The sequence below is a fragment of the Heteronotia binoei genome, chromosome 21 (assembly GCF_032191835.1).
Source record: "Heteronotia binoei isolate CCM8104 ecotype False Entrance Well chromosome 21, APGP_CSIRO_Hbin_v1, whole genome shotgun sequence".
NCBI classification, from domain to species: Eukaryota; Metazoa; Chordata; class Lepidosauria; order Squamata; family Gekkonidae; genus Heteronotia; species Heteronotia binoei.
In genome coordinates this window covers 185,133,163-185,277,341 of record NC_083243.1, presented here as the reverse complement: position 1 = coordinate 185,277,341, position 144,179 = coordinate 185,133,163, and positions in this window count along the sequence as shown.

Below are 144,179 nucleotides of genomic sequence, written 5' to 3'. Positions count from 1 at the left end.
GTAGGTCCTTCCTTCAGCTGCTTCTACTGGAACCCTTCCTCAAGCTATAACCAAGCTTGCTTGGTTTCAAGAAAAACTTTTGACAGCTATTTTTCATACTTTTCTTTGGCTGAAACACTGGGAAATTGCTGCGAAAGGTAGCAGAGAATAATACTGCAATTAATGAATTAATTTCCAGTTATATGAAGTTCATACAAGCTTTTCTGTAGTTATCCCAAAAAGGATATTTATGAGGGGCTTTCAGCTTTTTACTGCTGTGTTTCCCATGCCTTTAAAAGCAACCTGTTGTGCAGATATTTAGCCAGTGAACGTCTTTCATCCTTTTTAATTATCTACAGGAGGAGTTTAATTTTGGTGTCAGACAGCTGTTAAAAGTAGGACCAGTAAAATGGTGCCAAGTTCATAGTACCATCACTTCCAGTGCTGTTGAAATATACTGCAGTAATCTCCAATAATCTCTTTCTGCCCCACACCTCTCACTCTCTCACACAGAAATCTCATAGAAAGGCCAGCTGGCTACAACTGGGGGTGCCAACTTTTCATTGGCAGAGCTCCTATGTCTGCAACAACAGTATGATGAACAGAAAAGTTTCATCCAGTAAAAATGGAAGGAAGGAAAGAAAGGGAAAGAATGAAATGGAAAAAGTGGAAAAGAAGACATGGAAAGAAAGAACATAAGAGAAGCTATGTTGGATCAGGCCAGTGGAACTATCCGGTCCAAAATTTTCTCATACAATGCCCAAAAAGCACCAGAATGTCCCACAGTGGGGCCAGGGCCTCCCCCTCTTACTAGAAGCCCTCCCACTAGAAGCCTTTCCACTGTTGCTTCCCCCCCTCCCAGCACCAAGAATACAGACAGAGCATCACTTGCAGGGAAGGAAGGAAGGAAGGAAGGAAGGAAAGAAAGAAAGAAAGAAAGAAAGAAAGAAAGAAAGAAAGAAAGAAAGAAAGAAAGAAAGAGGGGTAGGAAAAAAAAAAAGCCTTTCTCACCATCAGATGACCCCAGCCAGCAAAAATTCTGCCAGGGGTCGTTTGTTAAAAAAACATAGCTACTGGAATGCCCACTCCCTGCCTCTGCCGGCTGAAAAAAACACACACACCCTTCTTTGCCACCCAGGCGTCCCGGGGAAATCTCCCCAAAAGAGCATACTGCAAGGCACATGAAAGCTCATACTTTGAAGAATACTTCATGGGTCTATAGTGCCAGTGGACTCCAGCTTTTCTCTTAAACACTGGGGGGGGGGGGGGGAGAAGGAAGGAGAGGCACCCAGCTCCTCTCTGCACAACACAGAGATGGGGGAATGAAGGAAGCCAAACAGAGCTTAGGCTTTGCAGCCTGTGTCAGTCTTCAAGGCTAGCTTTTTTTTCTGCACAACAGAGAGATGGGGGGCAGAGGCGTCACTAGGGTGGGTTGCACCCTGGGGTGTAACTGATTCAAGTCACCCCCCCATTGGGCATTACCCCTTTTGGAGGGCTGCGTCACCCCCTCCACACACAACCCCGCCCACTTCACATGGCCCCTCCCTCATCCACCCTCTGGTCACATGACCAGCCCCCGTAATCCAACCCCGTTGGAGTTTTGGAAGCGCCCCCCCCCATGCACAGAAAGCAAGCAACTCAGCAACACGGCAGCGGTTTGGGAAGCCCCTCCGCCCCCCCCACCCCCCAGGCACACAGAAAACAGGCAGGACTCACTCAGCAGAGGCACCGTTGGAGTTTTGGAAGCCCAGCCCCCCCCATGCACAGAAAGCAAGCAACTCGGCGGCAGCGTGAGCTGGGAAGCTCAGCCAGCCCGCCCACTCACCCCCGCTGAACAGAATGCTGATCCCCTTGTGGTAGAGGCGGCAGCGTGGCCCCGGTTTCAGAATCCCAGCCAGCCCACACAGCAGCAGCATTCTAGTCCCAGGGCCAGCCCCTTCCTGTTGGGGGGGGGTCATGGGTCAGTGCCTGGGGCCAATGAGAATGCTCTGGGGGAGGGCCGATGGCCCCCTTGGCCCCGCCCTAGTGACGCCGCTGATGGGGGGGTGGAAGCCGAATGGAGCGCAAGCTTTGCAGCATGTGTCAGTCTTCAAGGCTAGATTTTCTCTGCACAACAGAGAGATGGGGGAAAGAAGGAAGCAGAGCAGAAGTCATGCTTTGCTGGGGGTGGAGCTAGCTTTGCTGGGGGCGAGGCTAGCTTTGGCTTTTCTTGTGACCCTGTAGTGAGGCTTCCATGGCCTGGTACCGGGTCATGACTCTGCAAATGGGAAACACTGTCCTATGGAATATAGTAAATTAACCAATTTTAGTATTTGCTGGCCATCTGGCTTGGAATCACCCAACCTGCCTACTTGGTTATTCCTGGCCTCTTGTTTGCCGGAAATGAGCTTCTCCAAACTTCTAATCCAAATGAGACTGCACCATTGATTTATACAAGGGCATTATGATACTGGCTGATTTGTTTTCAGTTCCCTTAATTCCCAGCTTGGCGTTGGCCTTTTTTATTGCAATCGCACACTGTCTTGACATTTTCAGTGAGTTATCTACCACAACCCCAAGATCTCTCTCTTGCTCAGTCTCTGCCAGTTCGCAACCCATCAACTTGTATTTGTAGCTGGGATTCTTGGCCCCAATGTGCATTACTTTGCACTTGGCCACATTGAACCTCATCTGCCATGTTGACGCTCACTCACCCAGCCTCAACAGATCCCTTTGGAGTGCCTCACAATCCTCTCTGGTTCTCACCACCCTAAACAATTTAGTGTCATCTGCAAACTTGGCCACTTCACTGCTTACTCCCAACACCAAATCATTAATGAACAAGTTAAAGGGCATGGGACCCAGTACTGAGCCCTGCGGCACCCACTGTTTACCATCCTCCACTGCGAAGACTGCCCATTTATACTCACTCTCTGCTTCCTAACAGTTGGACACCCTTGCCCGGACATTCTAAACAAAAGCTGAGATGTGTTTTCATTTGATCCTTGAACTGGAACAGCCTGAGTTTTTCTTACCATATTTTGTGTACTTTTTATTTTTTAATAGCTACACTGCAATATTCATTAATCCTCAATGAGTCTCCCTAGCATGCTTCTGGATTAAGGCACTCCTGCTGCAAATGAATAGTGCATTCTCAGTTCCCCCCACCCTAGCACTCACAGGCCGTTAAATATATTTAAAACCCCAACATCTTCAGAGGGTTGAAGATTATGGGAACAAACACTGCTGGAAGAAGTCAGAGTCTTATTAATTTTGCTGGCTGTGGATATATTTTTATTTTGTGATATTTATAGTTGTTGAATGGATGCCTAAGGTTTTGCAAGAATAAACAAAACAAAGATTTAGCTAGTTTATGATGATGCAGGAACTTCCTTTGTAGTATTTTAGATTAATGAAAAAGACCATTATAAGAACTGGTTTTTATTTATTTGCCTTGATTTATTTAAAATATTTCTATGTTTAACTTTCTCAGTGTCTCAGGACTCAAGGTAGGTTATGATAATATAAAAATAACTGGATAAAGCAAACATGAAAAGCAGCAGATAAACATTAAAACATTAAAAACAACAGATAAAACATTAAACAGCAATATAAATAACTTAATACCCCACCAGCAGTATATTTGCCCTTTAGCCCAGGCTCCAGTTCACCCAAACACTCACTGGAATATCTCTGCTTCATAGCCTCACCAGAAAGCCAGATATACGGGACAGCCACAGAAAAGGGTCATAGTTCTGCTACATGCTCTGGATATGGAGGGTTCCTCTTGCCTTGATGAATGGGGAGGGATGGTGGCTCAGTGGTAGAGCATCTGCTTGGGAAGCAGAAGGTCCCAGGTTCAATCCCCAGCATCTCCAAAAAAGGGTCCAGGCAAATAGGTGTGAAAAACCTCAGCTTGAGACCCTGGAGAGCCGCTGCCGGTCTGAGAAGACAATACTGACTTTGATGGACCAAAGGTCTGATTCGGTATAAGGCAGCTTCATATGTTCATGTGTTCAATGAAGCTGTGGGCACCAGAACATGAAGGGAATGGTGGTCCTTCAAACTCGTTAACGATGAGTACCAAAACCTTGAACTGGATGCAGAAACTGATTGGCAACCAAGTAAGGGGCTCTAGAATAGGCTTAACATTAGGGTTGCCATTTCTAGGTTGGGAAATACTTGTAGATTTGCGGGGGGTGGGAGGAGGAACCTGAGGAGGGCAGGATATGGGGAGGGGAGGGACTTCAGTGGAGTATAATGCCACAGAGTTCACCTTCCAACTAGGTAGCCATTTTCCCCAGGTGATCTCTGTTGCCTGGAGATCAGCTGTAATATCAGGAGATCTCCAGCTACCACCTGGAGGTTAGCATACAAGATAAAGAATTACTGTGAAAAACTGATTTGTATAAAATTATTTTACTGTTATTTATGCAAACGTTAAACCCAATATTCTCTTGTTTTAAGCACTTCACCAATAGTGAAAAACTTTTTCTTTCCTCTATGCAACTATTAAATTAAATAGTTCCATTAGTCAATGCACACTCAATGATATTTCACTCCATTTGCTAACAACTTTCAAGAGCGAATGGTGCATTAAATCAACAATTCAAAGGTCATAAACAGGGATGTGCAAAAAAAAAAAAAATTGGAATTACACGGATTCGGAAGTATACGGGGAAAAAAAATTCGGATTCCCCGTATACTACTGAATACCATATTCAGAATAGCCACATATATGGTAATGCATGGCTATTTCCGAATATACGGCCCTATTATACCCTATGGGCCATTGAAATCAATGGCAAATAGGGTATATTTGAAGCCGCCTGGAGGGGGGGGGGTTGAGGGAGAGCCCCCAAATTTGCAGAGGACCTGCAAGGGACTCTCCCCTCCAACCCCCCCAAGTCCCAAAAAAACATTGGGCCAGGGGATCCCATTACAGGGGCACCCAAAGAGGGTGCCCCTATTCCATCATTATACCCTATGGGCCATTGAAATCAATGGCAAATAGGGTATAATTGAAGCCGCCTGGAGGGGAGGGGGTTTGAGGGAGAGCCCCCAAATTTGCAGGGGACTCTCCCCTCCAACCCCTTCCAAGTCCCAAAAAGATTGGGCCAGGGGATCCCATTCCAGGGGCACCCAAAGAGGGTGCCCCTATTCCATCATTATACCCTATGGGCCATTGAAATCAATGGCAAATAGGGTATATTTGAAGCCGCCTGGAGGGGAGGAGGTTTGAGGGAGAGCCCCCAAATGTGCAGGGGACCTGCAGGGGACTCCCCAGCATGCAACCCCCCGGCCCCAAAAGACGGCACCCATCTGTGGGCACCCCAAAAGGAACACTGCTCCCAATGGTGAGAAAAAACCAATTAGAGCCACTTCCTCACTGCAATTGTTGTGGGAAAAGTGGCTCTGGGGAGCAGGAGGTTTTGAGGAGAGCCCCCCAAACTGCTGTGCAGCTTCAGGGCACTGTCCCACACAAAACCCACAAGGCCAAAAAAAAAAATTGGACCAGGGGGTCCAATTCCTGGGGCACCCAAAGCCAAACCTAACTTCACACCAGAGAATCTCTATAGGACCCAAATGCACTACATCCCTCTATCTACTCTATGAACCCCGCAGGCCTGGAACCAATGTAAACCCAGTTGCCAACGTCACTGCCACACAAAACACAATCTGCTCAAGGTCTGCTCTGCAGACCTGGCTGCAGCAAACCCAGATGCCAGCTCTCCAGCCCTGCCCCAAATAGCACGGGGAGAGCTGGCCAACCACAAAAAGCCTGCTGGTTCTGGGTCTCTCACCCAGGTGCCAGCTTCCGTGCCACAGAACACACAATATACAGATGCCAGCTCTCCAGCCCTGCCCCAAACAACACGGGGAGAGCTGGCCAACAACAAAAAGCCTGCTGTTTCTGGGTCTCTCACCCAGGTGCCAGCTTCCCTGCCACAGAACACACAATCTACCGATGCCAGCTCTCCAGCCCTGCCCCAAACAACACGGGGAGAGCTGGCCAACAACAAAAAGCCTGCTGTTTCTGGGTCTCTCACCCAGGTGCCAGCTTCCCTGCCACAGAACACACAATCTACAGATGCCAGCTCTCCAGCCCTGCCCCAAACAACACGGGGAGAGCTGGCCAACCACAACAAGCATGCTGCCTCTGGGTCTCTCACCCAGGTGCCAGCTTCCCTGCCCCAAACAACACAACTCTAGTCTCAAATAAGAGAAGTGGTGGACCACCACACCTAGCTCTACATCATTCTGTAACACAAAGCAAGAAGCATTTTGACTTACCTTGAGTGATGGATGGTTGGCTGGTCCCGGCTCTTTCGCGTTACCCAGGGTGCACCACGAGGAGGCGAGCCAGAATTGCACCCCAAATGAGGAAGATCACTGGGAGGGCCTCAGATTATGTGAGAGGAAGGCAACCATTCCTTCTCTCTCAGCTCAGCAGTAACACACCAGCATCACTGTCCCATTAGAGGGACCTCAGCATTGGTATGGCTGCTGGCTGCCTGTCATCATCACTGGCACCTCCCTCTTTCTTCCTCCTGCTCCTGAAAAAAAACTGGGTGGGTTATCCTGGCTGGGCCTGTGTGTGCTGTCGGTTACAGTTGGGGGCTGCAATGGCCCTTTCAGTATTATTAGGCATGTGTGGATGGAGGACTGGAGAAATTTGGATCGCTTTGCAGTTTTTAAACCAGCATTCACTTTTGGTTTGGGGAGGGATGAGGGGGGTGGGGGATGCACTGCCAATCAATTTGTGAGTGAGTTTTTGGGTTGTCTTTGGACTCTAGTCAGTTTTTATTGGAGGAGCGTTTTACAACCATCTTCCAAGCGCGGGCCAAGAGAGGATGCAGGCACAAGTAGGTGCTCACTTCATTCAATCTCAAAGTCCATGCTCGGGGAGCCGAACATTGGCAAGTTGACCTTCAGGAAGATCAACTGCTGAACTGTCCAGGGTTGCAGGCGATTGCGATGTGGGCAGACAATGTCGCCCATATGTGAAAAGACGCGCTCGCTCTGCACGCTCGTCGGGCAGGAGAGGAACGCCTTGGCCACGGAGGAGAGGGCTGGCCAGACCCCTCCTTCGTGACCCAGTAGTCCAAAGGGGATGCTTCCTGCGGCTCGAGGGGCTCAAAAAGATAGTCCCTCACCATCGCAGCACCCGTCTCCGCTCTCGGTGCCCTACCGCTCCTAGAGGGGCCAACGACACGCCCGATGAATGTCACCTCAGCACTCCTCGTGGCGTGAGTCTGGTGGGAAACACTGCCTAGCTGGGGAGGCTGGGGATGAACAACAGCAGCGGAAGTCGCAGATGAGCTGCTTCCACCCCCCTCCTCCTCAACTATCGGCACTGGGCCCCCCTGACTCTGGAACGCTCGACCTTCTGGGAGAGCTCGTCTCGCCAGCGATCGAGTTCGTTGGCTGCTCGGCGACTGTGCCCTTAAGGCGCGGGTCTAACATGGTTGCCATCATGTAGACCTTATCCTGGGTGAAAGTCTGAAAGTGGGCCTCTAGCCCAACCTGCAGCCTAACAACCAGGGCGCGCACCACTGGAAGAATGTCTGCACGGCCTTGAACTGGCACTAGAAACAAGGCCAGGTCCTCACAGGCCATCTGGACCATGGGGACGACCAGTGCGATGCTCACCGTGTCAGACGAGAGCATTTCTGTGTAGGTCTTGAAGGGCCCAAGAACCTCCACAGTCTGAGAAATGACCACCCAATCCTCTTGGGTGAGACGGTTCTCATCCCGAAAGACCCTCGTCTCAGAGACAAAGGCATCCAGGGCTGCTCTCTGCTCCACCATGCGCTCCAGCATGGCGCAGGTGGAGTTCCAGCATGTGCTGACGTCACCGAGCAGGCGGTGCCATGGCACGCCTGTTAGTGTCTGTTTCTCACGCAGCCGATACAAGTCCGTATTGCTGCGTGAGAAGTGACCCGTGATGTACCGACATTTCTGGAGCAGAAGTCAGTACTCATGGGTCGCGGCTTGATACAGACGATCCTGGTTTTTCGTCTGTCCCAACGCGTCCTTGACCACGAGATGGAGAAGGTGGGCCACGCAAGGAAGGCGTTTTAGGCCCTCACGCTGGACAGCCGCCTTGATGTTTGAGCCACCATCAGTCACCATGAAGCCCTTGGCGACGTCCCCGCTGCCTACCCAGCCCTCTAACTGCTGTGAGAGGATGGCTCTGAGAGTGTCCGCCGTGTGCGGCGCGTCGACTGCTTCGGCATGCAGCAAGGCACAGCGATAGCCGGCCTGGCGGCCCTGACCCTGCCTGTCACTACTGCCACTCCCACCCCGCACCTCACTGGGTTGCCACCAATGCGCAGTCAGGGAGAGATACCCCTCGAATGCATGTTTGGAGGTCCAGATATCTGAGGTGAAATGAACAGTCCCCCCGGCAGCACGGGACAAATGCTCCTTCACCACAGATCTGGTCGCCCTGAAAAGAGCTGGCACAATGGTCCTGCTAAGGGTGGTTCTAGCAGGAATTTTGTACCAGGGCGCCAGGTACTCCAGCATCCCCCGCACCCCAGGATTCTCGACAACTGAAAACGGAAGCCCATGGGTGACCGACCTGGCAAGGTGCCAGGCGATCACCCTCCTGCCGTGCCTGATTCCCCCTCTTGGCACAGAGGTGCCCCTACCAAACATCTCAGGCAGAGATGCCTGGCGTCCCTGTTCTCCCACGGAACGCTCCTGGAGAGCGGGGGTAGTCGCGATGGGACGGACCCCCTGGCTGGGTGGTGTTGTTGTCCGCTTGGACAACACAGCACCAGCCTGCTTCTCCCCCTTAAGAAGCACCCCCGGGTGGTGCTTCCACAGGTGATTCTGCATCCCCCCCCCCCCGGAGTCAGGTGGGCAGGGTCCCGCCACAACTGATCCGGGCCCTGCACAGCTTGCACTGCGCATAACGTGGATCCTCCGTAAGTTGGAAATGCTTCCATACTTCAGAGGTGAACGGATGCCCAAACTGACTGGCAGGTTGGGTGTCTGGAGCCACCTCCTTTGAGGTGCTCGGGGGAGACACATCATGCCTCGGGATGGCAGGAGGGGCTGGCCGCCGGGGGGAAGTGGGCGGAGATGGAGGCACCTCGTGTGTCTCCATCTCTTCCCCCTCCACCCCATGTGGCCTCCCCTCCTGGCCATCCCCTGAAAGTCTGCTGGTGCCCGAAGGAACCGAAGAAGGGGGCTGGTCCTCCTCAACCAGCTTTTCCTCCAGCTCCTGCACGACACTCTCCACCCTCCTTGGGGTGATCGTTTTGGACAGAAAACTGTCCCCAAAGCTCATCTCCAAGGAGGGCTGCTCTTGCTGCCCCTCCTCCGGCTGCTGAGGCCGAGCGACATCAGCTGGAGGAGTGACTGCTTGAGCAGCAGACCCCTGCGCAGTGCCAGCACCTAATGGCACCTTTGCTGGGGGCGCCCCAGCAGCAGCCTCGATGAAGGGCCCAAGGCGGGCCTTCTTCTTCATCACACTCCGGCCAGAGGTCGGAGTGCTGGAAAGCGGCTGTGGAGTGGCCCCATGCACAGGTGGGGGGGAGACCTGGGTCCTCCCCCCACCCCTCTAGTCTTCTCCTTGGCCTTGCCTCCAGGGCCCCTCTTCTGCTGCCTGTCACTCATGTCACCCTTGGCCAGTCTCACAGAACCTGAACTGAGAGTGGGGTTTTTTACAAACCTAACTCACTGCACTGTACCCTGAACCAACAGGTGCCCTGACTTCTTTTTAAAAAACCCTCCCACCAAAGCTTGTTTATTTGTTTTTTTGGTCCCTAACCTGTCCTTCTTTGGGTTGGGGTAGTAGTACTCTGGTAAAGTTTAGGAGACTAGGTGATCCTGCCTCTACCTGGCTGCAGTTTTTAAAAGGCTACCTTGAGATGAAGGCAATCCTTGTTATATCCTCCTAGTTAAACTTCTCCTAACTAGATCCTGGGACAAACCTGATTTCCTTGCAAACTAGAAATCTGGTGTCCCCTGTAATTAGAGAAAAGCTGTGGTTTACGCTATGGAAATCTAAGGATGCACTGGCTTTCAGTGGCTGAAAGCAAGATGCACTGCAACCCTAGTCTCTTTAAAAGGGAGCCTGATGTGGCCTATTAGTCACGCTGCCTTTTATGAGAAACCTAAAGACTTTTTAAAGCACTCCTATCTGGCCTACTTGAATTGTGAAAGGAAATAAAGCCCTAAACTGGATTAATTTTGTTTTAAATTTCAAAAAAACACGATCCCTAAAAACACCCTTATTAGTGGGGCAGCCTATTTAGGGGTCCTAGCCAAACCGAGAGCACACTCAGATTCCAAAAATCACTCTATAACAACAAGAAAGTGACCCAGCCCACACACACCCTCGCCAACCCCCACACCAACCAGAGGTAATTTAAAAAAACCAAAACAAAACCAGCAAAATCACAAAAGGCCAAGCAAACCAACTCAAGTGTTTAAAAAGTGGCCTTTCACCAATAAGAAAAATTAAGCCAAATCAGTCAACAACACCCCCCCCCCCCCCCAAACCAGGAAAAGTGACAACAGGAAAAAAAGGCCAAGCAAAGCAACTCAAGATTTTAAAAATTGGCCTTTCACCAATAAGAAAAATTAAGCCAAATCAGTCAACAACACCCCCCCCCCCAAACCAAGAAAAGTGACAACAGGAAAAAAAGGCCAAGCAAAGCAACTCAAGTTTTTAAAAAGTGGCCTTTCACCAATAAGAAAACTCAGGCCAAATCAGTCAACAACAACACCCCCACCCCTAAAACCAGAACCAGGAAAAGGGGGACAAAAGTGGCCTTTTAAACAATGAAAATTAGGCCAAACAGCACCCCCCCCCAATAACCTGAAGATAAAAGTAACACAGCAGCAACATAACACAGCAGCAACAAATCAAACAATGAAACAGTAAAAAACTCAACTTTTAATAATACAGGAACTCCCCCCCCCCAAAAAAAAAAACCCTTCACCCTAACCCCAAGAAATCCAAGCCACCCAAATCAGGAGAAGTAAAAGGACACTGCACTTTAAAAAGTCCTCTCACTAAATTAAGATATGGGCAAATTAGCAAACCCAGGCCCCCACCCCCAGCAGAACCTAACCCCAACCCCAAATAGGCTACCCTACCCACCCAGTACTCACCCACCCAAATCTGGACAAGTAAAGGGACTCTAGTCCTTTTACCAACAAAAACTAAAACAAGAACCCCAAAACTGTCTTACCTTGTCTTCTCTGAGTCCAGGGAAGTAAGGCTGAGTGAGAGAGCAGCAGGCAGCAGCAGCTGAAGCCAAGGGCCAGCCACCAGCAGCAGCACAATCACTCTCACACACACCAAGCCACACACCAACACAGCAATGGAGGAGTCCAGCAGGAAGACTCGTTAAAAAGGTTCTCTGGCCCTACAGAGAGCAATTTCAAAAAATAGCACTGCTCTCTGATTGGCCAGACAACAGTGCTTACTTGGATACCCAAGTAAGCAAAAGTTCAAAAATAACAACAATGTAGCTGATGGCTGGGCCATCAGCTACACAACAGCCCTGCAAAGCATGCATTTGCAATGCATTTTGCAAATGCATGCTTTGGATTGGCTGCTGGGGCTCCTCTTCCCCCTCCCCCCCTCCCTGATCCCAGGGAGGCTATAGGAGAGGCGGGAAGAGGCTACTAAAGGTGGGAAAGCAGCTCCTTTGAGGCTGCAGAAGCCATTCCCGCCTTCTGCTTTGACACAGCTTTGACAGCCGTATACTTCCAAATAGCTATTCGGAAGCATACGGCGAGCCGTATTCGGCTGCCGCATAATAGGCGACAATGGGAATCGGCTACAGCCGATTCCGAATACAGCCGAATCAGTGTTGATTCGGCCGTATATTCGGTTCGGCCAAACTGAATGCACATCCCTAGTCATAAATACCCTTGTAGTAAAGTCTCATAAGAACATAAGAACATAAGAGAAGCCATGTTGGATCAGGCCAACGGCCCATCAAGTCCAACACTCTGTGTCACACAGTGGCAAAAAATGTTATATACACACATACACTGTGGCTAATAGCCACTGGTGGACCTGTGCTCCATACACTGTGGCTAATAGCCACTGATGGACCTGTGCTCCATATTTTTATCTAAACCCCTCTTGAAGGTGGCTATACTTGTGGCCGCCACCACCTCCTGTGGCAGTGAATTCCACATGTTAATCACCCTTTGGGTGAAGAAGTACTTCCTTTTATCCGTCTTAACCTGTCTGCTCAGCAATTTCATCGAATGCCCACGAGTTCTTGTATTGTGAGAAAGGGAGAAAAGTACTTCTTTCTCTACTTTCTCCATTCCATGCATTATCTTGTAAACCTCTATCATGTCACCCCGCAGTCGACGTTTCTCCAAGCTAAAGAGTCCCAAGCGTTTCAACCTTTCTTCATAGGGAAAGTGCTCCAGCCCTTTAATCATTCTAGTTGCCCTTCTCTGCACCTTCTCTAAAGCTATAATATCCTTTTTGAGGTGCGGCGACCAGAACTGCACACAGTACTCCAAATGAGACCGCACCATCGATTTATACAGGGGCATTATGATACTGGCTGATTTGTTTTCAATTCCCTTCCTAATAATTCCCAGCATGGCATTGGCCTTTTTTATTGCAAACGCACACTGTCTTGACACTTTCAGTGAGTTATCTATCATGACCCCAAGATCTCTCTCTTGATCAGTCTCTGCCAGTTCACACCCCATCAACTTGTATTTGTAGCTGGGATTCTTAGCCCCAATGTGCATTACTTTGCACTTGGCCACATTGAACCGCATCTGCCACGTTGACGCCCACTCACCCAGCCTCAACAGATCCCTTTGGAGTTCCTCACAATCCTCTCTGGTTCTCACCACCCTGAACAATTTAGTGTCATCCGCAAACTTGGCCACTTCACTGCTCACTCCGAACTCTAAATCATTTATGAACAAGTTAAAAAGCATGGGACCGAGTACCGAGCCCTGCGGCACCCCACTGCTTACCGTCCTCCACTGCGAAGACTGCCCATTTATACTCACTCTCTGCTTCCTATTACTCAGCCAGTTTTTGATCCACAAGAGGACCTGTCCTTTTACTCCATGATTCTCAAGCTTTCTAAGGAGCCTTTGATGAGGAACTTTATCAAAAGCTTTCTGGAAGTCAAGGTAAACAACATCTATCGGGTCTCCTTTGTCCACATGTTTGTTCACCCCCTCAAAGAAATGCAACAGGTTAGTGAGGCAAGATCTTCCCTTGCAGAACCCATGCTGAGTCTTCCTCAATAACCCGTGTTCATCAATGTGCCTACTCATTCTGTCCTTGATAATGGTTTCTACCAACTTTCCCGGTATTTTCTGTTCTTCGCAGAATCCCACTGAGACCACTAGTGACCTGCTCAGAATGAGTGCTGGCTGCTTAAAGGCTTCCAGAAAGAAGAAATCACTGAGTTTCTGTGTGCTATATTCTAGCTTTAAACATATTTACTCAGAAATAAGTCTTTTCCCAATAAATGTTTTCTTCTGAACTTTTGATTTAGTTCTATTTGGTTAAAAAAAAAAATCATCGCTTTTGAGTAAAGACACCTAGCTTTGGACAACAGAACTTTATATAACTGAGCTATCCAGAGACTTGAAGGAAGGTGTTCTTAAGACTTCAGTATGCACATGCAGTTTTGGCATGATTCCACATTGGGGGTTTTTTATATTCTGGTCACACTTCACAAAACCAAATTTGTTTCCCAGGGTATGGCAAGCGGTATACATATATTTTGATATATAGACTGCATGAACTAGTAAAACGACTTCCCAAAAGCCACATATTTCCCCAAATATCAGAGCAATTTTGGAAGGTTATTTTTTCGTTTTTTTTTTAAATCATGGCTAAAGAGCCTTTTAAAAAGTCTTTTTTTTGGGGGGGGGGGGGCTGTCCAAATGGACATTTACGGACTATTTTAGTTCTGTAACCCTCTGCCAGTTGAGCAACCTTGTAAGAGTCTACTTCTTACAGACAGGAACTCCAACAAGAGAATCTGAGTAAGTATTCATGCTTGCTAACTACACAACTCTAAACAGAGCTGTACCTGCGATACCCATTGACTTCGATGTACTTAGGAGGGGTAATTGTATTTAGGATTACACTGTAATTTATTCTTCACCCTGATGGAATTCATTGTTTTTGCTAATGACTAAGCCTTTATTTTGTATGGTCAACTGAGCATTCTTTATAAGTTTCATTCTTCTTAAAAGTCATAGGAAAGAAGAAAAGACATTTTTTTAAAAAAAATTCAAAATGAAGTTGGCTTCTTCTTTCCTTTCAAAAATTGATCCTTAGTAATTACTTGTTGTGATGGGCAGGAGGTTCTCCTGTCCCTCAAGGGAAAATAGCCACTCAGGTGAGCCTATGGGGAGTGCAGCATCCAATCTCCTTTCAGAAGGGGGATGGAATGTTGGAGGGAAACACAGCAGGAGATAGAATCATAGAGTTGGAAGGGACCTCCAGGATCATCTAGTCCAACCCCCTGCACAATGCAGGAAACTCACAAATACCCCCCCCCCCCCGCCTAAATTCACAGGATCTTCATTGCTGTCAGATGGCCTGCTAGCCGCTGTTTAAAAACTCCAAGGAAGGAGAGCCCACCACCTCCCAAGGAAGCCTGTTCCATGGAGGAATCACTCTAACGGTCAGGAAGTTCTTCCTAATGTTGAGCCGGAAAGACTTCTGATTTAATTTCAACCCATTGGTTCTGGTCCTACCTTCTGGCCCACAGAAAACAATTCCACACCATCCTCTAGATGACAGCCCTTCAAGTACTTGAAGATGGTGATCATATCCCCTCTCAGCTACCTCCTCTCCAGGCTAAACATGCCCAGCTCCTTCAACCTTTCCTCATAGGACTTGGTCTCCTGACCCCTCACCATCTTTGTTGCCTTCCTCTGCACCCGTTCCAGCTTGTCTATATCTTTCTTCAAATGTGGTGCCCAAAACTGAACACAATACTCCCGGTGAGGTCTTACCAGAGCAGAGTAAAGCAATACCATCACTTCACGTGATCTGGACACTATATTTCTGTCGATACAGCCCCAAATTGCATTTGCCTTTTTAGCCACCGCATCACACTGTTGACTCATGTTCAGCGTATGATCCACTAAGACCCCTAGATCCTTTTCACATATACTACTGCTAAGACAAGTCTCCCCCAACCTATAATCATGCATTGCATTTTCCTACCTAAATGCAGAACTTTACATTTATCCCTGTTAAAATTCATTTTATTGGTTTTAGTCCAGTTTTCCAACCTGTCAAGGTCATCCTGTATCCTGTTTCTGTTTTCTACTGTATTTGCAACCCCTCCCAATTCATTATCATCGGCAAATTTAATAAGCATTCCCTCTATTTCTTCATCCAAATCATTTATAACAATGTTGAACAAAACAGGTCCCAGGACAGATCCTTGAGGCCCTCCACTTGTCACTTCTCTCCAAGAGGATGAGGAACCATTCACAAACACTCTTTTGGTGCGATCTGTCAGTCAGTTACAGATCCACCTAACAGTTCAGGACTGCCTCGGAGGGCAGGGTTTAGTTCAGGTCTGCTTCAGGAGAGTGTGGTGATAGCTCAGGTTTGGCTCAGCAAATTAGCGGTCAGAGGGAATGGTAGCTCTGCTGGGCAGAGTGGCAGAGAGGTTTAGCTCTGTCCTGGGAGAGAATAGAGTACCTGGTTGTTAGGCCTGTCTCTGGTAATGAGCAGACCCTGTACCATTTAGTCTGACTCTTGGGAAAGGGCAGGCCGATGTAATGGTGTTATGTGTGTGAGAGGGGATCCAACCCAGTGGCTAGTTAGTAAAAGCCTGTTTGTGCCTGAAAGCATTAAAGAGAATTGAAATCACACTCTGAAGCCATAACTATCTTAAATGCTTCAGCCAAGTTTCTCCTTAAACTACATGGAGACCTGTGCTGCTGATCTGTTCTTTGAAACCCATCTGTAAATAAATAAATCTTTTTTGATATTTACTGTATATACAACTCCTGCCTCAGTGATCTTCATGTTCTACTTGCTTACCGCAAAGCTTACCTCATGGCAGCAAACCCAAAGCCTTTACATTTGCTGCTTTAGTAACATCTGGTAACTGAGGGAAAGTTTACACTTGAAAACAAACTTGGTTCCTCAAGATCGTAAGAGGCTGTGTGGACCCCTTAATTCAGAGGTGCCGAATCAGGCCCCCTGAGGGCTCTTATCAGGCCCCTGAGCAACTGGCTGTCATCTGTTTTCTTCTCCTTCTCTCTTGCTTCCTTCTGCATAACAGCTGGCTTTGCAAGGCTTACTCAATTGCAGAGGAACTACAGAGCAAAACCTATTTTCTCCATTGGCTGAGGCTCCTCCTTTGGGGAGGAAGAGATGCAGAGATTGTTTTTCCAGGCTCTCTCTATCGCACAGCAGAGCTACTGAGGCAAGCCTCTCTTCCTTCTATTGGCTGAAGCTCCTCCCCCCCCCCCAGTCCTCTGGGGAAGGAAGAAAGAACCAGAGCTTCCTTTGCTGTTCCCTGGATCCCATGGGAGAATTTATTAACTTATTTATTTATTCGATTTATATTCCACCCTCCTCACCGAGGCGGGCTCAGGGCGGCTTACAACATAAAATCTAAAACAATAAAATTAAAAAATATTAAAAAAGCATCTACAATAATTTACAATAGTTAAAACAGTGAAACAAGAACCGACAGTCTGACAGTTCGGTGCTATTCTCACAGTCATTCTTCGCAGTTTTTAATACCAGTTCATTATATGCCAACCGGAAGAGGACCGTCTTACAGGCCTTGTAGAACTGCCCAAGGTTCCGCAAGGCCCTCACCTCCTCTGGTAGAAATACAAAGAAAGCACCTTAAATACCAGATGATGTATAGATGTTATATGACTCCGAAAGAACTGGCAAAGATGAGTAAAAAGATGTCGGATAGCTGTTGGAAATGTAAAAACCACGAGGGTTCTTTTTTTCATATGTGGTGGACTTGTGAAAAAGCGAAAAAGTTTTGGCAGATGATACAACAAGAAATCTCTAAAATTTTGGGATATGACTTTAAGAAAGTTCCAGAGACTTTTCTGCTAGGACTACAAATAGAAAAATTTCCAAAATAAGATAGGACTTTAATTTGGTATTTGCTCTCAGCTGCTAGGACATTGTATGCGCAGTTGTGGAAGCAAGAAAAAATACCGGAGAAATGGGACTGGATTGTGAAAGTTTTATCGTGGAGTGAGATGGACAAGCTAACAAGAACTTTAAGAGACTATGATTTGGATCTGTTTAAAAAGGAGTGGAAGAAATTTAGAGAATACATAGAGCAAGAGTGGAATGTAAAAAGACATTGGACAATTTTTTAATGTGAATGGGAGAAAAGAAAGACATTGATTTTTGATTGGTTAGGGATGCCTTTTTAATTGAACTTAAGTATATAACTTCGGCGGAAGTCTAGTAATGGAGGGAGGGGGGTTGAAAATATCATATGGGTTAGAGATAGTAAGGACATAAATTAAATATTGTAACCATATGTTACAAAGCACCTTAAATACCAACGAGTGCTAACGTTTGAAGTTTTTTTAAAAATATATATTTAATTGTGTTTGTCTATGTCCTTTATGAAGTTTATATCTCTGCTACCTAGTCTTAAATAGGTACACCCATGGCCTGGCCTGACGTGGCTTGGCCCAACCCAATATGACCTTGCCCGACAAGGTCTCATTTATGTCGGATCCAGCCCTCATAACATATGAGTTCAACACCCCTGCCTTAATTGGTAGAAAAGACATGTCACACTGATGAAGCCAGTTTTTGTGCGTTCCTCCCTTGACGGACATGTATCATCAAGAGTTTACGATGATTGCTTGTTAAAAAGATACAGGACTTGGTGATGAAACAGAAAGGATAATTTTCAGGGAGTGGACCATGCAAATCAGTTATCTCTGAAGACTAATGACTGTTGTGAATTTTTTTGAACAAGCACAGCTTGAGACAGCAAACACAATCTCTCGGAGGAGAAAATGGCAGAAATAATGCTCCCTGCCCCAGCAACATGGAAGAAAATCGTTCTCTAATATTAAATGAGAAAATTTGCAGACAACATAAGAACATAAGAGAAGCCATGTTGGATCAGGCCAGTGGCCCATCCAGTCCAAGACTCTGTGTCACACAGTGGCCAAAAAAACCAGGCGCCATCAAGAGGTCCATCAGTGGGGCCAGGACACTAAGAACATAAGAGAAGCCATGTTGTCAGGCCAATGGCCCATCCAGTCCAATTTTCCTATGTGTGACACAGAGTGAATGGGTACTCTGTTGTGGAATTCTCTAGCATGAGCACTCGTTTGGGTCAACTTCAGTCTGTTTGAACAAGAGAGGTTTCATTTTTAAGGTTATCTATTTTCTTCTCAGCAGTGGTGGGATCGAGCCAGTTATGATTATTGCTCAGGCCAGCATTACAGCAACAACTCTGTGGCTCTTTTCTGGCTGGGTCTGATCAGGTGGTTTCACACAGGAGATTTGCCCCGACCTAGCACCGCCTCCCATTTGGATAAAAAGTGCAGGATCACACAAGCACATCTGCCCTCTGAGCTGCACCTGCTCTCACCCCATCTCCAGATGCCTCCTATCCACATCAAAAAGCTACCTGGATTTTCCTGGCATCATCCCCCTGAATTGGATGTAGGTCACACAATCAGCTACTGTCTGAATGCCTTAGGGCGACTCATAAGTAGAAGAGCTGTGTGATCCTGCTGAGCTGTTTCTGGCAAGGTGTGTGTGGGGGGTTTCACCCTCACCCCTCTCCAAGGTGCACTTGTCCACTTCTCCAATGGTGTGCACACACAGGGGCCTTTTTAAAAAGAGATAACTCTTTCTGCATTGGGTCCGTGCTTGAGCCGGGATAGCAGCGTGAATGGGCAACCGCCCACAGCTGCCGGGATCCTGCCGGTTCAACAGGGGCTGGCTGATAGCTCAGAAATGGTTCAAACTGCAGCGGATTTTATCGCAACGGGATAAAATCGTGTCAGTTTCACAGTGTGAAACCAGCCCTCATGCGTGAACCAGGCTATATTAGACTTGGTTGTTATTTAAAAGTACGCAACCAGTTTTCTGAACTTCAGTGAAGGAGAGAAAATCATAGGGGGGAAATCAGCATAGTTCCTCTGGCCACATATCATTTCTCATTGTGCAGAAAACAGAAATTCAATTTGCACCTTATAAGCACATAGCATGGATTTCTCCGAAGAATCTTTTAAATGGTAGTCTGAGATTGTTGATAAGTCTCTGATAGAAACCACTAGTTCTTCCTACAAAACTGCAGTTTCCATGGTTGCTCGGGGAATGGGGATGATCATTAAATCAACTGAAGTACCTCAGGAAATAAATGCTTCCTGAGAGAGATTTTGTTAGTTTAGAGATTCAAGAAGATTAGTGTGAGTATCATCCCTGCTGCAGTTTGCAGGACCCAGTTATCAGCTTCTTTTGTTGATCTGATTATTGAATAAGCCAGGTTGTTCCTATCCTGGCTGACTACCAAGAAAACCTAGTAATTGCACTCTGTGGTATAGTCTAGTTTGCTTCTCAGAGCCAGTTTGGTGTAGTGGTTAAGTGTGCGGACTCTTATCTGGGAGAACCGGGTTTGATTCCCCACTCCTCCACTTGCACCTGCTGGAATGGCCTTGGGGCAGCCATAGCTCTGGCAGAGGTTATCCTTGAAAGGGCAGCTGCTGTGAGAGCCCTCTCCAGCCCCACCCACCTCACAGGGTGTCTGTTGTGGGGGAGGAAGGGAAAGGAGATTGTGAGCTGCTCTGAGACTCTTTGGAGTGGAGGGCGGGCTATAAATCCATTATCTTCTTCTTCTTCAATTAGCATTGGCAGTCAGCCAAAACAGACACAGGGTTTTCCTTTCCACTGTAGCCTAGAAGCTAAAAGGGTGAGGGACCTTGAGAAGAAGGAAGGGTGAACAGAAGGTATCAGTCTTGGTTTCTTTCCTTTCTGCTCCCCCACCCCCTGCCTCCAACCCAGCCTGAAAGTTGAAAGGGAAGGAGAGCAGCTGGGTCCCTCTGCTTGAGTATTCCTAGTGCTAGTGTGCAAATGGAAGTTCCTCTCTTGAAATTCTGTTATATGTTACAGGTGGATATTTGGATGTATGTGTGTTTTAAGGGGTGACATTGCTTTCATGTTTTCACGGCAGACTTTTTTACCGGGTGGTTTGCCATTGCCTTCCCCAGTCATCGACACTTTCCCCTCAGCAAGCTGGGGACTCATTTTACCGACCTCGGAAGGATGGAAGGCTGAGTCAACCTGAGCCGGCTACCTGAACCAGCTTCCGCTGGGGTTGAACTCAGGTCATGAGCAGAGGGCTCCGACTGCAGTACTGCAGCTTTACCACTCTGCGCCACGGGATCCAGTATCATTAGGGGTTTCATAATTTAAGAACAACAGTAATATGATGACTTGCATGTATAAATGAGCCATGAACTATCAAACAGAACTCTCAACCTTGCTTCACCTCAGAGTTTTTCATAATATTCACTCCACCCATGCAGTTGAAGATATAAATTATCAAGTGTTAACAAATACATGTATGCACAAGTTCTGAATTTCAGGCAAGCGAGAAACAGGGCCAGGGACAATTCTCTTATCTTGTTTGTCTTCTAGCAGCATGCATTGTTGGCTGCCATAAGTGGGTTGGAAATGGGGTGGAAATCATCCTTCTTATCTGCTTCTTATCTTCTGTTACAGCCGTCTAGAGCTGGGTGAAGGAAGTGATGCATCTCTGTTCAGAGATTCATTTCATGCATCATGACCAGCTTGGATACTGAAGACTCTTTACTATTCACAGGAAATTTGTGACTATAGAAATAACTAATTGGAATGTAAATAAAGGCTTCAGGTTTAAGGTGAAATGTGGATGTATAAAAAGAAATGAGAACTGTATTACAAGTTTTTTTTTTTATGAATAGCATATAGATTTGTCCCATGATGCATTTAAGGTTGGAAGATCAAGTAGTTTTACATTTTTCCCTGTAATGATTTGAATTTATATATGTGTGTTCCTTTAATTGTTGGTAAATTGCTGTAGAGAATTGGGGGTGAAAGTGGGGAAATGAGTGAGTGAGGTGATTGGTTGGTGACTGAGAGAGTGTAGGCAGAACTAAGAAGTATGTGTGGAGAGAGAGAGAGAGAGAGAGAAGTCAGTCAGCAGTTAACTCTCAGCAGAGTGGCAGCAGTTAACAGTCAGTCATTGTCAGTAATCTACAGAGTCTGATAAGCCGTCTTCTTATTAGAATCCCATGCCAGTGCTGTGAAAGGCATTAAGATTCTAGAGAAGAAAAGCAGAACACTGTAGAGGACATATTAGGTGCTAGATAGACAGCCAAACCTAATATTGTCAGAGTATTGTAAGAACGTGAGAGACAGAGGATGGTATCAGACTGGGAACCTGACATGACTTTATTCTGTCGCGAAAAAAATCCACTTCAGTTTGAACTGTTTCTGGGCTATCAGAGAGCTGCTGCAGCAGCGGCAGGATTCCGTGGTTGCCCATTCACACTGCTAGCCTGGCTCAGCCACAGACTCTCTGCCGAAAGGGTTGTCTCTTTAAAAAAGGCCCACATGTATGCACACAATCAGAGAAGCAGACGTGCACACCTGGGAGAGGGGTGAGGGGAACCCCCCAACACACACACACACACTGTGCTGGAAACAGCTCAGCACAATCACACACCTCTTCTGCTCATGAGTCACTCCAGGGCATTCAGACAGCAGGGAATATGTGACCTACAATCGATTCAGGGGGATGCTACCGGGAGAATCCAGGTAGCTTTTAAATGTGGATAGGAGGCGTCTGGGGATGGGCTGGGCTTGGAGGGCAGATGTGCTTGTGTAAACATGTGCCTTTGAATCGAACGGGTCAGATCTGTTGTGTGAAACCACCCAATAGCTGTCAGAAAGTTGAGTTAGGAAGAGAAAGGAGAATCTGAGAGTGAGGAGTGTGTGAAGTGAGAGTGACACCTCAGTCAGAAATTATTATTTACTGAATAATTAAGTTATAAACATCTTGAAACCAATATGCTTATTGTACAAATAAAATCTTATTTTGTTTCTATTAACCTGGAGTCCTGTGATATTAAATTATAAGAGTTTCATCCTCAGAGCCACATAATTTAACAAAGAAGCCTTAGAACTTGAGCACAGTTCAGTTGGGAATATTAAATAAGGTGTTTGGAATTAAATTCCAGCTGTCAGCAATAGAGACATAAAGAGGGAAGTTGTGACAATCCTCCTCAGTAGATAATCCATGCAAATAATCTCTTCTATGAAGCATAAATGTTTGTGGAGCTGGTGTATATGAATACCTAGTAAGTATACATCTTTCAAGCCAAATGTGGATAAGACTTCTCAGCATTCTTCCTTGATACTTTCAGATGAGCTTGTTTTCGGGGAGGGGAAATAGCTCTCCCAACTTTCGATGGCGCACCATTGGAACCAGCGCGCCAGGTAAAAAGTTTGGGTGTTTTACTGGAGCCTTCATTATCAATGGAGGCCCAGATAGCAGCCACTGCCAAGTCAGCATTCTTCCATCTGAAGCGGGCAAGGCAGTTGGCCCCCTTCCTGGAGCGCCGGGACCTCGCAACAGTGATCCATGCAACGGTCACCTCAAGATTGGACTACTGTAATGCCCTCTACTTGGGGCTACCTCTGTGCCGGACTCGGAAGCTACAGCTGGTGCAGAACGCGTCGGCCAGGCTACTGTTAGGGCTCTCGAAATGGGAGCACATACGGCCGGGGCTGCGCGGACTGCACTGGCTACCAATTATCTACCGAGTCCAGTACAAAGTGTTGGTTATCACCTTTAAAGCCCTATATGGCCGAGGACCAGCCTACCTAAGGGACCGTCTCTCCCCATATGAACCCCAGAGGGCACTGAGGTCAGTGGGTAAAAACAAAATGACCATCCCTGGGCCGAGAGAGGTCAAACTCCAACATACTAGAGTACGGGCCTTTTCAGCGGCTGCACCGGCATTGTGGAACCAGCTTCCGGAGGAGGTGCGGGCCCTGCGGGACCTCGGCCAGTTCCGCAGGGCCTGCAAGACCGCCCTTTTTAGGCAAGCTTATAACGACACTGACTGCTGAGTTGCCTGGTGTAAGAACCGCCATCTATAAGACTACCTAAACTGGCAGAACCAGCGCCATAACAGCTCAATCGCTGCCAGATACACTCATATGTATCTAGGCTAACGAAAATCATGTATTTTAACTTAACTGACTGGTTTTTATGCTTAATTTTAATTGTTAAATTTAAAGTTTTATCATTTATGTTAATGTCTAAGTTGTTGTTAGCCGCCCTGAGCCGCCTAGGCGGGGAGGGCGGGATAGAAATAAAAGTTATTATTATTATTATTATTATTATTATTCCCTCAGAATGTATGATATTAATTGCAAGGACTTGTAATGATTATCCTGCTAAAACAAGAGTTAGGAAACCCCTAAAATATGTGCTGATAATGGCTGGTGTGTCCATTTTGCTTGGTAATCAGGGCCAGATCTCTGGCCAGGCAGCTATGGACACTGGTAGCACTGTTGGACCATGGGTGATGAGAAGGCAGTGTTATTAGAATTGCTAGGGTCTCCTGTTTTATGGGGAAATTAGTGGAGATAGACCACAGGTAGAGCTATTTTTGGACCGGGTTCTTCACCTAGCGTATGTGAAATTCCAGTTTCAGGAAGAAGACACCAGATTTAAAATAATTTTAAATATTTACTTAGAAAAATATGTGTAGCAATACAATCACACTTGAAGCATTCAAAAATACACAGAGTCAAGAGGCTAGGAAAATTAGGGATGAGGGATGGTTACAGAGGTGATATTTACCTGTCCAGATGTGCAGACATACATGTAGAGAGATATGGAGTGACATGTCAAAGAGAGACAGTTTGGTGTAGTGGTTAAATGTGTGGACTCTTATCTGGGAGAAACGGGTTCGATTCCCCACTCCTCCACTTGCAGCTGCTGGAACGGTCTTGGGTCAGCTATAGTTCTCGTAGGAGTTGTCCTTGAAAGGGCAGCTGCTGTAAGAGCTCTCTCAGTCCCACCCACCTCACAGGGTGTTTGTTGTGTGTGGAGGGGAAGGTAAAGAAGATTGTGACCGCTCTGAGACTCTGAGATTCAGGGTATAGGTCAGGATAAAAATCCAATGATGACTTCTTCTTCTTCTTCTTCTTCTTCTTCTTCTTCTTCTTCTTCTTCTTCTTCTTCTTCTTCTTCTTCTTCTTCTTCTTCTTCTTCTCCTCCTCCTCCTCCTTTTCCTCCTCCTCCGAGTAACAGGGGTACAATATATATAACAGGGGCACCCACGGATTGCATGAAGGGTCATGTTTTCTCTCATGTTTTATAGTATTTGGAGGGGTAGTACCCACCTCCTGGAATGTGATTGAGTTAGCGATTGTTGATGGGCTTTCCTGGGTACCCTGAATGGATTTCCAGTTTGAGACAAAAGGTGAGAATGGGTTCCTGATGGGTATTAAGAAGGGCCATAATGGTTTAATGTTTGAGATTAATTTTACCTCAGTACTCTGGGGAGGAGGCAGGAAGGAAAGGGGGTTTGTACAATGGGTTTGCATGTTAGCATAGGGTAACACAATAGGTACCAGGGTGGGGTATTGGGGGAACAAGAGGATTAGGCAGATGCTACCAGACACCTTCAGAAATGCTCATCTGGTAGGACCCATTGTCTTGAACATTCCATTGTGGGGTGAGGAGGGGGAGAAGAAGCTGGAGCTAGTCTTGTGGATGTTGTTTTGCAACCTTAGCCAGAAATCTTGCTTGGAGAGCCTTGGCTGGCTTTTTGCACAAGCAGAGAGTGTTCTCACTTGGCCTTCCCCACGTTCTGACCTGATCTCTGGTTCAGGTCAGAACGTGGGGACCCCGTCATTTGTTGGGCGCTTCCATAAGTCAGACAGCACCTCTTGGCTAGAGCAGGAAGTCTCATCTTCATTCAGAGTGGAACGATCATCAGCTGGGTGCCGACGATTATCCCTGAGATACTGGCAGCAGTGTTGGGGCTTGGCTTGTGGCAATCAGACAATCACCTTCCTTGTCTCCCTCCCTGTTTGGTTTCCCAGCACACCTCCCTCTTCACAGTTAGATGTTGTTTTCATTGGCACTTGCATTTAAAAAGTTGCCTTCCCATGTGTTACATTATATGAAAAATTCCTCAAGGTTTAGAATACTTCCTACTGATGTGACTTCATATGTCTAGGGTTGACGTGAATTTCACAGCAAACCTGTTCAGTTGTCTGATACACCTTGGTGAAAACCTACGATCGGACTATGAGCAGATCAAGGATTTGTTCAGCTTGCCTCAAATGTCTTGAACAGCTATGTTTGCAGCTGCCTGCTGCTCAAAAGCTGACTCCCAGCTGATCAGGGAATTAGCTGAGTGACGGATACTGATCCAATCAATCCTCAGGAAAAAAATAGCTACACTGTGAAAAAATTAACTTCTGATCCCACCATTGCATAAAGGAAAGGGGAGATTGTTTCTTTTACCTCTCATCCAAGGTTGGCAGGAACAGAAAATATGTTTTTTTTGATCTCTCCATTGCAAATATGGAGACAAATATGAGATAGTTACTCTCCTTTTCTCTGCAGCTCAAGCCAACAATAAGTTTGCTTTTGTACGGGGGGGGGGGGACCCATCAGGAGATCTGAAGCTGACTCTCAGCTGATGATGACTGCAAGTGGCTTGTTCCTGTAGTTACACAGGAAAAGGCTGTGAACAGCCCATTAATTAATTGGCTGCCTGATTGCTAATGCCAAACAGAATGTGAATGGAACTGGCAAATGTTCAAATATCTTCAAATATGTCAAACGTATGTATTTCCATGGAGGTTACCAAAATCTGCCGCATGGGTGAAGGGGTGTAATGATTATAAACCATTTGTCATAAGTGCTTACCCATTGCCTAGAGGTGTTCATTGAGGATGAGTGCAAATTGTACCATGAAGCAAAATTGATGGCAAATTTTGCCGTATTTGTGCATAATGAATGGAAGTTCATGAAAGGTTTGTGGTAGTTCATGGATGGAGCAGAAAGCAGAGGTTTAAAGGGACTTTCTGTTCCCTGCAAAAACCATAAAAACAGCTGAGCAGTGCAGAGAAATTCCCTGCCACTTGGCTGTTCCAGGCTGTCTTCTGCAGTCCCATTAAATTTTGTATAAGTTCCCGAATAAATGGCAGAGTGATCAATGGAGAAAAAAAGAAAATGAGGAGGGATGGTGGCTCAGTGGTAGAGCATCTGCTTGGTAAGCAGAAGGTCCCAGGTTCAATCCCTGGCATCTCCAACTAAAAAGGGTCCAGGCAGTAGGTGATGGAGATGGAGGGACAGTGGCTCAGTGGCAGAGCATCTGCTAGGTAAGCAGAAGGTCCCAGGTTCAATCCCCGGCATCTCCAACAAAAAGGGTCCTGGCAAATAGGTGTGAAAAACCTTAGTTTGAGACCCTGGAGAGCCGCTGCCAGTCTGAGTAGACAATACTAACTTTGATGGACCGAGGGTCTGATTCAGTATAAGGCAGCGTCGTATGTTCATATGTAATGGTTTAAACACATTCTGCCACACTTTGCTGCTTTGTATATCTAGCCTTTGAATACTACAAATCCTTCAGAAAATAAAATAAAATTCCTTTCTCAATCAACTTTAAAAGCTTCTTGACGTGGAATTACAACAGGGAGGTGTAAATGACGTGTGCAATTAAAGAAACCCCATCTTGGTGGACACATGAAAATAAAATAAGAAAGTGCAATTCTAAGCTGAGTTATGTCATTCTAAATCCATTGCATCAATGGGCTTAAAAGGCTGCAACTCTGCTCAGGATTACATTGAAAGTAGTGCTTTCTAATTGCTATGAATGTTTTCCATGTGTAATAACCTGTTAGTGAGAGGCAATACTTTCCCACCCTCCCCAAATGATAATAAAAATAAATTAAAACTGTTTGCCAAGAACAATGGCAGCAATGGGGAAAGACTTTTATTTCAACGTTTTTAAAGCTTTCTGATTAGATGGTTTTAAAACAGTTTTCCAGCTTTACTACAACTCCTTTATCTATCTGGTAGCTACCTTTGGGGGTCGGGAAAGGAAGGAATTTTGTCCGCTGGCCCTGCTTCAGAGGAAGTTAATTACATTTACTTCCCCCAATTGAAATGAATGGAAACTGAACAAGTTTTGACTAACTGATCCTTTTGTTTTAAATAGGACGAACAGGCAAAAGATAAAAAAAAAAGGGAGGAAATAATTAACTTTTCAAATGCAAGGAGGTAGATGTTGGTTATATAAATGTACATATGTGCGGTACCTAAGCGGTTGCGTTAGCCTTACTTTGGATTCCTTTGAAACTCAGGATAATTCTCTCAAGCAGGAGTGTCAACGTTCATATTTGACTTTGCTTTTATCCTGTAGAAGCACTGTGTTCCTGACAGCTAGTCCCAGATAACAAATAGGGCGGTGAATCTAAATTAACTGTAGTTTCTTGACTTCAAGGGCAGCCTCATGTGAAATATGTTGCAGTAATCCAGCCCTGAAGTTACTGAAGCATGGATCGATGTGGTCATAGCAAGCATTTGAAAATAGGGAGCAAGCTTCCTAACAAGCTGTAGGCGGCGGGGGGGGAACTGTCATGGGCATCTGTTTCTCCACTTGGAGATCAGGATCCAGCAGGACTCCTAAGTTATTGACAGTTATTCAGTGAAAGGACAGGAAGAAGAGATTAGCTCTATACTCTGCGCTTCACTTGGGGGTGAGATCACACGAGAGATTTGGCCTGACCTAGCCATGCCTCCTCTCTAGATTTAATGTGTGTGATCACATGCACACATCTGCCCCTTGAGTTCTTCCCATCCCTACTTCATCTTAGGATGTGCTGGAAACTCCCCAATAGCAGGGTGTGTTTCCTGGGCATGTGATGCACCCACCTCACATATGCAGGAGCAATCTAAATGCTCCTCTTGTGCGTTTGTGGCCTGTGCCTATTCTGGCAGCAGGGCTGTGCGATTTCCACAGCATGCATCAAAGAGCACTGGCTTTTTCAAAGTTAGGATACTGCTGCACCAAATTCCCGCCAATGGAGTCTCAGAGCGGCTTACGATTTCTTTTCTTTTCCTGTCCCCACAACAGACACCCTGTGAGGCAGGTGGGGCTGAGAGAGCTCTGACAGAAACTGCTCTTGAACAGAACAGCTCTGAGAGAGTTATGAGTGACCCCAGGTCAATACAGCAGTTGCATGAGGAGGAGTAGGGAATCAAACTTGGTTCTTCCAGGTAAGAATCCATGCACTTTATCACTACACCAAGCTGGCACAACCACTACGCCAAACTGGAAGAGAAATCCCATATAAAGCAGTATAGCCAGTTTGGTGTGGTGGTTAAGTGCGTGGACTCTTATCTGGGAGAACCAGGTTTGATTCCCAAAGTCCAATTCAAGAAATATTTGGGGACTTTGGGGGTGGAGCCAGGAGACTTTGGGGTGGAGCCAGGAGACATTACGGGTGGAGCCAAAATCAAGGCTGTGACAAGCATCATTGAACTCCAAAGGGAGTTCTGGCCATCACGTTTAAAGGGACGGCACACCTTTTCGATGCCTTCCTTCCATAGGAAATAATGAAGGATAGGGGCACCTTCTTTTTGGGCTCATATAATTGGACCCCCTGGTCCAATCTTTTTGAAACTTGGGGGGTATTTTGGGGAGAGGCACTAGATGCTATACTGAAAATTTGGTGCCTCTACCCCTAAAAGCAGCCCCCCCACAGAGCCCCTGATACCCACAGATCAATTCTCCATGATTTTTTATGGGAACAAATCTCCATAGGGAATAACAGAGTTCCCAGCAGACATTTTCCTCCCCTCCCCCTGCTTTCTGATGACCCTGAAGCGGGGGGAGGGCCTCCAAACCGGGGGATCCCCTGCCCCCACCTGGGGATTGGCAACCCTAGTCTGGAATTGCACTGTAAATGACTTTGGGCCAATTAATCCCTTCCTCGGTCCAACCTACCTTACAGACAGGGTCAGCCCACCCACTAGGCAAATTAGGCATTTCCCTAGGGCACTGGGAGGGGGCGCCAAATTGGACTCTTCCCCCTTCCCCTGCATTCAAGAGAAATGCCTAATTGCTTTACTGCAGTCACTGGCTCACGGAGGCAGCAACAGGAATTAGGCAGGCAGTGGGCAGGGCACCCCTGCCTTCTGCTTACCCACTCAGCAGGCATCGTTTTCTCTTAATAGATGGCAGGAAAAGGCTTCACTCACCCCTTCCTTCCTGTTCCAGGAAGCCTGCAAGATGGGGTGGAGTGTGTCGCCACATTGAGCCGCCGCAAAGAAGAGGAGAGGCGGGGGTGACTTGGGGGTGCCCCTGTGGAGGGGGACGGCAGGCACTCAGTCCACCTGGGGTGCCAAGCATCCTAGGGCCATCCCTGCTCACAGTTGAGAGTTACACAGTAGTTCCATACATTTAACCCTGAGCTTCTTGGGGAGGGACGGTGGCTCAGTGGCAGAGCATCTGCTTGGGAAGCAGAAGGTTCCGGGTTCAATCCCCGGCATCTTCACTAAAAAAGGGTCCAGGCAAATAGGAGTGAAAAACCTCAGCTTGAGACCCTGGAGAGCCACTGCCAGTCTGAGTAGACAATACTGACTTGGATGGACCGAGGATCTGCTTCAGTAGAAGGCAGCTTCATATGTTCATATGTTCTGGGGAGGGACGGTGGCTCAGTGGTAGAGCATCTGCTTGGGAAGCAGAAGGTCCCAAGTTCAATCCCTGGCATCTCCAGAAAAGGGTCCAGGCAAATAGGTGTGAAAAACCTCCGCTTGAGACCCTGGAGAGCCGCTGCCAGTCTGACTAGACAATACTGACTTTGATGGACCCAGGGTCTGATTCAGTAGAAGGCAGCTTCATATGTTCAAAAGAGAGATGAAAATATAATAGATAGAAAGTTATTTAACTTGCATATGCTATTGCAAAAATATGTACATGCCACAGGAAAACTCTGGTGTGAGGCAGCAGAAAACAGTGTGCAAATAAAGACTCTCGGGTTATTTATTAATTCACAAAATTTAAACCAAACAAAAGCACATAATTGAAACAATGAAAAATGAAGCTAGAATACACATGCAAAAACATAAGGCCAATAATGAAAACATACGGCAAGAAGGAAGGATCACTGCGAGAACTCCAGGTATAAGAAAAAAAAGCCTTACTGATGGAAGATGGCAACAGAAGGGATCAGGTGAGACCCTTTAGAGAGAATGCTCCAGAGTTTTCGTGCCACGGCCAAAAAGACCATCCCCCAGGCTGCCACCTACATAATCTCAGAAGGTAGGGACACTCAAACCAGGGCCTTGGTAGATAACTACAGGTTGAGTAGATTTGCAAGGTATGCAGGCATTCAGGTTCAATTTGTGCAAAGGAGAAGAAAAACTCAAAAAAGAATTTTTGGAGGTCAAAAAAGCAAAATTCAAAATCATCTCTAGTCTTAACAATCTTTAAAAGATTTGAGGTCCAATGAAGATTCTTGTCTTCATTGCGACATAGAGCTGTTAGGAAATCTAACCCCTCTGCCTCAGTTTTAAAAGCATATCATGAAAACATTCTACAGCAGCATCGAAGAAAGCTGTCCACAAATATCAACATTTTAGCTTGCTTTCTCTGAAGGAATCAACTAATTATGCAAATATGCAATAATATTGTGACGAAATACTGCAGCGTTATTAAAATCCATATTACTCACTTTAGAGATTTCTTCATGGCCTGGGGATGCTTTTAAAGCTAATTTTTATGTACACAGAGCTGTTAGGAAATCTAACCACAAATTTCTCCATACATCATTAAAAAATGTTTCTCATACTGCGAGTCTATTCTCCAGTGAACACTGCCAGAGACAGAATTCTACCCAAGAATTTGTACATATGTTACTACAGCTGTTTTGCCTATGTGGTTTTTCTAATCCCTGAGGAGGAGCCACACGATTCTGAGGAAGCCCTTCCATCATATAGCCAATGCGAGTAAATCATCTGCATTAATTGCCTTTGAGCTGATTGAATGTGGCTAGACAGTTAGACATAGGCGTGCGCAGAACTCCCCCGGCAAAAACATTGTAGCTTTAGGGCAGAACTGAACTTTAAAAGAATCATGGAGCTGCCACCAAATATAGCACCCGCAGACTGAAGTCTGCCTTCTTTTCCATAACACAACTTACTACAAAACCGAATATCATGATGTCTGTTATCCTACTGCTCTCAAAATGGTTGGTTGCCATTGGTAGAAACACTCAGAGAAATGCACCATGATGTGGTGAAAATGATGCTGCGTATTATGATAAGGGAGGACAAGTTCAACCCCAGCAGCCTCACAGTTTTTCCCAAACCTTAGGGCAAGAGTATTCAAAATGTCTTTTAAATAGAGGCAGCATCCCCATGACTGACATGGGGATACCATCATGTTTAGTTTGGCCGTTAGTTCTTTTATTTGGCATTCCTTAGATATTTTGTCCAAGCACAAATTTCTAAATAACTGTGAAAGCTTGCTGTGACTGGGGCTGGGTTGGGTGTGATCAAAGGAGGGACGGTGGCTCAGTGGCAGAGCATCTGCTTGGGAAGCAGAAGGTCCCAGGTTCAATCCCCGGCATCTCCAAAAAAGGGTCCAGGCAAATAGATGTGAAAAACCTCAGCTTGAGACTCTGGAGAGCAGGGGAGGGACGGTGGCTCAGTGGTAGAGCATCTGCTTGGGAAGCAGAAGGTCCCAGGTTCAATCCCTGGCATCTCCAAAAAAGGGTCCAGGCAAATAGGTGTGAAAAACCTCAGCTTGAGACCCTGGAGAGCCGCTGCCAGTCTGAGAAGACAATACTGACTTTGATGGACCGAGGGTCTGAGTCAATATAAGGCAGCTTCATATGTTCATATGTTCAAATGGGGTGTTTATGGGGCTGATGCTTGGAGCAAGCTAGGTAGTTGACAAGGTTCCATGTTCCCTGAAGGATGACATAGCCAGTGGCTACAACTCAAGTTATTTATTGTCAGTCGGTGCCTTTCCTTCTTCATGCAGTTAACCCCACCCCCTAAGGTCTATTTGGTCTGTTCTGTCTCCAGCTGTTCTGCTTACAGCCACCTCCAGCTTCTCCACACCACTGACTTAACGGCACAGCCCAACAACTGGACCCAACCATGTTGACTAGGTTTCAGCCCTTCTGCTTCTTGGCCTCACCCTCTCTTCTGGTCCAAGAAGATGCTCTCACCTTGGACTGCAGCTGCAAAGGCCAGCACCCTCACTGTGCCATCCATGTGCCCAGTCACACTTGTCCCAAAGGTATGGTCTCCTTGGGTTTGACACTAACTCCCACTCCCCCCCCCCAATCGGGGTCTCTGCTGCCTGTTGGGATGATCCTTGTTCTCCCTGGGTGTCACACTTTCTTTAAACAAAAACCATTAGCAAATTAGGGGGACATAATTCACCTCCACCACCACCACCACCACCATCCTTAGAAATTACAAGAGCATTGTCAGTTTTTTCTTATTTATCTCCTCACGACTGTGTTGTTTCTCCCTGATCTGGAATATCAACATCCAGCACAAATTCCTCTTTAGACAAAGTTCAGTGCAAAGTTGACAATTAGAATTGGATGCACTGATTTTTCTCTGCAAGATAATTGCGTTATGCAGTTGAACAGTGAAAGGTGAAAGGTGGGTCAGAAACAGTTAAGATGGTTACATGATTGAGTATCTTAGCTAGCAACCCAAGATCAAAACTACACCATGTACCTGAATGCACATCATGTACCAGGTTTCACTGGAAAAGACAATAACGCAAGAGATGTTGAAGGCAGCAGGAAAAGAGCCAACATGAGATGAACTGACTCAATAAAGGAAGCCGTAGTCCTTCGTTTGTATGTCCTAAGCAAAGGCTGTTAAAGATAGGATGTTTGGGAAACATGAGTAATAAGGAAAAAAGCATCAGCACTTAATTGTAATATGCACAGTAGTGATGTGCACACAATTTATTTACAGGTTCAGCTAATTTTGTTCACTGACATTTTTAATAATGCAACACCACATGTTCAGAGTAATGGTTAGGTTTGCCAAGTCCTACTCAAGAAAAATCTGGGGACTTTTGGGGTGGAGCCAGGAGCAAGGGTGTGACAAGCATGACTGAACTCTGAAGGGAGTTCATCACATTTAAAGGGACCAGGCACCTTTTAATTCCCTTCCCTCCGTTTGGAATAATGAAGGATAGGGGCATCTTCTTTTGGGGCTCATAGAATTGGACCCCCTGGTCCAATCTTTTTGAAACTTGGGGAGGGGAGTGCTTTGAGGAGAGGCACTAAATGCCATGCTGAAAATGTGGTGCCTCTACCTCAAAAAACAGGCCCCCCCCAAGCCCCAGATACCTACAGATCAATTCTCCATAATACCCTATAGGAACTGGTCTCCATAGGGTATAATAGAGTGCCCAGCAAACATTTCCCTCCCCCCTCTACTTTCTGATAACCCTGAAGTGGGGGAGGGCCTCCAAACAGGGGGATTTCCTGCCCCCAACTGGAGATTGGCAACCTATTTTATTAATGTATACAGGTGACATTTAACTACCTAGTCTTGTTCTCCTTGTGCGTGAAAGAATATCTTTTGGTGGACTGAGAGGGGTGGGTGGAGAAACCTGTTGAATCTCCTGGCCTCTATACAAACTACCAAAGTAAAAGCATCATCCTTCTCTTTGCCTTGCATTCAGAGCTACATTTCTTTTCCCCCACTCCTTTTTCTTTGCTTGAGGAGTGGGAAACATGGATAGATTTTTTTTTTCTCTTAAAACACATTTTTTGATTTGTTTTGGGGGTGGACTATTCATTTTTGTGGGTTCTGAAAACTGCCCTTTCTCTGCATGCTGGCTGTGGGGTCCCCTTTCTGCTCCTCCAAAAAGCACCCCGTTTCTTCCTGTGTTGCTTGAGTCTCTGCCTGGGGGGGGGTATCCTCTCTCCTCTCCCACTCAGGCACCCAAACTACCTACAGATTTCTGGAGGGCTTGGCTAACTGCCCTCTTCCCTGGCTGTGGGGTCCCCTTTCTGCCCCTCCAAAAAGCACTTAGTTTCTTCCTGCGTTGCTTAAGTCTCTGCCCGGGGGGGGGGGGGGGGGGGTTCCTCTCTCCTCTCCAATTCAGGCACCCAAACTATCTACAGATTTCTGGGGGGCTTGGCTAACTGCCCTCTTCCCTGGTTGCAGGGTCCCCTTTCTGCTCCTCCACAAAAGCATCCTTTCTCCTCTGCCACATATTCCCACACATTCCCTTAGCTAGTCCACCAGTGCCCCTCCCACAGCTGTGCAGTGAGTCCCAGTTGCCAGTCTTGGTTGTCCCTGTCACCTTCCCAGGTAGGATGGAAGGCTTGGCCCCAATCAGTCATCATGTTGCCAGGGGTGGGTGGCTGCAGTCATGTGGGTGGTCCCTGGGGAGGTACTCTGGGAGTCTGGTGTCTGTAGCTTAACCCTAGCCACACTGTAGTGTTTCAAAATGGCGCTGGACAACTCCCCCAAAAACAGTTTCCTGGAGGCACCTTGCTTGGTGGTCTGCTACTTGGATCCCCCCAAATATGACATGCATATAACATGTGGGCCATGTGGAAGGTCACCCCAGGGAGGAACTATGTGAGTTGAAGGCCTCTAGCACACCCAGGTCAGTTTTTGTCACTCCTGAACCAGCAGAGGTGACATCCTGTTGAAAAGCATTGCACTGAATGACCCTTTTCAGGAGTCTGTAACTCAGCCCCCCAAAGTCCAATGTGGACCAAACTTGGTGGGTACATTAAGGAGAGTGATTTGGAGACAACCTGCCATTTTGGAGCCTCAAAGCCCTGGGGGGGGGCTTTTTAAAAACCGGGCCAGTTTGCCAACTGGTTTGCAAACCAGGCTATGGTTCAGTTTGCCAACTGGTTCAGGAACCGGTCCAGTTCTGTTTGTGAACCAAACCAGTATTTTCTGGTCTGTGCCCATCCCTATTCACAATCATAGAATAAATTTTGGTATTGAGAATACAGAGTCATTGTTCTTGTAAATAACATTGGGGATCTCACTCTATATTAGTTAAATATCTCCTACACTTCAATTCCAAACCTTGTTTGTTACATCCTGGCTCTTATCAGAGTATTTTGGAGAGAAGTTTTAAAGAAGCTAGTGAGTGAGACATTTTCATATTCTATTAGTCAGTATATGCAGCAAAAGCAACGACAAAGGTTCTAACTGATTTCTTATTCCTGAAGTTTTGGTATCTGATATTTAGCTATACCAACTCTTCAGTGAATATCATCAAGCTCTATGAACAGAGTAGCACCTATGGCACATATTTCTAATTTGGCAAACTATGAATGCAGGAGAACGTTTACGTTAATGAGTTGGGGTGCTTTGCCCTCTGCAGTCCTCAAGAGAAGACATTTAAAACATTCTATTAGAAGAATGATTATATCCCTGTGATGATGGGAAAATAGAAACATTAGAACATGTTATCTTCAATTGCAAGATATATAATCAGATATGTGAAGTTTAGATATTCCCATACTTACAGCACCATCTCCATCCCACGGCCTGGGCAGAAGCCGGACTGGAACGGGTCCAGTATGGAAGCGTCCTCCAGGAAACCCTGTAACTGTGACGCCACCGCCTTCTCTATAATCTTACCCAAAAAAGGGCAGGTTTGACACTGGCCGATAGTTGACGAAATTGGTACATGAGACCTAACAAACAAGCAAGCAAGATGTGGAACTTGAAAGCTAGTCAGGACTTTGGTATATTTAACTCTATGTAACCCTTTCCTAATTCTTAGTAAATTTTTCTTCAAGCTAATTACACATGTGTGTGGCATTACTTATTGCTCTGCTAAATATCCAACAAAGGTTAAAAGCCCAGTAATATACTCCTGCTGCAATGCAGCAGTATATATTAGCTTGATAGCATCAGAGAGCAGAAAGATTTTTTGAGAAGAATCGGCATTTTGTTTTTAATGGATATTATTTTCCCAAACCCAGCTGGATTACAAACAAGAGATCTTTTTCTAGGGCCTGTTCTGACCAGCAGGACAGAAGAATTATCTCTACTGCTTGCAGTCTGATGGAGAAGGAAAGAATCAGGTGCATCTGCTGAATGTTCCAGCTGAGAGGAGAGAAACCTGTGCTTCAGCAGAGGAGGATTTAAACTGCATGCCAGACAGAGACCATGGGTACTTTCACACAGTGACTGTTTGCCAGTGAATTTTGCTATTCTTAGTAAAAATCCAGTTGCAAGTTCCTCAGTCAGCATCACAATCTGTAAGTAAACTATCAAACCACTCCCTCTTGCAAGTTCCAAAATTAAATGGTCAGAATTACCTAATATGGAAGTTAAGAGTGGAATGTGCTTTGAGAATTCAGGAAGTAATGCATGCCCTTGAGAATGATCCTCCCCAAAGTGTGGGAGAGCAAGAAAAATTTTAAAAGGATGAGATGAAAGCACATTTCATAATTCTAAATACTATTTCTGTTGAAGAAATCCCTCTGGTGGTCAGCTGTAAAACTGCCAAAGAGATTTGGGCCAAACTGAAACAAAAAATATGTGCAACACAAACATGTGCAATTTTTAAAAAGGAAATTGTATAATGTGAGGCTACATGAAGGAGGTGATGTGTGTGTACATTTAGATGGCATAATGCATCTTATTGCAGTGTTTCAAGCTGCGGGAACTGAGATAATGCCATCAAAGATTAATGCCAATATTTGGAATAGTTTTCGCAGTTCATATACAAATCAAATTGCTGTTCTGGAGTCAAGACTGTGCACATTTAGTGGATGTTGCTTTATGCTGAATTTTCTCAGAGACAATGCTATAAAGAAATCTGTTTCAGAAATTGCAGGAGGAATTAAAACATGAAAGAGAAAGTGTTGTGTGTTTTAATTGCTGAAAGGAAGGGCATGTTGAGAAGTTTTGCAGAGCAAGGGAAAATGCTGAGAGACAAAGAGAGAGGGGTGAGTGTTCTCATGTGCTCAAGCCCTATATGGCCGGGGACCTGCCTACCTGAGGGACCGTCTCTCCCCATATGAGCCCCAAAGAGCACTGAGGTCAGCAGGGAAGAACATGCTGACTATCCCTGGGCCAAAGGAGGCAAAATTACAGAGTACATGGGCACGGGCCTTCTCTGTTACAGCCCCGTGCCTTTGGAATCAACTCCCGGAGGAAGTACGGGCCCTGCGGAATTTGGACCAATTCCGCAGGGCCTGTAAGACCATTCTTTTCAAGCAGGCCTTTGTAGACCGTTGATAAGATGGCTGTTTAATCCACCAACAATTTTATCTAGTGATCCCTGCCATTATATAAATGTACAGAATAACATCAGGAAGACCACCGCCGTTTAAATTATGGAACGACTCAGACAACTGGAACTGGTTTTAGATATTGTTGTTTTAAATTACTGTATAATTTAAATGTTGTTTTTAACTTATCATATATTGTATAATTTTATTGAATTGTTGTTAGCCGCCCTGAGCCTGCCTAGGCGGGGAGGGCGGGATATAAATAAAATTTATTATTATTATTATTATAAGACAGTTCCTAACAGTCAGAGATGAGAGTCAAAAGAACAGAAAGCCCTTCCAAGCATTATACAAATGTTGCTGAAAAGAATTTAAATGTAAAGGACTGTTAGTTGGTAGATTCTGGATCATATTTTCACTTCCATCATGATAAGAATTGTTTTGTACAATTGGATTAAGGCAAAAGGCAAACTTTAATGCAAACTGATTGCAGCCCTTTGCCAACTCAAGAAATTGGAGTTATGAAACTGAGAATTTCCTGAGAAGGAGAGATGGTTGAAGTTCTTCTAAAAGACTGTGCTTATGCACCTTGGGCTGATCAGAATTTTGTGTCTGTTGAGAGTATTGTCCTCATTGAAGACAATGTGTGTAGTATTTTTCATCCAGAAGGCAAAGTTGGAATACTAGCTGAAAAGATTGGTGGATTTTAGGGTGTTTTCACACAGCAACTATTTGCAAATTGGATTTTGCTATTCTTACACAGTAAAAATCCAGTTGAAAAGTATGTTATTTAGTGTGTGTGAATGCACCCTGTGTGTATCTGAAAATGTTGCTGAACAAGTGTATCAGACTAATAATCAGAAGTGTCTTCATTATGACTGCATGTTAGTGTGGCACAGGAGACCCACAGAAATATTAAGTCTGTAGAGAAGCTGTTGCAGGACTGCAAAGCTGAAGTGACTAAATGTGACCAGATGTGGGGTCATTGGTATACCTGTCATAAAGAAAAGGGGACAGCATTCAACTCCAGCAAACAGCAATGTGCACATAATAAGAGGCTGTTGGAATAAGTCTACTCAGACCTAGTTGGTCCCTTAAATCCTTCAGTTGGAGGAAATAAGTGCATTTTTACTTTTATGGATGCTGTAAGTCATTCTGCAAGCTAGTCGTCCTGACCCCTGCTGGGCAAACGAGTAAATACAACAGTTTATTTGCACAACAGAATTCCCTCAAAGGTTATAAAGGAAATGATTTTTGAACTGTGGTATGGACAGAAACCAGGCCTATGGCTTTTGAATGCATTGGAGTCTAAAGCTTATGCCCATGTATCAAAGGAAAGCTGAAGCAGGAATCCTAGTGGGCGATGCTCAAGGTAGAAAAGGATACAGAGTTACGAATCCTAAGACTGCAATGCAGTGCATTCTGATGAAAGCAATGTACTCCAAGCTTCTAAGCCAATAGAGTCCACAGTGCAAACCAGCCAGGAGGCTGATGATGGAGTCTCTTGCAGTGAAATGGCCTGATGTCTACCAGCCAACCAACAGGATGGCGTCAAGAGACCACACGATCAGAAGGGGAGGCAGGGCAAACTGGCCCAGAGAAGGAAGAGACCACTGTGAGACAATCACAGAGAAACAATAAAGGAGCACCGCCACAGAGATTTCAAATGTGCAACCCGAGAGTGAACCCTCAAGCTGGAAAGAAATTATTGAACTGCCTACATTTGAAAAGGACAAGTGGTTAGAAGCAGTGGGGGGAGAGTTTGAGTCCTTGCAAAGCAATCAAACAAGGACACTTACTGAATTACGCCCCCAGGAATCAGGGACATTATTAAGACTAGAACAACATTTAACATATGGGTATTCAAGGTGAAGCACAATGATGATGGGAGTGTGGAAAAATATAAAGTGTGTTTAGTAGCAAAAGGATTAACACAGATGTCTGGGACTGAATTTTTTGGAAACCTTTGCGCCTGTTGTCAAATATGCCTCCATCAAGACACTTCTAAGTATTGCGGCATCAAGAAAAATGCATGTTGAACACATGGGCATTAAAACAACATCCCTCAGTCGGCATCCACCATATTTCCATCTGGGATCAAATCTGATCATGTGAAGGTGAGGGATAGTCCAACTCACATGAACACCTTGAACAACTCAATGGAGGATGAAGTTCTCTCTATTAGGTGTGAACCTGCTTGGGGAAAGTCAGAAGACAATGTTTAATTGTAGCTAGTCTCTTTGCTCTTTGAATGGTTTCAAAGTTTAAAATTATTTCAAAGGGACCTGAGCGTTATCTTCAGTTCCTGAGCACATTGTTCCTGCTCTGGATTAGGATCATGGCTCACATGCAGAAGGATCTTGAGCCTCCTCCCAGAGCTGTTACCTTAAAGAAAAACTCTCTGGAGGCAACTATTGAGTCCATTACAGAAGGCCATGTGGTGCCACAAACTCTTCTGAAATGGCATGGAGAGGATGCTGAAGGTCCTTCTGCACATGCACCATGTTCTCTATCCAGAATGGGAGCTATGTGCACAGTAAGTGAGGACAGCATACAAGTCACATATGACTTTGAAAGGTTGGACATGGGATCCCACTCTGTGAATTCAGTCTCATGGAAATTGACCATAGGGGGAATCTCCATTGTGTGATTCTAATAATGGGGGTTATTTCCCTTTCTGGACTCTCACTCTCCCCATCATAAGCATACTCAGAGGGGGGCGGGGTTATTATTGCAGCTTTGATGTTCAAGTCAAGTCAGCCTTTATTAGCATAAAAAGCTTTGATGTTTGTAGTTCTTGGTGGGATGGGGGATGGTAACAGTTTATGAGAATATAGATTTTGTTCTCTCATTTCAGTACAGTTGAACAAGATTAGCAGGTTGTTGGTCATGTTGCAGTTTGTAGTCTGAATGAAGAGAGCATAAGACACCCAAGAGCTTTTCTGCTTGTTGTGTGTATGTCCTCCTAAACCTGAGTCACAATAACTCCAGATTTATCATAATAATACCTTGGAGTAACAGAGTGAGAAGTGTGACTTATGAAGACTTGTGGGGCATGAGGGGATTGGACTGATGGATATCATTAAAGGCTATCCTTCCTTCTTCAATGTGAGCACTAAGGAGCTCTCTGATATTAACAGCATATTAATTCACTGAACACACACAACTGCCCATTGTAACATGTTGGCCTGACTGCAAGCTGTAATACCAAAAGCAGAGGGGGGGGGTTGGTAGCAGGAACTCCTTTGCATATTAGGCCACACACCCCTGATGTAGTCAATCCTCTTGGAGCTTATGGTAGGTCCTGTAAGCTCTTAGAGGACTGGCTACATCAGGGGTGTGTGGCCTAATATGCAAAGGAGTTCCTGCTACAAAAAAAAAACCCCTGACTAAAAGGATGATCTATGTTGATGCAAATACTCTCCCTGCGGTGACTGATCTGTGACAGATATTTCACACATGCAAACCATCATTTGATGCAGAAGGTATGGAATTATGAGCATGCAGTTGTATTCACCCGAAAGGATGCAATGCATAAATTAAGTGTTCAGAGACAAGTTCTGCGGCCATTAATTCTGTTCTGCTTAACTGCATGGATTCAGTAAAATTAGCATACATCAACACAAGCTGAGAACGATAGCCATAACATTTGCCAGAGTTAATTAACATTGTTTCAATTTTAAAAAGAAAGAAAACCTTATGAATCAACTCACTACTTGTTTTTTTAACACACATTGCTCTTCCCTGTAGTAGCACCAGGATCAAACCTCTTCTTCTTTCCATTCTGCAGGCGATTTAGCCTTAATTTGGTGCATCATCACATTTGTAATAAGCACCAGCTAAAATGAAAACAATCTGATCTATAACATCCATTTGTCCATAGTCAGCCCTGCTAGCTTTTTTAGCTGTTGTGAAGAGGTTTTGTTAATACAAAGCAATGCTTCCTCTTATTTTTCTATTCTTTTGCTTTAGTAACACTGCCAGCTGCACTTTCCACTTCATATGAATTCTGGTCTATTCCAATTTTCCACTTCCCTGAATTTAATCCCAGCGTTACAAATGGAATCCCAGGCTACGCTAATGTCTCTTACTTTCTGGCACAGAAGAGATCAATATTTCAAAATGCCATATGTTTTATAGATCAGGCACCTTTTGCATAAGAATCTATTGGTATCTGAGCTATTTATGCAACAGCTCTGCATTATATTGTTCTCTGAGAAGGAAAGCATAGGAAAGACACACAAGGCACTACACAGCGCATCAACCTGAAACATCCTGTATACCCACCGTATGTGGGGGAAACCTATTTTTCCTACAAACTTTCATTGCAGATTTGTGACAATACATGCAGATACTGATTAGCATTTAGAAGGCCACAGAATCTTTGAGATATATGCAGGAAAGTGACTAAGTTTTCTAAATAGAAGAAGAAGATGAAGATATTGGATTTATATCCCGCCCTCCACTCCGAAGAGTCTCAGAGCAGCTCACAATCTCCTTTCCCTTCCTCCCCCACAACAGACACCCTGTGAGGTAGATGAAGATATTGGATTTATATCCCGCCCTCCACTTCGAAGAGCCTCAGAGCGGCTCACAATCTCCTTTACCTTCCTCCCCCACAACAGGCACCCTGTGAGGTAGATGAAGATATTGGATTTATATCCCGCCCTGCACTCCGAAGAGTCTCAGAGTGGCTCACAATCTCCTTTACCTTCCTCCCCCACAACAGACACCCTGTGAGGTGGGTGGGGCTGGAGAGGGCTCTCACGGCAGCTGCCCTTTCAAGGACAACCTCTGCCAGAGCTATGGCTGACCAAGGCCATTCCAGCAGGTGCAAGTGGAGGAGTGGGGAATCAAACCCGGTTCTCCCAGATAAGAGTCCGCACACTTAACCACTACACCAAACTGGCTCAGTGAATCTCTCCCTTCTCCCTCCCATGTCAGCTGCAGGATTCAGGCTTGATTGAAAGATGAGGATTGCAAGGCTAAGAGCCACACTGCTCAGGCTCAGCTGTGCTGCAAACAGTTAGGGCTACTCATATCCTTATAGGAGCCCCGTGGTGCAGAGTGCGAAGCTGCAGTACTGCAGTCCAAGCTCTGCTCACGACCTGAGTTCGGAAGCTGGGTTCAGGTAGCCGGCTCAAGATTGACTCAGCTTTCCATCCTTCAGAGGTCAGTAAAATGAATACCCAGCTTGCTGGGGGATAAAGTGTAGATGACTGGGGAAGGCAATGGCAAACCATCCCATTAAAAAGTCTGCCATGAAAACCTCATGATGTGGCGTCACCCCATGGATCAGGAATGACTCAGTGCTTGCACAGGGAACCTTTTAAAATATCTTTAATATCTGCAACACCTTCTGATGTTCGGCATGCAATCCAACCATGTGTAACCTCTTTGCACAGTTGTAGCCCTATCTAAGGCCCGTTTCGCACGACAAAGTTATCCTGGGATGTCATTTGAGTTTGATAATCTCGCATCTATCCCTGATGATATTTTGTCATTTGCATCATGATTGTCATGCACCCAATTGCTTGCCAGTTCCACTTTGTCAATTTCTATTACGACCCCCTATCCACGTCTGACCCAAAACCACTTGCCTTCTTGTTGAGTATTGCATGGCAGCACTGCGGCCCAATCTCTATTGCTTGTCCATTCTCTAGTCACTGATGGGCTGCAATGTCTCCCCTTTTTTGAGCCACAGGTAGAACAAAAGATCCATCCTGTTGTGTCCTTCTTCTTTCCGCCTTACACAGGAGACAGGGGGTGCCTGGTGCTTTCTCTCTGGGTGTGTGTGTGCACAGGAAGAAGGCAGCAAAAATGGCTCCCCCATGCATGTAGCTCTACCCTCCTTCCTAATTGTTCAAGGATTCCGCAGCAGCTCCTGAAGTGGGAGGGGGGAGAGAAATGCCTGCAATGTGTGTTGGGGAGGAGTTTCCCTTCCCTTCCCTGTATGTGTGAAAGTGAGTGCATGGAGTCTGGTCCGATTCCTGAACAAGTGTGGTGGGGGGAGGGAGAGAAAAGCCTGTGGTGTGCATTGGAGGAAGGCTCCTTTCCCTTCCCTGCTTACTCTTAGCAAACAATAATAAGTAGTATAATAAAGATAAATGATGGTCCACTTTTTTGTAGATACAAAACCACCAGAGGCAATGCCAGGGTTTTTTGCACCATAGGCAAGACTAACTATTTATGCTGCACCCCACTAACAAATTTTTGATTTTTTTTCCATTAGAACTGCTCTTGCTTTGTTTGCTCATTAGCTCTTTCTGCCTTTTGTTTGTGAAACTGAGCTCAAGATGCCTGGATTTTTCCCTAGAAAAATGACTATTTCTAAAGAAGTTTAAGATCAGTCCAGGGATAAGCCGGGACTGTAGTTAGCACAAACCCACTTAGTCCAAGTCAGGAAAGACCGGAAGACAGTTGGGTTTAGGGTAGAGCATGTTGCATGGGAGTGGAACTAGCCAATCATGGGGTGAGCAATAATGATGTAGTAGCAGTAGTAGTAGAAGAAGAAAAGATTGGATTTTATGCCTCGAAGGAGTATACTACCTGAAGGAGTCTCAGAGCAGCTTACAATCTCCTTTCGCTTCCCCTCCTCACAACAGACACCTTGTGAGGTTTGTGGAACTGGGGAAACTTGGAGGCTATTTAAAACTACAATCCTAGAAGCTCAGATAAAATATATACCACAAGTTAGAAAAGGCACAAACAGGTATAAGAGAAGGTCTGCATGGTTACCAAACAATGTAATGGAAGGTGTAAAAGGTAAGAAGGACTCCTTTAAGCGGTGGAAAACTAGTCCAAGTGAGGTTAATAAAAGGGAACACAGGCTGTGGCAAATCAAATACAAGACTGTGATCAGACAGGCAAAAAGGGACTTTGAGGAGCATATTGCAAAAAACATAAAGACCAAACAATGAAAATTTCTTCAAATATATTAGAAGCAGGAAACCTGCCAGGGAGGCAGTGGGGGCCTTGGATGATCAAGGGGTCAAAGGATTACTGAAGGAGGATAGGAAATGGCTGAGAAGCTGAATGCATTTTTTGCCTCTGCCTTTACTGTGGAAGACGAGAAGTGCTTGCCTGCTCCAGAACCACTAATTTTTGAAGGGATGTTGAAAGACCTGAATCAGATTGAGGTGACAAGAGAGGAGGTCCTAAACTGATTGACAAATTAAAAACTAACAAGTCACCAGGTCTGGATGGCATACATCCAAGAGTTCTGAAAGAACTCAAAGTTGAACTTGTGGATCTCCTGACAAAAATATGTAATATTTCCTTGAAATCTGCCTCTGTTCCTGAGGACTGGAAGGTAGCAAATGTCACCCCCATCTTTAAAAAAGGTTCCAGAGGAGTCCAGTCTCTCTACAAATAATACAAAATGAGTCCAAAATAAAGAAATAGTTCATATATTAATTTTAGACAAGTATGAGACTTTCTGTGCAATATAAGGAAGGTTACATCAGAACTCCAGTCCCTCTTTGTCTCACAACATGAAGTCGTAGCTCTCTTGGGAACGTTCCGGTGAAATTAATTAATGTTCAACCTGTTCGGTGTCTTCAAAGATGTGCAGCCCGAAATTCGTTAGGCTGTGCAGCCAGTCAGTCCGCAATGCAACAGGTTTGTACTAATTTTTCTTGTTTTGCTTTTAGCTTCTTCAAGCTCTACATAGAAAATTTCAGTCATAAATAAGAACGCCAAGAACTTTGCTCAATAGATAATCTATTCTTCTAGATTATCTATTGAGCAAAGTTGTTGGTGTTCTAACCCATGACTGAAATTTTGCATGTAGAGCTTGAAGAAGCTAAAAGCGAAACAGGAAAATTAGTACAAATCTGTTGCATTGCGGACTGACTGGCTGCACAGCCTAACGCAGTGGTGGGCAATGGTAGCTCTCCAGATGTTTTTGCCTACAACTCCCATCAGCCCCAGCCATTGGCCATGCTAGTTGGGGCTGATGGGAGATGTAGACAAAAAACAGCTGGAGAGCTACTGTTGGCCACCCCTGGCCTAACAAATTTTGGGCTGCATATCTTTGAAGACATTGAACGGGTTGAACATTAATTAATTTCACCAGAACGTTCCCAAGAGAGTTACAGCTTCATGTTGTGAGATAAAGAGGGACTGGAGTTCTGATGTAACCTTCCTTATATTGCACAAAAAGTCTTATACTTGTCTAAAATTAATATATGAACTATTTCTTTATTTTGGACTCATTTTGTATTATTTGTAGAGAGACTGGACTTCACGGTATCTTTTGCTTTTGACTGTTTCTTACCTGGAGATTGACAACAATGGTTCCCCAAGAGGGAATGGCTGATTTGGAGGTCAGAGTGTATGGCATTGTACCTGTCTGAGGTCCATCCATCCTCAAACCACACCCTCTCCAGTCTCCACACCTTGACTATCCAAGAATTTCCCAACCTGGAGTTGGCAACCCTATCGCCTTCCCTTTATATGCCTCTGACTTCAGCCTTCCATCTCCTCCCTCCTCCCTGCAGCCTCTACCTAAGATAAGGACAGTTTTTCTGTGGTGAGGGGAAACCAAAGCAGCTTACATTATTCTCCTCTCCCCTCTTTGATCTGAACAACAACCCTGTGAGGTAGGTTAGACTGAAAGTCTGTGACTGGTCCAAAACCCCCAGTTTGCTTTCACAGTAAGAACCTGGGTCTGACAGACCTCAACTCTGAAGCCCTAACTCCTATGTCACACTGGCTATCATGTGGGAAGGGGTGGGCTGCTGCTGAACATAGCAAGCAGTCAGGCCTAGGTAGCCAGCCTTTAGGTGGAGCTTGAAGATCTCCTGGGATCACAACTGAACTTCAGACAACAGATCTCTCTCCCCTGTATGGCATTATATTTAGATGTGGCCCCTCTCCTCCCCTCCCCTCCCCAAACCCTGCCCTCCTCAAACTCCTCCTCAAAATCTCCAGGAACTAGCAACCGTAGTCAGGACTGGGCCCAATGAGTTCTCCCTCAAAAGCCAAAAGAGGCCTAAAAGGTCCTCCTCCCCCACCTTTTAGTGAGAGAAACAAGGTTGGTTGTGTTTTACTGACAGAAGCAATCTTGGTTGCCTAGCAACAGCTATTGCCTAGCAGTTTCCCCAGTGGCCCAATGCTTGTCTGTCCTGGGGTCAGCAGTGAGCAGAGGGGAGGAGCAGACCCAGCCAATGGCACACAAGTTGTCTTGACTGGCAGTTTAATTAAATATATATTATACACACACACACACACACACATATAAATTATGCTTATTTCATGTTCTTTATTTCTTTGTTCCTTTTGGTTACTTTACAGCTGCTTTTCAGATTGTTTGTTAGAACTCTTCTAAAGAAATGATGGCTGAACTCCACTGACAAGTAATAAACTGAAGGATGAACTGATTTGGGAAGGGAGCAAAATGCTCAAGAGATGATTGTATGTATGTGTGCATGTGTGTTTTTCAACAGGTCAAGGACTATTTTTTGAAAACCCTTCCTTCACCACTGGTTTCCCTCTCTTTCAGTAAGGTCAAGTTTATGGCTTCAATGGGAAAGAGATGGTGAGAACCTGCACGGGCACTTTGAACACTTGGGAATATGCACTTAGCATTTTTGCAGACACATGTCTGCAAAAATAATAATAGTTTTTGGTCAAGTGCTAAGGTATTTGCCCATCAAAAGAGGACAGTGACTGGACAAATCTACACTCTGTTGGATGGAGCTGATTCACTTGATTCAATCCAATTTCTGACTTGGTTTTGAGAAAGAAATGACTTGGTCTTAGTGGTGGATGATCTGAGCTAGGGGACAAGAGGACTATGATTTAGGTGTTTTTCCTGGATCTCTTAGCAATACCACTGACCAAAATATCACTGAAGATCACCACCTTGGTGTGGTTCTGAACCTTTCTGAAGAACAGGTTTCAAAAGGTGATGCTAGGATACTATTATGGTCCATAGGAGTAATGCTGAGTACTACAGAGGAGTAATTCTGAGGAATACTTCACTTTTTTCTCTACATGAAACCTTGTATTACCGTGTACAGCTGCCAGTTTTATTTTTCTTTTCTATCAGATACTAATATGGCTGTGGCATCCCTTAACTTATACCTTATATTGATAATGAACAGGATTTAGTGAGTGAAGTGTGGCTTAAGAGCTGGTATAGTGTTGTGACTAAGAGACTGAGACCAATTTCACACTAAGCTTACCCTGCTGTTACATTCCTCTTCTCTGTGCAGCATTCTTCGGATTTCCCGCTATCTGCTCTGGAGCTGCAGGAAACATTGTGGTTTTCGCAGGGCAAACGGTTGGAAACTGGTTTTTAGCGGTTTCCGTTTGCTGCGCCAAAATTGCGATGTTTCCTGCAGCTCCGGACCAGATAATGGGAAATCCAAAGGATGCTGCATGGAGAAGAGGAACGTGAGAGCAGGGTAAGCTGAGTGCAAAATCGGTCTGAGTTATAAATTAGAAAGTCTGTGGTTCAGATTTAATTGCCAGTTCCTCTTAGCCTCAACCTCCATATTCAGTATGGGGATAATAGTAATGACAGCCTTATATGATTGTTCTAGGGATTACAAGATAATTATTTGGATCTCTTGAACCACAAATGGAGAATTTTGTGATGGCTGCTTTTAAGGATCAGGATCCCTATGGGTCAAAATGGAATGCAATCTAGGAAACTGAAGCTTGAGGGGGAAATCTTGAGTGAGCTTTTCTGGAATAGATCAAGAATTCACAAGTGAAGGGATAATTTCTTGCTGCAGGTCCTGCTAAATTCTCAAGAGTTCCAACTGAAAGAAAATTGAAGAAAAATAACCTCTATGAGTAGTTTTTCCTGAATTCCATAACCTCTAGGAGTAATTTATGCTGAATTCCAGTGGGGTAGTCATGAGACCCAGCCCATTGTATGCAAATAATTTTGAATATTTGCTGCAAAGCTGCTATAGGTTTTGTAAAGAAATAAAGGTTATCATCAGAGAGTGCAAGATAACAAAAGCTTAGACTTCCCAGACCCTGCCCTCCCGTAATGGGCTCAGGGCGGCTTTCCACATTCAGAAGGATATGCAGTCACTGTGCACAACTATGGGAAAGCTGCCTTCTACCATAGTGTCCCAAAGTACCCTCCCTATTCAGTTCCTGAGAGTCCCCTACCCTTCAGCAATAAGATTTCATGGGACATTTCAGGTTGCTGTGGGAGGCAATAAAGTTGTGCTCGAGGAGAGCATGTGCTTCTATGGAAATACTTGGGGAATCTAAGCCAAGGTCTGTACTCTGTACACTGTATTTCTTCTAGATCATTAAACAGTTGCGAGGGCTGCTTTATAGAGCCTTTAAGATAATGCGAGTCCAGCCCTGAAGACTGATACGAACGCAAGAACTTTTCAAAGCTGCTTGTCAAGTGAAAGGCAATGCAGTGGTAAAACAGTAAGCATAATATTGATCTGGATTTGCACATAAGTCTATGATCTCCTCAGCATGGTGGCTGCAAATTCATTCGCACATCCTAGAAACCTGGCAAATGAGAGATATTCATGTAACCATGTAAAAGAAATTTACCCTGACCATATTAGCTAATGAGTTTTTCTGCATTGTTATCTATAATGAGGGAAAGGTTTTGCATTTTTATCTTTAAGAGAACCAGAGACATGGCTGAATAACATCTGTAAGATCCTCAGGGCTAGAGGGGGAATAATGGGAGGAGAGAGGAAATCAGCACCTCCATGGAGAGAAGATGCTTACATTTGAACAATTCATCACATGGAGGCAAGTCCAAGTCCAATACTAATTAGTGTTTAATTGACTTCACTAGAACATTCAGCTGTTTTCACCTTCTCTAATTATGGAACATTCATTGTGAACCTGCATTTCTTTCAAGCTGACCATCTCTTAGAGTCTCAGCTATGATGGTTTGAGGCCTCGTGTGAAAGTGTAGAATGCAGGACTTGGATTGATTCTTTTTTTTTAAAATGAGCAGAGGCAAGTGCCCACCACAGAATAATTAATAAGCAACACATCCATGAGGTCTGGAGAGGGCATAATAAATGCTAATAACATGGATAAACATTTCATTATGAAGCCTATGCCATAAGAGGTAAATGACATATTAAAAAGGAATCTATTTTTTTCTCCACCTACCTTTCACAGAACACTTGGAGAACATATCTTTCCACCCCCCCCCCCAAAGGAAATTTCTGAAAGGAAATGTTTTTAAAAATCCAGATAGAATGATATAGATATGTATGTGCTTGTGCATACAGACAAATAGACAGATAGCATCATTTGGGATGCATCAAATTATCCAGTTTTTAAATGTTATTTCCATCAGATTATGATTCCCTCCCCCAAAAAATCCATGTTACTTTGTGCCATTATTTTCCACAGCATATCCCATCCTCCTCTGTTTATTTCAGCCTTTCAGAGGTTAAAAGACATAAATGTGTTGCATGAGAATATGAGGTTGAATTACATTGGCCTAGATGGCAGACACATGGTATGAGTTTACCTAGTTAAAAATAAATGAATTGAATGTACACATCCAGATACAAAGTACAAGGAAAGGAAAGGTCCCCTGTGCAAGCACCAGTCGTTTCTGACTCTGGGGTGACGTTGCTTTCACAACATTTTCACGGCAGACTTTTTACGGGGTGGTTTGCCATTGCCTTCCCCAGTCATCTACACTTCCCCCCCCCAGCAAGCTGGGTACTCATTTTACCGACCTTGGAAGGATGGAACGCTGAGTCAACCTCGAGCCGGCTACCTGAACCAGCTTTCGCTGGGATCGAACTCAGGTCGTGAGCAGAGTTTAGGATTGCAATACTGCAGCTTTATCACTCTGTGCCATGCGGCTCATATATACAAAGTACAACAACCTAGAATAAAGAACTGTGGAGTTGTAGGGTACAGAGCCTGCCTCAGTCTTCACCTCTGAAATGCTCTGAAGTCCTCCTGAAAGGCCTCGGGTAATGAAGGGAATGAGGTTCAATACTCAGCCAAGTCTTCCTTCAGACTATTCCTGGTTCCCCATCTTCTCTCTTGGTTGTATGGGGGGCAGGAATTAGCCTGACACTGTCTTCATCAGTCTCTGACTGTGGGGTGCTAAAAGGTCCTGAGCAGCTTGGACAGACCCACCCCCCCAACCGCTATTCAATGAGACCACCGCATCTTATGGCAGCCTTGTATCTTGGATAGCTGGGTCTAAGGCCACTGCCTCCTCGCCTGCCCTGTAGATCTTCTCATCACCCCAGTGGACCTCTGGGCTGGACATCCATTCTGGGCCTCACTGCTTGCCGTACTTGGAGGTGCTGCTTTGTCAGCCAGCTGGCCAGCAGCAGGAGGAATTAGGATGAAAGTTGCTGGGCAGTCCAGTTCTGGGCTGCGCTGTGCAATGTCACTCTTTGCGACAACTGCAAAAAAACTCAGCGAGAGTTTCAAAAAGCTGCCATCGGAAACGCCTGAAAACTTAAAAAGCATGAAGAATTCTGGCTCTGTTCTATACGCATTCTTTCCGACACATTAACATTTGGAAAAAGAAAGAAGTAATTTTTTAAAATATTATTTGTACTGGAATAATACTATTTGTCACCGTCTTAATTATATTTACTGGTAAATTCGAGACAACCAACAGTTCTGGCTTAAGAGAAATTATATTAAGAACCACAGATTCTGCAAAAAGCCCAAACGACGACAACAAAACCACCCTTTAAAACCTCTCAGTCTGATATATTGACTGAAGTAAGTATTCAACTACTTGGGATTTAAATTTGTATTTTATAGCCTTATGACATTAATCAAACGTGTATGCATTTTTACCTGGGGTGCATCATCTCCTCAGACGCCAAGATTGATAAGGAGATTGACAATAGACTGGCAAAGGCAAACCGTGCATTTGGCCGACTGCATAAAAGAGTGTGGAGCAACAAGCATCTGAAAAAAAGGCACAAAGATCAATGTTTACAAAGCGGTTGTGATGACAACCCTCATCTACGGCTCCGAATCGTGGGTTTTATACCATCATCACCTGCGACTCCTTGAGCGCTTTCATCAGTGCTGCCTTTGCACCATCCTCAACATCCACTGGAGTGACTTTGCGACCAACACTGAAGTCCTCAAGCGGGCGGAGGTTACAAGCATCGAGGCATTGCTGTTGAAGACATAGCTGCGCTGGGCAGGGCATATCTCCAGGATGGAAAACCACCGCCTTCCCAAGATTGCCCTGTATGGCGAACTTTCCACCGGCCATCAAAATAGAGGGGCACCAAAGAAGAGGTACAAGGACTCCTTGAAGAAATCCCTTGGTACCTGTTGCATTAACCATCACCAGTGGTCTGACCTAGCCTCAGATCGCAAAGCATGAAAGCACACCATCCACCAGGCTGTCTCTTCCTTTGAGAACGCACGCATAGCTGGTCTTGAGGACAAAAGGAGATTGAGGAAGAATCGTACTGCTACAGCACCAACCTCAAATCAGACTTTTCCCTGCAGCCACTGTGGCTGGACCTGCCTGTCCTGCATTGGGCTTGTCAGCCACCAGTGAGCCTGCAGCAGATGTGGACTACTGCACCTTTCTTAAATCTTTGTTCGTGAAGTCAAGCCGAGAGATGCATTTTTATAATAATATAGATTCACATATTTTGGCTGCAAAGGAAAAGGAACATTACTAGGATTCAAATGTTACTCAGCTGAGTGCCACAGCAGCAAAGTAGCCTCATGGACTGGGCAGTAGGGGTGTGCAATAAGATATCCCCAAACTGAAATCATACCTGGAATTTTCTGCTTTGTTTTGGCTCAGGGATATCCAAAAGGGTACAAGTCCCTTCTGAAATTTTCTAGGATTCCAGAATACAAAACCCAAACCTTTCAGATTGTTTGGGGTAGAATTTCAGGGCCTGAACTTTGCTACTCCATGGCTGATAACAGACGGGCAGTTTGAGACGCCTCAGAAACTGACTTGAAAAACCCATCCAAACGTTCACATCTGCCATCTGTCTCGATCCCATACTCACCCCATCCTTTGCCATCCTCAGAGCAGCTCAAAAAGCTACCACTGCCAAAGTGGTAGCAGAAATCTGAGCCACATGCCAGATACCTCTTTGGTGTCTGGACACAGAAGTGCTCAAGCAAGGCACCTTTGCGGTGTGAACTCTCCAAACTGCTCTAGGCGCTCACCAGTATTTTTTTTTTTAAAAAAATCTGTCTAGAGCACATGCGCATGACCACTAAAAATGTATGGAAAAAAGAAAAACAAACCGCACCAAGGGAATGGTGCGCTACAGCTGTTTAACCTTGCCAAGGCACCTCATGGGTGGGATAAGGGCGCCTTGCGCTGGAGTGTGTGAATGGTTTGGGATGGTTCTTTCTGAGCCAGCCTGATCTGGAATGCCTTCCATCCATCCCAACTGCCTGTCATCAGCCTATGAGTGTGTTTGTGTGTGTGTGTTTCCTAGGCAATGGGAGGGGGATATGAGACAAGTCTCCCAACTAATCTTATCTCCAGGATGGATCAGGAGAGTTTTCCCTGGCTTATCAGACACTCCTCTTTGGCCAGAGGAAAAGTCAAAGAACCTCTAGTAGGAAGAAAATTAACACTGCTGCTTGCCTGGGCTTGGGCAGCTATTACCCAGACTGTGCTTTTATTGTTGCTGTGCTGCTGAGATTAGGACCAATTTTGTACTAGACTTGTTCTGGGTGGGGAGCCCTTTTGCTCCTGGGGCTTCTCTCCGTTTTCGCACAAGCTGCCCCGGAGCTGCGAGTTGGTCCGCCGCTTTTCCGTAGCAAGCAAGATCCTCTTACAAGTGGTTTCTGCTTGCCGCAGGAGAGGCATGCCAACTCACAGCTCCGCGGCAGCTTGTGCAAAAATGAAGAGAAGCGCTGGGAGCAAAAGGGCTCTCCACTCGGAACAAGCTCTAGTGCGCAATCAGTCTAGGTCTCTTGCTGCAGATGATGACTACTTGGCTGCTTTTGATTGTCTTTCATTATTACTAGTTCAATTTGCCATTGGTTCTGTTTAGATTCTCATATTTGATATTGGTTTCGCTTCTCAAATTTTGGGCACTGCTGACTCTCCAGTTTGGGCATATGTTGAAAAATTGCCGCCAACTTTTATTTGAAAGATTGTGACATATCCTCTCTTGGGATGCAAGTATACCCTCTCTTGACAGAACTCTTCCTCAGGCTGGAAATTTATTTTTTAAAAATGCAAAAAAAAAAAAAGGGGGGGGGGAATTCAGGCCATGATTGTTTAGCCTCTTTCATGGCCTGAAATAATGTTCCTTGACTTTTTGTTATTCAGCCTGATGAAGAGTTCAGTCTGAGCTCTAGAGAACTTGAAAATTTTCAGTATTTTGCTAGGGACACCCTGTTGAGGGGTCCCCAGATTGGGACTCATTTGTTGAACCTTTTTGGAAATTGTAGTGTTCTCAGTAGAGAGGGAGGATTAGATCCCTCCCCCCCCCCTCAATTTTGAAAGCAATGGGATGAAGAGATCAACTGAGGCAACTTGGAGGAAACGTGGCATTTTCCCCATAGGAAACAATGGCGTCAGAAGGAATATTACTTCCATTTGGTTAAAAATAGCTGAAATTTGTTTCCAAAATGGTAACAACACTCCCAGAATTGTTCATTTACCAAGCACGTGATATATTACGATGATGGATGTCTGAAGGCAAAGATGATTCTGTAGGTTGGCATCTTGAGCAACAGCCAGTTCTTGAGTCCCCCGGAAGGCTCTTCTAACTCATCCATTTAGAAGGATGATTGTGGACCATGAAGCATGTCAACAACAGTCAAGAGCCAGAAGAAGAAGAAGAAGAAGAAGATATTGGATTTATATCCCGCCCTCCACTCCGAAGAGTCTCAGAGCGGCTCACAATCTCCTTTACCTTCCTCCCCCACAGCAGACACCCTGTGAGGTGGGTGGGGCTGGAGAGGGCTCTCACAGCAGCTGCCCTTTCAAGGACAACCTCTGCCAGAGCTATGGCTGACCCAAGGCCATGCTAGCAGGTGCAAGTGGAGGAGTGGGGAATCAAACCCGGTTCTCCCAGATAAGAGTCCGCACACTTCACCACTACACCAAAATGGGTATATGGATATACACACACATAAACAGAAACAAAAGTACATCTCTAACATTTTGGTTTGCACCTTTGTGTTTAAAGTTTTCAATGGTTTGGCGAGCAAATGCATTTATTAACGAGCTCAAATATTTGAACCGAGACGCTGCAATAAGCTTTATGCAAACTGACTTTTTTTTGCTGCCGGAACTCCTATCCTAGATATTCCATTTTTGACACATGTACTACCATTTCAAAAGCAATTCAATTATTAAAAAGCAAGAGACGTGAGTTAGCTTTCAGGCAGGAGTATTCCTTCCCTTCTCCTGCTGGCCTGTGCTAAAGCTGCAGCGTTGCATTAGCCTGTCTGAAAATAGCTATAATTAAAGGTTTCTGGTTACAGGGCCGTCAAATCCTTTTGCGTGTTTTTTTGGCAAAGGCCTCATATCAGAGAGCAACATTAAATAGACCATCTGTTAGCCTTCATTAGGCCTTCTCTCATCAACAGCACTATTAAATAGCATGGAGCGCTGTAAAAGGCTTGTTGACATCTGGGCTTTCGGTGGAAATACTGATCAATATTAATAACAAAACTACTTCACCTGAATTTATTATTAATGGAAATTTAAATGTAACCCAAATATGTGCTTTGCCTTGCAGCACACTTTTAACGCAAGTAATCTTAATGGTAGAGTAGGACCTTTTTGTAGCATGACGTGACGATGAAGACACCTGAAGTACTGTGCAGCACGTTATCGTGCCATGACTTCGTTATTGTAAGCATTCATAAAATCCCATCTTTTTTATTTAAATATCTTTTCATTAAAATAAATATTTACTTGAGAACCTCTCATTTCTATTCCTAGAATACCACCCCAGCAGGATCCCTTGTAAGCACAGACACGGATCTGATCTGTGCATGCCACAGAATACTGAGGGGGTGAGGGTCTACCACTCTACCACTACCAAATAGGCTCTACCACTGCAGCTGGAGAGAGTCCCATTTTTCAAGCTCCCACATGTAAAAACTCCCAATATATAATTATATCCAGGAGGAAGTTTTGAGATTTTAGTATGCTTCTACTTTCATGGAATTATGAATGCAGAGGTAATTTAAAAAAACAAAAAAACAAAAACAAAAAGCACCCTCAGGGAGGGATGGTGGCTCAGTGGTAGAGCATCTGCTTGGTAAGCGGAAGGTCCCAGGTTCAATCCCCGGCATCTCCAACTAAAAAAAAGGGTCCAGGCAAATAGGCGTGAAAAACCTCAGCTTGAGACCCTGGAGAGCCGCTGCCAGTCTGAGCAGACAATACTGACTTTGATGGACCGAGGGTCTGATTCAGTAGAAGGCTTCATATGTTCATTTGCAAGTACTGTCCATTCGACAAATACAGCACCTCTGCCAGCTTATTCCAGTTTTGTTCTCTCCTCGTCTTAGTGTCTGTGGGACCTACCCAACAACCTTTTGAAATGATCTGCGTATTTGTCTCCTGTAGAAAACGAGCCACTTGTTATTCATAGAATCTTATCTCAGGATCCTCCCCGCCACCTCTCCCCCAGGCTGGCCTGTGAGAGTCGGCAAGGTAGGCAGCAGCCTGGGACGCCACCTCACTGTGGGGGTGGGAGCAGGGGCAGGCACTCCTCCCCATCCCCGCTTGCGCCGAGGGAGCTCCCCTCAGAGGGAGTTGGCTGGGCAGCGGCTGCCTGTGTGCTTCTTCCTGCGTTCCAATTCTCTGAAGAGGTAGAGGGCCGGGCGAGGGGCGGGCCAAGTGATAATGTCACTTTTGAAGTCATCGTGCCACGTGTGAGAAGCACGTGCGATTAGCATCCTGGGAGGGATGTGGGCGCAGGGTTCTGCTGCCCCAGGCAGAACCCCTAGCGCCGGGCCTGCCCCCCCCCCCCACACACATATTGAGTTTATCAGTTGGGGGAAGAGGTAAATTGGCAAAGCAACTTTTTTCACAACTATGTTTCTGTGGTTTAATTTTCCTCTGATTCTCATCTATGCTATTCTGAGCATGAGCCGCTCTGAGCCTCATATTTTCTTTTTTTGCAAAATAGCTTCTAGAGTATCCACATCAAAGTGATGTTGTGAACATAAATCAATGTCCGTAAACACTTTAATCTCCTTTGGTAAGAGAAATTTCCAATTATATATGCAATGTAGGCTCAGCTGCTCTCCTCATGATCGTGTGAGAGGCGGAAATTTGATGTATTAGCCTGCTTGCTTCCTATACCGAAGATTAATAAACACTTTCATAAAACAAGCACTGAGGTTAGGAGCTCAACTAACATGTCATACCAAATGAACAATACAGTGAAAAATCAGACAGTGGAAACTCAGTAATTGAAACTTAATTGCATAAAACTCTTAATTATCTGAATTCAATAAGGACTTCTCCGATGCTCTATATAAATCTAACCCTCTGTAAATATCACATTTTATCAGATTAATTTGTTCGGATATTCACAAGGATGTAAAGCAAATGATATTCTCTCAGTGATGCGCCATGAGAATTCACCAAATTGAGGTTAAAGCATTTCTTCAGTTTCTGTTCTGTTCATAAGCATAACAAAAATACAGAATAGAAACAGGAATTGGAAACAGTAGCAGTATTAAATTGTGAGACGGAACTATGCAGTGGCAACAAATGCTGTAGCCATTAGGGTTGCCAGACTACAACTGATTCCCCACTAGGCTTGTTCTGACGTTGGAGCTCTTTCCCCCTTGACGCTTCCATTCAATTTTGCACAAGCTGCCATGGGGCTGCGACTTGCCCTGCGTCTTTCCCGTGGCAAGCAAGGTCCTCTGAAAACTGGTTTCTGCTTGCTGCAGGAAAGAGGTGGGGCAAGTCACAGCTCCGCGGCAGCTTGTATGAAATCGGATGGAAGCGTTTGGGGCGGAGGGGGGCGGAGCTCTGAAGCTGGAACAAGCCTAGTGGGAAAACGGTGTACCTGTGGAGGCAGGAGTGCCCTTCTGCCAGGCCTTGTCCCCCCCCAGCTGCCAATCAGCTGGATGCTGGGGAAACTTACCAGGAGAAAGAGGAAGACCTAGGCTATTTCACCAGCATCACACAGGAAGTGACATCATCACACCAGTGATGTCCAGGCAATGTTCTAGTATTTGGGCAAAAGCTTTAGAGTAAAAACAGCTTCTACCATAAATAGAGTTTTTGTCCAAATACCACCAGAGTGTTGCAGCGACATTGCAGTGCAACGTGTCATGGGTGCTGGGGACCCTTCAGAGGAAGTTGAGTCTGATGAGGAAACTGTGCCCCTGCCACCTGCACCAGTGCCCCTGCCTCCTGCTGGAGAAGATCCTAGCCCCCCTGCCTCGCCCTCTCGGGTGGCTCGTGTGCGTGACCGCCTCCGGCAGGACCTCAGGGATCGGAGGAGGGCGGCACGCTCACAAGCAAGACGCTCCCTGAGCCCTGAGTTCTGAGAGGATTCTGGCCCTTCTAAGAGCAAGGATGCTTGAGTGGTAACAGGATCCTGGCTGCCTCCCTGAGCCAGCAATTAGCCCAAACGGGCAACAGCCAGCAGAGGGCTATATAGCTGTGGGCTTTGGGAGGAAGCTTTGTGGAAGCAACTAGTCATCTCCCTGACATTCTAGCATCCACTCCGGCTTGACTTTGGTTCCTGACTCCCTGACTTTGGCTTTGGACTTCTGGACTCCCTGACCTCGGCTTCTGGACCTCAGACCTGCGATACTTCTACAGTGATTCGGATTTGGCGCCTCGGACCCTCCTGCTTACTGGCTACAGACCTCGGACTGCCTCTGGACTTTGCCTGACCCGGCCCCAGCCGTGACAGATTGCTTCCACCGACAAACACCCACTCCACAGGATGGATGCTGAAGCAAGTGAAACCACAGAACTACTGGCTGCGCTCCAAGCCCAGGTACAGCAGCTAACACAGGCAGTAGTGCACTTGCAGCAACAACCTGCGGCCAGTGCTCCAGCCAAGTGCCCAGTTCCCCCACCTGACAGATTTGGGGGTGCCGTGGAAGAATTTCCTGCCTTCCTAGCACAGTGTCGGCTGTACTTTGAACTGAGAGCACGGGACTTCCTCAATGACAAAACCAAGGTGTGTTTCGTCATCAGTCTGTTAAAGGGGCAGGCGGCCAAATGGGCCACACCCTTACTGGTCGCGTCCTCTCCCCTACTGACTGATTACCAGGGGTTTGAGGCCCACCTGTCTGCTGCTTTCTCAAACCCAGTCCAAGCAGCCACAGCCAACCGGAAGATCAGGGCACTGAAACAAGGCAACTCCTCGGTGGCTCAATATGCCACTGAATTCAAGCTCCTGACCCAGGACTTGGCGTGGAATGAGGCTGCCCAGATGGACCAGTTTACTGAGGGGTTGGCAGAGGAGGTCCTGGATGAACTGGCCAGGGTGGAGCAGCCACCCACGCTCCAAGAACTTATCACCCTCTGCCTCCGCATCGATGGCCGCCTGGAAAGTCGCCGCCAAGCCAAGACCAGAGGGCGCCAGCTCCCTGCGCCGTGCTACCTGGCTCCTCGCCCGTCCCCAGCTAGTACCAGCACCAAGGATGAGCCTATGCAGCTTGGAGCTGCTCGACCCCGCCTGACCCCAGAGGAAAAGACCAGACGCCGCACGCAGAATCTGTGCCTCTACTGCGGCACGGCAGGCCACTATGCCTCTGGCTGCCCTGCTAAGCATCGGATACCTGGACCTTCGCTGCCACCGCTGCCAAAAGGGCAGCCCCAGGCGTAAGTGGACCCCCCAGCCTGGGGCGACTAGCTGGGTCCTCCGAACAGCGGGCTGATACCCCAGGGCCATTCCTGCTACCAGTCAAACTCCGTCTGCCTGACGAACGCTGGCTGTTCGTGTATGCCATGCTGGACTCGGGAGCGGCCCACTGCTTTATAGATGCCGCCTTTGTGAAGCAGCACCAGATCCCTGTGCAGACAAAAGGGATTCCGTCGCTGGTGGAGGCTATTGACGGGCGCCTCCTCCGTTCTGGCCCCGTCACCCAGGAGACCTGTCCCATCACCTTCCACGTCCAGCAGCACCAAGAACAGCTGCGGTTTGATGTCGCCCGCATGCCTCGCTTCCCGCTGATTCTAGGCCTTTCCTGGCTGAAGCTGCACAACCCCATCGTGGACTGGGCCCAGCAGGAACTACGCTTCCGAGACCCATGCCCCCATCTGACTCCTCCCACCACTCTAGCAGCTGGCATCCCGAGTGGTGGTCCTCAGCTCCCTCAGAAGTATGTGGACTTTGCTGATGTCTTCGAAGAGACAGGAGCTGATCAGCTTCCCCCTCACCGGCCCTACGACTGTGCCATTGATTTGGTACCTGGGGCACCACTCCCGGTGGGGCGTCTGTACCCAATGTCGGAGCCGGAGTTGGCAGCTCTGCGAGACTTCCTGGACAAGAACCTGAAACGCGGATTCATCCGACCCTCAACCTCTCCCCTATCTGCTCCAGTGCTCTTCGTGAAGAAGAAAAGTGGGGAGCTCCGGCTGTGCAATGACTACCGGGCCCTGAACAAGATCACCATCCGCGACCGGTACCCTCTACCACTGATCCCTGAACTCTTGGATCGCCTAAAGGGGGCCCAAATCTACACCAAGCTGGACCTCCGTGGAGCGTACAATTTGGTGCGCATACGGCCCGGAGACGAATGGAAGACCGCGTTTGGGACCCGATACGGGCAGTACGAGCACCTGGTAATGCCCTTCGGACTGACCAATGCCCCCGCTGTCTTCCAGAGGTTCATGAATGACATATTCCGGGACCTGCTCGACCGCTTCGCGATCATATACCTGGATGACATCCTAATTTACTCCCGCAATCCTGCCCAGCACGCCGAGCACGTCCGCCAGGTCCTGCAGCGCCTACGAGCCCATGGTCTCTACGCCAAGCTGGAGAAGTGCGACTTCGACCTGCGCTCCGTCGAGTTCCTTGGGCACATTGTGTCACCGCAGGGGATCCTCATGGACCCGAAAAAAGTAGAAGCGGTCCTGACCTGGCAGGCTCCTCAGAATCGCAAAGACCTGCAGCGGTTCCTCGGTTTTGCCAACTACTATCGGCAATTCATCCCGGCCTACGCATCCCTGACCACACCCCTGACTCAACTACTCCGCCCCAAAGAACCCTTCCACTGGTCCCCAGAGGCCGATAACGCCTTCTCCACCCTGAAGACTCGCTTTGCCACCGGGCCACTCCTGAGATACCCCGACCCCCAGCTTCCCTTTACGGTGGAAGCTGATGCCTCCAACGTGGCCCTGGGAGCAGTCCTGTCCCAGCGCGAGGAGCCGTCCCAGCCACTGCAGCCCTGCGCCTATTACTCGCGGCAGCTCACTGCTGCAGAGAGGAACTATACCATCTGGGAGAGGGAGTTGCTCGCGATCAAGGCGGCGTTTGAGGTTTGGCGACATTACCTCGAAGGGGCTCGCCACCCTGTTCAAGTGCTCACCGATCACCGGAACTTGGAACACCTCCAGACCACCCGCCGTCTCAACCAGCGCCAGATCCGGTGGTCCCTATTCTTCTCTCGCTTCGACTTCCGGATCTCCTACATCCCCCATACCCAGAACCGGAAAGCAGACGCGCTCTCCCGGAAACCGGAATACGCCCCTGCCTCAACTGAGACCGCGCCCGCTGCTCCAATCCTGCCGCCCTCAGTATTTGCAGCCACCTCCACTTCACCAGCACTCGTGGAGGACATTCGGGCTAGCCAGGCCAATGATCCCTGGGTCCAGCAACACCTCCAGGCTCTCCAAGATGACCCAACAGGGGAGTTCACGACTCGAGGCGGCCTCTTGCTACACCGCGAACGCCTCTATGTGCCGCCCGGGCCCTTGCGGGCAGAAGTGCTACGCCTGACCCACGACTCGTTACCCGCCGGGCACTTTGGACAGCATAAGACCACCCACTTGCTGACAAGGGAATTCTGGTGGCCACGAGTTCGCGCTGATGTTGCCCGCTATGTCAGCTCCTGTGACGTCTGCCGACGGGCCAAAGACATCCCAGCCAAACCCTCAGGGTTGCTGCAGCCCTTGCCCACATCTTCAGGACCCTGGGATACCATCTCGATGGACTTCATCACGGAACTTCCACGCTCCAAGGGTCAGACTTGTATCTGGGTGGTCGTCGACCTATTTACCAAGATGGCCCACTTTGTTCCGTGCCCGAAACTCCCCACAGCTCAGGAGACGGCCCAGCTTTACCTGCAACACATCTTTCGTCTGCATGGACTCCCAGCCCATCTGATCTCCGATCGGGGCCCTCAGTTCTCCTCTCGGTTCTGGCAAGCCCTCCATTCCAGCCTGGGTACTCGAGTGCACCTGTCCTCGGCCTACCACCCACAGACAGATGGCCAGACAGAGCGCACCAATGCCACGCTAGAGCAATATCTCCGCTGTTACACCTGTTACCAGCAGGATGACTGGACCACTCTATTGCCCCTAGCGGAGTTTGCATACAACAACGCGGTCCATTCATCCACCCAAATGACCCCGTTTGCTGCAACCTACGGGTACCACCCTCGGTTCTTCCCAGCGATCCTACCACCCACGAATGTCCCCGCCGTCGATGCCTACCTGCAAGAACTCCGTGCCAGCCAAGACTTGCTCCGAGAGCAGCTACAGCAAGCCAAGGAGGCATATAAACGGGCTGCGGACCGAAAGAGGCAAGAAGGCCCTCCAGTGCAGCCGGGGGATCAGGTGTGGCTCTCAACTCGCTACCTGCGCCGGCCTGGTCGGTCTCACAAGCTGGATGCACGGTTCATTGGACCCTACCCCGTCGTTGAACAAATAAACCCCGTCGCCTTCAGGCTCCAGTTGCCACCCCACCTCCGCATTCACCCCGTGTTTCATCGCTCCCTCCTAGTTCCGGCTGCACCCCCTGACCCAGCTCGGACTCCTTCCCCACCGCCGCCACCACCAGTGTTGGTGGATGACGAGGAAGAATATGAGGTGCGCCAGATCCTGGACTCCCGGTACCATCGTGGAGGCCTCCAGTACCTGGTGGACTGGGAGGGATACGGCCCAGAAGACCGGTCTTGGGAGCCCGAGGACAATCTTCATGCCCCGGACTTGGTGCACCAGTTCCACAACGACCACCCCGACCTTCCAGGTCCCTCGACGGAGGGGGGCCCTGGGGGGGGGATAGTGTCATGGGTGCTGGGGACCCTTCAGAGGAAGTTGAGTCTGATGAGGAAACTGTGCCCCTGCCACCTGCACCAGTGCCCCTGCCTCCTGCTGGAGAAGATCCTAGCCCCCCTGCCTCGCCCTCTCGGGTGGCTCGTGTGCGTGACCGCCTCCGGCAGGACCTCAGGGATCGGAGGAGGGCGGCACGCTCACAAGCAAGACGCTCCCTGAGCCCTGAGTTCTGAGAGGATTCTGGCCCTTCTAAGAGCAAGGATGCTTGAGTGGTAACAGGATCCTGGCTGCCTCCCTGAGCCAGCAATTAGCCCAAACGGGCAACAGCCAGCAGAGGGCTATATAGCTGTGGGCTTTGGGAGGAAGCTTTGTGGAAGCAACTAGTCATCTCCCTGACATTCTAGCATCCACTCCGGCTTGACTTTGGTTCCTGACTCCCTGACTTTGGCTTTGGACTTCTGGACTCCCTGACCTCGGCTTCTGGACCTCAGACCTGCGATACTTCTACAGTGATTCGGATTTGGCGCCTCGGACCCTCCTGCTTACTGGCTACAGACCTCGGACTGCCTCTGGACTTTGCCTGACCCGGCCCCAGCCGTGACACAACGTCAATGATGTGGCCTCAGCCTTCCTCTTTCTCCTGGTAAATCCCCCATCATCCCCTTCTGGTTTCCAGAGGGAACTGGCAACCCTAGTACCTGTTCACTTTTAGCAGTCCAATCAAAGCCATTCATTTGTGTACAATCCATTGTTCAGTTATATCATTTGGGGAGGGACGATGGCTGAGTGGTAGAGCATCTGCTTGGGAAGCAGAAGGTCCCAAGTTCAATCCCTGGCATCTCCAACTAAAAAGGGTCCAGGCAAATAGGTGTGAAGAACCTCAGCTTGAGACCCTGGAGAGCCACTGCCAGTCTGAGAAGACAATACTGACTTTGATGGACCGAGGGTCTGATTCAGTATAAGGCAGCTTCATATGTTCATATGTACATCGCTTTACTTTTGACCCAATTTTTGTTCCTCTTATGTGGCTAGTTCAGAGATACCAACCCAGAGAAGGGATGTAGGCTTTTCCCACCCCCCAACAAGGAACTGAAACATATGGAGTGATGAACAGAGGAGGGTTGTTGGTATAGGAAGGAATGCGGATGAGCCAGGTGAGGATACTTTGAAGGAAGATCAGAGTCTGGCCTGACCAGGTAAGAATGGGGAACTGAGAAGCTAAGAGACGGGAATAGATATGAAGTGTCAGTTTCAAGAATGGAAGCTGAATGGGAGGAGGGAGGAGATTCTTCTTGTCTCGATGGGGAGGCGCAATGATGAGAGAAGACTCCAAAGAATCGACTAAAAAAAGTATGGCTTGGCATGCCCTTTTAATGCATCTGAATACACCTGGCCATGAGTAAGGGAAGCAGTGTCACTGGCTGAAATCGGTGCAGAATTAAGATCGATGGTGGCATGGGTGCAAAAGGTCAGCATTCAAGGTGGAATTGGATAATCCAACGCTTCTCTTTTAAAAGGGATTCATGAGGGATAACTGGATGATGTCATGTCAAAGGGTGTCCAGTTGCAAATGATTGAGTCAATGTAGATGGTGTTAGGTACAAATCAGCCCCGCTGAGAATGGTTAGGGCTTGGGCTGATGGCCTTTTTTGGTGCTTGACTGAATTTCTAGATACGTTTACATTGTTACAGAGATTGTCCTGCTCTTGTCCTGCTAATGAGGTTTGTTATTCATTGCTGAAGTATATGAAGTTTTGGACGGCAAAAAAAGAGAGCCTTAATTAATGTGCCCTGAAGTCCTCATGGCAGCCAACCTCCCCTTAAAAACATTAGGGGAAAATATGTGCCTTAAGGCAAAGACTTTGACATGATATCAAAAAATGACTTCATTCAAACCTGTGACTTCACAAGACCAGAGGATCTCAGGGTGCCCAACAGACACAAGTCATAGCAGGTCATAAGGGGAAATGGGGGCAACAGTGAGACTTTCTTTCCTTATAGTGCCTATAAGGGGCTGGCTAATCCCCCTACCAAACTGACAGCACCACTCCTGTTCTAGTAGTCACAGCATCTGCAGCCATAGAAGCAAGATAGACAGCTAGTATCTGTGGGACTGTGAAAGTTAAGTGTGGTAGCTGGTGAGAGGTGCATGGGGGCTTGGAAGTGAGTTCAGAGCTCTTGAAAAAAAAAAATAATTTACCCTCCCAAGAGTTCTCCAGCGTTCACTGTAATTTTCTAGGTCCTTTTGGACTTGAGCCTGGGAAAGTTCACCCATCTCGAGGATGAGATGTTACTGCCTTTTGAAAATATATTGTTTCAGTTTGAAGATTCTATTTGCTGCTATGGTTTCCCTATTATGGGGTGAAATTGCAATTGTCTTTTTTCCAAAATCCTACTAAAAAATTTTTGATAGACACACTACCACTGAAGCTGACACACCTGTTTCTTTATCAATTCTGTATAAACACCACAAAGAGAGCATAAAGTAGCATATGATATAAAAATGGCCTAAACGTGTATAAAATGCTCTAAAAGAAGCAAACTGGGAACACCAACCGTGAAAAATGGGTGATCTGAAAGGCTCACTATAACAATATATAAAAATAAAAAGAAATGAAGAAAAAGAAATATTTATATATCCACATAAAAATGCTTCTCCTGTGGAAGGTGTACCAAAATATTTCTTTATTTACTCATGAAAACTTTTGGTGGGAAGGTATAAACGCCATAGAAATATGGTGATCCCACCTTTATTCTCTGTCTTTCTCGCATGTATATACACAAGCCAAAAATCCACACCCATATATTATTTATTTATTTACAAAAATTATACCGTACTATTTTGCTTCAGGACAGTTAACTGATTAAAATCAGACATAAGTAAAGCATATCTTAAAAATCATTAAACCAAACAAAAATACGTAAGTAAAATAACATCAAGCTAGAATATACATACAAAAACATAAAAACAAAAAATTGAAACAGGGCAGGAAGAAGGAATCCCAGAGGGAAAACTTGGTGGAAAATCTTTACTGCCAGAAGATGGCAGTAGAAAAAGTCAGGCAAGTGTTCCTGAATTTTGGTGCCACAACTGAAAAGGCACTTTCCTGGGAGAACATCCACTTATCTTAAGAAGGTGGGGGCACCCAAAGCAGAATATGACTGTAGTAGTTTAGTAGGTTTATAAGGGAATGGGGGGTCCTTCAGGTATGCTGGTCCCAAGTCAGGTAGAACGTTAATGGTCAATACCAGCATCTTGTATTGTGTGTGGAACCCAATCAGGATCCAGTGTAGATGGGTCAAGACCAGTGTTCCCTCTAAGCTGAGTTAGCATGAGCTAGCTCACATATTTTTACTCTCCAGCTCACAGATTTTTGTTTTACCTCAGGAAGGACGACCCCAGAACACACTAATTTATGCAGTAGCTCACGACTTTAATGCCAGTAGCTCACAAAGTAGAATTTTTGCTCACAAGACTCTGCCGCTTAGAGGGAACATTGGTCAAGACTAGGGCGATATGGTCCCTATCACCCACTCCGTTCAACATCCTGGCCACTGCATTCTGCACCAATTAAAGCAGGTGTGTCAAACTCATTCATTATGAGGGCTGGAACTGACATAAATGAGACCTTGTCGGGCCAAGCCACGTGTGTCATAAAATGTCATGCCAGGAAGTGGAGAGACAAACTTTATAAAGGACACAGAGGTGCTTTTTTTTTTTTAAAGGTGCTTTCTTCGTATCTCTCCCTTTGAATAAAGGGGACTGGGCAAAGGAAGCTCTGGCTCTTTCCCTCCCTTCCCAGGGGATGAGGAGTGGGGGAAGCCTTAGTCTAGAGAAGGAAAAAAGGCTTGGCTCTGTACTTCCATTGTGCAATTGAGAAAGCCTGGCAAAGCAAGCTCTCCCTCTCCCCCCTCCTCCCCAAGGGAGACGCCTCAGCCAATGGAGAAAGTAGAGGCTTTGGTCTGTAGCTCCTGTGTGAGTGAGCAAGCCTGGCAAAGCAAGCTGTGATGCAGAAGGAAGCGAGAGAGAGGGAGAAGGAAGCAGGCTTGCTCGCGGACCTGATAGGAGCCCTTTGTGTCAGCATTGTGTTCTATTGAAGCAAACACTGTTTTTTGAAATGTTTATTTACTGCTAACTAACCCTAGTAAATCTCTACCCTACTAACCCCAGTACCACGATAAAATGCATAGAATCCAGGGAGGGGGTGAGAGGGGTGATTGTAGTGCCAAAAGGCCAGCAAGGTCTTTGAAGTGCGTAATGCATGGCCCGTTTCTCAGGCGCCTGCTGGCAGGACAAGGACACCATCGGGAGGAGGATGCAGTGTGTTTATGTGAGAGATAAGCCAAGCGTGTGAAAGTGTTACAGGGAAAGCAGCTTGTAGATTTTATTATAAGTGATTTAAACCCCTTACCCTTTGATGTATACTCATAAATGCCAACTGATTCCAGCTAGCCGTTATCAGTTTCAATTAGTCCATGTAGAGAGCAACATTGTTGTAATCAATAAATGAAACTTTCTTTTGAACAAAGACAAGTCTGATCATTGTGGAACTTCAATGAACCCTTTGCTGCATGTTTGACACGCCTGTTCTAAATTGTATAGAATCAATATGTGGAAGCAGGAACATTAGCGAGCCCTTTTCAGACATCTGAATTGCATAGAATCAACACATGGAAAGCTGGACCAGGATTGTGAGTGCTTAGTGTAATTGTGGGGGGGGGGGGGCGCGGGCGGGAGTGATTTCCATTAGTTTTAGAGGGAAAATCTCTTACACTTAGCTTCTCACTTTCAGAAGTCGCGCTCTTTGTGTACAGAGTGTTCATGCATGTGCTGTGCGTTCACAGGATGGAACAATATGTGGAAATGAGACCCATACTAATATATGTGATCCTGGTCTTCTAAGTGCACAGGGGATCACCTTTACCTTTTAGTCTTCTAAATTGGCCAACTCCAGGTTAGGAAATTACTGGAGACTTAAGGGTGAACCTGGGAAGTGGACGGACCTCAGCAGGGATGTAATGCGATACAATCCAAATCAACTGTTTGCGATACAATCCAAATCAACTGCCCTGCAAATCAACTGTTTTCTTCTTGTGAAGTGATATCTGTAATCTGATTCTCAGTTGTAATTCTAGAAGATCCCCAGGCCCACCTGGAGGATAGCAACCCAATCCCTTCCACATGTTATTTCTTAGGGTTGTCAATCCTCAGGTGGGGGCAGGGGATCCCCCGGTTTGGAGACTTCAGGGCCATCAGAAAGAGGGGGGTGGGGAGGGAAATGTCTGCTGGGCAATCCATTATTTCCTTTGGAGACCGATTCCCATTGGCTATAATAGAGAATTGATCTTTGGGTATCTACGGCTCGGAGGGGGGCGGGGCTGTGTTTTGATGTAGAGGCAGCAGATTTTCAGCATAGCATCTGATGCCTCTCCTCAAAACACCCTCCAAGCTTCAAAATGATTGGACCAGGGAGTCCAATTCTATGAGCCCCCAAGGAAGGTGCCCCTATCCATTATTTCCAATGGAGAGAAGGCATTTAAAAGGTGTGCGGTCCCTTTAAATGTGATGGCCAGAACTCGCTTTGGAATTGAATTATGCTCCACCCCCCCCCCAGTGTCTCCTGGCTCCAAACCCCAAAGTCTCCTGGCTCCACCCCTAAAGTCCCCAGCTATTTCTTGAATTGGACTTAGCATAAGAACATACATAAGAGAAGCCATGTTGGATCAGGCCAACGGCCCATCCAGTCCAACACTCTGTGTCACACAGTGGCAAAAAAAAATTATATATACACACACACTGTGGCTAATAGCCACTGATAGACCTGTGTTCCATATTTTTATCTAAACCCCTCTTGAAGGTGGCTATACTTGTGGCCGCCACCACCTCCTGTGGCAGTGAATTCCACATGTTAATCACCCTTTAGGTGAAGAAGGACTTCCTTTTATCCGTTATAAGAACAAAATAGCAACCCTATTATTTTTACACAATTTACAACGTCCGAAAAAAAAACACACGTTTTTTTCTGCATCACTGGCAAACAACTCCACTGAGGCAAACTTAGCTATATTTACAGGGCTAAGGTTAATTTTCTATCTCGTCTCAGGAATACACCATGAATGTTTGAATGTCACAGAAATCAAAACTGACTGACACCTCCGGGTCTGAAAAGATGGGATAAGAAAGACCACGCGTGAAGCAAGAGAACGCCTTTCTAAAGCTGTTTCCTGAATAAAGCCTGTCTAGCAGTCATCCAAAAGCCCAAAAGTAATTACAACCAATTACTCATATTTTGCATGTCAAAACAGTTTCATGCCTTAATGAAATGTTCAACTAATTTCTTATTTCTTCTGAACCCAGGCCTCATTTGGGGGAAAGCTCAACGGAGCGCCATTCTGGGAGTTGTAAAACATGATTTATTTATTCCCCCCCCCCCTACCACCACTTACTGGCCATCTCCCCAGAGTTGTCGTAGTCCAGAGAAGGTAGTGTCTCTGGCTGGTGGGTGGGGCTAAGAGAGAGGAGAGTGATGAGCTGAGCAGTTGTAGCCTGGTTGCAGTGCCAGGGCCCATTCCTCCAACCCCAGTCAAGCAAAGGTGCACATCATTCCCCCGGAAAAGGAGGGGAGAAAACACAGTTGCTTCTGGCCCCCCCACAGAGGCTAAGCCATGTGTGGTGGGACCCGGCCTGTTTGTCTCAGCTGCCCTGGCATCATCCAGAAAACCGTCTTTGAAGCTGCTCCCAGCCAGGCGAGCGATGAGGAAGCAGAGTGAAAAGGAGTGTCGGTACAGGAATGCGCATGAGTCTGCTGGTGCACTGCCACCTGGGCCCATACGAAGGCCAGCAAGAATGGAGAGGACTTTGCAGAACCCCAGCTGCTGTGGTAGCTACACCTCCCAAACCTCTCACCATGGCTCTTACCTGTGCAGGAGCCAGGAGAAGCGAAGCAGAATCAGCCCTGGTTAGTAGGAGCCAGGATGTCGTCGTTACAAGCCAGGAGGCAGGTGGATTTGGGGGGCGGGGGGGCGGGGACGAGAGAACAACTCTCATTAGAAGTGGCCTGGCTGGAAAGTGTATGGAATGCCCCAGAGGGCTGCTGAAGAAGAAGAAGTTATTGGATTTATATCCCGCCCTCCACTCCGAAGAGTCTCAGAGTGGCTCACAATCTCCTTTACCTTCCTCCCCCACAACAGACACCCTGTGAGGTGGGTGGGGCTGGAGAAGGCTCTCCCAGCAGCTGCCCTTTCAAGGACAACCTTTGCCAGAGTTACTGCTGACCCAAGGCCATTCCAGCAGGTGCAAATGGAGGAGTGGGGAATCAAACCTGGTTCTCCCAGATAAGAGTCTGCACACTTAACCACTACACCAAACTGGCTCTCCAAACTGAAGATCAAAGAGGGGCAGAGCGAGAATGCCCCCTGACCTGGGAGAGGAAAGGGAGTGCCCAAGATGGGAGCAAGTATGGTGAGGGGAGTGGGTTGTTAGTTTGGGAGGTGATAAGCTAGCTCCCTGGGGACCCCATGTCACAAGGTCGCAGGGGTCAGGGATTGAGTGGGGGGGGGATACCTAGGGCAGTGTGGGGCTATACGCTGGATGAGAAGCTCTGACTGCAGCAGTTGCACAAGCTCCGGTGCTGCTGGCTGAAGGACCAGGGATTGAGTCCACAAGTGGCCAGCCACAAACCTGGGCTGGTGGAGGGCTTCTGGGAGCACTTTCTGCAGCCCGGAGGTTCTGGAGGAAGCAGGTGAGGTGGCCCTGAGTCCTCTGGGGGGAGGTTAAGGTAGGAAGCTTTCATGCACCTAAGATGAGTTACGTTCCACATTTTATGTAGCGCTTTTGTGTCTCCTTCTTGCCAACGGGAACAAAAAGTGGAGGTAGAAAGTGCTGTCAAGTTGCAGCTGACTTATGGTGACTCTGCAGGTAGGAGTTTCCAGGCAAGAGGTGAACAGAGGTGGTTTGCCATTGCCTGCTACTAACCCTGGACTTTCTCGGTGGTTTCCCAGCCAAATACTAGCCAGGGCTGATTCTGCTCAGCCGCCAAGATTAGGCTAACCTAGGCTATCCGAGTCACTGACAAAAGCGGCTTACAACATCGTTTCCCCTCGCCTCTATTTCTTTTCAGGACAACAGCCAGGACAAGGTTAGGCCCAGAGAAACGGTGACCAGCTCAAGGTCACCCAACAAACTTCATTTGGCAGAGCAGGGATTCAAACAAGGGCCTCCCCGATCCTATTGAGCTGTTCCATTTGGCAGCTGAGGGCAGGACCCGAAGCAATGGACTCAAATTGCAAGCGGAAAAGTACCAGCTGGATATTAGGAAAAACTTTTTTTAGGGTCAGAGTAGTTCAGAGGTGGAACCGGCTGCCCCCTTCATTGGCAGTCTTCAAAATGCGGCTGGATGATTATTTATCGGAGATACTTTAGGCTGATCCTGCATGGAACAGGGGGTTGGACTAGATGGTCTGTATGGCCCCTTCAAACTCTATGGTTCTCTTCCAGCACTGTAACCACTACACCACACTGTCTCTCATTTAGTGTGTTTCTTATCTGAGAGTTGCCTTGAAGCCTTTAGGAGTGAGAGATAAGTTAAAATCCTTCTGAAATGAATAAATGCTGCGTTTGAGAGTGAAACTGGGGGCTTTCTGGTTGTGCAGTCACGTCTTTTTTGATTGAGAGCAGAGCTTTTTTTTGGTAGAAAAAGCCCAGCAGGAACTCATTTGCATATTAGGCCACACCCCTGATGTCACCATTGTTTCACAGAGGGCTTTTTTTGCAGGAAAAGCCCAGTAGGAGTTCATTTACATATTAGGCCACACACCCCTGACACCTAGCCAGCCGGAACTGCGTTCCTGTGCGTTCCTTCTCAAAAAGAGCCCTGATTGGGAGTAAGACCTACTTAATTAAATGGTGCTTCGTTTGTTCTGGATAAATATAGATAGGATTGCCTATAAAAGTTCCTTGGAAAGGCCACTTCTGTTTGGAAAGAAATAGTAAGTGTCATTCAGAGAGGGCTGTGACAAGAACAGTTTATGCCATAATGAATTTGTTAACCCTTACAATGGGCCTTGATACATCTCGGACTCGGAACAAAAATTGAGGTGCCAGTTTATTTAAACCTGCCCCAGGACTTCACCAGACACCCAGTGCCAGCCCTGGGGCACATGGCACCCCAGATAGGCTCCCTGCCCGGTGCCCCCTGCCATGTTCCATCTCGCATGCACACACACCCCCAGCCACCGCCACCCTCCTCCTCCCCACTCATTGCCATGACACTGGACCCTGCCTGCCTTCCCCCCTGCTACCGCCAGCCTCCGCCCTTCCCTTCTCTTCCGCCACTCTTCCCCACCCCAGCTCGCCGTGACGACACTGGCCCCTACCGGCAAGGCAGCCATGCCTTTTTTTTGAAGGCAGTGCTGCAGAATGCTTCGCTCCCCCTCACTTTTGGTTCTGGAAAGCCTCCTGCAGCGGTGCCTTCAAAAAACGGGCAGCTGCCTCGCCAGCAGGTCCCAGTGTTGTCACAGCGAGCTGGGGTGGGGAAGAGCGGCAGAAGGGAAGGGCAGGGGCTGGCGGCAGCGGTGGGAAATCAGGCAAACTAGGTGGTTGTCTTGGGCGCCGGGGGGGGAGCCCAGTTCGCCCCCCCCCCTTTCCAGAACCCTAGGCAACGGCCTAGTTTGCCTCGTGGGCGAGCCAGCCCTGCAGACACCTCACCTTCCCATTGCTAGAGCGCTCCCATTTAGGGTGGCGATATTTGCTTCTGAAAATACTAAGCTGTGTAAGCTGTTCATTTTCAGATCTTCTTCCTAGGAAAATGACATTGTGGCTGAGTTGGGGAGGGAAGCACCCAATTCTCCAACTGCTAGGTAATACATCCACTTTGGCTTCCTTTCCGTTTTTTCCCCTTAATACTAATAAGCTTCACTCAGAAGAAGATCTAGACTGCAGATCTATGCATGCTTACTAGAGAACATGCCTTATCAGGTTTAATTTATTTCCAAGTAAACAAGCATAGGTCTGTTTTGACTAGTCAGAAAGAGATTGGGGGAGAAGTAATCCAATTCGACAGTGCAGTCCTAAAAAGAGTTACTCCAGCCTAAGCCCACTTACTGAAATACTTCAGAAACAGTAAAAGACTTGTGAGTTCTGAGTTGGGAAATATCTGGAGATTTTTGGGGTGGAGCCTGAGTGATGGACATTGCCTTTTCTGGTGGTGTGGCATATACAAATGAGTTATACTAATGAGCTCCAACACCATTTTCTCTACAAAATGATCCCTGTCTGAACCTATTTGCCAAACCCTAGCTATTAAACCATTAAACCGGGGGTGGCCAAACTGTGGCTCAGGAGCCACATGTGGCTCTCATGCATATTGTGTGGTTCTTGAAGCCACCTCCATGCCACCAGCCAGCCTGGAGAAGGCATTTCTCTCTTTAAATCACTTCTCCAAGCCCAGCCAACTGGCAGCTTGGAGAATGCATTTAAAATTAAAGTTGCTTTCTTTCTATTTCTCCCTCCCTCCTCTCTCACCTCATCTATTTGACTTCCTTTCTTCCTTGGGTGTAAGAGCCCCGTGGCACAGAGTGTTAAAGCTGCAGTACTGCAGTCCTAAGCTATGCTCATGACTTGAGTTCGATCCCCAGTGGAAGCTGGGTTCAGGTAGCCAGCTCGAGGTTGACTCAGCCTTCCATCCTTCCGAGGTCGGTAAAATGAGTACCCAGCTTGCTGGGGGGGAAGTGTAGATGACTGGGGAAGGCAATGGCAAACCACCCCGTAAAAAGTCTGCTGTGAAAATGTTGTGAAAGCAACGTCATCCCAGATTCGGAAACGACTGGTGCTTGCACAGGGGACCTTTCCTTTTCTTTCCTTCCTTGTGTGGCTCTCACACATCTGGTGTTTATTTCTATGCAGCTCTTATGTTAAAGTTTGGCCACCCTGACATTAAACCAAGACCAAGAAGGTACTAGGAAAGGCCCACTCTCTTGTTTTCTGTGCCCCATTTCAGATGGTTAATTTTTTCTGAAATGCTACTCGTTTCTCTCTGATGGCTTCTGTCAAGGAGAAAACTGGCCAGGATATGTTTAAAGCGTGGGGGGAGATAAGTAATTGACAGACATATTTATGTCATTTGTTTTTAAAGTCAAGAGAATTCCAGTCAGGAAATCAGAAACAGCTTGGCAAATCCAGGGATACTTACAGTCTCCTTTGACATATCCTGTATCCTATGTACCTCTTGGCATTGAGAGATTTTTGTTTTATCAAAGATATTGGACTGTACAATGTAGCTTAATGCTAGCACAGACTTTGTAGTTTCAGAAGAGGGCAGCAGAGAGTTAGTATAGGTGTAAAGAGGGTACACTGCCTTTGCCCTCGTCCACTCCTGCTGCTGTCCCTTTATTACCCAAGGTAACTGGAAAAAAGCCCAAAGAAAAAACCCCACAGACATAAATGCTCACAGGAAAAAAGTCCCCATGGAAAGAAGCCCACATGGAAAAAAGCCCATACTGAAAGAAGCCCACATAGACAAAAGCCCATACTGAAAGAAGCCCACATAGACAAACGCCCACGTGGAAAAAAGCCCCCACAGAAAAATATGTAAAGCACAATAGATGTTTATAATTGTGGATAACCATTAATAATATTTTGTTGTTGTTTTAGGATTAAAATAAGTCATGTTCACATGCAACAAAAAGTGACCATTTTGTTATTTTTATATTGCTATTTTAGGATTAAAGTATGTCATGTTCACATGCAACAAGAAGTGACCATTTTGTTATCAATGAACTTTATTAAGAAGGAAAAAACAATAATAACAGAAATTAAGCTCTACATTGAAATATATATTTAAATAAAATTAAATACTTTAACTTGATTCATTTACAATTTGTCAAATTTTTTAATGTTAATGCATTGTGGTACACCCAGCGGCCACGACAAAAGACTATCTAACCCCAATAGTAAAAGCAACAATTATTTAATAACAACAATAATAACTCAGATATAATTTTTCATTGCAAATTAGCCAATCGCTTTAAGCAACAAAGCATATCTTCCATCTGCTCATATTGCTGCACAGAAGTGGCAACCATGTCATGTAGTGCCTCATATTTCCTCTTTTTCACCCCTAGGCAACCTGCCTGTGCGTTAGCCAATGTTAGTTTGTGACAAGCCAGGTCCCTCTGCAGTCCATCGAATAGAGACCACACACTGGGATGACTGAAATGGAACAAGGAATTAAATCCATTGTGCCCCCACAAGTTTATCTGGAATCAATAGCTTCATTATTTCAAACATTTTATTATAGGTGTCCATGTTCTTTTTTTTTTGAAGTAAAATGTGAATATACAGTGGATATGAATTACCCACCTTGGCATGCCATGTGTACAGTTGGTAAAACATATCTGGCACTTTATCAAAGGCGTCGTCTCCATAGATGGTATCTTTGTTTAATTCAAGCATGAGATCTCTATCACCTAAAACCAGAATTCTGTCTGGATATTTCCGCACTGGAATCGTAAAGTATCCGTTGCCTATACTTTTCACAGGAATGTCAAAATGTATGGTTTTGGGGTTAGGCAAATTACTGCCTGTTCTGTGATAGCTTCTCTTTCTTAAATAGCAGAAGTAGTTTTAGATTGTTTTTAGATTATGTAAAAATGTAATAGTAAATTGTAATTTTATTGAATTGTATAATTGTTTTATTGTTCAATGGCTTTGCCATGCCTGTAAGCCACCCTGAGCCTGCCTTGGCGGGGAGGGCGGGGTATAAATAAAATTTTATTATTATTATATTATTATTATTATAGTTAAGGCCTCATAGATTTAAGAAGCTAAGCAGGACTGAATTTGACAACTATCTGGAAGGAAGAAATAAATAAACATCGTTGGAATTAATAAAAAAATGGTATAATGGAGAATTAATCCACTGGTATCTTGGGCTCTTGGGGGGCCCTGCTTTTTGAGGTAGATGCACCACATTTCTAGCATAGCATCCAGTGCATCTCCCCAAAATAACCTCCAAGGTTCAAAAGGATTGGTCCAGGGGGTCCAATTCTATGAGCCCCAAAAGAAGGTGCCCCTATCTTTCATTATTTCCTATGGAGGGAAGGCATTTAAAAGGAGAGTGGTTCCTTTAGATGTGATGGCCGGAACTCTCTTTGGAGTTCAATTGTACTTGTCACAGCCTTGCTTCTGGCTCCACCCCCAAAGTTCCCAGATATGTCTTCAATTGGGCTTGGAACCCTATTCCATGTGGGCTTCTTTCAGTATGGGCTTTTTTACATGTGGGCTTCTTTCCATGTGGGTTTATTACCATGTGGGTTTATTTCCATGTAGGCATATTTCCATGGGGGCTTTTTTCCTGTTAGCATTTATGTCTGTGGGGTTTTTTCTTTGGGCTTTTTTCTTTTGTGCTTTCCCCCTAGAACCATTACCCAAAACTTCATTCCAGTAACTTCACTTTTCTCTCTCTCATCCTCTGTTCACTGTGAGGACTGGACATACTTTCTACAATCTCTTTATCCTAGTCAGGGGTCATTTTGTATAACAATAGGTGATGGAGCTCATCCAGGGATTGTTATGCAGCTGCACATACAATTCAATGGACAAGGAAATGGAACTCTCAGTAGGAAGAGGTGGAACTCTCAGAAAGGTTCAGGAGCTGTGCTCCTGTAAGCTCCCACTGAATCAGAGGCCTAATCCAAGTTTAAATAGCTAGCTAGAAGCCTTTACTCTGTCTTTCTTATCTAGTATGGAGTTTTATTACAGCAGGGCTGGGGAACCTTTTTTCTGCCAAGGGCCATTTAGATATTTATAACATCATTCATGGGCAATACAAAATTATCAACTTAAAAAACAGTGCCCTACTGAGGGAGAATGGTTCAGGCTGGCAAAATTAATGCAAATAATTGTTTTTTTCTTATTTGAAGTCATGTGGGGAGAGCCTACTTGGCACACATACACACATGACCCACCACCCTAGGCAAATGCCTAGGTCCAGGGCTTTTTTTGTAGAAAAAAGCCCAACAGGAACTCATTAGCATATTAGACCACATTCCCTAATATTAACATATTAGGTCACAAATCCATTAGCATATTAGGCCACACCATCTGGGATAATCAAATGCAAACTGAACTGGTGGTAGCTGGCTCCCACCTGCACCCCTGCAACCCTTCCTTACCTTCATGCGGAAACTGCAGCTGCTCCCAGTATACTTTTAAAGGCACCCACATATCCCAGTAGCAGTCCTTCACAATGCCCAGCACTCAGGCTCCATAGAGAGAAAGAAAGAGATGAAGGAAGGAACAAAAATAAACAAATGGGAGAAAGAAAGGGAAATGGAAGAGAGGGTAATAAAGGAAAATAAAGAAATGGGGGAAGAAAAAGAAATGAAGAAATGGGGGAAGAAAGGGAAATGAAAAGGGAGGAAGAAAGGGGAATAAAGGAAAATAAAGGGGGAAATATGGAAAGGGAAATTAAGAAATGGGGGAAGAAATGGAAATAAAGGAGAGAAGAAAGGGGAGAAGAAGTGGAAAGAAGGGAAAGAAAGAAATGGGGAAAAGGGGTAATAAAGGAAAACAAAGAAATGGGGAAAGAAATGGAAATAAAGGGAAATAAAAGGGAGAAAAAAAGGGAAAGAAAGGGGAAAAGAAAAAGAAAGAAAGGGAAATAAAGAAATGAGGAAGAAAGGGTAATAAAGGAAAACAAAGAAATAAAAGAAATGGGGGAAGAAAGGGAAAGAAAGGGGAATTAAGGGAAACAAGGAAATGGGGGGAAGAAACAGAACAAAAAGCAAATAAAGAAATGAGGGGAAAACTTACCTGAACTGTGACAGTGACTTTTGCAGACCTTGCAGAGATCCTGGCTGGCTAGTCAGCCCCAGGGAGGCTGCCACATGGCTCAGCTTGGCCCAGCAATCCCTGAAGGCCAGACCAAGTGATTTCAAGGGCCATAAATGACCCTCGGGCCTGACATTCCCCACTCCTGTATTACAGTAAAGAGCTTCTATTTCATTTCTAAGTAACAAACCTTATGGTGAACTTGTTCCTCAGGAAGGCAGACTACAGAAGTCTGCTGTGCAAGGACTCAGCTCTACTTTCAAAAGGTAGATGCATAAAGGCCCAAACTAAGAATCATGTCCCCTAATTTTTCTTCTCTTCTTCAAATAGCCTTTTCAGTCTTCTGTTTTCAAGAAAAAAAAGTTATTTTGGACTTCTGGGGTTGGAAAATGCCAAGCTGAATTGCTTCTCAGAAGGGGAGCAGGCTGGGGCTTCTGTTCGGGTAGTGGAGGGCAATTGAATGCCTACTGCCTACTTTTCTCAGTCAGAGATCAGTCCAAGATATGCACAGGAAACTCTGAGGAGATTTATCTTGGCTAAAAGGGAGTCCCAGGGGTGGGGCTCCTTTGAGTCTTTGAGGGGTCTCTGGAGACGAGTTGCATATTCATCATCTGCAGAAGTTTCTAGAGTCATTTATTTGGCATAAGCTCGACAGGATCCTAACCTTCTTTGAGACTGCTAAACATCTAAAGTTATACAAGACCGGTGTTGGATCTGGATAACTGCAGAAAAAGGTACTGATGACTATCTTCATTCAGGGACTATTTAAAGTTAAACAAAATAAAATCAGAAGGTGGGAAATAGAGATTCAGAAAGCTTGGAAGAAGAAGGGGAGAAGGGGCAAAATTTGAACTTTGTAAATTTAAAGGACAGTGCTAAAAAGTGGAAAGAAATTTATTCTTTTGTCTACTTGCGATTTTGGTGAAAAAGCCCCATTGTCACAGATTTTCAGCTCTCACAGTCAACACACGAAATACGTCAAACATCGCGAGATCTTTTTACCAGTGAAAAGGGGATTTGGTGGCAAGAAAAGCAGGAAGTGTTGGATGGAAAAGGGAAATCATTGAAGCAGCTAGCCTACTCTAGGACTATAATATCATAGAAAAACATCGGCGGCCATTACTAGGAGGTCAAAATTTAAACAAAGTTTTTAAAGTGTTCAGGAGATTAAAAATTGGTGAAGCTGACAGAGGTGCCAATTATAAGGTAAATACTATTGGACATTATCGCTGATAATTATTTTAGAAGCCTTTTGAAGGAAATTTTTTTTTAAATGGAAGCAGAAAGTTGCGACCGCCATTTTGGAAGAAATAAAAACTTTAAAAATTAATATCTGAGCCCAGGAGGCTCTGAGGATGGCGAAATTAGGCTTATTGAAAAGGGCAAGCCTTACTCTATCAAACCTGATAGTTTAAATTTATTTTGGAGAGGTCAAAATTTTCTGTGTTTTTTTTAATGTCAGAGCATAAGTTAACCTGTGCAAGGACTGCCTCAATGGAGAAAATGCAAGAGCAATTAGAAACAATGGAAGCCAGGATGATGAAAGGGGTGAGAGACATGATAACTGCCTCTAAAAAAAAAATTAAAAAGACATTGAAGGGCTAAGGAAAGATATAGAAGATCCCAGAAATGAAACTATGGTAACATCAAAGAAAGTGCAAGAGGTGGAAGAGATAGTGAAAGTACATGATTCCACCTTGTTAAAAATGCAAGAAAAGGTGGCAGTTCATGACTGCAAATTGATGGAAACCCAGACACGTCTGAGAGGAGTACCTGAGGATGAAGAGACTGATTTGAAAGGATATATAATAAGAATAATTGCAGAATTTTTGGAGGAAGATCCTGAAGGAACTAGAAGTATGTATGACTATATGTATAGAGTGAACTCACTATATGCCAAGAAAAATAATCTACCAAGAGATGTGGTTATAAGATATATGACACAAGAAATGGTGGGAAAAATCTTGAATAAAAATTTTGAAAAGACATTGATAGTGGGAGGCAGCAGAGTAAGAATCATGAAAGAATTGCCAAGACAAGTGATAAATGACAGAAAAGCATATAAAAAATTGACAGAAAAACTACGTGATAATGAAATGAGGTATAGATGGATAATACCTGAAGGTCTGAGCTTTGAGCTGCAAGGAAAAAGGATTACAATTACAAGCACACAGGAACTGCGTAGGTTTTATGAAGAACATAAAGAATTTGCACCATGATGGATTACAAATTATTATCTTGGAATGTAAATGGACTAAATTTGCCACAAAAAAGAAAGGCAACGTTTCATTGGATTAAATTGTAAGCAAAATTGCAATATAGTTTGTTTACAAGAAGTGCATATCAAACAAAAGGATTACAAATTTTCATGGAATAAACAACTGGGACTAGAATTTTATTCATTGCCTGAACAGAAGAAAAGGGAAGTGATTTTCTATATTAAACAAGAATTGGAGCCGAAATTAGTGTTTAAAGATAAAGATGGAAGATTTGTAGCAGTAGAAATAATATTAAATGCTAAAAAACTGTTGTTATTGGGACTGTATGCATCAAATGGTGCAAAGGATGCTTTTTTAAAAGGCATTATACAACAATTTGATGAACTGACATATGACCAAGTTTTGATAATGGGGGACTTTAATGGAACAATTAAGAACACATTGGATAGGTCTGGGGGTAAAAAAAAATAATAAGGAAGGAAAATTGCCAAAGTCTTTTTTTGAATTGGTCAAACAACAAAATTTGGGGGATATATGGAGGAAATTTAATCCTGAAGTGCGGGACTATACCTTTTTTTCAGCAAGACATAAAACTTTTTCCAGAATTGACATGTTGTGGGGCACTAAAGACTTAGGCCTTATAACAAAGAAAATAGAAATTTTACCTAAAATTGGGGCTGACCATAACCCAATAATGTGGATTACAAAATTGTCTAAGAAGTTGAGAAGATGGAGATTGAATGAGGATTTACTACAGAATAAAGAAATAGTGACATCTCTAGAAAATGAAACTAAAGCTTTCTTTCAAATAAACGATAAAGAGGATATAGAATTTCAGACGGTCTCGGATGCTTATAAAGCAGTAATGAGAGGAATATTGATTATATTGAATTACAAAGATAAGAGGGCAAAAGAAAAACAGATGTTGGACATTCAAAATGAAATAAAGAAAAAAGAAGGGGAACTGAGAAAAAGGCCAGGGAAAAAGAAAATTGTAAAGGAGATTACAATATTACAAATGCAAATGAGATATTTGTTAAATAAAGAACTGGAATGAAATCTGAAGAGATTGCAGCAGAAATCTTTCAAGGGAGCAAACAAACCCGGAAAATATTTGGCCTGGCAACTGAAGAAAAAGAGAGAAAGTAAAATTATTAATAAAATTGTAGTGGATGGAAGAGAGGTGGTAGATCAAGAAGGAATAAAAAGAGAATTCTGTAAGTATTATGCCAAGTTATTTAAAGGTGTTAAAATAAGGAAAGAAAAGATGGATGAGTACTTACAAAAGATAAAAATAGCACCCTTAGCAGAAAATATGCGAAAAGTTTTGAATGATCCATTTGAAAAAATAGAAATTGAAGCAGCAATTAATGCAATGAAAAATGGAAAAGCACCTGGGCTGGATGGATATACAGCTAAATTTTTTAAAACCCTCAAAGAGGAGTTAATCCCGAAACTTCAGAAATTGATGAATATGATAAGAACAAAAGGGAAAATACCAAATACGTGGAAGGAAGCTGTTATTTCGTTGATTCCAAAGGAAGATAGAGATGTCATGAAGGTAAAAAATTATAGACCAATTTCATTATTAAATAATGACTATAAAATATATACAAGAATCTTGGCAGAACAGTTTAAACAATATTTGATAAATTTTATAAAGGAAGATCAAGCAGGGTTTCTTCCCAAAAGGCAAATAAGAGACAATAGAACTGTTGTAAATATTGTAGAATATTATGAAAGACATCCAGAAAAGGAAGTAGCATTATTTTTTTGCGGACACAGAGAAAGCAATTGACAATTTAAATTGGGATTTTATGTTTGCAGTAATGAAGAAAATGAAGCAGGGAGAAAGCTTTATAAGAATGATAAAAGCAATATATACTGAACAACGTACAAGGCTATGTATAAATGCTGATCTTACAGAAGACATAATAATTAGTAAAGGTAAAAGACAAGGTTGTCCACTTTCCCCACTGTTGTTTATAATGACTCTTGAAATATTACTGATGCAAATTCAAGAAGATAAAGAAATAGAAGGATTAAAAGTAAAAGGATTTACTTACAAATACAGAGCATTTGCAGATGATATAATGTTTATAAATGAAAACCCCATACAAGTCACACCTTTGCTGTTAGCCAAAATACAAGAATATGGGGAGTTGGCGGGACTTTGTATTAATAAAGAAAAATCAAAACTTCTATGTAAAAATATGCAAATAAATAAGCAACAAGAATTGCAGAGCTGTGAAGTTACCTCCAAGGTAAAATATTTGGGTGTGGAGATAACAATGAAGAATATTGATTTGTTCAAAAATAATTATGAGAAGCTATGGCGTGAAATGGATGTAGATATGTTAAAGTGGAATAAACTTAATTTGTCACTGTTGGGTAGAATAGCCGCAATTAAAATGAATATTCTACCAAGAATAATGTATTTGTTTCAAACTATTCGGATTGTGAAAGATAGTAAACAATTTAATAGATGGCAAAGAAAAATTTCAGAGTTTGTGTGGGCGGGGAAAAAACCAAGAATTAAAATGAAAATTTTAACAGATGCAAAAGAGAGAGGCAAATTTCAATTACCAGACTTAAAATTATATCATGAAGCAGTTTGCTTAGTATGGATAAAAGAATGGATAATGTTGTTAAACAAAAAACTCTTAGCGTTGGAAGGTCATGGAAATAAATTTGGCTGGCATGCTTATATGTATTATGAGAAAAAAAAGATAGACGGCTTTTTCTCTCACCATTATATAAGAAACAACTTGCTAAATACATGGATGAAATATAAGAAATATGGAGATAAGAGAAAACCGTTATGGATAGTGCCCGCAGAAGTAATAAAAATAACAGCTGAGACGGGTGGTTGTCATATAATCAACTATTAAAAATACAAAGTGGCAAAATAGAATTGAAAACTGCTGAAGAGCTGAATAATAAATATGATTGGTTTCAAATGCAACAAATAAAGAGCTTGGTGGAGAATGACATTAAAACTGGAGGAATAAGAAAAGAGCAAACAGAAATGGAAAAAAGTTCTGCTTGAAGACAACGGAAAATTAATTTCAAAATTATATAAATTACTTTTAAAATGGTCTACGGAAGATGAAATAGTGAAATCTCAAATGATTAAGTGAGCAATTAATGTAAATAAAGAAATACATATGGAAACTTGGGAATATTTGTGGAAGAACTCTATGAAGCTTTCGACGTATCATAGTATTAAAGAGAACTGTTTTAAAATGATGTATAGATGGTATATGACTCCTAAGAAATTGGCAAAGATGAATAATAAGATGCCAGACAGATGTTGGAAATGTAAAAAAACATGAAGGTTCTTTCTACCGTATGTGGTGGACTTGTGAAAGAGCAAAAAAGTATTGGCAGATGATTCAACAAGAAATTCCTAGGATCTCGGGATATGAATTTAAGAAAGTTGCAGAGACTTTTCTGTTGGGATCACAAATGGAAAATTTTTCAAAAGAAGACAGAACTATAATTTGGTACTTGCTTTCAGCTGCTAGGACATTATATGCGCAGTTGTGGAAGCAAGAAAAAATACCAGAGAAATGGGATTGGATTGTAAAAGTTATGACATGGAGTGAAATGGACAAATTAACAAGAATTTTAAGATACTATGATTTAGAAGTTTTTAAGATGGAGTGGAAAAAGTTCAGAAGATATGTAGAAAAAGAGTGGAAAATAAAAGGACATTGGACAATTTTTGATAATGACTAAGTTTTAGAAAAAATAAGAATATTAATTTTTGTTTTTATTAGTTAAGGGCACCTTTAAACATTAGTACTTTAAGTAAATAACACCAGTGGGGGTCAAATAACGGAGGGAGGGGTGGGTAGAAAGTAACATATGGGATAGATAAAAGAGGTTATTAATGATGAAGAAATATAATTTGTTACCATATGTGACCTAACAAAATTGTTTTAACCCCCCCAAAAGAAAAAAAGTTATTTTTAAAATATCCAGACAACAGCCTTTCCAAAGCATATTATTGTCTACGCTTCTTAAAGCAAATTGTTGGCTTTCATTCATGTCTACTGGATTCTACTTGCATTGCTGTTGAGCTGTGGCAAACTACCAACATATGTTTTCTGTTTCTGTTTTGTAGAATCCCCTGATTCTCCAATTGCCCTAACTAAATAGCTCCTGGTCTCAACGATACCCAGAAATATGTGACCATTTCCTTCCAGCAGTATTTCCTCAGTTACCCACAGCTTCACACTAAACTCCCAGTAGGGAATAAGTCCTCCATTAGGGACTCTATTATTGAATCAATAAAACTGGAGTAACCTGTGTTGCCAGATTATTTGCTTAGAATATTCATCTCAGAACCTCAAATTCTTGTTTTAATTCAGAACTGAATAGGCACCCTCATTTGGGCATATGCATCAAGTTGTAGCCTCTTTCATGGCTTTTCTAGGCAGGAGGCAAACAGAAGTGGTTTGAGATTGCCTGTTTCTGTGTGGCAACCCTGGACTTCTTCGATGGTCTCCCAACAAAGTACTAATCAGGGCTGACTCTGCTTAACTTCCAAAATCTGACAAGATCAGGCTAGCTTGGTCCTTATAGTGGTACAGTGCTGTAGAAGAGATCTGTTTTTGAAGTAATGAGTGGGGAATGCATATTCAAAGAAGGGTGAACCGGAAACGGTAACAAATGCTGGTGTTACTGTCAGAGGCTTCCTTTGCACCCACTTTTATGCATTTCAACTTGTTGATGTTCTGAAGCTGTTATAACTGCTGTTTGGAAATAAGAAAAAACTGATATAAAATCATAAGGCACTTTTCTTCAAAGGAATCAACACAAGCACTAGCACTTTAATCCGCCCCTCAGGAGAGCGGGAGGGGGGGCGGGGGGGAATTACTGAAGTCTGAAATAAGCTACTGAAGTCTGAAACTGACATGCTTACATGGGACTGAATGGACTGGGACTTTGATTGTTATAATTTATGTTTGACTGTTTATAATTTACTGTGATAATAATGAAATATATGTGATATTGAGATATAAAATTTATTCTTCACGCTGTTTCACCTTCAAGAGAGTTTTGGAACTAGTTTCAACAGTAGCAGCTTCTAGTTTTTGGGACTTTGTTAATCTTCCACACTTTTTTTCCGGTTTGTCCTTGCTTCTTCCTGTGGTTCTCTATGGTGATATACCACCTGGAGATTGGCAACAGTGATTCTCCAGGGAAAAATGACATTGTACCTGTCTGAAATCCCACCCTTTCTCAAACCCTATCCTCTCCAGGGCCCACCTCTTAAATATTCAGGAATTTCTTAAGGAGTTGGCAATCCTATCTCCTTCCTTTTATCTGCCCCCCTGACTTCAGCTTTCCACTGCCTTCCCCCTCCCTGCAGACTCTACATAAGCTGTCTTTCTCCACAGTGGCAGGGTGGGGGCAGCTTACATCATTCTCCTCTCACAATCCCATGAGGCATGTTAGGCTGAAAGTCTGTGACTAGTTCAAAATCACTCAGTCAGCTTCCACAGCAAGAACCTGGGTCTGGCAGCTCCCACTTTGAAGCCCTAACTCCCCTGCCCTCCTCAGACTCCACCACAGAACCTGGAACTGGCAGCCATAGTCAGGACTGGCTCCCATGAGTTCTGCCTCAAGAGTCCTGTAGTGAGACCTTTCAGACCAACAGTCTCTAATGATGTTGTTGGCCTTAAGCACAGGACTTCAATCTCTCTCTCTCTCTCTCTCTCTCTCTCTCTCTCTCTCTCTGTATTTGGTCTGTTGGCACAGGACACCATTTTTTCCCCTTTCCAAAGGAGTTCTCAGCCAATCAAAGGAAGTATTTCTCTGGCTTGTCTCCTGCCTTCTCCCTGCCTCAGTCATTTTAGGTTAGGGTTTCTTTCTGTGCTCTGTGAATCAGTGTGACAGGAGGCTCAGCCAAAAGGAGAGCAGGGAGAGCCAAAAACTGCCAGAACTAAGGTTGGTTGCATTTCACTGAGAGAATCAGCTTTGCTGGCTAGCAACAGCCACTTGGGTGGGAGAGAAGAGCAGGCTGAACCATTGGCACGCAAGTACTCTTGATTGATAGTTTGACTGGCCAAAGATTGATGCAGTGCAGTCCCACCCAGTCCCAACCAATGAGGGAACTGGGATTTCCCAGCATGAAACTGGTTTTATGTCTATAGGTGGAAAAAGGAGGAGAATTCAGAAAGTCCTACTTGAAAAATCCCTAAGAATATCTTTATGTCACTTCTTTTTGCTATTAAAATAAATAATGAATTAAACCACAGCTATGGATATTTTGTGCGTGTGCACGCGTGTGCGTGTGTACTTGCAAGAACTGCAAATCCCAATCATAACCTTAATAATATCTTTAAAAGGAAAATAGATAACTACCAGGCTTCTCTAGTTCATTATAACCAGAACCTTATTCAGTACACACAAGCAATGGGGATGTATTTTAAAGCACTTCTTTCTTGATCCATCCATTCTATTCACCCTGGTTATCTGAAATTATCTGCCAGGCTTGCTGTCTGCCCAAGTGAAGGGGCATTCTTTCCTTACTTTCTTACGAATGCACTTCCATTAATGAGATTTCCAGTAAACACATTAGTGAGACAGGATAACTATAAAAACCCACAACAGAACCCAATTCAAATACAAGGTGCACTCTAACTGGGAAACATGTAAATGCTTAAATGAGATCTTGGCATCAATAAGGAATTTCTTGTTCCACTATAATTATGTTATAATGTGAAAAGTAGTTCAGCATGAAATGGACACTGGAATAAATTTCATGAAGTGCAGCATTTTCAAAAAAAAAAAAAAAGCATATCCTTTTCATTTGAGTTTGTGAAAGACATCTGGAATTACTGTTTTGTGTGCCTTAATGCATTTCATTTGCAGACTATCTTTTTCTTAGTGTCATCTCAGCCAGAGTTTAGGGAGTGGGGAAATTGCTGAACTGCACTGCTATTAAAAAAAGGAGAGAGAGAGAGAGAAAGAAATTCTGAATTGAACTTATTTTAGTTCTTTTCTCCCTGCTCAATTTTTTCCACCAAAGAACGATCTTTACAATTATATTAGAGTGTGCATGTTGTCTACCATTACTTAGATTCTGTGCATGTTCCATTTTTGCACAGCATTTCTGTCATATGGAAGGGGCCAAACCCAGAGACAAGTGTGCATATTCATAAGTAAAGATAGTATGCGATTGATTTGCACAGAGAAAATGAGTGAACATGTCCCTTAGCGTTCAGCAGAGCTGAATAGGCACCCTCACTTGAGCATATGAGCAATGTTCCCTCTAAGTTGCAGAGTCTTGTGCGCAAAAATTCTGTGAGCTACTGGCATTAAAGCTGTGAGCTACTGTATAAATTAGTGTCATCCTTCCTGAGCTAAGACAAAAACGTGAGCTGGAGGTTAAAAATCTGTGAGCTAGCTCATGCTAATTCAGTTTAGAGGAAACACTGCATATGAGCCATCTAGTCTGTATTGGCTTATGTTGGGTGCCTCATACTTAAGTCCCAATGAATCCACAATGGAGAGAAAGGCAGGTTTATTTTTTTTTAAAGTTCATATTAAGTCAAGAGCCCAATCTAAGAAGCAGGTCAGTGCACAAACACCAGCTGTGCATGTGAATGCTCCTTCTGGATCAAAACAATAGGTTTTTAAACCCGTTGCCCTGTAATCTCTCCGTTGTATGATCAGAGGGCCATTTGACATAACATGCAAAAGTGGCCATGGAACATCAGAGAGAGTCATTCACAAGTAGTGCTAAGAAGAGCTACTGAAGTCCATGGTACATGTTGATGAAGACAGATTCAGGTGGGTAGCCATGTTGGTCAAAAGCAACAGAACAAAATTTGAGCCCTGTGGCACTTTTATGAGCAACAAAATATAATTCTGGGTATAAGCTTTTGTGAGATGGCATCTATGTCAAGTCCTTGCCATTTTTTTTTTCCTTTCTGTACTGTGCTCAGATATGATTTTCTTCTGCTCTGGGAAAGTTGGGGGAGTGTGACTGAATCTGCTTTGCTATTCTTTCAGTAACATCACAAGTAACCATTCTTCCCTGTCGGGGTATACTGGTGCCTATTTCTCAAAGCTGTGTTATCTCCTTGCAGAGACTGCTTGAAGGAGGAGAGCCAGTTGGTGTAGTGGTCAAGTGTGCGGACTCTTATCTGGGAGAAGCGGGTTTGATTCCCCACTCCTCCACTTGAACCCGCTGGAATGGCCTTGGGTCAGCCATAGCCCTCACATTGTCCTTGAAAGGGCAGCTTCTGTGAGAGCCGGTTTGGTGTAGTGGTTAAGTGTGCGGACTCTTATCTGGGAGAACCGGGTTTGATTCCCCACTTCTCCACCTGCAGCTGCTGGAATGGCCTTGGGCCAGCCATAGCTCTGGCAGAGGTTGTCCTTGAAAGGGCAACTGCTGTGAGAGCCCTCTCCAGCCCCACCCACCTCACAGGGTGTCTGTTGTGGGGGAGGAAGGGAAAGGAGATTGTGAGCCGCTCTGAGACTCTTCGGAGTGGAGGGCGGGATATAAATCCAATATCTTCTTCTTCTTCTTGAACTGTTCATTGTCTGGTTGTTGGGGGTTGGGTGAGGAACATTTTGTATTGTTTTTCACGGGCTTTGAGCTAGTACTTTTGGCAGGCTGTGTGATGGCCCTTACAGGGTATAAATGTCTGGCTTCCCCCCAGGTGAGCCAGATCCTTCATGAACTTTCATGCTTCTTTTACCCGCCTATCAATAAAGTTAACTTTTCCTACAAAGAGAGAAGTCTGCTGTATTGAAGATAGTCCCAGAGCTGACAATATATCTGTCTGCCACATTCATGCTTTAAAATTTAAGGTACTCCCTTGAAGCATCTTCAATACACATTGAAAGATTGAAATGTCATGTAAGGGATTCCTGCTTCAAGAACTGTCCCAAATCATCAGCATCAGATATTCACAGTTCTTGCCTATGCCTTTCTGAGACAGATCCTCTCTCTTTCTTCGGGATTCCTAGCAAATATAACAGAACAGGATAACAAAGTATAAATGCATCATACGCATTGCATTGTAACAGGACTATCTTCCAGTAATATAATTCACGCACACATAGACACCTTCAACTTGATATTATTTTCTTTGATTGGAAGGGGTTAAAATGAATGGTTAAGTTTAACATTACATTTTAAAGTGTTTTTGGGGTGTTAGGAAACTGCCAGACGCATTTACAAGGATGCCTAAATTTTTCACAGTATTACTCATTCTTATGAGTTAAATGTTTTGCTAACTGTGATTATTTCAGTTTTTCTTCATTATTTTTACCAGCCTTAATTATAAACCGCTTTAGGCAATCAAAGTTGTTATCTCTGTCTTCCTTTATAGTAAAGTTCCAGCATATATAACAATAAAGAAAATGTTCCTGGGTAAGAAAACGTGTAATATTACTCATCACGGAACATGTGAATGTTCATCTCATTGATCTCTCCAGAACTGGGTTGGAAAGTATAATTACTGCAATCAATATTACTGGGAAAATCACCACTGCTGGCTAAGCTGCTGCTCACTTGTGATACATTTGCTTGTGAACTGAAGCTGAATCCAGATAAGATAGAGGTAATGTTGTTTGGGAAGGCTGATATTATAGAGGGACTAAATCCACTTGTCCAAAATGTGGTAACATTGCATTTTTCAGAACAGGTTAAAAGTTGGGGAGGGCTTACAGACCCTGCCTTCTATCAGCTGCATCTGATTCGCCAACTTTCTCATTACTTACACTTATCTGATCAGGCCACACTGATCCATGCTTCTGTAGCCTCATGGTTGGATTACTGCAACATGCTCTAAGTGGGGCTGCCCTAGAAGATAACCCCAAAGCTACAATTGATCCGGAATGTAGCTGCCTGACCACTGTCATGGACTAGCTGCCAGGAACATATGTTGCCCATTTTGAAACAACTTCATTGGCTGCCAGTCCCTTTCTCAGTTCAATTCAGAGTACTGGTTATGACCTTTAAAGGCCTTCACAATCCAGTACCTACATATTTGAAGGCCTACCTCCTCCCATATGTCCCTGTGTGCTAACTATGGTCATCACCAGGCAGCCATTTGTTGGCTAATCCACCTCTTAGGATAGCCTTTCTGGCATTGACCAGAGCCTGGGTTTCTCCCATTTTGGCTCCAGCTCTGTGGAATGGGCTCCTGGAAGAGGAGAAAGAGCCCCCTCTTCAGGAATCACTGCAAGACCTGCTTGTTTGAAGGGGTTTTATGTAGCAGGCATCTTTCAATGGGGGAGGGGATTTGGAACTTGTTATTTTATCTTTGGTTTTAGTTGGCGATGTTTTAATTTTTATTGTTGAATAAACATATGGATTAGAGGTGCATGAGTGGCTACTAGCCACAAGGTATAGATGGAACACTATGTCTGGAGCGGTGATGCTTTATGTTCTTGGTGCTTGGGAGTCAACAGTGGGAAGGCTTCTGGAGTTCTGGCCCCACTGATGGACCTCCTGATGTCACCTGGGTTTTTTGCCACTGTGTGACACCTAGACCAGTTTTGCACTAGACCTTTAATTCTGGTTTAACTCTATCCCCAAACTGACATTCTACACTAGAATCAGAGAAACCAACTCTATGACTCAATGATTTTAGTGTAGAATGTCAGTTTGGGGACAGGGCTAAATTAGGATTAAAGGTCTAGTGCGAAATTGGTCATAGTGTTGAACTGGACGGGTCATTGGCTTGATCTAACATGGCTTCTTATGTTCTTATTGTAAGATACCTTAAACCAAGAGAAAAGCTAGGCTATAAGTGTTTTTACAACTAATAAGTTAAGAAATAATATGCTAAGTTCTCAATAACAGTAACTAGATGCCCAAGGGATGTAGTGCTTGACAACCCCATGGTTGGACTACCTTTACCTTTACCTTTAAGTTAGATTTGCTTTTAGATCATTTTATATTCTCCTTCTATAAGGTGGGTTACAGGCTCGTCAGACAGATTGGAGAAGGCATTTGTCTCTTTAAATCACTTCTTCAAGCCAGTTTATGGATGGCGGCGACTTCACCTCTGATTAAAAAGCTAAGCTTTCAAAGTTTTTAAAACTTTTTACTGATGTTTTAAATTCATCTACTGCTGCTTCAACTTTGCTCTTCCTTCTTGGCGAGGGTGGACAAGTTTTATCTTATCTTGTTTTACTAACGAGGAGACAATTGCCCATTTACTGCCGGGAGTGGATGTTTAAGAAATTCGGGCCAGAGGATTTTATGTCTTTCCTTCATGTCTGGAGTTGGAAGTTTATTATTGGGCAGAGGAACCTCTCCAAGTTGTGAATTCTGAGAGATTATTTAGCTCCTCCTTCGAGAAAAGACTGTTTGAATTTTCAGAGTCATTATTATCTCCCCCTGCTCTGTTCCAAGCATTTTCCTTCTACCTCTGGATTGTATTTTAAGTTTTCTGCTCCAACATAGTTTTTTTTGTGGTTTGTGCTTTTGCTGTTTGCAAACAATGGGATTGAAAAGGACATATCCTTTTGAAGGTGAGGTCTTCCAACCGTCACTCAAACAATCCACATTGGATCATTTCTTTTCTGCAGTACCTTTGCAAAACAGGTTTGAGTGTTTGGAGGCTGTTGCTGAGGAGGGTGGATTCCCCACCCATCAAATCACCCCAGAGACTGAGCAAGGTATGCCTGGATTCTTGTCTCTTAAAGATAGACAAGCTACCAGACCATGGGAGGGGTTGGAGCTGGAGCTGCTAGCTCAACAAACAGTTTTAGTTTGCTGAATCCTTAAACAAAATATTCCAAGCCCAAGAGAGGATGTTGACCCTGCTTCATGAACTGAATAACACCATGTCTGTCAATAAGGCTAGCAGCCCACCAACCATTAAAGGGAACCCAAGGGTGCGATCCCAGCCTGACAATCATGATGGTGACCAGAAGGTTAATGTAAAAGCCTCCTCTACACTAGTTTTTAATCCTTATGCTGTAGTTGTTAATGTGTTCCCATGGAGAGGGCGACACATTGATTGGAGTCAGAGAAGCAGAGCAACAGGTCATCTGGCTGATATTTTTAAGCTCCACCATAAAGGTATTGATCTTATTCGGATCGAGAGACTAAGCAGCCCAATCAGGTTTGAATGTTTTCTTTTGTATTTCCGTTCTAAGACAATACCATCTCGTCTGTTTGCCCAGTCTACCAAATTAACTGCTCTAGGCATTCGGGTACAGAGACATTTCAAAACCACCTCCATCCAGGAGCTAGCCCCTGAATTTGCTACAATAAAATTAGAAAAAACCATTCAAGTCTTAAATGCAAGGGCACAAGGTACCCAAAATGCACTTATCAACCTTCGGGATCCGCTAATGATCCTAGACCTGCCTATTTCTCAAACTTACAACAGCCATTGAGGGTATCAGGATGAGAGCACCCTATTGATATCTCTGTCCCCAAGATCCCAGAAACTTTAAATTCAAGGAGTCAGATCCCCATGGAGACTGTGGATCCCCCAGGTGCAGAGAATGCAATAGAGGCAAGGCTTCTCTCCTCCTTTATGACACTACCAACTCAAGAACAAGACTGTATACTTATATGGAGCTCTTGGTATCCACCCCGAAGGGCTTAAGATAGCCCCTGGCAGAAAATAAGAACCTGATGGACCCCCCTCTGCCTCAGACAGTTCTCTAGTGCCAGCGCCATTGAGTAGCATTCCATTGGAACCAATTATAACAATTAAAAAAAGGGGCAATAATACCAATCTGATTATCCCTCCAGACAATCCAATTTTGTACACGATCTTAGATGAACGTACTGGTGTTGAAGGAATCACTGACCCTGTTTCCCTGGCAGAAGCTTCAAAAGTATGACGGCCAATTCAGTGTAAAACAGGGAAGCCGAACCATCTTAAAGTAATCTCCTGGAACATAGCTGGCTGGGCCCGCCTAAGAAGCCTAGATCACTCCCCACTTTTTAAGACATATGATATTTTACTTCTCCAAGAGACCTGGACAGTTGGGGAGCTTCTATTGGATGGCTACTATGTTTTCACTAATAAGGCTATCCCTGGCGAAGGCGCTGGAAGGCTCAAAGGGAGATTGGGAATTCTAATTTCCCCAACAATTAAGGGTAAATGCGTACATCTAAATAATGTAAACCCATGGACATTGGCAGTTCTCCTTCATTTTAACACAGAGACTATTTTACTAATCAATGTCTACCTACCTCCTCATCAAAGACAATCAGACACTCTAGCAATCTGGAATGATTTTGAATCGCATTGAGAGAATCTTCTGAATGATACCCCAGCTGATATGATTCTAATGGGAGGGGATTTTAACGCTCGACTAGGCCCTCATGATGAGATCCTTATTGGAAAGTTTGGATTTCCTACCTTCATCAGTGAGGCAAGTCACCATTCCACTCTCCTTCGACGTCTTTCAAAAGACCCAAGGGTAAACTTTGCAGGGGCTTGCTTAGCAAGGATGGCTAGAAGATTTGACCTCTCCATATTGAATGGCTCCACAGTAGGTGATTATCCTGGGGAAATCGCTTTTCTAGCCAGTATTAGATGCAGCACCATCGATTATTTCCTTGCCAGCCCAAGATTACTTTTGAAGGTTCTTCATCTACAAGTTCTACCCAAATTAGAAAGTGATCACCTCCCATTATTACTTACTGTAGCTCCTTTAGCTCCTGTGACTTTTCACAGTATTACGATGGGCCCACATCTGGTTCCAGCTCAACAAATGAGTTGTTGTGCCAAGTGGTCTGACCAGTTGGCACAAACGGTGAGGGGAGTCTTGGAGAAGGAGGATGCTTGCTCCAAAAGAAAACTAATTTTGGATACTCCCCATGTCTTGAACCCTCTGATCCCCTTCGATCATCTCCTCCAACTCATAAAATCATTATTGGTCCAAGATACTTCTGTTCAACATTGTAGATTCAAAAACGTCTCCAAGCCCAGGTTCGATAAAGAATGCAAGCAATCAAGAAGAGATCTAAAAATAGCGTATCATGTGTATAAGAATTTTGTGGGCCTTGATACTCTGTGTACACAACACCATCTCTCACGTTCTAAGAAGTTTTATAAAGAACTGATTGCCACAAAGAAGCGTGAGGCCATGTGCTGTGGAATAGCACTATACAGTCATCCAAGGAGAAGATTTCGACAGGATTTTTGAAATTGATCTCGAGTCACTCCTACAAAGATATCTGTCCCATTGACTCTTTTGTTACCCCCAAGAACTGGGAATCATTCTTTCAAGAGCTGTATTCTGATCCCCACCATTCTGCAGTTCCCCTGATTCACGAGGCCCTTTCAGACCTGCCACCTTGGCCTCCGGTGATGGTTGGAGAAGTCAGATTTCTGATCAGCAAACTCAAGAGAGGCAAAGCTCCAGGCCCGGATTTCATACCCCCAGATCTATTGAAAGATAATACTGACTGGTGGGCCTCTCTCTTGGCCCCATTGTTCACATATATTGATTCAACAGGGGATATTCCTAAGGCCTGGAGAGAGGCTATTGTTAGAGACAATTTGTATGCCTCCCCTGGCCCCTCCAGGAGATGCAAAGAAAAAGAGCTGTCAGTCGGGAGTCTCCTTTGAAGTATACAACTTTATTGATATCAAGAAAGAGGGGAGTCGCTTTTCAACGAGCTCCCTGATTAGTTCCATACATACCCTTTTATCCTTTACTCCCGGCCGATGAGTCCCTCCTCCTTTCCCCATAGGCTGAGGTACTTAGAGGGTACAGGCTACCCGGCACGCCTACTTCACCCCCTCCTTGATATGTACCCCTCCCGTTACATACATTGCATGTGCATTTAAATTTACTTTTCCCCGAGGTGGGGTGTGTCAGTTAATATTCATTACTTGATTACGCCTGCGTACTTGCTGCTGATTAATTTCTATTGCTGATTAATCTCTATTTGGTATTAATCTTACTGTTGCCATGGCTTGTTCAGCCGTGTTATTTCTTTTCGGTTTCTGCGTTTTAACAATGGCTACTACCCCTGTGCTATGGTTACTAAATGTTTGTACCCGGTTCTGCTCCTTGCACCTTAACAATCACTAAGACATTACATTTGGTTCCTCCTGTTTCAGCTCATTTCATTATTTCACTCCTCTCAATCCCTACTCTTTTATTTTCACCTGAGCTGAAACATTCTCAAACTTTGCAACCATCAGCTGAGCTTGCCCTTTCTTGGTATGCTTCTTTATTGCTGACTGGCAAGCACTGCTACACACCGGCAAGCAGTGGAGACAACAACAACAGATGATGCTGATTACCACTATGATCATACCGATCTGCAATATGCTCTTGAGCCACCCCCAGTCTGGTAACCAGGAGGTAAGCCAGTTCCAGGGACTTTGTATTCCTTCATAGTTTTCCTTTGAAGTAGTTTGCATTTCTTGTAAGTGCATTTCTATGCTTTTGTTTAAATCATGAAACTGCACATGACATTGTGTTCCTATCACCTTGCAGAATCCTCCTTGCTGTGCTAACAAATAGTCTAGGGCCATCCGATGTTGTAGCTGGATTTGACTTAATTCTTCTATCTCAGTTTGCAATTCTCTGATGACCTTCCCTGTTGCATTCACCGTTTTCTCTAGTCTACAGGTCAGACCTATTATGCTTTTACGATTTTCTTGTGCCACTATTCCTGGATAGGCTCCTAATGTTTATTAATCCTCCCCCTATGCGGCTGCCTGCATCATCTGAGAGCTGATGGCCCACAATTACTTCATCTTTGCAATTTGTTCCTAACTGTCCGCCTCTGGGACCGAGGTGATCTTCCCTTTTTACGCGGGAATGCTTGGGCAACACCTGCACCGGGAATGTTAAGAATCCTATCCCAACACATGCCCCTCTCTTGTACCCAGGATGATAATTAGTGGCCCATTTATCAAAGAAAAACCACAGGTTGGGATCTTTTATTTTCATCCCTGAACATATACTACCTTTACCTGAATAATCAGCCTGGAACATTGGTATGTCAGGAAAAATATCTCCCAAATTTGTCTTGCCCCACAGGAGAGTTTTGTTCCCCCGTGTATGATTTCCTGGTTTTGACAACCAGAAGTAGTCTGTGCAAGCGCTGTAGTTACTCAGCTTGCTCATTCTTTCTTGTGCCTGGTTGAAGCCCGGCACTTTAGAATTCCATACCCCACTATGAATGCAACAGAAACATAAGCCTGGGGTCAACTTGCTGTATCTAAACCACCTTAATCCGGTTTTTCCTATTTTTGAGGGGGAGACAAACAATATTTCGCGTTCTGATCGTTGAGATAATGCTTGTAAGGACCCTACTACTAATGGGGGCTCACTTATTAGTCCAGGTAGCAGACTCAGCGTTGCTACTGATGTGGGATGCTCATAAATTAATCTAGAGCTTTTCCCATGTTGCTGGAACATATAATGAGCGTGGCGGATCCATGTATTTCCTCCAGTTCCAGGGCATTGGATCCCAAAGATCACCAACACCAACAACAATTTTTGCCGATAGGGTCCAGCCACCTGTCATTCTGGTAAACCTTAACCTTATATGTGTTACACAATCTCCCTTTTGCAACCTACTCCTACTCCAAAGTTCTAATAATGTATCAAACGATATGAATTATATAAAACAATCTTTTTAGAGTCCATTTAACACTTAGAAAACTTAAATTAAAAGTTATTTGTTTGTGATTTTATGCTACCATTCAACAGTTTTATTTATCAGCCATGTAATTCACTGCTGCTGGAGCCTCTTTCACCATGTGTAATACATCCAGCCACTCTCTGCTGTGCCAACTGCTGTTTACGTTGTTAGTGTCACCTGGCAAGGTTCTAACCACTGCTGAGACAACGGCCTTTCCTTTCCAGTCTTGACTAAAACCCAGTCACCCAGTCCATGTTGGTGTAGGGACAGCGTTCGCATCAGCAAGGCTTTTCTGTTGAAGAAAGAAAACAGCACGGACAGTAGCTGATCCAAATAACACATAATAACTCAGCCAGTTATTCCTGACTGAGGCAAACTTTTTAGCAGCATTTTGATAAATAGAAGTAGGTATATCAAGGTAGAGTAACTGATTCCTTAGCACTAAACAATATTTTAGCCTTCCTCCTCAAGGCATTTCAGTACTATCCACTTTTATACACCACACACACACGATATAGGTTTTTTCCAAAATTTCCTAAACACACAAATTTCCTATATCCATCTTGGCTTGAACTCCCTGATACTTCCCTTCATACAACCACTTTAACACTTATTTAATTAATGGCTTGGAGAGCCACTGTTTTTCCTTTTACAGTCTCCTACACAAATTATACCTTAAATTCAACAAAACTTTATAATGCCGCTTTTCCCAAAACCCTGTTATTGTTTCTTCTTTAGCTTTTTTTTTTTTTAACTGCCACATTAGTTAGCTTATTCTCTATAACCTTATCCAAAAATTATATCTGATACCTGCACACACATAATTAACTGTTCTGTTCCCTTTGCTTCACCAATCCTTAATTCTTCTGATATTAATTTTATCAGGGGTATTGTAAAAAAAAATAGTTGGTGGATTTCATCCAGGAATTGTTATGCAGTTGCACCTATTTTTCAATAGTCAAGGTAGCTAGATGGGGAGAAAGAGATGGTGCCATCAGAAAAGTTCAGGAGCTGCTCTCCTGTGAGCTCCTGCTAAATTCAGGATCTGAATTCCCCACCTTTACTGGTTAGCATTTTCATTTTCTTTTTCCCTTCAAAATGTTTAAGAGTTTTATTAACCTAAATAAACTACCCTTTCTCTTTAATAGAGTTTACATTTGAAAACATGAAGTACAGGTTTGGCCAGACCATCCCAAATTAATTATTCCTGCCTTTTGTTCCCCCTTGTTCCCTTTATATCGTTGCACCTTTTCTCCTCTACTGCTTGGAAAAAACCAGCACTTCCCTGGAGTAGAGGAACATCTTTTAGATTTGGTTAGCTTTTTGATCTGGAGGTTTTGTAAATTTTACATTATCCGAATACTTAATTCTGCTTTGTTTTAAGGCAAACCTCTGTTCAGCAAGAAAAAAAATCCTTGGAGAAAGAACCTGCTTTCTCCATCTTAGCTACATATTGTATTGTTTCCTAACATTCCAAAAGGAGGGGCTAGGACTTGGAGGATGCCAGTCTCCTGGCAGGAGAAAGGCTCAAAGTTTGGTCTATAAAAGGTTTTGCCAAACAATGTACAAGGAAAGCAACTGAATCTGTTTTAGCTACTCAAAATATGTACACCAAAATAAACTCTTAACTCTCATTACCACTTTAAAAGAAAGAAATCCTTCCCAATACTTTCAGCTATTTTAACCTTCTGTGCCACAGTTATCCTGCTAAACTCCAACCATGAAAGCAAACTTTATTTTAACACTTTACTACCTTCCAACACTTTTAATCTCTGACTATACAGACAGCACTCTCTTTATAATGTATTTCTTTATAATGTTCCAACAACATTTCCAAAGTAGTTTACTTATGCAAGACATAACTTACACTTTTCACTAAGTGTAAAGATAGTCACTTCTTTACAAATACCAAATACTAACAAGAACAAAAGAAGGGAAAAGAAAGGAGAAGGAAAAAATATTCCAACAGAGGGGGGGGTGGGGTTGACCAGTTCTCTCCCCTCTCTGTTTCCCAACACTCATTACTATAAATACTTTCTTTACTACAAGAGGATTATCTGACAAAGATCACCCAATAACCATGTCCAGGTTGAAGTTCCTGGAATACTTTAAGAATGCAGCTGCAATCTAGAGAAATTGCAGGATGTCTCCTGGCTACACCTGGAGACTGGTATCCAGACTTGAACATGAACATATGAAGCTGCCTTATACTGAATCAGACCCTTGGTCCATCAAAGTCAGTATTGTCTACTCAGACTGGCAGCGGCTCTCCAGGGTCTCAAGCTGAGGCTTTTCACACCTATTTGCCTGGACCCTTTTTGGAGATGCCAGGGATTGAACCTGGGACCTTCTGCTTCCGAGCAGATGCTCTACCACTGAGCCACCGTCCCTCCCCAAGAGAGTTCCCTTTTAGTGTGGCCACACTAAAAGCAACCATTTCTTTTTGTTTTTCCCTTTTAAATTTCATCATGCAGACCAGTGATCCTGGTTGAGGCATCCATGCCCCCACATAACTGGATTCCTCATTTCAAGGCCTCCTTTCATTAATATAAATGTTTAACAGCTGTCTCACTGTTTCATCAAAGCTACCAAAGGGAGGCCAGATAAGTCCCCGCAACTTATACTTTGGCCACACAAAAACAGAGAAGTTCACCATCTTCTCCTTATTCAAACAGTCTAAGACTATCCTTCTAGCTTCTTTAGCATCAGTGCTAAATGACTGTCTGCCTGTATCTGGGGGACTCCCTAAGCCTCCCCGTTACCCTCTTTAAACTGAGAACTTCTATTTCCCATTTGCCGCGGTCTTACCTTAACTAGACGGGACGTCCCGATTTCCAAGTTTGTGCGAGCTCGTCTTTCTGGCAGGCCCCTCCTGCCTGGCAGGCCCCTCCTGCCTGGAGCGTCACCGACTGACTGCGATCTACAGTGTCACGGGTCTTGAGCTGTCTCCAATCCCAGCCAACGGAGATCCAATGGGTCGTGAAATACTCACGAGGTGCACCTTCCCAATTGGAGTTCGCTGAGTGGGCTGGTAACAGGTCACGTGATCCCGGACGAGCCCCCAATTGTTAGAGACAATTTGTATGCCTCCCCTGGCCCCTCCAGGAGATGCAAAGAAAAAGAGCTGTCAGTCGGGAGTCTCCTTTGAAGTATACAACTTTATTGATATCAAGAAAGAGGGGAGTCGCTTTTCAACGAGCTCCCTGATTAGTTCCATACATACCCTTTTATCCTTTACTCCCGGCCGATGAGTCCCTCCTCCTTTCCCCATAGGCTGAGGTACTTAGAGGGTACAGGCTACCCGGCACGCCTACTTCACCCCCTCCTTGATATGTACCCCTCCCGTTACATACATTGCATGTGCATTTAAATTTACTTTTCCCCGAGGTGGGGTGTGTCAGTTAATATTCATTACTTGATTACGCCTGCGTACTTGCTGCTGATTAATTTCTATTGCTGATTAATCTCTATTTGCTATTAATCTTACTGTTGCCATGGCTTGTTCAGCCGTGTTATTTCTTTTCGGTTTCTGCGTTTTAACAATGGCTACTACCCCTGTGCTATGGTTACTAAATGTTTGTACCCGGTTCTGCTCCTTGCACCTTAACAATCACTAAGACATTACATTTGGTTCCTCCTGTTTCAGCTCATTTCATTATTTCACTCCTCTCAGCTATCATCATCCCTTTTTTCAAGTCCAGGCAGAAGGATGATCCAGCCAATTATAGGCCAATTAGCCCCCTGAGTATTTTGAGCAAGTTATACGCTAGTCATCTCTTAGAGAAATTGCAGTGCTGGCTGATTCAGGAAATGTATTTGGTAGATGAGCAGGCTGGGTTTAGGGAAGGACGATCGACGTTGGGACATAATTTGATCTTATCCCATTTGATTGACAAATATGCAACTAGTAGAACGGTCTCTCTTTATGCAGCCTTTATCGACCTAAAATCTGCTTTTGACCCCATTCCCAGAGGGAAATTATGGGAGAAGTTAAGTGCCACCTCAATTGACAGGAGACTTTTTTTCCTGATCCAGGCATTATATACCAACACGTCTTTCAGGGTCAGATGTAATAAGCAAGGTCTCTTTACTGACTCTATCCCATCACTGAAAGGAGTCAAGCAAGGCTACTTTGGACTTCATGGCATTATAGCCCGCTGAGGTCACTCACCTTCCCAAACCCCACTCTCCCTTTTGCATCTGTTTTAAGAAGAAGTTAAGGACTGATTTGTTCCAAATACACACTCTGAAATATAACAGGAGGCTGAGAACCTTGATGTGTACAGGAATATCCTTGAGAAAGAATTTTACAAAATGAGCCTAAACCAGATGCTCATTGATTGGACTTTTTTTTTTTTTTGTAATATTGTACTTCCTTCTACTGTGACAAATAGCTTTGTAAGATTTGTGATAAAAGTACTTTCAATAAAACTTTTACTAATATGTTAGTCAGCATATCACAGTGTTTTGAACTGGTTATGCAGGCTGCCTCCCCTTTGGGGGTGGGGCAGGTCCTTCCCTGCTTTGGAGGGGTGGGCAAGTGCAGCCAGGCATAGGACTCATAAGGCCCTTTTATGGTTGCCAATCCCCTGGTGGCACCTGATGACTTCCCACTAGGGTTGCCAAGTCCAATTCAAGAAATATCTGGGGACTTTGGGGGTGGAGCCAGGAGACTTTGGGGGTGGAGCCAGGAGACATTAGGGGTGGAGCCAAGATGAAGGCTGTGACAAGCATAATTGAACTCCAAAGGGAATCCTGGCCATCACGTTTAAAGGGACGGCACACCTTTTCAATGCCTTCCTTCCGTAGGAAATAATGAAGGATAGGGGCACCTTCTTTTGGGGCTCATGGAATTGGACCCCCTGGTCCAATCATTTTGAAACTTGGGGGGTATTTTTGGGAGAGGCACTAGATGCTATACTGAAAATTTGGTGCCTCTACCTCAAAAAACATCTCCCTCAGAGCCCCAGATACCCGCAGATCAATTCTCCATGATTTTCTATGAAAACAAATCTCCATAGGGATCAACAGAGTTCCCAGCAGACATTTCCCTCCCCTCCCCCCACCTTGATCTTGGCTCCACCCCTAATACCTCTTGGCTCCACCCCCAAAGCCCCCAGATATTTCTTAAATTGGACTTGGCAGCCCTACTTTGAAGAGTTCCAGGGTCTGGGGCAAGACCAACTGTGTCAATCAGCCTTATTTTACTCTTGGGCTCCTGAATTTATGTCTTACTCTCTTAACAGCTGAGTAGGTACATTTTGGTTCATTTAAGTAATATGTAAATAATATGATGGCATAGACTGAAGTAATCTTGCTGAAGCTAAGCAGCTCTGGGTATACTCATTGCCTAAACAGGAGATGACCTCAGACTGTTTTGAGTGCCATGGTAAGTTCCATTGAAGAATGGGGGAGGGTGATATGATATTAATATCCATGATATTTCTAACAAGCTTTCATTATTTTGAATTTTTTTTTGGTGAATTATCAGCAAACCATTCATTATCTTCTGGTGGCAAAGTGCAGTGTGGTCCTATTTTGTCCTGCAAGGATGCCTGTTGTATTATTTTACAAAATAATATAATTCTACCGTCTAAAGCAACTGTGTACTTCTAAATATCATGACATTGTTCCATTGAATATGTACTTTTCAAATAGATATGGCGATCTCAGAAAAGGAACGAACAGACTTCACTGACATTCAGATCCATATTTGCTTGACCTATGCCAATAGGTCATAAGTGTAGTTGTGTATAGTGTATTGAGCTTGTATTGAGGCCAGATTCAAAAGCTGCCTCAGCTGTAATCTTGAAAAAAGTGATAAAACTATACAGCACTTTATACACTAACACAGAAAAGATGAATAATAACAAACAGAGACACCTCTGAGAGCAAGCCATGATTAAAAACCAAGCAGCCATTTAAGTATATTGAAAATAGCCTTCTTACATATATATTGCATTTATATCATTTTTTACTCAAATTAATGTTGGCATCTATCACTAGCATGCTCATAGTACATCCATTATGATCAAATTGCAGTGTGAGCAAAGTTTCCTTGATGAAATAATCAATGAGCCACAGACTAAACATGTCATTTTTTACAAAAAAAAAAAAATCTAAACTCTGGCGTTGTAGGATAAATTCACTTTGTGGAGCAATCATCAGTATATGAGGCATATCTCCGAACCTAACCTGATTTCTTGCAGGGTTCCTGAGAACACTTATATGGTGATGTTCTCATCAGGCTGCCAACCCCCAGGTGGGGACTGGAGTTTGTAAAGGCCCCACCACTTCTTCCAGCTGGTACCCCCTTGGATAGTGGGGTTCCATTCTGATTTTGGACTTTATTGTTTTAATAGGCACCCTTTTACAGCCTAAGTGTCAAGGGGATCTGAAACTTGGGGTATGGTATGAGTCTCCTAATAGGGCTGCCAAGCCCCCGGTCCAGGCGGAGAATCTCCTGCCTGGGAGGTTCTCAACCCACCGGCCCACATTGGGCTGGCAGGGGGAACCTCCCCCTGCGTCGCTGGCATGACGACATCACCCAGAAGTGATGTCATCAAAATGGAGGCCCCTGTACACGGCTGCTCTAGGCGTTTCCGGGAAAACTCTATGGTACAATAGGTACTATAGAGTATTAACCTCCCAAATGGCTAGAGCATCTGGGAAAACCATAGAGTTACCCTGGAAATGCCTAGAGTGGCCCCACACGGTGCCACCATTTTGATGACGTCACTTATGGGTGACATCATTTCTTCATGCACGCATCGTGCATGTGAATGTCCCCCACCTGGGGATGAGGAGGACTTGGCAACCCTATCTCCTAAAGGCACCAGGAATCTCTTTAAAAATGTGAGGGTCTGACATTTTGAAACTTTCAATCTTCAACCCAGCCAGTGAGATTAAAACTGTTTATTTTGACCCATTCCAAAGCCAGGATGGCTCAAATCCCACCTTTATTGAGGATCTTCTGTCCATAAATGAAGAACCCCATGTCATAGCAAATTGTTCCTCAGATCCCTGGTCTAGATCTCTCTGCTGGCCAGAACTCTGGTTTCCTGCTAAGAACCTTTGCTGCACTATGCAGGCTTTTTCTCCTTCCTTAGCTGGCTCCTTGGTCTGCTCCTTAGATCTCAGCTGTGTTTGCCCTGGATCTCTCCAGACCTCCAGCCCAGGATTTCATGTATGTCACTTTCCAAAACCTCCCAAATTTCTTCCCTCCTACCTTTTTACTTGGACTGGTGTAAATCTAGAATCTTAGTGTTGCTACTTAATTTGTATTAAAACAGATTTAAAACCCACTACCAGGAATCTCTTTAAAAATGTGAGGGTCCGACATTTTGAAACTTTCTGAGGAAAGTGTTTCCAGCAGTCCCTAGAGCTACCCTATGTCCCTTCCAGGTTTCCCCAGAAGTGATGTAGGAACATTGGTGAGATCACCTCTTCCCACCATGTGCCACCCCCAACTAGTTGCCAGGCTCATCCTGGCAACCCTATGTAGCTTTCAGTTTGTATGTGGAAATGGCATCACTACACTCCAGCAATTCACATACAGTTTCTAGCAATTCGTAGAGTGACTCCACACATCATATTTGGGTTTTCCCTGGAAGTGACTCCACATCACATTTGGGTTTTCCCTGGAAGTGACACAGCAACAGCACTGCTTTAAAAAACAAACAAACCAACCCATTCTCCCACTGCCCCTCAGAATGGTAGCAGGCAAATAGGGCTGCCACCATCCGTAGTGGCACTCCTAAAATGACATAATTACATTGTGTGTCATTGCACATTGTTGCTCCATGCTGCGTGCTTCTGGGGGAATGAAGAGGCCCAGTGGGGCCTGGAGCTCAGGGCTGGGAGCTTGCGCACGGCTCCTAGAAGGATGGGAACCCTAGTTAGAGATGTAGATGATAATACTAATTTAGTTCATACAATCTGAGATTGTTAAATCATGTAATCTTTTACAAGAAATTTAAATATTGTAATCCAGTGCCAAGCACGAATTGTACATTGACTGTTCTTGGAGACATTTTTAGAATTTTTACAGCAATGTGAACACTGGAGGTATTCCAAGAATGTCTTATGCTTTCTTTTACTGATAATTAAAATAGTATTATTATGCTGGATGTTTTAAATCCTCCTAATGTACAGAATTGGATAATTGAATTATGTATGTTGGCAAAACATTGTTATGGAACAACAAAGAAAAATAGTTCCGATTTATTTATTTATTTATTTATTTTTAGACTTATATCCCGCCCTTCCCACCAAAGTGGCTCAGGGCGGCTTACAACATTTTAATTCACATAAATTCAGCTTAAAAACATTTACATAACAAAGTTAAAACCATAATTAATAAGACATAAAAATAAGAATAAAAAGCAGCGGTCCATAAATGCATTTTTAGTTCCATCCAGAAGATATTCTCATTGTCAGTTAGTTGTTATAGGCCTGCCGGAAGAGGGCTGTCTTACAGGCCCTGCGGAACTGGCCTAGGTCCTGCAGGGCCTGCACCTCTTCCGGCAGCTGGTTCCACCAGTAAGGCGCCGTTACCGAGAAGGCCCGATCCCTGGTGGATTTGGGAACATTTGGTTTCCTTTCTTGGACTGCTTTTTATTATACCATTCGTTTCACTTTCTATTATTGCCTTCCCTTCTCTTATAGATATTCTGTTGGTAAAACCTGGTTTGATGGATGAAATAAAATAATATGATAGAGGTAAAATACAGATACTTAACGAAGACTAGTAAAGTTTACTTTTTTTAAAAAAAAAGATCGCATTTCCTTATTTATGGTATGGTAGTTTTGTTTGTGGTCCAAAGGGCAAAGGAGGGACTGAGGGTGAGGGGAGAGTAACTCCCAGGTACCTTGCTGAAGTAAAACAGGCCACAACTTTTACTGAGTACAATTTCAGGAGTATTTGGTGCAGTGTGGGGCATGGATCCAACATTGGATGACCAGTCTGTTGACCAATGGATTCAACCATTACACTTGCTGGGGAGGAACCATGTGAGATGACAAGTCCAAGGGTCCCACATGAGTGCAGGACAATGTGTGGTTCCCTTAGCACCTGAAGACTAGAGTTGGGTGGCTGCCCCCAAGTTGCGCATATCACTAGACTTCCCAACCTTCAAAACCCTTAAAGGGGTCCCCAGACCAATAATAATAACAATAATAATATATTTTATTTATATCTTGCCCTGCCTGCCGAAGCAGGCTCAGGGCGGCCCAAGGGAGGCAGGCATACAAGCTCAGCCTCCCTCCCAAATTGGATCCAGCCTGATGTCTAAACCACCACAAGAGATGGGCAACCACCCATTTCCCAACAAAGATCCTATGACTGCAGCCAAGAAAGCAGGCCATCATAAATGGTGTGAAGCCAAATGTCCTGGCCCCACTTGGAGAGATGTATGACATTCTCCTGAAAGAGGTAGCCTGCCTGAAGGAAATGCTCAGATGCCATATGATGGAGCCATGGGATCCCTTCACAAGCTGCCAGTAGTCTTGCTCACTTGACTCCATGTCACGTCCATGTTGCCAAATAAGGTCTTTATTAGCTTATCACAGTTCAAGCATAGGGGTAATCGTGTGTAGTTTGTTGCAGAGGTTGAGGCCAGTTGTAAATTCAATGTTGGGCAATTCGTGATCACGAATAAGGTGAAACTAGGGAGGATCTAAAAGCAGGGGGGGGGGGTGTTTCCGAACCAAAAGAAGGCAAAAGCATGAAATGGAACAGAACTGGACAAATATGGATATAGAAGCTGTGAAGGTATTTAGTCACTGTAACCAGGCCGTGAATTCAGCGGGAGTTCACAGGAGCACAGCTCCTGAACTTTTCTGATGGTTCCCCCTCTTCCTCCCCACCAACCTTGTCTACTGGATCGTAGGTGCAGCCGCATAGCAATCCCTGGTTTAGGAGAACGGGCAGCCAGCCAGCCAGCCACCAGGAACTTTGCCACACCCCCAGCAACCCTCATTAACCCCTGGAGAAGCCCACACCACCCTCATTAACCCCTGGAGAAGCCCACACCACCCTCATTAACCCCTGGAGAAGCCCAAGCCACCCTTTCTCCACTTATGTGATTTTGGGCGGTGGGTGGCTTACTGGCCTTTTGACAGTGGGGGAGGGGCAACCAAGGAGAGCCCCTGGTGAGTGAGGCCTGCTTGGGCTGGCTGAACCTCTAGCCAGCCCAAGCAGGTCTCACTCACCCTGGGCTCTCCTTTCTTGCGTCCAGTCGCTTTTGGCTGGTGGGGGGGCAGCATACGCTAATGAATTGTGCTAATGAGCTCCACCACCTATTTTCCTACAAAATGACCCCTGACTGCAACAGTGACAGAGATTGTTTTGGCAAAAGACGATGTAGAAATTTATGTGTCCTTATTAGTTTATAGTATAGTGGGTTCGATGCATAGAGGAGATGAGGCTTCAGGGATCGTAGCTCTTTATTGAGTTACAGCATGGTGACCAGTAATTAAAGAAGACTGCTGAAATGGGCCAACTATATACACTTCAGGGTTCCCATGCTAGGACACCATTGGATCATTCAAACCAGCAGGGGGGCCCATGATTGGAGCAGGGCAGTAGGGATATGGATCCTGCTGCCCATTGTTCCTGAGCCCCCAAGCTCAGTCCTAAGGGCTCCAATGATCCAGGCAGGAACACTAGTTATAATATACAACATTAGTTCACATACACGACATAATTAATGGTCCAAATACAAATACCGTGTGAACCATTCCTTTTTGGGAGATTTATGAGAGAGGAAACTTACCAAAATGGCATCCCAAGATGCCTTGACATCACTTCCAGCTGTGTAACTGGGCATGACATCACCATCTTGCAGGATGCCCTAGGATCTCACTGAAACTCTATAGTAAAAAAAACATAGAGCTGTGGAGGACCATGGCAGAAGGCTTTGGCAGGCAGTGGCCACAGTACTTCTTTTGCCAGGATCTTCCAGAGCTTCCCTATTCATTCTCCCTTAGCATGAATGACTCTGGTGTGGTCTCCCTTAGCGTGAGTGACTCTGGTGTGGTCTTCCATCTCTGCCTTTTATTTTTATTTTATTTTTTTTGCTGTCCAGAAGCTTATTTTTCACTTTTAAATGCAAAATATAGAGGGATACATAGTTTCAGGTATCAAAATGGAAGGGATATAAACAAAATGGAGGCAGCATGCTCTCCGAAAGGATTCATCCACTATCCTCACAAAACGTGCTGGCGAGACTGGCAAAAAATAGTTACGTGATGGAAAGAAGAACCAACCACATGCTCTGTCAGCATGCTCTCAGGAAAAAGCAGCAGGAGGAAGAGCTAGAAAGTCTTTAAAATGGAGTCCGCTTCTGTGATTTAAAATAAATTGTTAGCAGACAACCAGTCTTTTTAGTGTTAAGAACAACATATGGACAATGCCATAAAATAATATCTCAAAAATAAGGAAGGAAATAAAAACTCCCAAACGCAACAAGTTATAGAAGCAAATCTTGTGGCACTGTGTGACATGGGGTCATGCTTTAAGTTTTATTAGGCCTCACTGGCAGTGCAGCGAGTTGCATTATGATCTATCCAATTACAATGTTTGCGCCGAAGCCTTCAACCTAGGGCCAAGCAAGGGACAAAAAAGTCCTTTTGTGCAAGTGTATGTTTTCCTCATAGGAGGCATATGTTGAAATGTGACAAGTTATTAAAGGACTAACGGAATCTTGTGCAGGTTTCCCTATTAGTGAGTCATGCACCTAATTAGTGTACTTGTATGATGAACAGTAGAAGTCTGCTCTCTGTGTCAGGGGGCTTCAATTACATGGGCTTCAGGTTTCAAGCTTTGTTTTCAGTGCCTTCTCAGGTCACTGAAGGGAAAGATCATGAGTTCACTCGCCTACAGTGTCTCCTTGTTAACTCTCAAGTTCTTAGAAGTTTAGCTCTAAGCAAAAGTGAGCATTGAGCTGGAACATAATTTTACAGAGGAAATGCACACATAACAGAATCCACAGATGAACAATCAAAGCACCAGCATTGCTTGTCTATTTTTCTTTCTGTATTGGGCTACATTTCATTTATTGGATTTATATCCTGCCCTCCCCACAAGTGGGCTCAGGGCGGCTAACAACCATTAAACTATAAAAAAACCAGCAAGCATAAAACACAAAACAATCAACAAAATATCTATACAATAAATAATCAATTAAAATTGCACAATCAGTAAACAACAACGGCGCCAATGCTACCCAGAGATCTCAACAGGTGTGGCACTGACAGTATTAATGCAGTAGTGTTTGCCGGGCGAATTGGTTCTGTGGCAACTTGGCAGCTGTTTCTCATATTATTTGTTGAACGCAAGGTGGAAAAGTTCAGTCTTGCAAGCCCTGTGGAACTGTGAAAGGTCCTGCAGGGCTCTGATGTTATCTGATAGTGCATTCCACCATGTGGAAGCTGCCACAGAGAAGGCCCTGACCCTGTGGTATTCAGCTGGGCCTCCTTCGCTCCGGGAATCATCAGAAGATTTGGGGTCCCTGAGCGCAGTACTCTCTGGGGCACATGTGGCAAAGGCAGTCCCAAAGGTAGACAGGCCCTAGGCCATATAGGGCTTTAAAGGTCAATACCAGCACTTTGAAATGAATCCGGTATGCCACAGGTGGCCAGTGCAGTGCTTTCAGCTTACATAATTATAGCATTACAAAATTAATTTCTTTGATGCTTCTGTGGAGCCTCAATGTTTTGGAATACTGGAAACCACATTCTTTCAAATAGTCACCAAATGCTGGGCTTTCTTTCTTCCGCTGGAGGTCACTGCCCTTTCCACCCGCAATAGTACCCCCTTCCCCTCCCTTCTCTACCTTGCTATCATATCTGTTCTTCCTCATCTAGTTTCACTTTTTCTATCACACCCCATTCAATACACTTTTTCTATCCCGCCCCGCCCCAGCCCCCACCCCACCCGATCTTGCTCTTTTTCTATCCCACCCCATCATGCTTTCCTCATTTTTTTGTTTGCTGCCTACTGCAGGGCAAGGAGTCGGTTGCATGTGAGGTCTTGCTGGCTCTCAACAGCATCAGATTTGGGAGAAATGCAACAGCATTTTGTGCTCACTGGACTGAATATTTTCCCTTCGAGAACAGATTATGTGGGTGTTGCTCGTCGGAGCCTGATTTGGTTGCTCATATTTCGCTCTGTCTGCTTTGTGGGATTTGTTGGCAACTTCTTGATCCTGTTGTCTCAGACCTTTCTGGCTCTCCCGTGATAGTTGCCCAGTGTTTACTTGATGGCGGATCCTCCAGATTGATAGGGGCTGGGGGCTGGGGGTTTGGCTACAGTATTAAGGGCTATCTTATATTTGGGCAAGGGCAATGAATATTTGATTGGTTTTGCTCTTCTGCATTTTTGTTTCTGTGGCAGTGTCTTAATAGCTTTGCTGGACGGTGTAATTTTCACTTGGTTTTGCCCATTTTGGATCCTGTCTGTGATTTTGTTTCATTCTTTAATGCCATTTGAATTATAAAAGTTATGACATGGAGTGAAATGGACAAATTGAGAAAAATATTAAGAGACTATGATTTAGAAGTTTCTAAGACGGAGTGGAAAAAGTTTAGAAGATCTATAGAAAAAGTGGGAAATAAAAGGACATTGGACAATTTTTGATAATAATGAAGCTTTAAAAAGAATATAATTTTTTGTTTTAATAGTTAAGGGTACCTTTAATTTTTTTTTAAGTAAATAACACTGGAGGGGGGTCAAGTAACAGGGGGAGGGGTGGGTGGAAAGTAATATATGGGGTAGATAAAATAAATTTTTAAAGATGTAAGATATAGATATAGATTTATTACCATATGTTACTAATAAAAATTGTTTTGCCGAGAGGAAAAAAAATAAAGATTTTTGAATCTGAATCTGATGGACTTTCCTCCTGACACATGTTCTGTGTGGAAGAATTTTTGGATGAAAAATATGTACTCATATATATTTTCAGCCGCTACCTGAAGTGGTCTCAGCTCAGGTTCCCATGTAGTGCCACTGTGAGTATTGTGGGTCATGCGACATTTCAATCAGCTCTGGAACATCTTACAAGGTTTAGAGATAGGATTGCCAGCAACCCGGAAGGAAAAAAAAAGCCCTGTCCCTTGACTAGAAGATTACTATATGAAAATAGGCCATTAAAACTTTTCATAGCATAACGTCACCTGGTAAATAACATTTCACTATGCCTCTATTTACAGGGCAGGAGTTTTTTCTCCAAGCCTGTTAACAACCATATTTTCAGAGCCTCTGGTTTAAAATGAAAGACACTTTGAGATGTAGCTTGGTTTTGGCAGGTTTTCTGTGGATTTATACTGGCATGGTGAAAGAGAATTAAGTTCAAAAGCAGCTGAGAGCAACAAATTAAATAAAGCATCAAAAGCAGTTTTGAGGGTTCTCCCATTTCAGACAAATTGCCTCATGGGGGGGGGGGGGACATCTCAGAAAGATTTGGGAGAAATGCAATTTCTTTGTTTGCTTTATTACTTCTCCAGCAAAATGGGAAAAATCGTAATAAACAGAATTTTTTTTAAAAAAAAATAGGTCCTGAAGCTATGTAGAGTTCTGCGAATGCTTCTGCTAATATTTACTCTGCCTTTGTGTAAGGCTTTACAAATAAGCTGAATATAGTCTGGTTCAGTTACTGCTTTTGAGGTGGCCAGGCATTCAGTTTAATCATAGCAATATTTGATCATGTGCAAGAAACACAAGACTTTTCTCCTTGGGTGACAATCACAAAAATTCTGAAAAAATCAAGCACAAGCACACAATTAGTTCAAGAAAAAGAGCTCCCCCACTCCTGAGGACAGCAAAGACTCATAAAAATGTGTGTAAAAGCTTTTTCTTAATTATACCAATTTAAAGTCTTTTTCATCTACAATTAACCAAAGGCATTCTTAAAGCATTCTTAAAGAAGACATCTCCAATGCACTCCACTTCCTCCTATGAAACCATAAACCATGTGGAACAATTTGCAGCTGCCTCAGGATTTGCATATTCAATGTTTTCTAGGGCTAAAACCTCTCTCATGGATTGCTGCCTTGACATGGCGAGAGGGCTTGCGTGGTTCAGTGAGGCTGTGGGCTATGCCATGCAGTGCCACCCAAGATGGACAGGCCACAACTGAGAACCCAGACAAAATGCGATCCACTGGAGAAATAAATGGCAACCCACTGCAGTATCCTTGCCAAGAAAACCTCATGGATAGTAACAAAAGGCTAAAAGATATGGCGCTGGAGAGCCCCTCAGGTTAAAAGATGCCCAATATGCTACTGGGGAAAAGCGGAGGGCAAGTCCAAGTAACTACAGGAAGAGTGAAGCGGCTGGGCCAAAGCCAAAAGGACGCTCAGCTGTGGATGTGTCTGATGGTGAAAGAACAGTCCAACGCTGCAAAGAACAATACTGCATCGGAACATGGAATGTAAGATCTATGAATCAAGGTAAGCTGGATGTAGTCATACAAGAGATGGCAAGACTGAACATCGACATTTTGGGAATCAGTGAACTAAAATGGGTGGGAATGGGTGAATTTAACTCAGAGGATCACTACATTATTATTCTGGGCAAGAGTCCCGTAGAAGAAATGGTGTGACCTTTATAGTCAACAAGAGAGTGAAGAAGGCAGTAATGGAATACAATCTCAAAAATGACAGAATGATATCGGTCCATATCCAAGGCAAACCATTAGATATCACAGAAATCCAAGTCTATGCCCCAACCACTGATGCAGAAGAGGCTGAAGTGGACCAGTTCTATGAAGATCTACAACACCTTTTAGAATTAACACCAAAAAAAGATGTCCTTCTCATCATAGGGGACTGGAATGCCAAAGTGGGAAGTCAAAAGGTAACCGGAACAACTGACAAGTTTGGCCTTGGAGAACAAAATGAAGCCGGGCAAAGGCTAATAGAGTTTTGCCCCCCAAGTCAGAATAAAGAGACGGACACAATTAGATTGTTGAAACTATGGGCCACTTTTATTAAAATAACCAGCAACTGCGGCCAGGTCAGGGCCAGGGGTCTCCTCAGACCGCTCCCCTGCCTTTTTCAGCAGGCGAGAGACCCGGCCCCCCAGCCGGAGCTGTGAGCCACAGCTTCCGTTAGGCAGGCCCAGCAGGGAGGCTCGCACCGGAGGGCCCAAACACCAGACGCGAATCTCAGCGAAAGGCACCCATTCAATTGAGTCTCCAGGACAGTCTGCATTCACATACCTCGGGCCACACCCAAGGTTGATCCTGCCAGACCCCTAACTCCCCAAAAGGGGGAGGCTAACCGGTCCTCCCCAGGCCGCATGGTGCCATAAACCCCGTAAAACCTGCCCTAAAAAGTGACCAAACTCTACCAAGGCATCAACCCAAAGCCAATTCCTCAATCCACTGAAATGCTATGCAGGGTAGGCAAAAAACACCCCCCAGTCACGTGCCAAATAGCCGGGGAGTAAAAAATTCCTACCCGGCCCCTCCAAATGGAAGCGACCAGCAATTGCCTGCATAACAAACAGGGTGGGCGGGTGGGCCAAAAATGCCAGGAAGACTGCCGCGGCGTCAAACGGGGCTTCAGCAATAGTGCGTGCTCAGGCTTTAGGCTCAAACCTGTGAAACCTGAACTCTCCAATCAAGACACATCAAGGGGCTGGATTGTTTTTTTTCTCTCAGATAGAAAAGGATGTTCTGTATCCTGGATAGAACTTCTCCCCTTCTTTCCAGCCACAGAACTGCCTAGTCCTCTTTCAAACACAGTAACTTTCCCAGCATCCTTTGCACCCCCCCCCCCCCTCAGCTCATCACAGAATCTGTTGCGGTTGCTTCAGTTTTCAACTTTAAGCATATCTTTTCCCATATATGTAACAGTAAAGATATATTGGAATCAATAGAGGATCCCATGTTTTATTTTCTCTTTACTTTTGTCGAACAAGTGTACTCCTGCATTGCTCATGAGATATATCACTGAACAAAACTATCCTATTCAAAGACACATTTTCTTTGCAATTTCTCCACAAGTACCATCAATAAAAGGGAAAAGTTAAGGTAGTTCCTGGTGCAAGCACCAAGTCGCTACTGACCCATCACAATGTTTTCACGGCAGACTTTTTACGGGGTGGTTTGCCATTGCCTTCCCCAGTCATCTACACTTCCCCCCCAGCAAGCTGGATACTCATTTTACCGACCTCAGAAGGAAGGAAGGCTGAGTCAACCTTGAGTCAGCTACCTGAACCTCGTTTCTGCTGAGATCAAACTCAGGTCATAGGCAAAGCTTGGGCTGCAGCATTGTAGCTTACCACTCTGTGCCCTTTCTTGTTACAGACTAAATGTGTCATGGTGCTGGGGACCCTGCAGAAGAAGCTGAGCCTGCAGAAGAAACTGTGCCCCTGCCACCTGCACCAGTACCCCCTGCCACCTGCACCCGTGCCCCTGCCTCCTACTGGAGAAGATCCAAGGCCCCCTGCCTCGCCCTCTCGGGTGGCTCGTGTACGTGACCGCCTTCGTCAGGATCTCAGGGACCGGAGGAGGGCGGCACACTCATGAGCAAGACGCTCCCTGAGCCCTGAGTTCTAAAAGGATCCTGGCCCCTCTAGGAGTGAGGATGCTTGAGTCTCAGCAGGATCCTGGCCGCCCTCTGAGTCAGCAATTAGTCCAAATGGGCAACAGCCAGCAGAGGGCTATATAGCTGTGGGCTTTGGGAAAAGGCTTTGTGGAAGCAACTAGTCACTTACCTGACGTTCTAGCATCCACTTCGGCTTCTGACTTTGGCTTTGACTTCTGGACCCCCCCCACCCCCCGACTTCGGCTCCTGGACCTTTGACTTGCAATACCTGGACTGTGATTCGGTTTTGGCATATTGGACCCTCGTTGCTCCCCAGCTACAGACCTTGGACCACCCCTGGGCTTCGCCTGACCTAGCCCCAGCTCATGACAAAATGCATCTAGTTTACCTTAAACTTAAGTTCCTCATCTGTGGGTTTCTCTAGTAATGTGTATCATCTGCAGGTATTATCAGAGACAACTATAAAAAAGCTTAAACGACCATTTCAGAACCAAGCAAGAAGACTGCCGGTCTAGACATGGGGGAAGGTTAGTGACAGACCCATATATAGAAGCCCAAAGAAAGAAAAGAGGAGAGAAGGGATAAGTAGGGTTTCCAGCTAACCAGGGGGAAAAAAAATCCAGTATGAAAAGTCCCCAGCACATTGGAATGCAGGAGGCAACTTGGTAAACCTTGTCAGGACAATGCGATAAGCTTTATCATCACTTTCTAATGTCTGAACATCAACTTGCCTGAAGGGGTAAAAGAAAGATTTCTGATGATACAGAGTGAAAATGTGTGTGTTAGAAGTGCAGCTTGAGGATGGACAGATGAGGGAACAGAAATCCTTGTGGTAGCACAGGGGGGGAAACCATTAAGGGCACAGTCCAGACTACTGATATGCTGTGTTTGGAAAGAACAAATCTCTCTCTCTACGGATATACACTTTAAGAATGGTCCTCTGATAATTTACAGAGACCCTTTTGGTACCAGTTTCCAGGGGAAAGTGGAGTGAAATGATAATAAGAAACAGAGAAATTAGTTAAGGAAAGTGTCACTTTCAAAACTGAGAACCAAGTCAACGGCTTGAAAATCAATTAAATTTGAAAAGGAAACATATCTATCAATGTCTTTTTTGGACAGGCACTGGAGACTAAAGTAGAGTTGTGCATTCAGTAAATACCAAGGCAAATAAATACCTCCAAAATACATTGTTGGTATTATTTGGGTATTTATTATTTAATCCTGATGGGGTTTTGGCACTGCTACAGTGGCCCTGGTTCTGCAGCCGGCCTCCTTGGAAATGTGCCTCTCCCCACACTTCACTCTCTATTGCAGAGATTCTCGGGGACAATCTGCTAGGCTTGTTGTATGCCTTGCTATTTCTCCCCCCCCCCTCCTTGGATACAATGGAAGTGGGTTGCCCTCTTTGGGGGTCCAATCTTTTTGAAACTTTTGGGTTCTTATGGGGAGAGGCTCCAGCGACTACACTACAAATTTGGTGCCTCTACCTCAAACCCCCTCCCCTCCCAGACCACTGAATATACCGTAGGAGATATGTCATTGACTATACTGGCCCCGGAGGGTATAATGGACCCAAATATTCAGGGGATTCCTGATTACTTCCTGAATCTGAATACAATGCCAATAGTAGTATTCGGGAATATTTGGAAATATAGATATTATTTGGGTCCAATATACTCAAATCTGGAAAAAAATGTTTTACCTTGCATTCCCCCTTGATGAGTGCTATATGTTTTAGACCTATTTCTCACTAGCATTGCTCCACACCCAGGCTTCTATTTTCCCCGGTGCAAGTGATCCATTTCCCACCAGTTGCTTCGCAGGCACATTTTGATGTGCGGCTCCCTCCAATTCCCCTCACAGCTTTGTGATGCCTTTTAAGGATTAAGAAACAGCTAGGGGAACTGGAGGGAGCCACACATCAAATGCACCCATGGAGCAACTGGTGGGAAACTGATCACGTGCATCGAGGGAAAATAGAAGCCTGGGAGTGGAGCAATGTGAGTGAAAAATCGGTTTCAGCCTTTGTGTTCCCAATATGCAACGGGGCATTTCATGTCTTTTGTCATGTATCCCAGTTTTCCATATGAGTTGAAAGGGTAACAAACGCCAACTTTTGAGGTTCATTTTTAGTGACAACATTTTTGCCATATTTAGAACCCAGTATTTGCTCTGAATCTGTTCTCTAATAAAACTGCCTTTCATTCTTCTTGCAGGCAAGATAGGATGTCCAGCCAATAGTGCTGTAGGGAGGGACTGTGGCTCAGTGGTAGAGCATCTGCTTGGTAAGCAGAAGGTCCCAAGTTCAATCCTTGGCATCTCCAAAAAAGGGTCCAGGCAAAGAGGTGTGAAAAACCTCAGCTTGAGACCCTGGAGAGCTGCTGCCAGTCTGAGTAGACAATACTGACTTTGATGGACCAAGGGTCTGATTCAGTATAAGGCAGCTTCATATGTCCATATATGTCCATGTGCTGTACCATTGAGTACATCCTTCTCAGGTTTGCTAGAGTGACTCACTTCCTGTTTGCTTGGTACAATGATTATTGTCCTTTAAAAACCAAAAAAAAAAAAAAAGCGGTCTGCTGTTTGTTATGCTTTTTTGGTTGCCTGCATCAGCTCTGAAGACTAAGATAAATGAAAGGCCACTGCCTAGGTAATAGTTTCCACTGAGCTGGAACCAATAGGATTTTTAAAACAACAACATCCATATTTATTAGAATACAACAAACATAAGAATTACCGTTTTTGCACACAGCTCACCTCGCAGTCACAATCCTGTTCCCTCCGCAGCGTCTGTCGGATTTCCCACCATCTGCGCCGGAGTTACAGGAAGTGCCACGGCTTTTGCGTAGCAAATGTAATCTGGGTTTTAGCGGTTTACGTTTGCTATGCAGAAGCTGCAGCACTTCCTGTAACTTTGGCGCAGATAGTGGGAAATCCGACCAGACACTGCGGAGGGAACAGGATTGTGACTGCGAGGTGAGCTGTGTGTGAAAACCGTCAATGTAAGAAGAGCCTTGCTGCGTCAGAACAATGGTCCATCTAGTCCAGCATCCTTTCTCACACAGTGGCCAACCAGTTCCTCTGGAGGGCCAACAACAGGGCATAGTGTTGTCTCCTGGCTTTGGGATTCAGAGGTTTAGTGCTTCTGAATGTGGAGGTCCCCCTCAGTCACCATGGCTAGTAACCATTGATAGATTTATTCTCCATAAATCTATCTAATCCCTTTTTAAAGCCATTCGTTCCTGTGGCTATCACTGCATCCCCCTGACAGTGACATACAACAGAATAGGCCATGGCAAGGCTCCAATTACCTTGGCATCTTCCAAGTGCTATTCATAAGACATGTGCCGCTCCATTCTAGACATCCTCTGGACATTAGCCTTAATGTGATAATACCAAATAGCACAGTATGCCTAACTGCCCACCTATTAGTCCTGAGTCCTGATTCTGCTACTATCAGTGCAGCTGACTTTGAAGGTTCCAGACCAGCAGCTGATGTAGCATTATGGATATGGTGATGCATGGATGATAAAGGAAAGGGAAAGAAAGAGCAGGATGGGCAGGTACCTATCCTGAAATTATCTGCAAATCGTTTTCATATTTTGTGAATATGAAATTTTTGGGGAGATTTTTGAGAGGACTTTTTAAGACGAGAGGCTGTGGGATGGTTCAGTAGCTGAGTAAATGCATAGTATATTGAAGGTCCCAGATTTAATCCTTGGTATCTCTTTGTGTAGGATCTCAGATCTTGGGAAGGACTTCATTCTGCTTGAGACTCTAGAAACCTGAAGCCAGTTAGAGTCTGCTAGATCCACTTTTTACTCCTTTTTAGAAAGGAAGGAAGGAAGGAAGGAAGGAAGGAAGGAAGGAAGGAAGGAAGGAAGGAAGGAAGGAAGGAAGGAAGGAAGGAAGGAAGGAAGGAAGGAAGGAAGGAAGGAAGGAAGGAAGATAATGACAGGAGTGATAATGAATGCCCCCCTTGCCACTTTATAGGCAATAAAATCAAATGCACCAGTTAGTTGTGTATGTAATTTTTCCATTAATGATTCAACAGATGGAGCACTGATAATTTTGCTCCCACTGAATCTTTCTGAAACACATTTGCCTGGCATTGTTGAAGGTACAGAGGAGGTGGTGAGGAGGCTGAATATGTGCATTTTAAATTTTGATGATTACATATTCACTGAAGTGTGGGGGCCTGAAGTTTCATGACTGTTTTAATGCAATTGGTTCCACTTAGAAAAGATGACATGTGGAAATGTGATGAGCTGAATGCTTCACAGGTAATTGGAATTCAGGCAGCAACAACCACCTGTAGCATTGTTACAGTTCTTAGTGAAAAGGGAAATAAGACAGTGCATCATATGCCCGGGACTAATACTGAATGTCAGCCACTCAAACCAAGATGTTCAAAGTGTCAACAATGCATTTCACTTAGGGCAGGGCTAGATGTTACCCTGCACACAGAATAACACGTTAAGTTCCTCTCTTCTCTTCCACTGTGTGTAACAATCAAACACACGAAGGGATGCTCTCACGTTGTGTATTTCCTCTCATCTATCACAACTCAAAACCACTGACTGCTTCAGGGACCATCAAATTACTGCATGCTATAAATGGGGTTGCCAGCTAGGGATGTGCAAAAAAAAAAAATTCGGAAATGCACGGATTCGGAAGTACACGGGGAAAAGAAATTCGGATTCCCCCTGTGCTTCTGAATGCCGTATTCGGAATAGCCGCATATACGGTAATGCGCGGCTATTTCCGAATATACGGCCCTATTATACCCTATGGGCCATTGAAATCAATGGCAAATAGGGTATATTTGAAGCTGCCTGGAGGGGGGGGGTTTGAGGGAGAGCCTCCAAATTTGCAGGGGACCTGCAGGGGACTCTCCCCTCCAAACCCCCCAAGTCCCAAAAAAATTGGGCCAGGGGGTCCCATTCCAGGGGCACCCAAAGAGGGTGCCCCTATTCCATCATTATACCCTGTGGGCCATTGAAATCAATGGCAAATAGGGTATAATTGAAGCCGCCTGGAGGGGAGGGGGTTTGAGGGAGAGCCCCCAAATTTGCAGGGGACCTGCAGGGGACTCTCCCCTCCAAACCCCCCAAGTCCCAAAAAGATTGGGCCAGGGGGTCCCATTCCAGGGGCACCCAAAGAGGGTGCCCCTATTCCATCATTATACCCTATGGGCCATTGAAATCAATGGCAAATAGGGTATAATTGAAGCCGCCTGGAGGGGAGGGGGTTTGAGGGAGAGCCCCCAAATTTGCAGGGGACCTGCAGGGGACTCTCCCCTACAACCCCCCCCCCCAAGTCCCAAAAAGATTGGGCCAGGGGGTCCCATTCCAGGGGCACCCAAAGAGGGTGCCCCTATTCCATCATTATACCCTATGGGCCATTGAAATCAATGGCAAATAGGGTATAATTGAAGCCGCCTGGAGGGGAGGGGGTTTGAGGGAGAGCCCCCAAATTTGCAGGGGACCTGCAGGGGACTCTCCCCTACAACCCCCCCAAGTCCCAAAAAGATTGGGCCAGGGGGTACCTGTCTTTGGGCTCCCCAAAAGGCCCATTGCCAACAATGATGGGGAAAGCCCAATTAGCCACTTCCTCCACTACAATTGCTGTGGGGAAAGTGGCTCTGGCCAGAGGGGGGTTTGAGGGAGAGGCCCCAAAACTGCAGGGCAGCTTCAGGGGACTCCCCAGCGTGCAACCCCCCTGGCCCCAAAAGACAGCACCCATCTGTGGACACCCCAAAAGGAACACTGCTCCCAATGGTGAGAAAAAACCAATTAGAGCCACTTCCTCACTGCAATTGTCGTGGGAAAAGTGGCTCTGGGGAGCAGGAGGTTTTGAGGAGAGCCCCCCAAACTGCTGTGCAGCTTCAGGGGACTGTCCCACACAAAACCCACAAGGCCAAAAAAAAATTGGACCAGGGGGTCCAATTCCTGGGGCACCCAAAGCCAAACCTAACTCACACCAGAGAATCTCTATAGGCCCCAAATGCACTACATCCCTCTATCTAATCTATGAACCCTGCAGGCCTGGCAGGCACCAATAAAAACCCAGTTGCCAACGTCGTGGCAGTACAAAACACAATCTGCTCAAGGTCTGCTCTGCAGACCTGGCTGCAGCAAACCCAGATGCCAGCTCTCCAGCCCTGCCCCAAACAACACGGGGAGAGCTGGCAAACCACAAAAAGCCTGCTGCCTCTGGGTCTCTCACCCAGGTGCCAGCTTCCCTGCCCCAAACAACACAATCTACAGATGCCAGCTCTCCAGCCCTGCCCCAAACAACACGGGGAGAGCTGGCAAACCACAAAAAGCCTGCTGCCTCTGGGTCTCTCACCCAGGTGCCAGCTTCCCTGCCCCAAACAACACAATCTACAGGTGCCAGCTCTCCAGCCCTGCCCCAAACAACACGGGGAGAGCTGGCAAACCACAAAAAGCCTGCTGCCTCTGGGTCTCTCACCCAGGTGCCAGCTTCCCTGCCCCAAACAACACAATCTACAGGTGCCAGCTCTCCAGCCCTGCCCCAAACAACACGGGGAGAGCTGGCAAACCACAAAAAGCCTGCTGCCTCTGGGTCTCTCACCCAGGTGCCAGCTTCCCTGCCCCAAACAACACAATCTACAGGTGCCAGCTCTCCAGCCCTGCCCCAAACAACATGGGGAGAGCTGGAAAACCACAAAAAGCCTGCTGCCCCTGGGTCTCTCACCCAGGTGCCAGCTTCCCTGCCCCAAACAACACAACTCTAGTCTCTCAAACACCTAGCTCAACATCATTCTGCAACACAAAGCAAGAAGCATTTTGACTTACCTTGAGTGATGGATGGTTGGCTGGTCCCGGCCCTTTCGCGTTACCCAGGGTTAGGGTGGCCAGATCGTCCCGGGCTCCCGGGATTGTCCCTCCCCCGCGGCCAAAATCCCGCCTCCCGGCTTAGCTATCCCGGGACCATTAAAAGTCCCGGTTTAGCTAAAATGGATACAATGGTGAGGGCTCCAAGTTAGCTGCCAGCCTGCCCAGCCACTGGGAAGCAGTCTTGAAGTGGTCTGGGGGCGTGGCAGGCAGCGAGGGGCCCTCACCATTGGTCCGTGGGACGTGGCTGCCCACCCCCGCTTCCCGCGCCGGCGCTGACGCTGTACTTTCCCTTCCTACTCTGCTCTGGGCTGGGCAGCAGACGAGGAGCTCCATCTGCTCTCCTTGCCCATTGCAGAGAGAGAGAGAGAAAGAGAGCAAGAGAAGAAGAACGAGAGAGTGGAGAAGAGGAGGAAAACCCTACACTAAAGTAAGTGTGGCCTTCCCCCCATTTTCCGAAGCCTGGCCTGCCGATCCCGGCCTGGCCTGCTGCCCTGCGCTGCCCGCCCCCGCCCTGCTCACCTGCTCGGCGGCTGGGCCTGCAGGCCCAGACGCCGAGCGATCCCCGGCCGCGCGTAGCTGCGCTGGCCGCTCCGCCCCCTCCCGCCCCCGGCCCACTCACCTGCTCGGCGGCTGGGCCTGCAGGCCCAGACGCCGAGCGATCCCCGGCCGCGCGTAGCTGCGCTGGCCGCTCCGCCCCCTCCCGCCCCCGGCCCACTCACCTGCTCGGCGGCTGGGCCTGCAGGCCCAGACGCCGAGCGATCCCCGGCCGCGCGTAGCTGCGCTGGCCGCTCCGCCCCCTCCCGCCCCCGGCCCACTCACCTGCTCGGCGGCTGGGCCTGCAGGCCCAGACGCCGAGCGATCCCCGGCCGCGCGTAGCTGCGCTGGCCGCTCCGCCCCCTCCCGCCCCCGGCCCACTCACCTGCTCGGCGGCTGGGCCTGCAGGCCCAGACGCCGAGCGATCCCCGGCCGCGCGTAGCTGCGCTGGCCGCTCCGCCCCCTCCCGCCCCCGGCCCACTCACCTGCTCGGCGGCTGGGCCTGCAGGCCCAGACGCCGAGCGATCCCCGGCCGCGCGTAGCTGCGCTGGCCGCTCCGCCCCCTCCCGCCCCCGGCCCACTCACCTGCTCGGCGGCTGGGCCTGCAGGCCCAGACGCCGAGCGATCCCCGGCCGCGCGTAGCTGCGCTGGCCGCTCCGCCCCCTCCCGCCCCCGGCCCACTCACCTGCTCGGCGGCTGGGCCTGCAGGCCCAGTTCGCCGAGGGATCCCCGGCCGCGCGTAGCTGCGCTGGCCGCTCCGCCCCCTCCCGCCCCCGGCCCACTCACCTGCTCGGCGGCTGGGCCTGCAGGCCCAGACGCCGAGCGATCCCCGGCCTAGCGTAGCTGCGCTGGCCGCTCCGCCCCCCTCCCGCCCCCGGCCCACTCACCTGCTCGGCGGCTGGGCCTGTAGGCCCAGTTCGCCGAGCGATCCCCGGCCTCGCGTAGCTGCGCTGGCCGCTCCGCCCCCTCCCGCCCCCGCCCCACTCACCTGCTCGGCGGCTGGGCCTGCCGGCCCAGGCCGAACGATCCTCGGCGTCGCCTGGCTGCGCTGGCCGCGCGGCCCGCGCTGCCCCGCTCACCCGGCGGCTGCTGGGACCTTCCATCGAGCAACACATCAAATAGGTAAGTGTAATTATTTCATTTCCTCTCTCCCATTTCTAGTATCCTGGCTCTAATTTTCTCTCTTCTCATTTCCTCTCTTCTTCTTCCTCCCCTTCTAGTGTTCTGGCCCCATTGATAGATCTCCTGATGGCAGTGGTGCCTAGATTTTTTTTGCTTCTGTGTGGCAGAGTTTTGGACTGGATGGGCCACTGGCCTGATCCAACAGGGCTTCTCTTATGTTCTTATGTGACCAGAGAGTGGTGGACTGGAGAGGCCATTGGCCTGATCCAACAGGGCTTCTCTTATGTTCTTATGTGACCAGAGAGTGGTGGACTGGAGAGGCCATTGGCCTGATCCAACAGGGCTTCTCTTATGTTCTTATGTGACACAGAGTGTTGGACTGGAGGGGCCACTGGCCTGATCCAACAGGCTTCTCTTATGTTCTTATGTGACACAGAGTGTTGGACTGGATGGGCCACTGGTCTGATCCAACAGGGCTTCTCTTATGTTCTTATGTGACCAGAGAGTGGTGGACTGGAGAGGCCATTGGCCTGATCCAACAGGGCTTCTCTTATGTTCTTATGTGACACAGAGTGTTGGACTGGAGGGGCCACTGGCCTGATCCAACAGGGCTTCTCTTATGTTCTTATGTGACCAGAGAGTGGTGGACTGGAGAGGCCATTGGCCTGATCCAACAGGGCTTCTCTTATGTTCTTATGTGACACAGAGTGTTGGACTGGAGGGGCCACTGGCCTGATCCAACAGGGCTTCTCTTATGTTCTTATGTGACCAGAGAGTGGTGGACTGGAGAGGCCATTGGCCTGATCCAACAGGGCTTCTCTTATGTTCTTATGTGACACAGAGTGTTGGACTGGAGGGGCCACTGGCCTGATCCAACAGGGCTTCTCTTATGTTCTTATGTGACCAGAGAGTGGTGGACTGGAGAGGCCATTGGCCTGATCCAACAGGGCTTCTCTTATGTTCTTATGTGACACAGAGTGTTGGACTGGAGGGGCCACTGGCCTGATCCAACAGGGCTTCTCTTATGTTCTTATGTGACCAGAGAGTGGTGGACTGGAGAGGCCATTGGCCTGATCCAACAGGGCTTCTCTTATGTTCTTATGTGACCAGAGAGTGTTGGACTGGAGGGGCCACTGGCCTGATCCAACAGGGCTTCTCTTATGTTCTTATGTTTTACCATCTTATTATAATTTGTAAATTTTAACTTGTAATTTATCTTAACTTGGATTTTATATGCGACACAGAGTGCTGGACTGGAGGGGCCACTGGCCTGATCCAACAGGGCTTCTCTTATGTTCTTATGTGACCAGAGAGTGTTGGACTGGAGGGGCCACTGGCCTGATCCAACAGGGCTTCTCTTATGTTCTTATGTTTTACCATCTTATTATAATTTGTAAATTTTAACTTGTAATTTATCTTAACTTGGATTTTATATGCGACACAGAGTGCTGGACTGGAGGGGCCACTGGCCTGATCCAACAGGGCTTCTCTTATGTTCTTATGTTTTACCATCTTATTATAATTTGTAAATTTTAACTTGTAATTTATCTTAACTTGGATTTTATATGCAACTTAGGGTGCATTTCATGCCTGCTGAGTTGTGTTCAATCTATATTACAGTTTCTGAGTTGATGTGAATTGAGACACTCACTTTCCAGTGTGTTCCTCCTCCACATTCTTTAAAAAGATATCTCTGTCCACCTTCACATTATGTGTGCAAGTGTGGACTTTCAAGTAATCAGGCACATAGTAGAATGATTTCTGATTCTCAGATTTATGTTCTCAGAGGCAGGGATGGGAAAGAAACAGGAACTGGCTTGCTGAGAGATGGGAGCTGTGTATAGTCCCATCCAGGGCTTTTTTTGTAGCGGGAACTCCTTTGCATATTAGGCTATACCATCTGATGCAGCCAATCCTTCTGGAGCTTGCAGTAGGCCCTGTACTAAGAGCCTCGAAAGCTCTTGGAAGATTGGCTTCATTAGGGAGGTGTGGCCGAGTATACAGAGGAGTTCTTGCTGCAAAAGGGGCCCTGGATGGGACTACACATAGGCTGAGACTACACAGAGACACTTATACACTGCCCCAGCAATAGGACAATGGATTCTGAGATACCGGTTCGAATTCCTGCTCGCACATCAAAATCACCAGGTGATCTTGGGCCCCTCACTCATTCACACTGGCCTACTCTGCAGGGCTGTTGTGAGATGCAATGGAGGAGAGGAGAATCACGGATGCCACCATGAGTTTGCAAGAAGGGCGGAGTGAACAGGGGATGGACAGATCTGTGAAAAGAGGACAAAGGCAACTTTGCTGCACCTAAACTCCCGGATGGTTGGATTGCAAAGAGGTGAAGGGTTCATCAGCATCCAGGGCTCACCTGAGGGCTTCCTCATTCCAATATCCATGATCCAAACTAGGGGCATGATCCAGCCACAGTTAAGCATCTCCACTGATTCACACAAGACAGGTGCCCCGTAGGCATTTGACTTTGCCATGGGAATCACGGAGAGACCAGTTCCATATGAAAGCAAACAGGTTTCAGTGGTGGAGGCAGAATTCGCCAAGGCCCAAATGCCTACTGGTGAGCAAAGCTGAAATTCTTGAAAACGGTGCATTTTAATGGCATTTGTTGAGACTGGACAGTCAGACAGAAAGACAGCGTTAGAGAGTGATTAAAATGTAGCATTCACTGCCAGAAGATGTCGTGGTGGCCACAGGAATTGTCATCTTCAAAAGGGGATTAGATAGATTCATGGAGGAGAGATCTATCAGTGGTTATTAGCCATGGTGGCTAAAGGGAACCTCCACATTCAGAGACAGTTAGCCCCTGAACCAGGAGGCAATATCAGGGGAAGATGTCAACCTCTATGCCCTGTTGTTGGCCATCCATAGGAACTGGTCAGCCACTGTGTGAGACAGGATGCTGTGCTCAGATGGACCACTGGTCTGGGTCAGCAGGGCTCTTCCTATTTCTTGTGTCATACAGATACATATATATGTGCACTGCACACACACACATATATACATTAGAGCAAAATAGGAGTCAAGTTGCACCTTTAAAGATGCCCTTGACTCCTATTTTGTTCTACTACTTCAGACCAACACGGCTGACTACTTGGATCTGTCTACATGTATACATTGTAAACAGGGCTTTTTTTGTAGCAGGAACTCCTTTGCCTATTGGGCCACATGCCCCTGATATAGCCAATCCTCCAAGAGCTTACAGGATTCTTCTTACAGGGCCTACTGTAAGCTCTTGGAGGCTACATCAGGGGTGTGTGGCCTAATGGGCGGGGGAGTTCCTGCTACAAAAAAAGACCTGCTAAAAAAAGCTATAGCTGTGCTAGCAACAGACAACAAACTTCCTTTAAAAAAAAAATTGAAAGCAAGAGAGTTAAGCAAGGCAAAAGAGACTATGTGTGTAAAATTATTTCTACCCTGGCCTTCCAATCCACAATTGTGGAGGCGGCTCACAACATTCATAAAAGAAATCACATTGTGGCTAAATTGGTCAGAGAACAACAGAAATGTACAGTGTTACTAACCACTGGTGGTGAATTGTCATGATCTTACTGGCCTACTAAAAAAGAAATTGAGGTAGACATGAGATGAAGGAACGTGAGGAAAGAACTTCTGAAGGGTTGGGCCACCACCAAATAGGTCCTGTCCCCAGAAGCCATCCTCCTCATGTTGAAAAGAGGGGAAATTCTGAATCAGACCTCCAATGAATAGCTTTAACTATTGGGCAGGACACGGTTCTGTGCCTCTGGTTTAATTTCTAGTGCAGCAAATATGCAGGATTGTTGTTATGAATAAGGATAATCCAAGCATTTTATGCCCATTCCAAATATTTGTGCCTTTCCTTTCTTTCTAATGGGGATCTAAAGCAGAGCATCTTATGACATTTCCTCTCCTCCATTTTATCCTCACAGAAACCCTGTGAGGTAGGTTGGGCTGAGGGTGACTAGCCCAAGGGCACCCAGCAAGCTTCCATGGCAGAGGGGGGATTTGAACCTGGTCTCCCAGATTGTAGTCTAACTCATTTGCTTACTTTCTGGCATAAGTTATTCTGCTTCCATGAATTAAGGGTGGAAATCCTTTAGATCAGGGATGTCAAACATGCAGCCCATGGGCCGAATCAGGGAGGAAGGGTGGGGGAGGCAGAGCTTGTTTTTCCAAGGGGAGGGATGATGGCTCAGTGGTAGAGCATCTGCTTGGTAAGCAGAAGGTCCCAGGTTCAATCCCCAGCATCTCAAACTAAAAAGGGTACAGGCAAGTAGGTGTGAAGAACCTCAGCTTGAGAACCTGGAGAGCCGCTGCCAGTCTGAGTAGACATACTGACTTTGATGGACTGAGGGTCTGATTCAGTATAAAGCAGCTTCATATGATGTGGTGAAGAAAATGCCTTTTCCTTTTTAGCCTTTCTGAGCCCATCAACTTTGAAGAGAATCTGTTATCCTGTTTATCACTAGTTAACTAATGTCAACCTGTACTGAGTGCCTTAGCCTTGTTATTTGAGGAGTTCTGTTACTGTAGACCATTTTTCTGTGGGACCTGTAAATATCAGTTCAGTGTACTTCCTTCACTGGACAGTTATGTTCCCATTCTCAAAGTCCATAAATACTTGCCTGTTCCCCTTTTTGTGTTATTTTCAGCTTTGGCTTTGTGGTACTTCAAACAGTATGTTATATCCTAAGTCTTTGACAAACAAACATGCACCAGTTTTCCTTTAGCAACAACATCTTTTATTTGGCTTTGTTTCTTACAGCACTGTGGAATCGCCCCCTGCCATTGACTGTGCACTTCTGGCTCTTTCTGTGTTATCCAAGGCTCATGAGATAGGGTTGCCAATCCCCAGGTGGGGGCAGGGGATCCCCCGTTTTGGAGGCCCTCTCCCCCGCTTCAGGGTCATCAGAAAGCGGGGGAGAGCAGGGTCATCAGAAAGCTGGGCTCTCCATTATTCCCTATGGTGACCGATTCCTATACGCTATAATGAAGAGCTGATATGCAGGTCTCTGGGGAAGGCGCCTGTTTTTTGAGGTAGAGGAGGTCTAATTCTATGTACCCCAAAAGGAGGTGTCCCTATCCTTCATTATTTCCAGTGGAGGGATGGCCTAACCGGGACTCGATCTGCTTTGCTTGCCCATTGCAGAGAGAGAGAGAGAGAGAGAGAGAGAAGAAGAAGAAGAGAGAGGGGAGAAGAGAGAGGGGAGAAGAAGAGAAAAGGATTCCCCTACAGACTACAGTAAGTGGCCTTCCCCCCATTTGCCGAGGTGCAGTGGCGTCTGACCTGACCCTGAATCCCAGGCCTGCTTCCATGCGCCAGCAGCAGCACCAGGTTCCGTGTGTGCGCCTCGCCCATTGTGCTTGGGTTCCCCAAGCACGTGTGAACGGGGCTCCCATTGGGCAGCGGCCCCCCCCCTTTTACCTCTTCCATTGCACAAACACTGCCATTACACGTGTGTGTATGCCTATTGCATCAATACCCTTCATTGCAGTCTTGCATGCAGGGCTGGATTAACACATAGGCCAAGTAGGCACCGTCCTATGGGCCCCCACGCCTTTAGATGCCCCAGGCTGCCTCACCCCCCATTCCCCCCCCCCCCCGCTTGCTGCCCTCCCAGCCTCCATGCATTAGGACTGGAGATAATTTGCGAGAGGAGACCCCAAGATTTCAGTTGCCTATGGGCCTCTACGGGTTTAATCCTGCCCCCGGCTGAACAAGCCCTCTCTCCCCAGCTTGGAGTCCAAGGCCCACGTCTTCCAGAAGTGGCGAGGAGTTAATTATGATTCTTCTGCCCTCTTCATCTAGGCCCTTACAGCAGACCATGGCTTCAACATCAGGCGCTGGAGGTGGCAAAGGTCACCAGCCCCAGGAACCACCAAAAAAGAAGCCCAAACGTTTGGTTGTGTTCAATCCTGAATGGAAAAACACCTACCCCTGGCTAAAAGAGACAAAGGACAAGAACAAAGCATTCTGCACAATGTGTTCTAAGGAGATAGGAATTGGTCATGGTGGAGTGAATGATTTGAAAGTTCATAAGGACACTGACTCTCACAGGAGTGCGGCAAGCCAAGCTGGAACTTCAAAATCCATCACAAGTTTTTTTGCCTACCAAAAAGACACCGCTGCTCAGGCCAAAATTGCGGCTGCTGAACTAACCTGGGCATACCACACGAACAGGCATGGGTTATCATACCGGTCTCTTGATTGCGGTGTCAAATTGTGCAAAGTCACATTTTCTGATTCCGAGACTGTGACCAAGATGACCTGTGGGAAAACAAAGGGCGCAGCTTTGATAAGCGATGTCTTGGCACCTTACTCTGTAGAACTGATTCTGTTAGATCTTGACACAGCACATTGTTTCTACAGCGTTTCCAGCGACGCATCAAATCATGGCAATAGGAAAATGTTCCCCCTATGCCTTAAATACTTCACTTTGAAGGACGGCATTTCAAATCGTCTTCTTGATTTCTATGAAGATGCCAATGAAACGGCAGAGAATGTCACACGAAGGATTTTGGATGTCTTGGCAAAATACCAGCTGGACTTAGCTCGTCTGTCTGCATACTCAGCAGACAGCGCGAATGTAAACTTTGGAAAATACCATTCTGTGTACACACTTCTGAGTAGAGGCCGTGAAGACATCATGCCCGCCAGGTGCCCTGCACACATTGTGCACAATGCTGCCAAAAAAGGATGGGATATGCTCACCTGCGACATCGAGTCTCTCATACTGAAGGCTTTTGGTCATTTTTCTGTTTCTGCCAAACGCTCAGAGGAACTTCAGGAGATGTTTGATTTCTTGGAGATGGACGGTGATCACCTGCTTCGACATGTACGCACAAGATGGCTATCTTTCTTGCCTGCCATAAACAAGATGTTGAAGTGTTGGCCAGCCGTTAAAGCATACTTTCAAAAGCTGGGAGAAGATCACTGTCCTCCTCTGATATGGCGCCACATTGACGATGAGTCTGGAGAAAAGGACTACAGTACATCGCAAACTTACATGATGTTTCTCCAGACCACTCTGACGCCTATTGAGGAGACTGTACTGATTCTGGAGCGGGATGCACTGACAGCACCTGAATTGTTTGAGGCCATGCTCAGGTTGCTAAACAGCCTTAAGCAACGCAAAGCTGACTCCTTTTTTGGAACGGAGACAGATAAGGCGCTGCGCAAAATGCCACCTTCGAAGGCAAGGAAAGTGAAGCAGGACTTCCTCAAGTTCTTTGAAAGAACCACCACATATCTGGAAGAAAAGTTTGATTTCTCTGAGAAAAATCACCTGTGTGCTTTGACACCATTTTCTCTTAAAAAAAGTGTGACTTATGACCACCTGCGGTGTGCTGCTGAGCAGCTGAAAATGGAGAAAATAATAAACCTGGATCACCTATACAGTGAATACACTGATGCCAAGAGCCTGCTGGATGAGCAAGTGGCCTGTGTTGACCCAGAAATCACTGTGGATAAAAAGTGGGTGGCCATATTCTCTGAGATGGGAACTCGGTCTCAGAAGTGCGAAAACCTCTTACTTCTTGTAAGCAAGATCCTGAGTATCCCATGCTCAAACGCTTTTGTGGAGAGGGTATTCAGCCTCATGTCAGCTCACTGGACGGACACCAGGAATCGTTGTAGCATAGACCTGGTGAAAGCAGAGCTGCAAGTCAAATTGAATTTTAATATGGATTGTGATCAATTTTATCACTTTATTAAGGAGAAGAAAGATATCCTCAAGGCTTCAGGGAAATCAGAGAAGTATAAATTCAGTAAAAAAGCGAAAGACTGAAACCTGTGTCGCTCCTTCCACACCACAGCCCTTCGTCCAGCGTGGGAGTCGGGATGGCCCACACCTGCGGGCCCACCGCCTGGGCCCACAGCACGCAAGTCCCATCCTACCAGCCGTGTTCTTTGTCCAGGGAGAAGTCGAGGTCCAAGAAGCTCCACTGTGCGGGCGTATGTTAATGTAAGACCAGAATGTAATAGTAATTATAAAATGAATACAAAACAAAACTGGGGATTAGGGCTAATGGCGATACCCCCCCCAAAAAAACGACACTAGGCAGCCACCTCCTGGGTGTGTTGGAAGAGCTGCCAAGATGCAAAGTAATTTTAAACTGCTGACAGTGTGTTTCTTTTTTTTCCAGATAAGCTCCATTCAGGAAACTAGCAACCACAGACAACAGTAGATCGCTTCCATCACACAACAGAAGGTAAGGAACAAATTGGCTGTGACTTGACAGCTCGTTCCATCGCTTTAATAATATGAAGAGAACTTGGTTTCCTTTCTCTTTTGCAATTTTTAGTATTTTAGTGACACCTGAACACCTTTTTCTTTTTGTGTGCTGCTTGGGGAGGACCTGCTTTTCTAGACCTGTATCCGCCTGCCTTCAGGCTGGGCTTCGGGGCACAGACTGGCAGTGGTGGTTTTAGTTGTGATCTCAGTTTGATTGTAGATAAGGGTTGCTTTGTTGATCAAGACCCTTTGATATTGTGGACAGTCTTGTTGAAATGTTTGTGAGCACAAGCAGGTATCAAGGATAGTGGATTGTTTTCCTGTGAATCTGACTCAAGAGGGATTGCTGTTGGAGCCTTTTTTTCTTTTTCTTCTTTTTTTAAAGTTGTATATTTTGGGGGTGGTAATATTTGGGGGAAATGACATCACAGGAAGTGCTGTCACAGGAAGTGATGTCACTTCCTGCTTCCGGCAGGTGGCACGGGGGAAATGATGTCACAGGAAGTGATGTCACTTCCTGCTTCCGGCAGGTGGCGCGGGGGAAATGATGTCACAGGAAGTGATGTCACTTCCTGCTTCCGGCAGGTGGCGCGGGGAAGTGATGTCACTTCCTGCTTCCGGCAGGTGGCGCGGGGGAAATGATGTCACAGGAAGTGATGTCACTTCCTGCTTCCGACAGGCGGCATGATGTCACCGGAAGTGACGTCACCGGAAGTGACGTCACTTCCTGTTTCCGGCGGCGCACGCGCTTCGCGCGCGCGCACCCCTACCTCCCCCCCCAAAAAGTGTCCCTGGCTGGCCTTCAGACATTATGGCCACCCTACCCAGGGTGCACCACGAGGAGGCGAGCCAGAATTGCACCCCAAATGAGGAAGATCACTGGGAGGGCCTCAGATTATGTGAGAGGAAGGCAACCATTCCTTCTCTCTCAGCTCAGCAGTAACACACCAGCATCACTGTCCCATTAGAGGGACCTCAGCATTGGTATGGCTGCTGGCTGCCTGTCATCATCACTGGCACCTCCCTCTTTCTTCCTCCTGTCCCTGAAAAAAAACTGGGTGGGTTATGCCTGTGGGTGCTGTCGGTTACAGTTGGGGGCTGCAACGGCCCTTTCAGTATTATTAGGCATGTGTGGGTGGAGGACTGAAGAAATTTGGATCGCTTTGCAGTTTTTAAACCAGCATTCACTTTTGGTTTGGGGAGGGATGAGGGGTGGGGGATGCACTGCCAATCAATTTGTGAGTGAGTTTTTGGGCTGTCTTTGGACTCTAGTCAGTTTTTATTGGAGGAGCGTTTTACAACCATCTTCCAAGCGCGGGCCAAGAGAGGATGCAGGCACAAGTAGGTGCTCACTTCATTCAATCTCAAAGTCCATGTTTGGGGAGCCGAACAGAGGCAAGTTGACCTTCAGGAAGATCAACTTCTGAACTGTCCAGGGTTGCAGGTGATTGCGATGTGGGCAGACAATGTCGCCCATATGTGAAAAGACGCGCTCGCTCTTCACGCTCGTCGGTGGGCAGGAGAGGAATGCCTTGGCCACGGCGGAGAGGGCCGGCCAGACCCCCTCCTTCGTGACCCAGTAGTCCAAAGGAGACGCTTCCTGTGGCTCGAGGGGCTCAAAAAGATAGTCCCTCACCATCGCAGCACCCGTCTCCGCTCTCGGTGCCCTACCGCTCCTAGAGGGGCCAACGACCCGCCCGATGAATGTCACCTCAGCACTCCTCGTGGCGTGAGTCTGGTGGGAAACACTGCCTAGCTGGGGAGGCTGGGGATGAACAACAGCAGCGGAAGTCGCACTCGCAGATGAGCTGCTTCCACCCCCCTCCTCCTCAACTATCGACACTGGGCCCCCCATGACTCTGGAACGCTCGACCTTCTGGGAGAGCTCGTCTCGCCAGCGATCGAGCTCGTTGGCCCGCTCGGCGATTGTGCCCTTAAGGCGCGGGTCTAACATGGCCGCCATCATGTAGACCTTATCCTGGGTGAAAGGCTGAAAGCGGGCCTCTAGCCCAACCTGCAGCCTAACAACCAGGGCGCGCACCGCTGGAAGAATGTCTGCACGGCCTTGAGCTGGCACTAGAAACGAGGCCAGGTCCTCATGGGCCATCTGGACCATGGGGACGACCAGTGCGATGCTCGCCGTGTCAGACGAGAGCATTTCTGTGTAGGTCTTGAAGGGCCCAAGAACCTCCACAGTCTGAGAAATGACCACCCAATCCTCTTGGGTGAGACGGTTCTCATCCCGAAAGACCCTGGTCTCAGAGACAAAGGCATCCAGGGCTGCTCTCTGCTCCACCATGCGCTCCAGCATGGCGCAGGTGGAGTTCCAGCGTGTGCTGACGTCACCGAACAGGCGGTGCCATGGCACGCCTGTCTGTGTCTGTTTCTCACGCAGCCGATACGAGTCCGTATTGCTGTGTGAGAAGTGACCCGTGATGTACCGACATTTCTGGAGCAGAAGTTGGTACTCATGGGTCGCGGCCTGATACACACGATCATTGTTTTTCGTCTGCCCCAATGCGTCCTTGACCACGAGGTGGAGAAGGTGGGCCACGCAAGGAAGGCGTTTTAGGCCCGCACGCTGGACGGCCGCCTTGATGTTTGAGCCACCATCAGTCACCACGAAGCCCCTGGCGACGTCCCCCCCGCTGCCTACCCAGGCCTCTACGTGCTGTGAGAGGATGGCTCTGAGAGTGTCCGCCGTGTGCGGCGCGTCGACTGCTTCGGCGTGCAGCAAGGCACAGCGATAGCCGGCCTGGCGGCCCTGACCCTGCCTGTCACTACTGCCACCCCCAACCACCTCACTGGGTTGCCACCAATGCGCAGTCAGGGAGAGATACCCCTCGAACGCATGTTTGGAGGTCCAGATATCTGAGGTGAAATGAACAGTCCCCCCGGCAGCACGGGACAAATGCTCCTTCACCACAGATCTGGTCGCCCTGAAAAGAGCTGGCACAATGGTCCTTCTAAGGGTGGTTCTAGCAGGAATTTTGTACCAGGGCGCCAGGTACTCCAGCAACCCCCGCATCCCAGGATTCTCGACAACTGAAAACGGAAGCCCATGGGCGACCAACCTGGCAAGGTGCCAGGCGATCACCCTCCTGCCGTGCCTGATTCCCCCTCTTGGCACAGAGGTGCCCCTACCAAACATTTCAGGCTGAGATGCCTGGCGTCCCTGTTCTCCCACGGAACGCTCCTGGAGAGCGGGGGTAGTCGCGATGGGACGGACCCCCTGGCTGGGTGGTGTTGTTGTCCGCTGGGACAACACAGCACCAGCCTGCTTCACCCCCTTAAGAAGCACCCCTGGGTGGTGCTTCTGCAGGTGATTCCGCATCCCCCCCGGAGTCAGATGGGCAAGGTCCCGCCCACGACTGATCCGGGCCCTACACAGCTTGCACTGCGCATAACGTGGATCCTCCATAAGTTGGAAATGCTTCCATACTTCGGAGGTGAACGGATGCCCAAACTGACTGGCAGGTTGGGTGTCCGGAGCCACCTCCTTTGAGGTGCTCGGGGGAGACACATTGTGCCTCGGGGTGGCAGGAGGGGCTGGCCGCCGGGGGGAAGTGGGCGGAGATGGAGGCACCTCGTCTGTCTCCATCTCTTCCCCCTCCACCCCATGCGGCCTCCCCTCCTGGCCATCCCCTGAAGGTCTGCTGGTGCCCGAAGGAACCGAAGAAGGGGGCTGGTCCTCCTCAACCAGCTTCTCCTCCAGCTCCTGCACGACACTCTGCACCCTCCTTGGGGTGATCTTTTTGGACAGAAAACTGTCCCCAAAGCTCATCTCCAAGGAGGGCTGCTCTTGCTGCCCCTCCTCCGGCTGCTGAGGCTGAGCGACATCAGCTGGAGGAGAGACTGCCCGAGCAGCAGACCCCTGCGCAGTGCCAGCACCTGATGGCACCTTTGCTCGGGGCGCCCCAGCAGCAGCCTCGATGAAGGGCCCAAGGCGGGCCTTCTTCTTCATCACACTCCGGCCAGAGGTCGGAGTGCTGGAAAGCGGTTGTGGAGTGGCCCCACGCACAGGTGGGGGGGAGACCTGGGTCCTCCCCCTCCCCTCCACCCCTCTAGTCTTCTCCTTGGCCTTGCCCCCAGGGCCCCTCTTCTGCTGCCTGTCACTCATGTCACCCTTGGCCAGTCTCACAGAACCTGAACTGAGAGTGGGGTTTTTTACAAACCTAACTCACTGCACTGTACCCTGAACCAACAGGTGCCCTGACTTCTTTTTAAAAACCCTCCCACCAAAGCTTGTTTATTTGTTTTTTGGTCCCTAACCTGTCCTTCTTTGGGTTGGGGTAGTAGTAGTAGTCTGGTAAAGTTTAGGAGACTAGGTGATCCTGCCTCTACCTGGCTGCAGTTTTTAAAAGGCTACCTCGAGATGAAGGCAATCCTTGTTATATCCTCCTAGTTAAACTTCTCCTAACTAGATCCTGGTACACCTGATTTCCTTGCAAACTAGAAATCAGGTGTCCCCTATAACGTGAGAGAAGCTGTGGTTTACCCTGTGGAAATCTAAGGATGCACCAGCTTTCAGTGGCTGAAAGCCAGATGCACCACTGCTGCAACCCTAGTCTCTTTAAAAGGGAGCCTGATGTGGCCTAGTAGTCACGCTGCCTTTTATGAGAAACCTAGAAACTTTTTAAAGCACCCCTATCTGGCCTACTTGAATTGTGAAAGGAGATAAAGCCCTAAACTGGATTAATTTTTTTTTTAATTTCAAAAAAACACAATCCCTAAAAACACCCTTATTAGTGGGGCAGCCTATTTAGTGGCCCTAGCCAAACCGAGAGCACACTCAGATTCCAAAAATCACTCTATAACAACAAGAAAGTGACCCAGCCCACACACACCCTCGCCAACCCCCACACCAACCAGAGGTAATTTAAAAAAACCAAAACAAATCCAGAGAATCACAAGAGGCCAAGCAAACCAACTCAAGATTTTAAAAAGTGGCCTTTCACCAATAATAAAACTCAGGCCAAATCAGTCAACAACAACACCCCCACCCCTAAAACCAGAACCAGAAAAGAGGGACAAAACAATGAAAATTAGGCCAAACAGCACCCCCCCCCCCAATAGCCTGAAGATAAAAGTAACACAGCAGCAACACAACACAGCAGCAGCAAATCAAACAATGAAACAGTAAAAAACTCAACTTTTAATAATACAGGAACTCCCCCCCCAAAAAAAACCCCCTTCACCCTAACCCCAAGAAATCCAAGACACCCAAAGTAGGAGAAGTAAAAGGACACTGCACTTTAAAAAGTCCTCTCACTAAATTAAGATATGGGCAAATTAGCAAAACCACCCTATCCCAGGCCCCCCCCAGCTGCAGAACCTAACCTCAACCCCAAATAGGCTACCCTACCCACCCAGCACTCACCCACCCAAATCTGAACAAGTAAAGGGACTCTAGTCCTTTTACCAACAAAAACTATAACAAGAACCCCAAAACTGTCTTACCTTGTCTTCTCTGAGTCCAGGGAGGTTGGTAAGGCAGTGAGAGAGCAGCAGGCAGGAGCTTAAGCCAAGGAAGGGCCAGCCACCACCAGCAGCACAATCTCTCTCACACCAACCCACACCACATACACCAACACAGCAATGAGGACTGGAGTCCAGCAGGAAGACTCCTTAAAAAGGTTCTCTGGCCCTACAGAGAGCAATTTCAAAAAATAGCACTGCTCTCTCAGATTGGCCAGAGAACATTGCTTACTTGGATACCCAAGTAAGCAAAAGATAAAAATAACAATGTAGCTGATGGCTGGGCCATCAGCTACACAGCACACAACAACAGCCCTGCAAAGCATGCATTTGCATTGCATTTTGCAAATGCATGCTTTGGATTGGCTGCTGGGGCTCCTCTTCCCCCTCCCCCCCCTCCCTGTTCCCAGGGTGGCTATAGGAGAGGCGGGAAGCTAAGCAAGCAGCTCCATTGAGGCTGCAAAAACCACTTCCCGCCTTTTCTATTGAAGTACAGTACAAGCTGCCTTTTGACAGCCGTACCGTATTCTTCCGAATAGAGGTTCGGAAGAATACGGCGGCCGCGTTCGGGAGCCGCATAATGGGCGGCAATGGCTTTCGGCTGCAGGCAATGCCGAATACAGCCGAATCAGCGTTGATTCGGCTGTATTTTCGGCTCGGCCGAGCCGAATGCACTACCCTATTGCCAGCTCCAGCAGGGGAGATTCTTGGCTATTTGGTGGTGGAGCCTGGGAAGGGCAAAGGGTTTTTTTGGGGGGGAGGGGGGGGTGTTAGGCCCAAGCCCTCTCCTCCATCTGTAAATGGACTGAATTAATTCTGGCCGAGTGTCAGAGATAAGGGACTCTTACTGTTATGAACTTGTCTTGCGTGAACGCAGACAAACTGCTTCTATGGACATTCAGTGATAAGCCGAAAATGTTGGGTATAAGAACTAACTCAATATGAACATTAATAACAAATACCCACTTGCCTACTGTCTATAGACGGTGGATCCTGTGTGATCTTAAGCATTTGGCATCTGCGCCAGCTTCAATATGGACATTTTACTCTGTGGGGCCAAATAGCAAACACTCCTGTGTAGCTAAGAGGTATCCCTGCTTGTTCATGCCACTGCTGTAACTGTTCATTCCTCCTGCATAGAAGGATTTTAGATCAGGCTTCCCCAAGGAGCTGCCAAGTCATGCAGAACCCAACTGCACTTCTGCCCAAGGAAGACAGCAGCCCTTAAATAGAAGAACAGCCCTTAAATAGACGCCTTCGATGGAAGGAATCCTGACTCCATCTTGTTCCTGCGCAAGCAACCATGAGGACAGAGCTAAGACGACACTCCAGGTGTGCAAATGCAGATGCAAATGTAAAGAGCCAAGCTGGACAAAAGGCTTTCATTACCGAACCTGCATGTGACAAAGGTTTGTTCCTGTCAGCCGTTGAGAAGATCACTGAACACAAAAAGAAGCTCAAGGAAGTGACTGTTGCTAAGGACTTAAGCCCACCATGCATAACAACCCCATTGTGTTAGCTCTGGTGTGCCAGTAAATTAACAACGTGGCTCTAAATTAACCAATTCCTTTTCTTTGTTTAAGGTAATTTTTCAATAGTTGAGCCCATCAAGGCCCACGAATCCTGTCAAGCTATGGGAGCCTTCCCCTGTTCACCCCTTTTTGGTGACATCGGAGTCACATGTACTGGCTTCACTGCAGTGTCACAGGTCAGCTGACCTACTTGTCACACACCACATGACCTCATTACCTGAGGGAACAAATCTGGTTATATCTAGGCCAGCGCATGGCAAGTTCAGTGTGCCTTGTCTTACCCTACCACAAACTTGCACCCCTAAACTCTGTTTAGGCCACTCTCCACCATCATGTCTTCAAGGATCCATGGACCAGGTCGTACCACCCCCGCCTCTGCAAATATCCCTAAGCTTCTTTATTCCTCGCTCCCTTATCTCTTAGCCTCTTGTTATGAATGCTTGATTGTTTATGTGTGATCGTATTTGTGTTTTTATAAATTTTCTAAGTAAACATTTTTATTGAAAAAAAATATTTAGTCTGAAGTCCCCTTCATGGCACCTCTGTAAATTGGCAAAAGGTCTTTCCTAACCTCTGCCAGGGTCTTCTCTGCTAATTTGGTCATCTAAAGAGGAGAGCCACAGCAATTTCCCTAATGGGGGAAGGTGCTCAGTAGGAATTTGATTCCATAAAGCCCACCCTATAAAGCTACTAATTCATCCAGGGAAACTGATCTCTGTAGTCCTAGAGAGCACGTTAACTCATAAAAACCAACACATTGAGGAGGGCTAATAAAAGTTAGTGAAGAAACACCAAACCGAACAAAAAACATTGGCATAAGGAGGGAGACAGACAAATGCTCTGGGGAGAGTTCCAAATTTTCAGCACAATGTCTGAAAAGCCCATTTTTTGCTGCCATCCAGCTAGCTTCAGTCAGCAGGGGCACTTGAAGCAGAGACTCTGAAAATGATTACAATGGTTGGGTAGTTTTATATAGGAGTAGGTAGTCCTTTATTGTATGCTGCCTCCAACTCCTATATGGCTATCCGGCACTGTTCAGACGCACAGTATAATCAGATGTAGCTGCTGTTTTCTTCTGGATTCAAAGTGGTTGATCAGACAGCAACATCTGCCTCCTGGTATTAACTCGTGGTAGCGCCCCCCCTCCAATCCTTTTCGGAACTGAATTATTTTGTTACCTGCTCCTTTGCGGTGTTTTTTTGAGTTCTCCAGTTTCACCTCATCGTTTTCTCCATCTGGACAGTTCTGCTGCGATATTAACCAACTTCCGGATGTCTGAAGGGTGTCCCAGAGCAAAAGGAGCCTCAGACATTCGGTTTACGGTCGCCATTTTCTCCCTACTACTTAGCGATGTGCGCATAACTGCATAACCACATAATGTTTTAACCTATGTGCATGCTCATATGCACATAATGCGCACATGCGCATTATGCACATAATAGTGGAGGGGGGAAAAGAACTGCATGGTGCTGTCGTGTGGACGGCAGAAGACATTTCACCATGGAGTGATTCGAATTGCAATATCGCAGTCTGATCGATAATATCTGGAACAAAGATATTCGGAACAGAACTGGGTCAGTTTAACCCGGACTCAACATGTCAATAGTAGTCCCTTGAATTGGACCCAGAAGCAAATTATTTTTATTTATTTATTTATTTATTTATTTATATTTCGATTTATATCCCGCCCTTCCCACCGAGGTGGCTCAGGGCGGCTTACAACATATAAAACTTACATAGGTTTGGCTTAAAACAGTTAAATAACAACAGTTAAAACAATAATTTAGTAAAACGTAAAACATAAAAAGCAGCGGTCTATCAAAATGCATTCTAGCTCCATCCAAAAATTCTCAGTGTCAGTTAGTTGTTGTAGGCCAGCCGGAAGAGGACTGTCTTGCAGGCCCTGCGGAACTGCCCTAGGTCCCGCAGGGCCCTTACCTCTTCCGGCAGCTGGTTCCACCAGTAAGGCGCCATTACTGAGAAGGCCCGATCCCTGGTGGATTTCAGACGGGCCTCCTTTGGCCGGGGGATTACTAGCAGATTTTGCGAGCCCGATCTTAGTACTCTCTGGGGAACGTGTGGGGAGAGACAGTCCCTAAGGTAGGCAGGTCCTAGGCCATATAGGGCTTTAAAGGTAATGACCAGCACCTTGTACCGGACTCGGAATATTATTGGCAGCCAGTGCAGATCCCGAAGCCCCGGCCGAACGTGCTCCCATCTAGGGAGCCCTAGTAGCAGCCGGGCGGCGGCATTCTGCACTAACTGCAATTTCTGAGTTCGGCACAAGGGCAGTCCCATGTAGAGGGCGTTACAGTAGTCCAACCTCGAGGTGACCGTGCCAAATTAGGAGCCATTACAGAAGAAACAAGACTAAAGTTATATGGCCCCTACAAGCTTCTCCAGTCAAAGTTATGGCTGAAGCATTCTGTACCAACTGTAGCTTCTGGACAGTCTTCAAGGGCAGCCCCATGCAGAGTAATCTAAATATTACCAAGGAATGCACCACAGTGGCAATATCTTTCCTACTCAGTAAGAGCAGAGATCATGTTGTAGAAAAATAGGTGATGGAGCTCATCCAGGGATTGTTATGTAGCTGCACATACTATTCAATGGACAAGGAGGTGGAACTCTCAGAAGGAGGAGGTGGAACTCTCAGAAAGGTTCAGGAGCTGTGTGCCTGTGAGCTCCCACTGAATCTGAGGCCTGAGTAAGAGCCTCACCTGGCTCACCAACCAAAATTGGTGAAAGGCACCCCTGGCCACACCTGCCAATTTTTTTTTATCCAAACATGAGGCCTGTGTCCATCAGCACCTTAAGCTACAATCCTGTTTCTTTATGGGGTGTGCTTCACCATCAGGCAATATCCAGGTTCCTGAATAATAATAATAATAATAATAATAATAATAATAATAATAATAATAATAATAATAATAATAATAATAATAATAATAATAATAATAATAAGTTTATAATAAGTTTATATTTATACCCCGCCCTCCCCGCCAAGGCAGGCTCAGGGCGGCTTACAAAGCATGATACAATATCATGGTATAATAAAATCAATCAACAATCAACAGTATAAATACAATATATAAATTAATATTAAAAATAAGCTAAAACAATACAATGGTGCTACAATCTCTGTTTGTCCAAGACAGCGTAATATTAGTTCTGGTTCCATCTTAAAAGGCTAATTGGAAGAGGGCAGTTTTGCAGGCCCTACGGAACTGATTGAGATCCCGCAGGGCCCGCACCTCTTCCAGCAGCTGATTCCACCATTGGGGCGCTTTTATGGAGACGGCCTGCTCCCTGGTTGTTTTAAGTTTGGCCTCCTTAGGCCCAGGGATTTCCAAAAGATTTTGTGAGCTGGAACGCAGTGCTGTCTGGGGAACATATGGAGAGAGGAGGTCCCTGAGGTAGGCAGGTCCTCGGCCATATAGGGCTTTAAAGGTGATAACCAGCACCTTGTAATGAACCTGGTATATGACTGGCAGTTCCCGCAGCCTAGGCCGCACATGTTCCCACCGAGGTAGTCCCACTAGTAGCCTGGCTGCTGCGTTCTGCACTAGCTGCAGTTTCCGCGTTCGGTACAGGGGCAGCCCCATGTACAGGGCATTGCAGTAGTCCAATCTCGAGGTGACCGTCGCATGGATCACTGTTGCCAGGTCACCTCATTCCAAGAAGGGGGCCAGCTGCCTCGCCCGTCTAAGATGAAAAAAGGCGGACTTGGCAGTGGCAGCTATCTGGGCCTCCATTGTCAAGGAAGACTCCAGTAGCACTCCCAAGCTCCTGAATTCACGCACTGGTACCAGTGGCGCCCCGTCAAAAGCTGGAAGGGGGATCCCTCCTTCCGGACCGCTGTGACCTAGGCAAAGGACCTCTGTCTTCGCTGGATTCAATTTCAACCAGCTCAGCTTGATCCAATCAGCCACGGCTTGCAATGCCTGGTCCAGATCTACAGGGACGTCGGCAGCCCTATCAATAGATAGAGCTGGGTGTCATCAGCATACTGGTGACAACCCAGCCCATGTCCCCAAGCAATCTGGGCAAGGGGGTACATATAGATGTTAAATAACATTGGAGAGAGAACCGCCCCCTGAGGCACCCCACAATTAAGTGGGTGCCTCTGAGACAGCTCTCCCCCAATCGCCACCCTTTGTCCCCAACCTTCAAGGAAAGAGGAAAGCCACTTTAAGGCTAACCCCTGAATCCCTGTGTCGGCGAGGCGGCGGGTCAGCAGCCGGTGATAGACCATATCGAACGCCGCTGATAGGTCTAGCAACAGCAATACCGCCACACCGCCTCGATCCAGATGTCGCCGGAGATCATCCATGAGGGCGGCCAACACTGTCTCCATCCTGTGGCCCGGGCGGAAGCCGGACTGAAAAGGATCTAAGGTGGAAGCGTCATCCATCTTTCCCTGCCCCCCACCAGTAACACCTCTATTTTGTTGGGATTATTTTTCAGTTTGTTAGCCTTCATCCATCCCCAAACTGCTTTCTGGAACCTGTTCACCGTTTGCACAGTCTCCATAGGATTTGCTGAAAGCGCAAGATAGAAATGAGGGTCATCAGTATATTGGTGGCAACTCAGCCCAAATCTCCAGATAACCTTTTGCAGCAGCTTCACAGAAATGTCAAAAGGCATGAGAAATGGAACATTTCAGGACTCCATAGGTCAGAAGTCAAGGGGCTGATCAGCTGTCCCCCAACATCACACTCCAAAACCTACCTTCAAGACTGGACGAAAACCACCACAGAACAGTCTGAACCCCAAAAGACGGTCCAGAGAAGGGGTGGCCAAATATGCTTAACAAAAGCTAGAAACAATAGTCCCCATAAAGACTAGCATAGGGAAAGGTTAGGGATTTTTTTTTTTTTTTTTGCACCAGTGGGAGAGGGAAACGCGCATGTACCATATAAATCACTGACCTCCATTTGCATTATTATCTCTCTCTCTTTGCCTTGACACCAAGGTTAGTAAATGCAGCTCCTACAAGAGCTATGAAACTAAGGGGAACCCTGCAACAGCCTCTTTAATTCTGTCCTTCCTTTATAGTGGCTCCCTCAGCTTTTGCACTCTCGTCCCCCACTTTAGGTCTCTGGGCAACCTCTGTGATGGAGGAGAAGAGCTTGTAAGCTTGAAGAAGAAGAAGAAGAAGAAGAAGAAGATATTGGATTTATATCCCGCCCTCCACTCCGAAGAGTCTCAGAGCGGCTTACAATCTCCTTTACCTTCCTCCCCCACAACAGACACCCTGTGAGGTGGGTGGGGCTAGAGAGGGCTCTCACAGCAGCTGCCCTTTCAAGGACAACCTCTGCCAGAGCTATGGCTGACCCAAGGCCATTCCAGCAGGTGCAAGTGGAGGAGTGGGGAATCAAACCCGGTTCTCCCAGATAAGAGTCCGCACACTTAACCACTACACCAAACTGGCTCTCTTGCCTATTTCCCCCTCCTTCCCTTATTCACACATGGCAGAAATAGTCATTTATCTATGGGTCAGTGCTCAGAGGCTGACTGAGGTCCTGATGCTAAGGACTCTTACTTGAGAGTGAGCCTGCATTAAGTTCTTCCTTGACCTCCGAGAGCCACACAATATGTGTGAAAGAGCTGCATGTGGCTCCCAAGCCACAGTTTGGTCACCCTGGTCCAGAAGGACACCATGACTGACAGTATCAAAAGCCAGAAAGATGTCAAGGAGAATCAACAGGGTCACGCTCTTCCCATCCATCTCTTGGAAGAAGTCATCCACCAGCATGCTTAAGGTTATTTCAGCCCCATAACAAGACCTGAAAACAGCTTGTGGATCCAGACTATTCACTTCATTCAGGAATTATTGAAGTTGCCCAAGCACCACTTGTTCAATCACTTTGCTCAAGGAGTTTCTTCTCCCAGTCTAGCCCTGATGGGAATCCGGTGATTTAGCAGAGAGCCAGTTTGGTGTAGTGGTGAAGTGCGCTGACTCTTATCTGGGAGAACCGGGTTTGATTCCCCACTTCTCCACTTGCACCTGCTGGAATGGCCTTGGGTCAGCAGTAGCTCTGGCAGAGGTTGTCCTTGAAAGGGCAGCTGCTGGGAGAGCCCTCTCCAGCCCCACCCACCTCACAGGGTGTCTGTTGTGGGGGAGGAAGGGAAAGGAGATTGTGAGCCGCTCTGAGACTCTTCGGAGTGGAGGGCGGGATATAAATCCAATATCTTCTTCTTCTACCTTATGTCTATCCATGGTAAACCCTGTGCATTGTAAGACTTTTCAGCCTTCCTGTTGTTGCTGCCTGCCTGGGATTACAAAAAGTGCAAGATAGAAATGAGTGTCATCTGTATATTGATGGCAACTCAGCCCAAATCTCCAGATAACCTTTTGCAGCAGCTTCACATCAATGTCAAAAAGCATGAGAAATAGAACATTTCAGGACCCCATAGGTCAAAAGTCAAGGGGCTGATCAGCATGTATGGTTGTCAAAGAATTGTCAAACCAGTATATATGACTGGGTAGACTGATAAATCACAGCTTCTGCAGGTCTCTTCTTCCAGATGGCATATTATTGTCCTGCCATATTAGTCTGCTGGGTTGTAACTTTCTTAAACATTAACTAAAATAAAATAATTTTACACAGAATCTTCTGAACAAGAGCATCTTGGAAACTAATTGTTGAGGGAAATCATATTAATTCTAAGTGCAAATCTCATGAGACAGAGCAGTAGATTTAGGATTCTGGAGGACAACTGCTCCCCATGAGTCTTAGCAATATGGAGCAGTTAAGATGTGTGGTAAGCAT